The sequence below is a fragment of the Eulemur rufifrons genome, chromosome 28, assembly GCF_041146395.1.
Source record: "Eulemur rufifrons isolate Redbay chromosome 28, OSU_ERuf_1, whole genome shotgun sequence".
NCBI classification, from domain to species: Eukaryota; Metazoa; Chordata; class Mammalia; order Primates; family Lemuridae; genus Eulemur; species Eulemur rufifrons.
Window position 1 is genome coordinate 61045136 of NC_091010.1, and position 144179 is coordinate 61189314.

The 144179-nt window shown below is 42.7% G+C and overlaps 1 protein-coding gene across 1 annotated transcript; it reads right to left on the reverse strand.

Moving 5' to 3' along the window:
* Positions 1–10585: 10585 nt before the first annotated feature.
* Positions 10586–70885, reverse strand: CACUL1 (CDK2 associated cullin domain 1). The gene is made up of 9 exons (XM_069460587.1): positions 70260–70885; positions 48377–48503; positions 47325–47427; positions 31850–31945; positions 28203–28305; positions 24068–24157; positions 19245–19383; positions 12681–12724; positions 10586–12298 (listed from the first exon to the last, which is right to left on the reverse strand). The coding sequence occupies exons 1-9, from the start codon at positions 70624–70626 to the stop codon at positions 12258–12260; spliced, it is 1110 nt and encodes a 369-aa protein (XP_069316688.1). The 5' UTR covers positions 70627–70885; the 3' UTR covers positions 10586–12257.
* Between the last annotated feature and the right edge of the window lie 73294 nt (positions 70886–144179).

A 144179-nucleotide genomic window follows, 5' to 3' on the forward strand; every position in this document is an offset into this window, starting at 1 on the left:
GAGGACCTACTCAAGTTCTGTAGTCGTAGCCGTGCAACCATAAATAGTCACTCTTCACAAATGGGGGTTCCTCTCAGGTGTCCACCTGGCTGTGTCCCTCGTGGGAACTTAGGCACGTCTTGGCTAAGGTGTGCCCATATAAACCCCGGGCCTGGTCACTCCTTTTAGGAGAGTGAATCACCGTTATGCCGTACGACGCTGCCACAGAACTCCAGGTGAGGACCCACTCAGGTTTCGTAGCCGTGGAACCACAAATAGTGACTCTTCACTCACTCTTTATTTGTTTACTCAGACAGGCAGACACATTCCCACCATGGGAATTCCCTGCACTCAGGAGGTGATCAAGCTCCTCTTTCTTTGGTCTGCTTGACATGTCTTCAAATCTCCAGTTTCTTTCTCCAAATGTTGCAGGCCTGAATGTCCCTTCCATTGCCTTGTAGGAAGGGGAAGCAATGTTTAGGCCCAACTACTACCGCTTGCTGCTTTAATGCGTTTCATCTCATGGAGAAGACAGTTGGTTTCAACAATACATTGTGTTATTTTTCAGCCTTTGGTCCCAAAGTGAGAACCCATCTGTTCACCAAGTCGTCTATTCCCCGGGCCATAATGCTTCTCAAAGCCTGTGCGAGGTACCACTGTCCAAATCGGAGGGACTGCAACAGACTTTTGATAAAATAAAAAATCAAACTCGAATGATGTTGAGTAAAATTCAGTTCCAGCCTTGGCTTCTGTTAAACCTCTTGTGGTTTAGCTGTTGGGCAAACTTGAGACACATCCAACAGCCATGGCACACAGGGAGCCGAGCACCTTCCCTCTTAGGATGTGACTTTATCTTCACAAAATAGCAGCCCCAAAACTTGACTGGTCTTGGTGACAGGTTACAGGCAGAGAGAACTGGGGGAGCAACTTCCTTAAAAGGAGTCATTTTATCTGGCAAATGGTCTTCAGGATTAGAGAAAGGATTCTACTAACTCACCCAGGCCTCTTTTGTACCGTGGAGACCCCACTTGGGCTTGACTGGACTGTAACAGGTGTGTGGCTTGGGCTTGGGAGAGAGCTGGCTGTTACTGGGTGCAGCTCAGCACCCAGCTCTGTGCTGGGCAACTTCCATGCAGTTTCTCCTTTCACCTTCACAACCACTCCATAAGCTGGGTGGAATTATCCCTGCTTCACACAAGGGAAACTGAGGCTCACACAAGTAACCTGCCCAAAGCACATCACTAGGAGAGAACAGAGCTGAGGCTGAACCCTGCTCATTTATAATCCAAAGCCCAAGTTTTGCCACTACACCCAAACAGAGATCATGACTTCTGCCTTCCTGACTTCAAGGGCCAGAGGACAGATGAAGGCCTGGGGAAACAGGAAGTACAAATGTTCTGAGAAGCGTTCTCAGTTATATGGACAGCACAGCACAGTCACATTGAAAGCACCCTCTTGGCTAAAACACACTACCTATACAGTCTTTCCAAGAGCTCCATTTGACTTCACGCTAATTGGTAGTGCTGCCACAGTGGCTAGCCAGGGCTACTAGGGTTAGGATGTCCTGGTCTAGGAGGTTTGGAAACAAGGCAGCAACCACATGGAGAGAAACCTTCCCCAGAGAGACAGACTTGTCAAACCCAGGACTTCTGAGGTGAGGCAGCAGCAAGGCCTCGGGGAAGAAAGTGGATGTGCAGGTCCGTTTGCGGCGAGGCCCGGATTCTGCACCATGGCTTCCCTGGCCAGTAGCTGGGGAAGGCCAAGAGACAGGCTGGTGTGCTCCCATAAAGCTCCACTGCTCTTAAAAACACATGCTGAGGAACAAAAGCCCTCTTCTTCGACCGGCTGTTGTCACATTAAAGCAGCCAAATGACAACCCTGAGGGAAGCAATGTGAAGACAGCTAAAATAATGAGGCTGGCAGAGCAGACACTTGGGAACAACCCAGGACCTGGTGATGTCAACTAGCTGCTGTATTTAGTGACCCTGGAACTGCCCAACCTTGGGGCTTCCGTGGGGGAATAAATCCCCTTATGGTTTAAGCCAGTGGTCTTCAAAGTGAACAAGGCGATACACTGAGGTGCAGGAAGAAAACATGTTTTTAAGAGTAAAGAAGCCTTACAGATACCTAATACGCACAGTCCACATGGCAAGCGGTCAGGCAGCGCGAAAGAGTGAGGGACCCTCCAAGGAGTGGTGAGAGCTCCACGGTGCAGCGTGAGCGACAGGCACACTCCCTTCCAGACCTTGTACTTGTATGCTCTTCCAGCCAGCTGGACCACAGCACTTACCATCTTGTATAAGAACACCCTTATAATAGTTTATAATGACATGAACAAATTTAAACCCCCCAAGAGGTTTGCTGGTTATCTCACAGTAACATTTAAAGACTGTCAAACTTAAAGGTGTTATATATTGTTTATTGATGAAAAGAAAATGTTTGAATCTGCCAACCTTTTCTATGGCGACAGCTGTCTGTAAGTAGTATGTACTCTAGAAGGCTTTATCCAACCCTTCAAGGTAAAGATGACCTACTAACCATAAGCAAGAAAGTAGTTATTTTTCCAAAAGAGATTCATGTTAAGAGCATTTTGAAGTGGTTAGAAATGTTTCCAGCCTGATGAAAACATGTTGCCCAAAACTGTCACCTAAAAAACTCTTAAAAGTGCACACTTAAATTTGGGGAAACAAGATTCAAAAATAAGTTTCAGTAGAGTTTGAACGCATTTGTTAGCAATAATAAAAATGCAACACTTCTAGTTATTCAGCAGGAACAACACTGGGAAATGTCATTCCCAACTGACATGGAGGAAGATGGAAATGTATTATAAAAATCTCACAAATACCTTTTTGTGGATGGAATTGGAAAATTTTTTCAGTAAGCATAGCCTTATTCAGAGCCACAGGTCTTAATGAAGTGGCTTTTTCAGTTATAATAGCCATTAAAACCAAATATTAAAATAAACTTAAGACCAGAACATTTTTTTTTATAAAGTGTTAAAGCTAGGAGTTTCAAAAACAAAGCATTTTTAATCATATGGTTCTTACTAAAAGAAAGCAAAATTTTATAAAGAGCAAAGTTTTGCTTAACCACAAATACCACAAACAATATTTTAAAACATTTTTACCTCATCTTTTTATTTTCTATTTCTTCTGTCTTATGTGTATTAGTATAGTAGCATATGTTCAAATTTAAACATTTAAAAATATATATGTATATATACATATACACACATGCTGGGGGTGAGCACTCTATGGAGTTCAAAGGCAGGTGAGCGGCTTTTACACACGGTTTACTGTTTCATGCCATTGCTTGTATCCTTAGAACAAACTTCTCCAACCCCCTCAACATTACCTTCTAGTTTTACAATTTTTCTTTAATTTTTAGTCCACATGGAATTTCTGTTGGTGAATGGTATGAAAGGAATCATACCTGCCAGGTATGTAATAGTTATCCATTGCTGTGTAACAAATCACCTCAAACTTTAGTAGCTTAAAACAACACACATTCTTTCAGGGTTTCCCTGGCTCAGCAATCTGGGCACAGCTTAGATAAATTCTCTGTTTCAGGTCTCTCAGGGTCTCTCTCCATTTACACCAGTACCTTTCATTAAATACTCCATCATAGCCAGAATTTCAAAAAGCCACCTTTAACATACTCTAAATTCTTAAAAGTATTTGAGTTTGTTTTTATTTTTTAAACTACTTTCCATTAATTTATCTATGTGCACACCAGTATAACCATTTTAATTGCATATTTTTTAAAGTGGTGAATTTTTTGGTACAGCAAGTTCCTTTTATTTTTCCTCTTTCAATAAAGATTTTCCTGTTCTTATCTGTTTGTACTTGCATGTAACTTTTTAAACTATATTAAAAATAAATACTGTTTGGTATTTGGATTGGCTTTGCACTGAATTTTTGTATTAATTCAAAGAGACCTGACATGTCTCCCGTGGTCTGAATGTTCTTGTTATCAAGTGCTTACGAGCCCCTGTGCCCTTCCCTGTTCCATTCCCCGCTACCCCCCACCCCTCAAGGAGAGCAGGACCCTGAATGCTAGATTAATAATTCTTTTCTTTGTAGTTTTACTACTTGTAGGTGAATCCCTAAGCAATATGCTTAGTTTTTCCTGTTTGTGAACTTTATATAAAAGAACTGGCTCTATTCTTCTGACTTGCTTCTTTCACTCCATGTGATTTCTGAGATGCATCCATGTTGACTCCTGTGGTGGTATGATGATCCTACCACTCCACAGAATTCCACTGCACAAATACACCTCATTTAGTCATTGTACAGTGTAGATGGGCATTTGGCTCCCTCTTTCCCTTTCTTCCTTGCGGTTATTACAGATAATGCTGTTATGAACATTCCTGTGCATGTTTCTGGGTACACATGCATGAGTTCCAAATATAAATAGTGGGCTATAAGAGATGCTTATAGATAATACATAATGCTGTTTTCCAAAGCTGTGGTACCAATGTATAAGATGAAGGCTCCTGTCGTCACAGGACTTTTTATAACTTTTGCAAATTTGGTGGCTAGGAAATGGTATTTATGGTTTTAATGTGCATTTCCTGATTACTAATAAGGCTGAATGTCTTTTCATCTTTATAGGCCATTTGTTTCTTCTATGAAATGCCTGTGTTTCGTGTTCAACTCTCCTGAGTTGTTTGTATTACTAATTTGCATTCAGGTGCTCTTTAACAGTAATATAGTTATGTATATATTGTGAATATCTGTATACTATTCCAGATTGGCCTCATTTTTTCACTCTATGGCATATTTGGTAAACAAAAGTACTTACTATAAATGTAGCCAAATTATTTTTTAATTGACGGCTTGTATTTTTTTTTAAGATATGAGAGTCTTGCCTTGTCACCCACAAGAGTGCAATGGCACAACCATAGCCCACTTCAGCCTCGAACTCCTGGACTCAAGTGATCCTCCCACCTCGGCCTTCCAAGCAGTTGGGACTACAGGTAAGCCACCTCGCCCAGCTAATTTTTTTGATTTTTAAGAGACGGGGTCTTGCTCTGTTGGCCAGGCTGGTCTTGAACTCCTGGCCTCAAATGATCCTATAAGCCTCAGCCTCCCAGCAGCTGGGATTACAGGACACCACACCCAGCTCATGGTTTGAATTTTCTATCTTATTTATAAAATCTTTCCATACCCCACAGCCACCGTTTTAATCGCTACATTTGATAGTAAGTTTTATAATCCTGTATTGCTAATTTTCTTCATACTCTGTTTATGAATGTCTTGTATACCCTTGGCCCTCTGCTCTTCCACTTATATTTTGGGATCAGTTTGTCAACTTTCATAATGAAACCCATTGGGATTTTTATTGGAATTATATCGAATCTATTAACCAATTTGGAGAAAGAGTTGAGATCTAGATAACATTGGGTGTGTTCTTATCCATCACATCCCTCTATTTATTAAGGTCCACTAAGTTTTGATTTTTTTTAAATTGTTTTCTCGTTAAGGGCTACATACTTTTTTATTAAGATTTATTCTTAGGTATTTTATATTTCTTATTCCAAATATAAATTAAATTATTTAAGTAAATTAAGAAATACAAAACCCATTACTGCTTGTAGCTGTTACATAAAAAGATGAAATTGACATGTATGTGCATATTGATTTTGTCCCAGAAACCTTGATAAACTCTTAAGTCTTCTAAATTGCCTTGTAGATTCTTTGAATTTTCATAGACAATCTGATCACAAAACTGTAATCCAGTAATATGAGTCCCATTAATTGATTTTCTAATATTGAAACAATCTTGCATTCCTAAGATAAATCCAACTTGGTCATGATTTATTATACTTTAAATACATTGTTAGTTTTGGTTTGCAAAAAATGCTTATTTTCCTACTGAAAAGTGCAATTTTTTAAATATATGTATGTGTGTGTGTGTGTGTGTGTATGTACATACAGTTGACCCTTGAACAACATGGTTTGAACTTTGTCGGTCCACTTATACACAGATTTTTTTTCAATCAATGCAGTCAGCCCTCTACATCTGTGGTTCTGCGTCCACAACCAAAGGTGGATCAAAAATGCAGTATTCACAAGTATACGAAAACCACATATACAGAGGGCTGACTATGGGACTTGAATATGGGTGGATCTTGGTATCTGTGGGCAGAGGTCCTGGAACTAATCCCCCAAGGATACAGAAGGACTGTATATCCATCAGATCAAATTTACTAGCTATGCTATTTAAATCTATATTCTTCATAATCTTAATAATTTGGTCTTCTGTGCCCATTATATTGGTAGATTGATCTATTTCTCCTTGGAGTTGTATCCATTTTTTCTTTATATATTTTGAGGTATATTATTAGACACTTAAGAGCATTATTAGAAAGTTTAGAATTGCTACACCTTACTGGCTCTCTACCACTCATAATTTAAGGAGGGAGGAGGGCTTAATATTAATATGGGGAAGCAGTTCTAGTTAAGCTGAGACAAACCTTTGCTCTCAGATTCTCTGGGTTATATTCTTTCTACTATCATGTTTTTGAAATTCCAGATGTTTTAGAGTTTTGTATGATTGAGAAACAGGCAAATAGAGGAAATAAATTAAATACATATAAACATATAGAACTGGTTCTAATAAAAAAGTTTTTGTTTTTTGTTTCAGTTAAAAAATCTGTTAAACAAAGGGAGAGGGTTTAAATAGCACCTTATTTGGGGAGTTGGGGGAGAGTGAAAAGGGAAGCTGTCAGATGATTTAAATGCAAAGGAAAAGATAGTCACTGAATTCTATATGTGGTGGGCAAAAAGGAGATAACATTACAATAGAGCTAAGGTTAAAAAAAAGAGGGGGATGAGAATTGGAATTCTGAGAACACTGTAAGAAAGGACACTTCTAAAGAGACAGCAAGAAAAACTAAAATCATAAAGTAACGTTACAAAAAACCCTAGGGGATATTATTAATTTCATAGCAAGAAAACACAAAGGAGTATAGAAAAAGCATGGTACAACACATGCAAAAAACCCCCAAAGTCTGAAAGTTTTGATTAAAAGCCCACAAAGAAAGACACTGTACCAGTGTTAGGAAAAAAAACAAAACAAAACAAAACAAAAACTACATATACATATATATTATATATGTATATAGAATATGTAACATATATGTGTGTGTTTACACACACACCCCACCCACACAGTTTGTTTTTTTGTCACTGGTACAGAGGTCAAGATCGACACTCACCCTGCTGGCTAATTAACTATGGCAACAGATGTGCTGAGTGTGGTTATCATTTTGGAGGCACTATGAATATACTGTAAGCAAAATCAAATGTTCTCTATTAATAACAAAGTTCCAGTGAACCACATATCAAGGCCAAGAACATCTGTACAAGGCTCATAATATAACATAACAAGGCCAATGACATCTGTACAAGATTTATTTCATTAACCACAATGTTTTAGAGTGATAGCACACACCCTAATACAAAAGGAGTGATTCAAAATCCACCAAGAGTTAAAGGTCAAGAGCCAAAGTCAGTGGCTTTGTATTCCAGGTCAATAGGAGTGTCATCCACCATTTTGTTTTTCTTGGATTAATAGAAGAATTGATGTACAGAACACTCTGTTCTGAGCTCACCATGACTTCTGACAAACAAGCACCACCAGGGACTAGACTTCATTGCTTCATCCTTGCTCTGGCTGTGCTGGTGGGTGGCAAAAGCCTTTTGCTTGTACTTGACCTCCAAATTATTCATATGGATTCCTGTTTCTAGCCATAGCTCCCCACAACTTCACATTTGAATAATTTCTCCTGAAGTGCATGGCTGTAATATTGACAAATAGGACTAATGAGAGCAAGTAAATTGCCGTCTGTTTAACAAAACACACCCTTCTAAGAGATTATCCACAGTCTTATTGCATTTGGTACATAGTCACAACATTGAAATGACATGTGAGAATCAATACAAAATATTTATTTTTTTCCAAACCATAGAATTCTTAACCCCAGAGTCACACTATAAATTTCCCAGAATTGTAAGCCATTAACATTTTTCTGAACAATGCAGTCCAACCAGAAATGAAGGTAATTTTCAACCAGCAGGGGTGCAATATATACTAGGTTCCCATAAGAATAGGTCTCCAATTAGCATTTTCTTTAATTCTCCCACAGCCCCTCCATCAACATAAGCAGAAACAGTATATGTAACTCATTCCACTGGGCTCTAAAGAGAGGTGCAAAGTAGGGTCTTGGCCAGTGGAGGAGGGAAGGTGTCAGTGATGACTTCGGTTCATCAACCAGAGAGACAGAAGAGTAATCATTTCACTTAGAAAAGAACAGGGTTCCTTTCATATATTCAGATGGCCAGAACTAGGGTGAATTTCAACAAGGTAATGAAAATAACAGGAGAGCAATTTCTCATGAATTCCTATGACCTCCATTTTAACTTCTGATAAAAGTGAACTTCATCTTATACAGTCTTATTGAAAACAGTAATCACAACCAAAAAGGTCCTATAAACCTCTTATAGGTGTCAGTCAAGGGACTGACATTCTGACCTTTAATTTTTATGTTCCCTTAAGAGGCCTAGACTTGGATTAAAATAAACATAATATTCCAAGCTAAAAAACCCAATGAGACACCGTAAAAAATCAACTCAAAACATCCAAACAATGGCTGGATAGCTAATGTAGGTTTTTTGTTTTGCTTTTTAGTTGTAAAGCTTTTCAGTATCTCAGATTAGTGTACATTCATAAAACAATGCTCAGTTATTTTAATAAAAGCTGCTTATTAAACAATTAAATTTTAGCTCAAGGGCAATGCTTTTGCATAATGATCACGGAAATAATTAACTGCTATAAATCAGAAAAAAAATGGAAGAAAATACAGCTAACCTCAATAATAAGACAAAATCTGGAAGGGTTACTCTGTTTAAAGGGAGATTAAGCAGGATTATTTAAATACTATGATACAAGTGTGCCTGCTCACTTTATAACTGCAGAAACCAATTTTGTTTGCTAGATCACCATTACCTTTGTACGGACCACCACTTAGAAGTTACACTTTCATTCTGAAAAACATTCAAATCCCTTATTTGGTCAGTACAGAATATTGCGAGGTGATACACGTGCAAACTCTTCCTGAGGAATTATTCATGTGTGCAAATTTGCAACCCAACAGAAAGCATGGCATACAGCAAGGGAGTGGCAGCTGTACAGGGCTGAGCATCCATTCTTCTGCAGTCTCATCTACCCACAAATTAGCTTTCATCCTAGACCTCAAGGAAAGTGAAGGGTAACTGCTGCAAACTTACAAAAGGGGCAGGAAAAAAAGTAACATTTCTACAAAATTTAACAATGCATAACTCGTGTATCCAGGTTTGTGTTTCTTCTTATAAGAACTATATTAGGCTAATAGTCACAATACCAGGTTTTGCTTTCTGCCCCCCAGAAAAGAAATAGTAATTCCTGTCGGGTTAGGGTACAGCTGTGATAACAAAGGTCATGAAATTGACACTGTTACTGAAGCTTAAGGCTTACCTTTAAAATATGTACCATCTCTCAAAACAATTATGATCTATTTACTTTCACATGTTATTATTTCAAGATGACTGACCTTTCTTTTTAGTTTCAGGCGGCACAGACATACTCCTCAGTTTAGCCAAATCAATTGCATGTGTTGACTAACCTGACAATGAATCTACATGTATAATTTTCTGTCTTCAACGATTTGGTACAAAAGCCAGGATTTCACTGGGGCAGAAAAACTGTATACTGTACTGGCAAGATGAATACAAGAAAACATAAGAAGAAAATACTTTTTGGCAAATAGTGTTTAGTCAATACAAGATGGTGGGGGAAGGGATGGAAAATCTTATTTCCTCTCATGCTGCAAACTAAGAATTTTGTCAAGAATCCTAATAAATAAGCAAAGTTAATTTCAACTTAAAAGAAATAGGTTCTTCATACTGCAATGTACCTCAGGGGTCAAGATGAGTAACGAGCAGGACACACGCACAGGGAGAATGTGTACACCTTTCTAGAGTGCCTTCTAACCATGGCTCTGTAAGTACCAAGCCCTGACCCATATAGCCGGCTGCAGTCACTGTGCAAAAATTTAGAGAAATTAAATTTTGCAAACTTTACTTAGCCTTTTGTTAGTATACACAATAATTAAAAGAATTATAAAATATTTCTCCATTAACTTAACGCAAAAGCATCCAAAAATTTTAATGCTAATCCACATCATAATGCAATGCTTTTGTAGGGAAAGTTCTTCTGTTTTTGGCCAAAAAAGAATGCTCTCTCCCACAAAAAGCACCTGGGTGTATTATTAGGATCCTGAAGAATTCATCCACATTTAAAGAAATGTTCCAATTTTACTCCTTGCAGAATTATTAAAACCACTCAAGAGAGATTTCCATTCCAGGTGTTATTTATAAACCTGCAGCAAGCATTCCATTGAGAAAAGTAAAATTTGATCACCATGATAAAATGGAATTCTTCTGTGATACTAAAATGTTACTGGGGTAGCAATCAAACTGTACAGGTCATGGTGAGAGCCTATATAAATTCTTACAGTAATTTGGTGTTCATCAATGCAATCCAAGATATTTACGGAGTTAAATGAGTCCAGTTAAAGTCCTCCACAAAATCCACCAACTCTGGTCGATAAGTACTTAATTAAAAAAAAAAAAAACTGACAACCTTTACTTTTACTTCTCTGCATAATAATTTTACAAATCAAGGACTTCTAATAGATGACTGACTTGCTCCCAATATCACACTTCTAATCTCCCACCCGCCCCATACCCCCAAAATGACAAACTGGACTCATACAGAGGCAGCTGTATGAAAGATCCGCAAATCAGAAGTGTGACAGTGTCCCTGGTATATCATTTTTCCCCTCAAGTTCTCTGAAGAGGTAAATACTATTAGTCTGACATAGCCCAATAGAGTGAAGTCTATGCTCAATTTAGATTCAAGCAAAATGAGAAGAAAAAGTATTTTTCCCTTGCCATATCTTTCTATTTTTGTCTTTCAAAAACAGCTAGAATAAGCTTCAGAGACTTTTATGAAGAACTAAATAGCAGTGTGGGTGGGGAGAAACAAAATACTGCTTTGCCACAGCTGGAAGGGAGTCTTCAAACAGCAGGGCCACTTCTCTACACTCAAATACAATGTTTAAAAGATGCAGACTGCAGACTTTTTAAAAGTAATTATCTCACTCATTTAAAATGAAATGGATCAGAAACTCCATGCCATTGATTATATTTGGATTTAATAACTGTATCTGCTTCCTAAAGCATCACAGGAAGCAGCCTCTCAACAACGTTCAAAGGGGAGTTTTAATGCTAAAGTACCACCCACCCCTAAACTGGACTACGGCCAATCCTACAGCAGCTGGTGAAATCGTGGTAAGTGACAGAGAATGGAAATGCTCTACAAGAGTTGGTCCCCAACATTAATATGAACACGCTCTGGCGAAGCAGGGGCAAATCTGACCAATGTGCAACAGGTTTCTATTTTCCCAGTTAATCAGCATCCTGCTACAAAGTCACACCTGCCATCCTTGTGGGTTAGTTTGGGATACCATAAACTTCTCCAGGAGGCATTTGTGAGTTTGACAACATGGTTACGCAGTTGCAAAGTGCACAAAGCTCAAGGCACAGAGTAGGAAAAAGTTGTGAACTGACAGGGGATAACATTTTAGCAAAAGCAGAGTTAGCATTTTCCTTTAACAAGACTTTCTAATGCTAAACAAAGACCAACTCTTTTAAAGGGGGTTGTTTTGATTATGGGTGAAAAATACTGTATTGTAATGATCTGCTTGGTTTTAAAGCAAAAGATATCTTGACATGTGAAACCAATATGCCGAAGTGCCAAGTACACCAATGAACAAAACAAGTGCTTCCAAAAAAAAAAAAAAAAACAACTTCTTCTGCTTTTATATTTTTGGAGGAAACTGCTGATTTTGGCTGTTGAATTTCACTTAGCAATGGTCACTTTCCAAGATGCTTGTTCCGCACAGAATCTATATATAAACTCATTAAAAGATTGTCCCATTTCAAAATCACCCCCAAGTCTAGCAGCAACTGTTTTTATCGGGTTTTTTTTTTTTTGTTAGTTTTTTGTTTTTTAAAATTACAAACCAAAGTAAGAAGTCCAACATCCTCTTCTAAGAATAGCTTTGTGACAGAGCTCCTGAGTGTCTGCAGGCCCCCGCTGTGCTCTGAATACAGTCTCTGCAGCTCCAGTGTGTCCTCTTTTCAGGAAGGAAAGTACTTTCACTACATTCACTATCTGTACCCTCTGGAACTTGCACATGCTGATGAGCTGTCTGAGAACACATCAGAAGAGGAAATAGTGTGAATTGCAGACAGCATTTGATAATGGCAGAAATCTGTTTATTCAACACACTTTTCTCACCTCTTCCCCAACCCCCTAAAACCATGTGGCTTGGAGGGCAGCACAAGGGGGCCGATCATCGTTATCTTATCCTAATAGCCACTGAAGAATCTGGTGGCCTCTTGACAACTGCCTGAGAACCCCACCACCGACTGGCCTTCAGAGCTGCCACAGCTTGCAGAACAGCCTGACCTTGATCACACATCATGCCTTACGAGAACACCATGGTTATGTTCACAATCACTGCACAGTTATCACCACTGTGTGCCTTATATCACAAAACTATCAAAATGAGAAGGAACATCATTACTTACTATAAGCCAACTCATCCCCAGCTCTCTTCCGGGACTGGTCACCTCTAGGGATAAGAAAAGAAGACGCAGTCAACAACTGACTTCACACACCAAAACAGGAGAAACGAATTGACATATTTGATAATGGAAATATAGCAGATATTTCAGTTCTAACCCAACAACATATTTTATAATAGACATTAAACTTAAACATAAACTGAGTCATTTATAACCTGAATGTTCTTAGCTAAAGAGAGCTGTCTTTTCAATATAGGAAGCTATATAAATGAAGGAAAGATCATCTATAAAGATGGTTTACACTGAGTTCTGGAAATGGGTTCAGACTAAAATACATCTTTGAAGACAAACCTGGGTTCTGCTGTCAACGTCCTTACCTGAACATATTAAGGCAAATTTCCAATACAAAACAGAGAGGGTAACTAAAAATCTTCCCCTAAAATCCCTATTTGGAAACCAAAAACTGCTTAAAGCCTTGGAAAAAAATCCCACAATCTTAATGTATCTTAATACCCTTTTTGCAGGTGGAAGAACATGAACCTTTATGTACATTAACCAGTTCATCCTCAAATACACACAGAAGAAGTTCTAGTTCCACTTTAGAGTTCAGACAATAGAAGTTCTGAGTAGGCTCCCGTCCTACCTATCAATCCTATTTTTGTCTCTCCAGCTTCTCAGACAATAATCCAGACAAATGACTAAAATGCTTAAGTAGTGAGTAATAATGACCAAACTCACTAGCTTTTTCCTCAGTCTCTTAGCAGAATTTTTACAGTTGATCTCTTCCTTCTTGAAACATTGTTTCCTTTAGGCTTCACAGACTCCCGACCTTCCTTCCACCCTCCCTTTCTAGTCTGTCCTTGGCCATCTTTTCTTCTCCATGGACATTCTTCTTAGTCTAGGATAGTGATCATAAAAGCCCCATAGTTTAAATACTTTCCACATGCCAGAGTCTCCCGGATTTCTATACCCAACTCTGATTTCCTCCCTAAACTCCAGATTTGTAGGTCCCACTGCCTTGTCACCATGTCCCCAGGTGACTAGATATACTGCCAGTTTGCCACAGCCAGAATATGATGCTGGCTCCACCCCATCCCCACTCCTTTCTCAGTGCTCCACCTCGATGAACAGCACCCCCATCCATCCAACCACTAGGGCCAAAGTCCCCTGTCATCCTTGATTGCCCCCTTCCCCTCACTCTGGAGCGTTCTGACCTAAAACATTATCCAAAGTCAACCACTCCTCACCAACTGCACTGCTACAATCCCAATCCAAGCCACTATCATCGCTTCTCTACACAACTGCACAAGCCTTATTGTTAGTCCAAACAAGAGCCAGAGTGATCTTACGTAAAGGCATAAATAAGATTAGTTTACGCCTCTGATTAAAGTCCTTCAGGGGCTTCCCCCCTTACAGTTAAAAATCAATGCCAATTCATTTTCCCAGCCCTGTGACATGGCTCCTGCCTACCTCTCCAACCTCATCTTCCATCTCTGTTCATTTCGCTTCAGCTAGCCTGGCTCTCCATCCCTAGGACATGTCAGCACCTTTGTACTTACTAACATCTCTGCCCGCAACACTGTCCCCACCCCAGGCAGCTGCACACTGTCTCCCCACTGTCTATGCGCTGGCTGGACTGTCGCCTCCTCAGAAGGCATTACCTTACACACTGGCTGGAATAGCCTCCACATGTGCTCGTCACTCGCTCTCTATCCTATTCTGTTTTATTTTCTTCATAGTACTTATTATTACTTGAAATTATTTTTTACATGTAATTATTTGTCTTCCAACATAAGTTCCACGAAAACAGGAACTTTGCCTGTCTTGTTCAACCCAGCATGTAGAGTACTGTCTAGCACAGAAGGCACAATAAATATTTGTTGAATTAACAAATCAGTGAATAATTCATAAACATTCCCACAGATAGATTAAAATGCTATCCCAGATCATTATTTCCTACTTTTGAGTAATCTTCCAGATAACCAAAGTTCCCCACTTTCTTTCTCTGGTCACGTTTAGGACCAGGGCAGAAACCTCTTGCTAGGCTGGGTGAAGAGCCTTCTGACTGGCAGAAAGAGGACACTTGACCTCTGAAAGGTTTTCCTCCAGGCACAACATTTAGCATGAGCTAGCCTTTGGCAGGCTAAAGAGCTCTAAACAGATCGGCCCTCATGCCACTCTTTAAATACCTCTATCATTGACACTACACCTAGCCAAAGCCAACTGAGTGTCTTACATTGTTATATTTATGCTAGTATTATCACAGTAGCAGTCACCAAATATTCTGTAACAAATAAGTTAATGATCAAAAAAGAAGAGAATTTTGTATCTGCAACCTCAACTTTTAGACACAACCTTCATTACCACCCCTCTAAGGTTAAATAAAAAGTGAACATGCAAACATAACAGGAGAAAAATGCAGATGTGAAAACAACAGGAGGCAGGAAGAAAGAATATAAATATGATGTACCAAAGTGCTGCCAAAGATGTTATCTAATTCCAGAAGTCTGGAAAGCTATCTCAAAACTAGACCCATTACTAAATGAAAAAACCCAAATTTTGGGGTGACCCTCTCAGCTAAAACACATAGGTTCTTCTTACCTAGGTGACTTAGATCTAGTGATCATCTTCCACAGTGATCTCTGACAACAGACACCAGCCCCTCCCCAATCAATTCAATTATGTCTTGAGATAAAAAGAAAATATTGCTTTTATATGATAATTCTAGCTTTGAAATAAGTCTACTCTATATTTCCAGGCACCTAAACAATATGTTTCACAAAAATTCCAGCTCAAATGAGAATCAATCCATTAACTGCAAAAGAAGATAAATTTGACAACATCCACATATTATTCCAAAGACTTACTCTGCACCCTCCACATTAAAGCTGTGTGCTACCTATTTAGGACCCCCACATCATAAGTAGAACATCATCTTACATGGAAAAGTAGTTTACAACACCGGACAGGAATCATGGGCTGGTTAGGCATAAACCATAAAATGACTGCTCATATCAGAATAGCCAGCAACAGAATTCTTATTAGATAGCCTATACTATATTCTCAAATTTTTTTGCATCACTATACACCACTTCTTCCAAAATAATCCTAGCCAAACAGTGATCAAAGAAGACAATGTGGAAGATCCATACAAAAGAGTAGAGACAGCCTTTCCATCAGCTACTAAGTATGGCGTGTGCATGACCTTTCTGGCCAGTACGAATAAGCTCAGCAGCAGCTTTGGGAAGCTGGGAAGCTTGGGCAGGTCAGCTTTGGCAGGGCCTACTCTGTGCAAAGTACCTGTCAGAATAATTTATGAGGCAGAGTTTAATCCTTATAGTAAATGTATAATAAAGTTTTAATTATAAAATGGCACAATTCAGTTTGTAAACTAAAACATTTTAATTTTATCACCTCTTCAAATACTGCCTAACATTTAAATCTCAGCCAGAAGCTGTATACAAGAATTCCACCTTACACCAAAAATCCAAGGTATTTCCCTGAATGGAACCAACTGGGCCTTAGCTGAACAATGCCATGCGAGTCCTTCAAGGTGATGTTACCTGAGGCTATTTAACAACTCAGTTACCTATTTATCTCATCCCAAGCAAATCTGACACAAGACCCACTATATGCCAAGCAGTCCTACACCTTGTTCTCTTATTCCGGTTTCAAAATTAGGATTAGGGAAGTGTCTCTGGACATATTGAAACAGTCCACACATTGTACCAGAGAGCAAACTCAAGGTGCTCAGAAGGCCATGAGAGCTATATTCCTACACTGCTTCACACAAATAAAAGTTTTCAGAAGACTTTTTTTTTTTTAAGGTATTAATAAGCTCATCCCAAATTAAAAGCAAACATTCAAATACAACATGAATGAAAGTCAAAAGTAAAAGGCAGCTACAATAAAAAATAAAACCATGAATAAGACCATAAAAAGACTTCAAAATTACGGTGAGCTTAGAAAAAAAACAAAATTATGCTCAGATTTTGCATTTATTTAAAAACATTTAAGGAAAAAATTTTAACTATAATTCAAAATACGTAAGCCACAAAAAAACCTGAAAATCTGATATAGTTAGACAAAAATAAATACTTTTGTATGACTTCTGAATAACAAAACAAAAAGTCACCTAAAAGCAAAGACAAATCGAGAAAAATATTTGTCTTGGACAAAGAATTTCTTTACTATAGAAAGAGTTCTTAGAAATCAAGAAAAAAAAGACTAACAAATAGAAAAACGAGCAAAGGACTTTAACGGGCAGTTTACAGAAAAAGAAATACAAACAGGAAAGTATGCTCCACTTTACTTATGGTAAGAAAAATGCAAATTAAAACAATTCCAAGTAAGTAATTTTTACCTGCTGCCTTGGTAAAAATCCAAAAGCATAACAACATACTGTACAAGCAAGGCCACAAAGAACAGGCACTTTGAAACTTTGCTGGTGAATATGCAAAATGGCAGAATCCCCTACGAAGGGCAATTTGGTAATCTTAATCAAAATTACAACCACACGTACTCTTGACCCAGCTTTCCCACTTCTGGGAATTTACCCTCCAGATATACCTGCAACAGGCCCAAAATTATCCACATACAAGATTATTCACTGTGGCACTGCCTGTAATAGCAAAAGACTAGAAATAATTCAACTAGCCAGTTACTGGAGATGGGTTAAATAAGTTATACTATATCTGGCCGGGCGCGGTGGCTCACGCCTGTAATCCTAGCACTCTGGGAGGCCGAGGTGGGCGGATCGTTTGAGCTCAGGAGTTCGAGACCAGCCTGAGCAAGAGCGAGACCCCATCTCTACTAAAAATAGAAAGAAATTATATGGACAGCTAAAAATATATATAGAAAAAATTAGCCGGGCATGGTGGCGCATGCCTGTAGTCCCAGCTACTCGGGAGGCTGAGACAGGAGGATCGCTTGAGCTCAGGAGTTTGAGGTTGCTGTGAGCTAGGCTGACGCCACGGCACTCACTCTAGCCTGGGCAACAGAGTGAGACTCTGTCTCAAAAAAAAAAAAAAAAAGTTATACTATATCTGCACAATGGAACGCGTAAGAAATAAAAATAAGGACAGATATTGTGCTTGCTTGTATCTGTATGTAAAAAAAAATACCACAAGGAATCACAAGAAACTAATAAAATAGACATTTGATGGGATGAGCAGACAGACAGGTGGGTGCAAAACTTCTCAATGTATACTTCTTATATCATTTTGATGTCTGAACCACATAAATATACCAATTAGTCTTCAAAACAGATTAAGTAAAATTAATATGGCATTAAATGGCCTCATTCTGTGTATGGAAATAATACCACTCTATTAATAATTGAGAAATTATGCAATTAATGTCAGAAATATTGCAATTAATATACCCAACCCCTCCACATGCAGGTGAAACTAGCTCTGGACATCCAGGATTTCCTATTGGCCCTTCTTTCCCCCGTAGCCACAGTAAGCCGGGTGTTCCAGGCCTATCTATACAGCTTCACTGAGCTTTTCCTGCGTAAGCTGCCAGTGAGGGTATAAACAATCAGAAATGACTCAGTGCTTCCACTACCACACAAATACAGGACAAAAAAAGGGAGTAAATGCCAATCCATGGACCAACAAACAACAAATTATCTGCTTTCTTTCCTAATCTGTGCTGAAACTGGAGACTCAGAAACAGTGATTCTAGTCAAGGCTGGTTTTTCTGAAATTCAGTTTGGCCTCAGAACTTTTGAAAGATCCAACCCCTGCCCTAGCCAGTTGAGTGAGCCAACACTCAACCTTCTATGTGTAGACACAACTATGCATAAGAAACGCCAGGCATATTCCTTTCTACAACTTTCTTCCTGAATGTCAGGGATCCAAATAACAGAAGACATGCAAAAGTGCTAAGAGTATAGATTATGAAAATGTAAGGTATTACTTAAATGATTTGGCAATGTAACAGGGTGTTTTCCCATAGGGTATCACAAAAATTTTATATCAATGTATTTTAGTTGAAAAATATACTTTGCAAGATTTTCTGGGATATCGCCATGATAATGAGTTGCAAAAAATACAGAAAAATGAGCAAAGTATATATATCAAAACCAAGGGAGGCAAATTTTCTAGACATGTATAAAGAAATACCCCAATTTTGAAGAAATAACTAGAATTTAGAGCAAAAGTAAAAATATGAAATATAGAATTTAAAGCCTCTTTGCCAGTGTAGTCATAAAAATACATTGTAACTGATCATAAAATCTCTACAATGTTTTCCCACATGCTCAGGATTAATAGGAGAAAATCAAAGTTGGAAGAGCTCTTGGAGGTTGCCCAACTAACTGCTCAACCAAGGAGAACTCCCTTTTTCAAAATGCATGTAATGAAGAGCAACTTCCACAAAATCAAAACCCAGCTTAAAATTTCTACAGACAAGGAGCTAACTACCTCTTGCAGTGGCATCAGCACCTTTTACGCCTGGACAGTTAGTTCCCATTCCAGGAACCTTGACACCTCTCCCCTGCCAAGCCATACTGGCCTAGGGAAATGGATATACTTTGTCGCTAAAGGAAAAAAAGCAACTTGCCTTGTAAAACCATTCTGTATAAGTTCTCTTTGAAGTTTCTGATCTTGAGCAGCATATTCCGAAAGTTCAGATTCCACGGCCGGAGGGAGAATGTTTGGAATAAATTTAGAAAATAAAGTTGGAGCCATCTGAACCCACTCTGTGAGGGAACGAAAAGATTCATGAAGAAAATCATATAGACAAACTAAATGAAATGCAAAAGGGAAAGTTTTCTTTTGTTCAAAGAGTAAATTAAACTGGGAAATTTAAAATGGGAAAAAATTAATGCAATCTCATTCTGGTAAAGAACATAAAGAAGTTAAATTTCCTTTCTAAAAATAATTTATAGTATGAAGAAAGCAGATTTTTTACATTTTACTGATTTAACAGAATTTAATAAAAATCCCCAGGAAATTTTTTAATTGATCTTATAGAAAATTCTAAATATGGAGGAAAACACATATGAGATTACTAAAGAATTCTGGATGGAAGGGGATTTGGAGGGAAGGGGCTCAGTAGAAATACCAGCCCTATTAGCCATTAATTATTAGGTTATTAAGTATGGAATGTCTGATTTCCTCAAGTACTAACTTTGACACAGTCGATATCTCTGACATTTCACTTTGACACTTCTTGTTTTGTTTTGTTTTTTTTTATTGTGAAAGTATATCCTCATTCTTTCAAATGTATGTTTTGGCTTACGATTATCTTTCAAAAAAATTTTTTACAGCAATTTTTGTGAAACCATGGGTAAGTCAAAAGTTGAATATGAGTTACATTGTGGAACCAATGCAGCACAGAGACCTTGAAATATCAATGACATGTTTGGGAAGGACGTGGCTAATGAATGCACAGTACATCAGTGGTTTAAGAAGTTCCATTCTGGTGATTTTAATCTTGAAAATGACCCATGCAGGTGACCTGAGATCAAGGTGGATAAATGATGAGCTGAAAGCTATAGTGGAAGTGAAACCATCTCAACCTACACATGAATTAGCAGCAAGGTTTGACATTACTATTCCAACAATATTAGACCATTTGAAACAAATCAGCAAGGTAAAGAAACTGGAGAGATGGGTTCTGCATGTATTAAACAAGTGTCAAAAGAGCAATCGTCTGTAAGCTTGCCTCTCTTTGCTGTCACGACATAAAGGCGAACCATTTCTATACCACACTGTGTGACATGTGATGAAAAATGGATTCTTTTTGACAACTGCAAGTGTTCAGTACAATGGTTGGATAAAGATGAAGTGCCAAAACACAGTCCAAAGTGAAATATTCATCAGAAAAAGCTAACGGTGTCTATTTGGTGGTCCAGAGCTCGTATTATCTACTACAGCTTTCATGAAACCTGGTCAATCAATTACAGCATACGTCCACTGCAACCAGTTAGACCAAATGATGAGGATGCTTGTGATTAAGCAGCCGAGACTGGTCAATAGAGACAGGCCAATCCTCTTGCAAGACCACATGTTGCAAAAAACAATGCTGTTCAAACCACAGAAATTGGACTTGGAAACTCTGTCATCCACCATATTCACCATATCTTGCACCAACTGACTACCACTTCTTCCAGGCTTTGGACCACTTCTTACAAGGAAAAACATTCATTTCTCAACAAGCTGTGGAAAACGCCTTTCACGATTTCATCACCACTTGCTCTCCAGGCTTCTTCACTGCTGGCATAAGCAAGCTACCATTAAGATGGCAAAACTGTGTTGACAGTTTAGGCACATTGATTAATTGTGCTGCTTCTTGTTTGAGATACAATAAACTAAACTTATGATTAGAAATCAGACATTTCATATTTAATGGCCTCATAAAACAATATACTGGCCCCAGAATAGAATAGTACAGGTAATAATAAGTAAACATACTGGGGAAAAAAAGAGGCAACACAGAAAAGGGCTGGGCGCAGAGACTGAACATTTAATAAGTGAGCTGGAGATAACTGGTTAGTACTTTGAAAATAAAAATCTTTTTTCACCTATGTTAAATTAGAACAGATTAAATATATATAAAGTAAAGAGAATTAAGTGGTTATCAAATTATTAAGAAAAAGATCAAGAGACTAATCTATAGAAAATAAAAAGGCAAAGAGAAGTCACAGGAAAATATTTGCAATAGACATGACAAAGATGAATTAGTATCTTTATTATAAATAATCTGTACATATCAGTAAGACCAAATAAAGACAGGACCGGATAATTCACAAGAAAAAATAAACGGAATATTCAAAAATTGTTAATATTCAAAAAATTCAAGCTAAAATAAATATACTCTCTTCCCTCTACTCAATGAACATTAAATATAAATAATACCCACCTGCATCAAGGGCATGATGCAACCAGTATTCTCCTTCTTTGGTGGTCCTCAATTAACACTGTTATCCCTTTTGAATTGTTTTAATCTAGCAATCTAGCCCTTTCAAATGTTCCTTTTGGAAAACATTTTGGAGAGATATATATACATATATATATATATGCATGTATATACATATATATACACACCATAAAAGTGTCAGTGCTCTTTAATCCAGTAAGCCCACTTTTAAAACTATAAACTGAGTAAATAATTCTAAACCAGAAAAAGCCTCATTTGATGCTGTGACATGCTGTGTCAATGGTCAAGTAAAAAAAGTGCAAGTAAAAAAACGTCTAACAGGAGAATAGGTAAGTTAAAGATGGCAAATAACTACTGCAATAATACAAGGGCCAAACCATTCACCTTGCACAAACTCATGGCAAAACATTTTCAGTAGTGTCTCTCCGTCTAGCTCAGCTCATATATGGCTTTAGAAAGGTCTCAATAACATGCTCCCGGGAACCACTAACCAGTCAGAGCTGGAAGAAGGAAAACCTACCTGATATTTTATGGAACTCCAGGTGATTATTAAAGTAAAGATGAAGAAACAAAGAGTGTGTATTAAATGAAAAAAGGCAGAATAGGATTGCTGAAACTATTTCTAAACTGAGCTTCTAAAGACCAGACAGAAACAAAACAAAAATGGCAAGTCATGAGAATCTCTAAGAATTAGAGCCCAGGAATCTACAGCTTGAAAAACTCTCAGGTGATGCAGATGCAGTCACATGAAGACCAGCACTTGAAAACCACTGCTATGCAAGAAACTTCTACATTCAAAATTCAGCTTTTAAAATATTCTAAGCTTAATCTACCAGGTGAATAAAAGTGCTTTAATAAACCAGGAACATAATGGGCACTGGCAAGACAAGTAAATGTCAAAGTTTGTTTAAAGGTATCTCAGAAAATGCCTAGGGCAGCAAAAGGTTAGTTGGTGATAAAATTCACCTTTCAAAAGGACGATTCTCGAACAGAATTCTCCTCACAAGTAGTATAAATCCTATTACAAGAGCTTGAACCTGGATAAAATAGCTTTAGATAAACATGTATCTACAATTTCTGCTACCTTTAGTGATTAGCTTTATTCTGCAATTTTGTTACTTATGATAAAAGCCAGAGCTGACAAAGCTGTCTACCTGGGAGGTACAATTTGTCATACTACACTTGGATGCCTTCCAACATAAAAGAAAAAAAAAATCATTCATAACCTAGCACATACAAAAAAATCATGAGCCATTTTCATCACATTGTAGTAAAATAAATTTCAAAATTCTGAGAAACTAGAAAAAGAAACAGTTTATTGGACATATGTGATAAAATATTTTTGCTATGTTATACAAATAATTGCTTTATACAAGTAATTTCTGTTAAAAATTATAAAGAATAGAGCTCAAGACCTAGATCTAAATTTAGATAACTGTAAATCTGAATACTCCAGAAGTCACTAATCATTTAAAGTTGCCTAAGAAGGTGTTTCTAAAATCACAGTCCATGCTGCTGGTACCACAGTTTTTACTTGGTTTCCATTTTAGCTAAATTCTCACATATCTTTTAAATTACTTAGGCAAACAAGCATCAATTAATTAAAATACTATAAAATAACCATTAAACTCAAATTGATAGTAGTAACAGCAGTTAATGTTTGCATGCTTATTATGTTATTAGGTACTGTGTTAAGCTTTTTATATCATGTTTTATTTCATTTAATCCTCATACAACAAGAGAATTTCATGAAAAGGTAATTACTGTCTAAAAAGCATCCCTTGTGTTTATGGGTTGCAGAATAATGTTCTACCCTGACAATTTATATAATCTCTCTCCCATAGACATTTTGTAATTGGCTAGACAACTCTACGACAAGTTTGAGATTCTGGCTTACAAACAGGAATATATATAAAAGCACACTGGGATTCCTTTATATCCACAATGTTGTTATTCTAAAATACATATACTAAGATAATTCATAAACCATGCCTTTGAATATAGTGATCTTTGGTTTTTGACTCTGTTCTTCTGATTGTATCTCTCCCCAAAACATCCTTATGAAATGACTATAACTTTACCAACACTTCTCAATTCCTTGCAAGATACATAATAGGCCCAAGAAGACGGAGTTGTGAATGTGTATGTCTGTGCATATTTGCAGCACGGGGTAGGAAGTGAAGGAGAAACACTCTAATAACAAACACAGAGATTCAGACCAAACATGAGATTCAGTTTTATCCAATGTGTAGCCTACAAATTATTTCTTGTATTTACCTCACAGGTCCTGCAAAAACCAAACCGGTTGGTTTTCACAAGTAGAGAAAGAGTTCCAGGTGAGTTCTGAGTTTACATTTCACAATGATGAGTATCTACTCAATTTGTTCTAGCAAATCCAAATACCATTAGGCCTCACAAAAAATACATAGAACCGCTGCCCTCTTGGGTAAGGCTACAACATAAACAAACAGGTCCAACAAACAAAAGTAACGAACACTTACCTGGTCTGAGAGTATACAGGCCTTTCACAATATTTGCCATAGTTGAAGGTGTGACCTGAAATGGTGTTGACTGGGCTTCTAGAAGTAAAGCTGAAATAAGAAGAGAAATAAGAGAAAGTGGGTTAAAAAGAATGTAAACTTAATCTGAATGTCAAGATTTCTCTATTACTATTTCACCCAGAGACTGAAGGGTAAACAAGTGTAAGAAAGAACAGCCCAAGAGGACAAATCAAGAGTTTATATACTAAGGAAATTAAAATTATATACTAAGGAAATTTAAAAAAAAAATCCAGTATAGCAGAGCTCAATCTAACAGGTAAATACATGAAGGTCTGCTGGAACACTAACAGAAATGAATCAATTCATGGAGATTCTGAGAAGAAGTAAAGCACAGCTATCTAAAAGCAATAGTATTCATGGTACTTAGTAAGTGAACTGAAAGTGCTTCCATTACATTTGGGGAATAAAATATCATAAAATAACCCCCCTGAATCATTTCTCCTTCCCTAAGTCATCGTATTTGAGGCTCTTCCCATTTTTCTAAAAGACACGTATTAATAATTTTAGTAACTGTGATCAGAGACGGAAACTTACTTTTCCAAATGCTATAACTGCATCTACTTTTTTCTTACGAAAGCTAAGGGCTACAAATGATTATGGCCCATCTTTCTCATTTTCGTGACTTTGGTAATCACATGATCCTGACTCTAAACATGACAACAGAATTAGTTTTCTTTTAGGTTGTCATACTGCCACATAAACATTTTATTTAAAAAATTTTTAAATGATTAAGAGTAATTCCTCTAGATAACATTACTAAGAGATATAATCAAATTTCATTATTTAGTGGATACAACTGATACTACTAACCTAAAATAGTTCATTTTTAATTTATCTCTCAAAGACCTGCAGTTTACTAACAAGAAAAAACCCAGCATGATTTTTCACTAAGCCAGGCTTGCAAAATCATATAAAGTTATTTTCCTCTGTCCCTGCCTTCCTAAAAATGGAAGTGTCATTTTGCTAGGCCAATGAGAATTTTATAGTTTCAAACATACAATGTTTCATTTGAATTTACATGATGAAGATCGTCAAAGATGTGCTGTTCAAATTTGTCCTTCCAATTTTATCATCTGTTAATAGTTACAATCTTGAATGGCATGGATAAATTTTAAAGAAGAAAACTGTTAAGTATTTCAGAAAATCTTTTGCTCTAAAATGCAATGTTTAATTATTGAAATTCTAAATATTAGGTTCTGAGAGTCTCTTCTACTGAAGGTTCTAATTTCAATATGTACCCAAAATCCAAGGGCTCTCTGTATTATCCATCTTCCTACTTTTTCACCATTTTGGACTTTAGCCTTGTTCCCACTAACTATTCAACCACATACTCCTTATGTGGTCAAGTATATACATTTATAAACAACCCCTACCATAATTATAATCACCTATGTCAAATTTGATAGCTATGAAGAAATGATAAATTAAATATGCTACAAAGATATACATAAAAATATATATAAATTAATTTGAAATGAAATAATTGAAAATAATTATACTCAATAACAAAAGATTATTAGAGTTGAGGAAGTGTTATAACATTTCATTAAAATCCTCTCCACCTAAACGCCTTTCAGGAATTTAAAGATTTTCTGATTAATTTCCCCTTTTAAGGAAAAAGAAATAGGAATTTGAAGGAGAGATAACTTGACAGAGGAAAGAATATTTAGCAGGTGCCAGGTACTTTACATATGTTTAATTCTTACATGGTTTATTTAATTTAGAATTGAATTTCTCACACATTTTATCATCATCTACCTTATTTTTATAAAATAGATAAAGAAACTGAGGCTAAAAACAAAACAAAACAAAAACCACTGAGTAAGTCATCCAAAGTCACAGAGCTTTCCTATGATGGGGGGAGAAGTAATAAAAATAGAAGAAGAAAAATACAAAGTAACAGAGCTAGCTGGTGGCAGAAGAGGTTCCAGAACTTGTGTTTTACTCTAAATTCTGTGCTCTTTCTACTTTACCATACCACCACTGAAATGCTGCTTTTATATGCAACTAATATATAATGTGTTACTCTTAGTAACAGTTTTCTTCTAAAAATCATATATTAAAGAAACAAGCGTCCTCTAACAACCCCACTGATCATAAATGTCAATAAACCATACAGTTTAAAAACTAGTATTGTGGTTTTTTAGATAACTGGATAACTTCTAATCTTAATCTCTTTCTTCACAGATTATGATATTCCAGTCTAGACAGGTTAAGTAAGTGCCTTGCTAAAAGTACCTTTTTATACCTGAATTGAGAACAGAACCAAGCTTCTCTGTTCATTCAACTATTCTTGAGTGCTACAGGCTTGTTCAGGGGCTCCTGTCCTTCACTAGTTTGAGAATCAATTCTTAAAATCATAACTAAAACTAACTCTTGACTTCAAAAAATTTCAAACTACAAGTGTTTGAACTAAAAGGCAGAATTTCCTAAGGAAATTTATTAAAATGTAATCATTAAAAACTCTATGCAAACTGAACTATAAATCTTCTACTACAAAATCCAACACATTACATTTTTTCAGGAAATTTCTACCATTAGCTGACCCCATTGCTACATATTTATTCTGTCACCTTCGTTAGAATCACCAACACAACAATACTACGTAGATACCTTGATCAACGTAGATCCTAGTAGTTCAGCTGTTTTCAGAGTTTAATTCAAACTACAAATTAATTTCAAAGGAAAACAATTTTACTACCAGCCCCAAACAGAAGCCACTTTATTTTATAAGCAAATATATACATAAATGATTATACCATGGAGCTGATAGAAAACTAGCTTTACCTCCAGTAAGAAGTCATTGTCTTCATTCATGAAACATACTATTAATGAATAATATGGGGCATTTGAGTATCAATTCTTTATTAGCAGAGAGGGTGTTCACTTGGCCTTGTTATTTGGTTTCAAGACATGGCCCCCAAATTCTTTTGAATCCCCCACTGACAGGAGGGATCCATGTCTTCTCTCCTGGAATCTGGGCTCTGTGACCACCTCCCTGGTAAAATACAGCAAAAGTGACACTGTGCCAGTTTTTGAGTCCAGGAATTAAGAAACTGGCAGTTTCCATTTCCCATATCTTTCAATAATCATTCTTGGAGTAAAGAGGAGAGAAACCAAAGCTAGCACCACTTACCAGCCATGTGAATGAGCCACAAGGAAAGCCCCAGCCTCCCGGTGAGCCACGTCAGCCAGTGCTGAGCAGAGCAGAGCTAAACTGCCCCACCAAACCCTCCCTAAATCACAAAGCAAAATAAAAACTATTGTTGTTTTAAGCACTATGTTTTTGGATGATTTTGTTATCCAGCAATAATAAACGGAACACTAGCATTTCTAAGTGTATCTGAAGCCACAAGAAGGAAATTACTGATCAGATTTTAGAAAATCACAGGAACTGAGTGCAGTTGTTTGTTTTGTTGGAGTAAGGGGGTAAATGATAGGAAAATGTATAACTAGAGAGAAGACATCAATCCTTAATAGCTGTGTTATTCTAGTTTAAATTCATTCATTTAACGTCTCTCTGTTTCAGTTTCTCCATCTATAAAATGGAGGTGATGACTGTATCTACCCTCCAGGGTAGTGAGAATTAAGTTAATATTTGTAAAGCATATGGAACAGGTCCTACCACATATAAACTGTGTGTGTGTGTGTGTGTGTGTGTGTGTGTTTAAAAACCTTTTGATGATCATCCACACAGCATAAACATCTATAGAGCCCCTTGTTCTGAAGCCCAACCCAACGAGACTAGCAGTCACTTTTTGTATCCCTTACTCTTAAGTATAATGCCTGGTAATTGCTCAATAAGTATGTGATAAACTCAGCATCCGGCCAGACACAAAAGCATGTCCAATGACCTGGCTAAACTGCTCCTAGCTCACTGGGTGACCTTCAAGTCACATTTTCAATTCCTCAGTGTCTCTCCCTACAGAATAGGGTGGGATTCAACACTTCCTGCTATCTGGTTCAGAAGATGCCAACATTGGGGTTTACATGACAGTGTTTAGACTTTAAAAAAAAAAAAAGAAAAGATAACTGATAATATTACATCGCCCCTCTAAGTTGAACTATTACTTACGCATTAGGCTGTAAATGTGCTTTTCTGCAACATGTTCCGTAAACAGCTTTATAAGGTCATCTTTTAAGTCTCTGTTAAGCTTGGTTTCGATGTAAAACTTATTCTGAAAAAGCAAATAAATTCTTTTGCATGTATCAACTGGGGAAACGATTAGTCTAATGAACTGAAGCACTAAATATTACTAAATATTATTTTAGGAAACAATGAATAAAAGCATCAATTAAAACAAAAAAAACCAACATCGAACAACAAAAGCCCTGCTACTATTAGTTACATGTCTTTCTGGCATGAGTTGAAAGAATGAAAAGATAAACTGCTATGAACCACACATCTCCAAAAGAACAATGGAGATACCCAACATTAACAAGACGAATGTACAGACATTATGGAACCATACTGTGCGGCATGCCCTTTAAAAATACACCATCATCTAATGAAAGGTTCACCACTTATCAACGGTCTACGCTGAAAGCAGGCAGTGAACACGTACTGCCTGACTCACCAATGCATATTCAACTTCAATGACTAATCTAATGTTTATGGCATTCCCTAGGGACCACCTTTGTTTGGTTCAGAGGCAGACACTCAAGGCAGCCCACTCGGACTTAGACAAACCTCAGCTTGAGGGAAAAGTTTCTTAGAGTGATCTTATAACCGTGAACAGAACAAGATAAAACAGATGTATGGACAGCAAAGAGACAAAAAAGAACTTGAATCACCTCTTCTTTTTCAACTTTTATAGCACTTTTCCTATTGGGGGTTTTTTTCTCCCCACATGAATTTTATCACATGAGATTAAGTTAACCGTCTGCCATATTTCATTTCTAAGAATTTCTTTTCCTCTTTGGAAATATCTAGTGAAATTTTATTTTTTAATTAAAATAATAAAAAATTTCAACTATAAAGCTAATTTTGTAATTGAGATTTTTCAATCAAAATTTAAAGCAAAAGTTGATTTGGCAGTATACTTTAAAGTCTTTGAAGTAAGTTAGCCATCTCTTTGAAACTTTGTAGTTTATACACAAGAATAAAAGGTAATATAATTGTTTAACTCCCAAAGGAAATTTTTCTGTATTTATAGTGTGTTTCTCTCCTGGTATATTGTCCTACTAACGTTTAAGACTCTCGTGCACAGCACTGTAACATGCCCTTCCTACTCTTTACTAAGTAACCAGAACTCATTAAATAGAAATAGTCTGAAAACTTCAAAAGTACTTAGAAACGCTCATTTTACCTCTTTAAATAACAGAGGATATTCAACTTTTTCTCAGGTACAATAATGTTAAGTTTCAAAATTCTAAACAAAAATATATGTCTTTATTTGACCTCTGTGTCTTTTAATAAGAATCTTTTCTGGTAACTTAGGGTCTCAGATACAATTTATTTTCTAGTTTAATGACTGATTTCTTAAAATATTCATATAGACAGACTTATAACAAAGATACTAATTTTAAATAAGTAATGTTTAAAAAAATTTGTTTCTATGCTTTTGTTGGAAAGGACATTTTGCCAATTACAGCCCTAATAGGTTAACATTTCAAGCTATTTTCTTTAAGTAAAATACTTTTCCAACAAAGCAGTACCAAAGTTTGAAGAATTTCTATCTTCTGGACAATAAAAACAACTTACTAGCAAAATTTTACAAATAACTAGAAAGCAAATTCAAGCTGTTAATCTATAAGAAAAGTATCTCTGTCCTCACAAATGTGAGAGAAGAAAAACAAGCTTTACTTTACAACCTAAGATGCCTTACTTGAATTTTGTTAGCTGGAAGGGTAAGTTTGAAGTTCACTTATTCTTAAATGATACAGACTTCTTAAAAACTCCAAGATCCTACTAAAAAGTTTAAGAAAGTAAAAATGGCACTACAGAAAAGTGTAAATCACTTTCCTGTCTTAATTTTTTACAAATTAGCTATTCATGTTTTGACTCAAAATCCAAGTCATGATAAGTTAGACCTTTTTTGATTACTAATGCACCTAGCCAACATGCTTACTGGTAAATGCCACTAGAACAGTAGACATGGAAGTTGGAAACCTATTTACCCTCCCTTAATGCCCTTATCCACAAATTGGCCCTGTCTTTCAGCTCCACTTCCATTCACAGTCTCCACTGAAAACTTTAAAACAGCAAGAATAAGGAGTTTGCTAGAATGGAAATAAAATATTACGTCTATAAGTACAAGATACTTAGACCTAACATACATTCCTGGTGAATAAACCATGAAAGGATTTCACCAAAACGATACAATGGTGGCTACCTCCCAGGCTTCCTGACCCTTTCCAAGAAGTTAATTCTGACTCAGATGAACTTATTTCTAATATCATCAGTAATATTTTTCACTACTTTCATGATTCATAGAGGAGTTCTGGCATTTAAACCAAAAGAAAAGCCTTATTATCAATTTCTTCTAAGATAACTCTTGGTAAAAGAGAAGGCAAAAACCAGTTTCTTCTGGTTTTGGTTTTTTTTTTTTTTTGAGACAGAGTTTTGCTCTGTCGCCCTGGATAGAGTACAGTGGGTAGAGTGCGGTGGCATCATCATAGCTCACTGCAACCTCAAACTCCTGGGCTCCAGTGATCCTCCTGCCTCAGCTTCCCAAGAGTAGCTAGAACTACAGGTGCCCATCACCACGCCTAGCTAATTTTTTTCTATTTTTGGTAGAGATGGGGTCTCACTCTTGCTCAGGCTGTTCTCCAACTCCTGACCTCAAGTGATCCTCCCGCCTTGGCCTCCCAGAGTGCTAGGATTACAAGTGTGAGCCACCGTGCCTGGCCTCTCCTATATTATTTTAACTAGAAAACTCTTATTTACTTTTAAAATTGTTGTCAGTATCCAAGGAATAAATAAGTATAAATAAAAATCATGGAGTACTACATGATCTTTTGGAAAGTGCCTTCTAAATTAAAGGTGGAGGTAAATTTTTTCTGTAAGTAAAGTGCATTTTATGGTGATTAAGTCATTTTTAAGATGGGTGTGCACATATAATAATCTATATGCTATAGAATGTAGGATCCACCTAAACATTTTATTCCCTAATCTAATAAACAAAGATTGGGGGTAATGGTTTCTAATGGCCCATCTGTTCAACAAGAGCTAATAACATTAAGATTCTATGACTTTGTATATTTAAAATGGGGAGGAAGCAAATCAATAAAGTCACAGTCTACAAATTATACCCATAAGCATAACTCCAAATATAAGAGATCATCAGAAAAGAAGAAATACTTTATTGTTCTATTTTTTATGGAATGACTTACCTGGCATTTATAATACATCGTATTTTAGATACATGTCTTAACTCTCTACTTTCTGAGGATGAAAAATCTTATGTATCTTCATTTTCCCAGGACCAAGCACAGTGCCTTCACATGGCACAAATAAAATAAATGCTCACTGGGTAATTACTTATTAATTCTTACTTCTCTACTCAGCAATTGTTACTTATGTAATATTAAAAAGAAAAAGGAAAAATAACTAATTCTTCTATGTCAACAACTATCAAACATCACCAAAATAACTTAATTTCCATTTCTAACACAAAATATAGTGAAAAGAAAAATAGAACATGCTTAATTCTCTGCATCTACACATGCTTAGAGCAATACAATTAGGTATTTGGAAAGGAGGCAACAGCTCTAACTTACCATATATATGAAAAGAGGCACAATGCTCTGCAATGCTCCCATATATTGTCCAAGAGCTATATTAAATCTTTCAATATAGAGATCTGGAGGGCTGGCCTGTGAGAAAGAACATAAATGTGATGATTCTGGGAAACCAGGTAAAAGACCTTCCATCACAATCTGAAATGAAAATAGACTTGGAAGGAATTCAAAATTCATACCGAGATTCACAATAAAGAAAATGAAGGTGCCTGTAATACCCCAAAATTTAGTTAAGACTTCTATCTTTGTTCCAAAATCTGCTATGTAAAACTGAGGTTTTATTTAGCCATCCTTAAAAACTGTGTAACCCTAACACATTAATTAAAAGGCTTACTCTCTTCATGAGTAAAAAGGTATATTCAAAATTAAGATGAACAGTATGACTTTTTAAATTATCACTGAAATATGTAGACCTTTTCTACGGAAACCAAACTATATTTCAGCCTGCAATGGGGTCGGGGGAGGAGAAATTCAAGGAAGTGGTATTACCTTAATATAGTATTAAGTATATTAATAGTATATTTAATAGGCTAATGAATTTTTATAATTACCTTAGGCACACTAATATTCTGAGTTCTATGCTAACTTGGTTGTAAACCACTTCTGTAGCTAATCAATTATAAATATTATTAGGTAGAAAGCATGGACTCAAATGATCCATATACATCTGCAACTCTGGAGAGTAGTAAAAATACAATACATGCCTTGTATTAAGTCATTGTTACAAAATACCAAATCATAAAGTCATCAAAAGAGAGCACTTCCCACTTCATTTTGCGTTATGGACTGAATTCCTATGTTCCTCCAAATTTCATATGTTGAGGCCCTAACCCCCAGTGCTGCTCTTTTTGGAGTAAGAAAGGAATTAAGGCCACATGAAGTCACAAAGGTGGGGCTCTAATCCTATAGGATTAGTATCCTTACAAGAAGAGACACCAGAGTGTAGAGCTTTCTCCCCACTGCCCCACATGGCTCAAAGAAAAGGCCATGTGAGGACTGCAGTAAGAAGGCAGCCATCTACAAGCCAGAAAGAGAGCCCTCGCCAGGAACTGGATCAGCTAGCACCTTGATCTTGGACTTCTTAGCATCTAGAATTGTGAGAAAATTTCTTTGTTTAAGTCACCCAGTCAGTGGTACAGTTGACCCTTAAACACAAGGGTATGGGGAACCGACCCCACCCCCAACAGCTGAAAATTCGTGTATAACTTTTCATTTCCCAAAACTGAACTACTAATAGCCTACTGTTGACAGGAAGCCTTACCAATAACATAAACAGTCAATTAACATATTTTCTATATGCATTATGTACTATATTCATAAAGTTAAGCTATAGAAAAGAAAATATTAAGGAAAATTATAAAGAAGAGAAAATACAGTTACTATTCATTATTTGGAGTGTATCATCATAAAGGTTTTTATCCTCAAGTTGAGTAGGGTGAGGAAGAGGAAGAAGAGGAAGGGGAGGAGTTGGTCTTGCTGTGTCAGGTGCAGCAGAGGTAGAAGAAAATCCACGTGTAAGTGGATCCATGCAGTTCAAACCCGTGTTGTTCAAGGGTCAATTGCATTTTCTTACGGCAGCCCAAGCTAAGACACTGTATTTTACAAAAGGGCATCCATGTACTATTTCATTTTATTCTCTAAAGCTAAATTAATTAGGTATACCATTTTAATACTAAGGAACCACCTAAATGGGTCGGTAATTTGCCTAAGATTAGAGTGTTATTAGCAAATGATAGATCCAGATCCTCCAACTAAGAATTCATTTCTAGGCCAGAGTGTTGGGGGATGGACAAGGTACAAAACAAGGCAAACAAAATTGATTCTAAACAAGGTCTAATTTGTGGAAGTCTCTATAACCTGACAACCATATCTTATACATAATGTCTTGCTTTCAAATAAAGATATTAAGAAATGCTACACCAAAAGATTTCCAAATATTAAATTTAAACATGTGAAATTATAAAACCATTTTAGCTATTTTAGAAATGTCTAAATGTTCCAATACCATTTTAAAATGAGATTCAACTCATTTTTTTTTCAGTTCTACTACTTAGCATATGTGTGGAGAACTATATTTCTCCCAATTCATGTTCCATTACTGAGTACTTACAAGGTTGGTACATGCTGGGTGCTTTACTTACATTTCTTTTTCTAGTCCTCCTAACTACCTGCAAATTGAACATTATTTCCATTTTACATATGAGGCAACTGGGCTCAGAAAAAGCCACTTGACTATGCATAATTCCACAGCTAATTAACCCAAGAACTAAGACTCAAATTTTGGTCAATCTGAGTCCATCTACGCCTATTTAAATTCCCTTTTTGGCACCCTGGAACCTTTTTTTTTTTTTAAGCTCAAACTTCTCAATTTCAAGTACACTGTCTACCTTTCTTGCTTTCACAGCCTGCTCCTTCTCACGTGCAGCCAAGCACAGTACTGACAACAGAACTACTAGTACTTCTCAAAAGACACCAGTGCGTTAAGGCCTCCTTTGCTGCCCTTTCTACCTGAACATCTCTCTCTATGCCCCTAATCAGACTCACTCTGGTTAACTTCTAGACATTCCTCAAGATTTGTGTCACTTCCTCAAAAATGTCTGAGCTACATGGCCCTTCAATGGGGCACCACCGCACTTATGAGCTTCTCCCACTGGGTGTTCTCTGCCACTAACTTCAAGCCCCTGGAGAGCAAGAGGTGTCCTATCTGTATATCTCCACTGCTAACCACAGTGCCTAGAACATAGTAGATATAGATAAATGCATTTTTTTTTTTTGCAAGGACAGAGTTTTGTTTTAATCTAAAATCCTATTTTATTATTTAACAAGACTGTATGACATTAGGCAATTTATTTAGCCCTTTAAATTTCAATTTCCATACATCTAAAGTAGAAAAAATACTGTGCTACTTCCAGGATGTGCTGAGAATCAAAGAAAATAATGTGTAAGTGCTTTCAAAAATCTCAGGTATTATACATGTATATGCTACTAAGTAACAGTAAGTAAAACTCCTTTCTAACTGCCCATTTGTCTAGTACTTAAAAAAAAAATCCATTAACATTTTGAAAAGTATTCTTTGTTACTAAAGAACTAGGGGAAAATGGTTGAGCATTATTGGCAAACTTTTAACTATAACTAATGAACAGAACCACATGTAATATCTTCTTCCAAACTGTTTCAAAGAACTCTGGAAATGATATTTCAGCATTCAAAGAAATAAAATGTAGAAGTATATGAAAAAAGGAAATCTTAAAAGCCATTGCATTAAAATAATTTTCCCTTTTCGTAAAAGGACATTTTATCTATCCAAAAGTTAAAAGTATGAACATTGATCAAAAGGCACATTTAATAGTAGACAGAATAAATAAAATTGAATTCCTTAGCTATTCTTTTCAAGAATTCTCAAAGCCTCAAAGGTTAAGAGTATTAAAAAGTACTTTTTGTCCTGAATCAAACGGCAGAACACTTACTTAGGCTTTTTACTGCTACATTTCATGCAGCACTTATTCAAAACCTTTTAAATGACAGGATGGTAAATCATAACAGTCTTCTAAAATAAACCCAATCTCTTTACTAGGAACCTACAAATAAATGCCATTTTAAAAAATTTAGTAAAACTCTTCCTCCTTAAAAATTAATTTCGGTATACTTTGGGCCCCACTAGGAAAAATGCTACCTATTTGATTTACATTATTTCAACATGATAGGTATTTGCCTTGGATATTATATGAAATTTTTTGACCTTAAAATAAGCAAGCTTCACTTTCTTTCAAACAAAACAAGAAAAAATAAGCTGCCAGAACAATATCCATTATTCCAAACTTGCTCCAACTTTTCATAACAAACCTAGATTCCTTTAATTTTGTAATTTAGCTGAGTGGGAATGTTTTTTCTTTTTCTTTTTTTCCACTGATGAGTAATACATTCGCATCTGGTTTAAAATTCAAATGAGTTCAAATGGGTTTAGAGAAAAGAGTTTACCTTTCATTCCTTCCTCTCTGAACCAATACTTAATTCTTTTATATCCTTCCAGAAGGATTTTATCCCTACACTAGAAAATAAATTTCCTATTTACAGTTCTTTTTATACAAATGATAAAGTATAATCACACAGATCTGCACTTTCCCTAACAATGTACCTTGGAGTCAGTTTTATTCCGTGATTCTCAAACATTTGGGTCTCTGGAACCCCTTACATTCTTAAATATAACTGAAGATTCCAAAAAGCTTTTGTTTATATGTGGGTTATATCTATGACTATTTATCATAATAGAAATTAAAGCTGGGTTTTAAAGATATGTATTCATTCTAAAATGACAATAATAAATCCATTGCATCTTAATATATTTTTACGAAAAATAACTATTTTCCAAAACCAAAAAAAATTTAGTAGAAAAGTATCATTGTTTTTACATTTTTGCAAGTCTCTTTACAGCCTGGCTTACTAGAACAGCTGGATTCTCCTATCTGCTTCTGTATTGAATTGGCTGTGATGCTGTTTTGGTTGAAGTATTAATATATGAAGAAAAGTTAGCCTCACACAGATATGTAGATGGAAAATGACGGCATACGTGAATGGTCTTTTCAGATAATTGTAGGTATTCTCTGAAAACTAGTAAGTGGTAGTTTCTTAAAAGGCTAGTTGCAATATGAAATCTGAAACTATTAATGGATTTTTTGCACTCTATTACATTGAAACCCATTGGTCTATCTTCTACTTTAAATGGATCCGTTACACACACATTTTTAACATCATGAAATCCATGAAGAAAGCATATCAAGCAATTTTCTTATTATCTAAAATTTTCTTCACTCTAGCAAGGAGTAAATAGTGTATTTGGGGGAGGAAAGTTTTCTTGGAACACACTCTGCAGTTCAACAGATATAGAAATTAAAGCCTCTCAAAAATATATAAAATTTCAAATGACCACATACAACTAGTTGAGTTATGCTGCCACCCACTGGACAAAAAACAAATAGCAAAGCAATCTTTGCTCTGATTTTAAACACCAAAGGACTCTGGTTCACTTTATTGGCAGTTTGGCAGTAAAGCTTTTACATGCAATCTGGTGTCTGTGTAGAGTGAATCAAAGTTAAGTACTGTTGACTGATTATGGTTTAGTTTCTGTGAATCTCCATTATTAATTGGATAGAGTCAAATTATATATTTAGTTTAAAACCAAGATATATTTAGCTTAAAAGACATCAAAATTACTCTAATTTTATTAAAATGAATGGTTTAAATGTAATTAGTTAACTTCCATTTAATTAAAACAGTTGACAAATACTCATTTAAACTATTATAAATTCAGCCCTATTGAGAATAAAAATTGCAACATTTTCCTCCTTCCCCTTCTTTGTCTTTATGGCCTCTCCTCATCAAGGCCCTCAACTCAGGTTAGTATTATTGGTGCCATTCCTCCCACTTTAAGTTATTATTCTGACCTGGGAACCAAATCTGTTTAAACATTGTTTACTAGGGCTAATGTAGAGCGTACGTTCCAAACCAGTGACAAAACTGTTGGAAGGAACACTCGTGTTAATGGGTTACTGAGTATAAAGCTACTACATCAAAATGTCAGAGTATTTTTATTTGGTGAAATTGAAAATATACTCTCAATTTGATAAAGTACATTAATGTAAACAATAAATTTATCAACATTACTTGGGGAGAAAACGCTTCACAATTATTCCAATGGATTTTGGATTCTGATAGACACACACAAAAAAATCAAAATGTGGAAGTCTCATTTAAGCCAGTTTTAAGAGTAAAGGATTACATATCTGTTACAGTAGCAAACCCCCCCCCCCCATTCTGGTTTCCCTTTCTGAGGTTTCAGTTACCCACAGTTGACTGCAGTCCAAAAATATTAAATAGAAAATTCCAGAAATAAACAATTTGTAAGTTTTAAACTGTGTGCCATTCTGAGTGGCATGACGAAATCTCACACCATCCAGCTCCATCCTGCCTGGGCCATGAATCATCCCTTTGTCCAGCGTACCCACACTGTCCACGCTACCCACCCGTTAGTCACTTAGTAGCCATCTCAGCTATCAGATGGATTGTCCCAGTATTGCGTGCTTAGGTTAAAGAAACCCTTATTTTACTTAATAATGGCGCCAAAGTGCCAAGGGGTGATATTGACAATTCAGATATGCCAAAGAGAAGCCATAAAGCACTTCTTTTAAGTGAAAAGGTAAAAGTTCTCCACTTAATAAGGAAAGAAAAGAAATTGTATGCTGAGGTTGCTAGGACCTACAATAAGAACAAATCTTCTAACTGAAATTATGAGGAAGGAAAAAAAAAAACCAAGCTAGTTTTGCTGTGGCACCTCAAAGTGCAAAAGTTACAGCCATAGTGCATGATAAGGGCTTAGTTAAGATGAAAAAGGTATTAAAGACATGAATAGAAACGTGTTGATGGCAATCAGGTTCATTACTATTTGTGGTTTCCAGTGTCCTCTGGGGGTCATGGAACTATTCCTCCAGCAGATATAGAGGGGAAACTACTGTAAAGTCAATTATCCAAATTGCAGTGGTGCAAAACAGAATATTCTAAATGTTGTCAATTTAAATACTTATTGTATCAGTCAAAAAAAAAGTAATGGGTACTTCGGTTTCTTTTTAGAGTGACTAAAATGTTCTGAAATTAGTGGTGATGGTTGCAAAACTTTGTGATTATACTAAAAAATCACTGAATTGTACATTTTAAAAAGGTGAGTGTTAGGGTATGTGAATTATATTTCAATAAAATATGAATTTTTTAAATGGATTAAAAATCAGAAAAAAATATACAGCAAAGCTTTCTTTCTCATTCACTTATATGCCTATCTTGAGGGCCTGTTCCATGTTATCCTTACTTGGACCCCAGGGTTAAGTGAGCCTCTACCATCTAGAACACTGTGGCAGGGAAAGGGAAACAGGAAAATTGCAGAGCCAATCTTAAAGGATTCAGCTCTTTGGGTACACACTTCACCATACACAACTTCATTTTCACTCACAATTCACAGGCCAAACCAAGTCACCTGACCAAGTCTAACTTTAATGGGATAGAGAAGTACAATCCTACCATGTATCCAAAAGGAAGAGAACTGAAAACATCTAGTCAATAGTACTGTGACTAGCACATTTATTTAATGATTACTTAAGACTACAATAGGCCAAAAGAAACATAGTTTAGTAAATCAGGATCCTTGTCTTAGAAGCTCACAATGTTGCAAAGCAGAAATCCTGACTGGTAATTAAATATATATCAAAGTGCTAAACTAAAGATTATAGTAGCAACATAAATAAAGTACTACAGAAGCAAAGAAGAGAACTTGATCAAGCCTGCCAAGAATAGTGAAATTAAAAGCTGAGCAAAACCTAACAGACAAAAAGAAGCCCCCCTTGCAGAAAGAGAGGGAGCAAAGTAGTGGCAAAAGAAATCAAAAGAGAAAAGACCACAAAGATGAAAAGACACAGACTCTTTAAATTTAAAAAGCAAAATATTATTGCACTATCTTATTAAGTTCAGAGTGTGAAGAGCCTTTAAATTCCAGTTAAGGAGTATGATCTTTGCTCTTTAGGTAAATGGAGAGTCAAGAGTTTATGAAAAGAGGTGACGTAGTAGGTCTGAGAACGATAAACAAAATGGATTTGGGGAAGATACAGGGCCATTATACAAACTAGGTATCTTTTTCTATTGTCAAGTACCAATGAGGACTTAAACTAGAGAGGTGGAGAGGATAAATTTGAGACATTTCACAAGGGGGAAAATTAGAACTCATTTTATTCCCCTATCCTATCACTCATCAAATTCTAGTATATTAAAAGTATCATTATGTCTTTCACTTAAAAGGTGCTAAAGAATAAACACATATTTTAATTGCTCCATACCCTTAGCATCTAGCACACCTTGCACATGGACACAAAAAGTTTGTTGAATTGAACATTCTAAAACCACTATCATTCTCCTTCCCTACCTCAAGTTCCCTCTAATAAAATCCTAACATTTCTATTGAAACTAAAATGATCTTTGAATCTTCTCACTCTACCTCTCTTACAAATATGGAAGTTACTAATTTGGTAACTTACTACGTCTTATACTGTTTCTTTGACCTCCACAATGCATCCCCTGACACTTACTCCTCCCTTTTCCTTACCAAGTATGAAATTTCTTATTCATGACTCCTAGGCGCCAGATATGTACAATTCAGAACGTTTCAAATTTAGAAAGTATTATGATACATATACCATATACTATGCAAAATACCCAGTAGGAACTGAGACAATACAGCAATATTTCTGGCAGAAAACGAAAGAATGTCCCCATTCAAGTTCCTCACATGAGTCTAGATCAAATTTTACTACCACATGAGTTTTGGCAACAAATTTATTTTAAAACTTCCCATTTTCAAAGCATTTTTTGGATTTTGGAGTTACAGATACAGGACTGAAGACCTGCAATTCACCTAGTCTACCATAATCACCGTTTCCCTATATCTCATTCTTTCCTACTCTAATCCATTCTCTTACCACATTGATCTTCCAAGATGCACTTTCTGGCATTTAAGGGCTTCTACAATTCAACTCCAATCTGCCTTTTTCAGCCTGTTCTCTTCCCAATCTCCCAGAATACTTTGCGATCTATCTTCATAGGACCACTCCTTATTACCGAGTACATCCCAAACCTCTCCAAAGTGCAGCCTTTGCTCATGAAGTTCTCTCAGCCCAAACACCTGCTCTCCACACACCTACCCATTCTTCATGACATATTGCCACTGCTGCCTTCCTCTTTATTTTTCTACCTGACTATGATAATTTCCTCTTTTCTCTGACACAGCACGTTCCTTATTCTGCTTTGTACCATAGTGCCCTGAATATTTCTTATGCTTCCAGTGGTCCACTGGCAGAGACTGTCATTTCATCCTTTTTGGGCTTCATTTGTTACTCTTCTTCTAATTTATTGAGATAAAATATTAAAGCCATTGATTTTCGGACTATATTATTTTCTAACATATGCATTTTAGGGCTTTACATTTCCCCAAAAAGACTCTGGCTTAATCCCACAAGGCCTGATATGTAGTATTAACACTACGTATCAGTTCAAAACATGTGCTTATTTCCGCTATAATTTCTGTTCTCACATATGAGTTTTTGGATGTATGTTTTTATTATACATTTTCAATCACAGAGATTTTTTTTAGTTGCCTTTTTGCTAATGATTTCTAATTTTAATTCTGTTGTAAGTCAGAGAACATACTCTGTATGATTTAAATTTTCTAAAATATGTTAGGACTAACTTTATGAGCAACATAGTCATTTTCATAAATGATCTGGGTTGACTTGAACAGAATATGTATTCTGCAATTAATGCATGCAGAGCTCTAAGTCAAGTTTATTTATCATGTTGTTCAAATCTTCTATATTCCTGTTTTTTGTTTGTTTTGTCTACTTAGTTACCGAGAAAAATGTATTAACTTCTCATCATGACTATGAATTTATCTGTTTCTTCTTTTGGGTCTGTTAATTTCTGTGGCTATGTTATTAGGTGTATACAAATTTAGAATTGTTATCTTCCTAGTAATTGAACCCTGTCATTATAAAAAGTTCTCTTTACATTCAATAATAGCACTTGCTCTGAACCTACTTTTTAGGATATCAATGCAGCTGTATCACCTTTCTTTCGGCTAATGTTTATATGGTATAGTTGTTTCCATCATTTGCTTTCAGTTTTTCTGTATCCTTGTATTTTAGATGTCCCTTTTGTCAGCAACATTTAGTAAGGTTCTCAAACTTCATCCAGTCTGATAAGTATTTTAGTTTTTTTAATGCAGTACTAAGTCTTTAACATTTTACATAGTAATAGATATGCTAGAGTTTAAATTTATTATACTACTATTGGTTTTCTATTTGTCCCACCTGTTGTCTGTACCCTTTTCTATCCGTTCTTGACTTCTTTGATTATTTTAAATCATTCCATTTTTTCCCTCTATCTTGTTGATTATACTTTCTTTGACTATTCCTTTAGTGGTTATCCTAATACAATAGATTACATCTTGCCTTATCATAGTCTAAAATAAATTAGTACTTTATCACTTCCTAGATAATGCAGGGGATTTAGAACATTTTAAATCAATCTACTCCTTTCCACCTTGCACATTATTGTCATGAGTTTTTGTGAGATAGATATATATATATATACACACACACACACGCACACCCCCCCCCACAAGACATTATCATTTTTATTGACCTATACTCACAAATTTATCTTTTCTGTTCTTCATTCCTACCTGAATCTGAATCTCCAAGTTTCATCTAGGAACATTTTCTTTCTTTTCCTTTTTTTTTTTTTTTTTGAGACAGGATGTCTCTCTGTTGCCCAGGCTGGAGTGCAGTGGTGTCATCGTAACTCACTGCAACCTTAAATTCCTGGGCTCAAGTGATCCTCCTGCCTCAGTCTTCCAACTAGGTGGGGCTACACCCAGCTAATATTTTTTATTTTTTGTAGAGATGGGGTCTCACTATGTTGCTTATGCTGGTCTGGAACTCCTGGCCTCCCAAAGTGCTGGCATTACAGGTATAACACACTGCACCTAGCCAAAACATTTTTTATCTGAAAAACATTTCATTATTTCTTTAAAATGAGAAACTACCAGTGATGAATATTCTTAATTCTTGTCTAAAAATGTATTTCACCATTCGTCCTGGTTTTACGGTCACCTCATCTTCTACTATGACTAGTTATTTCTGATTGAGTGCCAGATACTGTTTATGAAAAATTCTAGAAACAATTTAATGCCTAGGATAATGTATCTTTCTCCAGAGAGCATTTATTTTTGCTTCTGGTAGGAAACTAGAGGCTCTGGCAAATTCAGACAATCTTAATCCTATCAGGAATCAGGCTTTAGCTACTGAAAAGGCTAGTCTATATTCTGTTACTCTTACTATTCCTGGGATGTGGTCCTTCAGGTTTCGTGGGCTTTAAACTCCAATTTTATCTCCCTACCCCCACAAGTGTACCAAAGCTTTATTAAGTTTCTCAGCCCATTAGCCTCTTCTCTTCCAGAATAAGTAGCTGGCCCTAGTACAAGTCTGGGTTTCCTTCTTGTCTCAGATCCTGGCCCTATAATTCGTCACTTTTTTGTTAGTTTCTTGGTCTAGTTTTCATAATTGTTCTCAGCAGGAAGGTGGTTCAAATTTTCTAGTCTTATCAATTATATACCCACTACTGTACCTAATAGAGTACCCTGCATATTTGGCGAGGAAAGTGCTAGCTATATCAGGTTTCCCATGAGGAAGCCCTGCAACCAATCAACCAGCTCAGTTTTTTATATTGATTAAGAAAGGAACTGTGACTGAGAAAGCCAACACGGAATCTTTAGGTTTTTGAACAAGAAAGTATGCCTAGGAAATCAGAGTTTTTAGAAGATTACTTAGCCAAAAGAAGACACTGTAAAAAGGCAAACCAATTGAGAGAATACTCCATTAGTGCAGGCACAAGCCAATAATGACACGGAAAAGGATGACAGCAATGGGAATGAAAGAGGACAGAAGCAAGAGACATTATAGTATTCCATCAACTATCACCTTGAAATAAGAGGAAAAAAGGAGTCAAAGATGAATATGAAATCTCAAGACTAAGAAAGAAACTGACTTGGGTGAAGAGGAATTTAGATTCAGACATAAATATGAGGTTATCTATAAGAAAAACAACAGACAATTAGAGGTCCCAGTCTGAGCCTTCACCAAAAGTATGGTAATTTCTAAAAGTTTCAACAGAACTTTCCAAAACTATTCAAGATATTATTTATTAAACTGGTAAACCAATTTTCCCTATATAGTCATCTATTTCCATACATTGGTATATCAAAAAAATCATAATTAGAAATTCACATCTTGAGGCCTTGGAGATATGGAAAAAGGAAAATAAATATAGAATTTCATTATCACATTTAAAGAAGAGAGGAGTTAATACGGACGGGGAGGAGAATGGTTAAAAAAATAGCTAAGGCAAAATACACTGTCACAATTTCAAACAATCCAACAGAAAGTAAAAAAGTATAGATATACATGCAGTGAAATATAATAGTAAGGAGAATACTAAGTGTATTTAACTATTTGTTAATTAATTATTAACATTATTAATTTAACAACAGAAAAAACTTTTTTTTTTTTTTTTGAGACAGAGTCTCACTCTGTTGCCCAGGCTAGAGTGCCATGGCATCAGCCTAGCTCACAGCAACCTCAAATTCCTGGCCTCAAGCCATCCTTCTGCCTCAGCCTCCCGAGTAGCTGGGACTGCAGGCATGCACCACCGTGCCCGGCTAATTTTTCTATATATATTTTTAGCTATCCATATAATTTCTTTCTATTTTTAGTAGAGACAGGGTCTCGCTCTTGCTCAGGCTGGTCTTGAACTCCTGAGCTCAAACAATCCACCCGCCTCGGCCTCCCAGAGTGCTAGGATTACAGGCGTGAGCCACCGCACCCGGCCAGGAAAAACTTTTTGAAGTTACTGAAGTGGTAGAAAAGTCGTTATTCTGAAAATGAAAGAAATTTGTGTTGTTGTTTTTTTTTAAAGAGACAGCAAGTTAGATTATACTGTCATATAAAAATATTTCCATTCAACAAATTAATCTTTTAAAATCTCCAAAAACAGTATTCTCTAGATTTTTTAGCAAACATCAAAAATAACTGGGGAGTATGGAACATTATTTCATATACTCTTCATTCTCCCCAGTAGGATATGCCTTTGGATAGAGATTAAGTAAGTCACTCTGACATATAAACTTACAAACCCACAGCTATTTTAAGATGCCCTTGACAGACAGAGGATGATGCCCCGTAGGTCCAGCTCATTGATTTATCAACTCCAACACTCAATTTCTGATTATACGCCAAATGCAACTCATCCCACACTTTTGCTTTGGCTCCTAACAACAATATTTCATTATTAAAACCAGAGCTACAAACAAAATGCTCCACCCAAATAAAACGTCTCTGGCTCCTGAGGCCTGGAACATACTCTTGTTTTGTCCCCCATGAAAACTGCCTTATGATCTCTATAAAATAAGAGATTAAACCAGGCCACATACTTATAATACTAAATTAATTAATAAAATGCCTATGAGTCTAATGAACATAAAGATTAATGGTCTGTTTATGCTAATAACAAGACTATGAAGCTAATCATGCTACTCTTTTCATTGGTTTAGGTCATAGTTACTGAGCATTCATTCAACAAACATTTGCTGAGTTGTAATTGTGCCAGACACTAAGGATAAAAAGACAAACAAGACAGAGTCCCTGCCCTCAAGGGAGGGCCTGTGAAGTATTAATAGTCAGACATGCAAGCAGAAACAGTAACACAATCATTTCCCTAATAGATTTGTTACTGCCAAGATGCAATGGGTCCACAGAAGAAGAAATGCCAATAGTCTATTCTGTTCTGTTTTGTTCTGAGGGGAGTGCAGATGTTCCAGGAAGGCTTTACACAGACAGGCACAAATGAGTTTAAGCCTGAGAAAAGAATGAAGAAGCATTTGCTAGGCAAGAAGCAGAAGAAAAAAATATCTTACAACTTAGTGTAAAGGATAAATCTACTTCATTTTAATGTGGAGAAAATTTACAAGATGACACTGGCATGTTTGATCAAGAGGCACACATACAACTATTGAGTGGCAGAGTAAGAACAGGACCCCAGTCCCCAGGGCTTTAACCACTCCACCCTGCTATTTAATAATGTGTTATAAACTTTATAATCCTATAAAAAGGATTATTTTGAACCAAGATTTTTTATAGGACTATATTGCTGAACTGAAACTGAGACATGTATCGATTCTACAAATAAACTAAATTCCCCGGTTTTACATACATATTATCCCTTTTAAAAATACTAACATCAGAAAAGATATCACCCTTTATCTATGTTTTAATCTTTAATAAGAATCGTTCCTATATTAATATAAAACTGAAAATTAGTTTCCTAATAGACTGTATTAGCAGTGAGGGAAACAGACACTCTGATATATTCATAACTGGTAGGAGTACAACTTGAAACTTCTGTGAACCACAATATGGACTTAGTAAATGACATTACTTACAAGACTGATTATTCACTATAGCATTGCTAGTAATAGCCAAAGATTGGAAGCAACCTAAATATTCATCAATCAAAAACTGGTTAAATAAATTAAGGCACACATCAATAAAGTAAGGCTGAGCAACCAGTTGAAATGAGCATTTTAGCAGAATACTTGCAGGATGATGGTGACCTTGACTACGATACCAGCAAGTGAAAAGAAGTGCATAAAGTCCAGAGAGAAACCAGAGTAAATAGGATTTGGCAATAAACTGGATTCAGATGAGAATTCAGGGAGAGAGTGGCGTCAAGAATTAGAAAGCAAATCATTCAAAGCTATAATGCACAGACCTTGGGTTTCATCTACAGTTTATATACAATGCCTAGACACTAAATATATTTGTTAATGAATAATGATTTTGTATTTAGTGGAAAAAGACAAAACAATTTACACTAACAGGAAAAATATATATTTGACTATGATAAAACACAGCCCTAGCTATAAGTTTAAAAAAAAAAAAAAAAAAGGAAAAAGGAAAAATAAAGAAGCTACTTAGGACAACTGTTTAGGGGGAAAAAAAAAAACAAAAAAAAACCAAACACTAAGATACCTCAGACCTCAAAGTATATGAGGAACAATATCCGAGCCAAAAGCACACCCCAGCACTTGCTAGAAACAGTAGTTATTTAATATTGCAAAATGCTGGACCATTTCTTAATAGTGGTATATAGATCTATTCCTGAGTGATCTTTCTAGGCATTATGTTAGTTCTACAACAAAACTAAACTGGGATCTGGCCCTGACATAAAGATCGGACCTGACCTTCAAGGACTGGAAGCTTTACTGAGGCAGGGAGGGAGAGCAAATTAGGGGATCAAGCCAAGTGCTCCCTCTTAGAATATTTTCTGCAACCTGACCCAGATTTTAGAGTTAGGGTGATGCCCATCTATAGGAGGTTTATCAATAAAGTATTGACTTCAGTTGTTCATATTGGCAAGTATTAGAAACTAGTAGGCAAACTACTCTTCAAAGATAATAATACGAGTTACCAAAAAAAGTTAAAATATACACGTTTTTATATTATAAAAGTCACCAAATATGAAAAGTTAACAGTGAAAAATAAGGTTTTAAATAAAAGAAATGTTGACATGATAATAAATGGAATCAGAAAAGGTCTGAAATATATTCAATCTAAAAATTTCCACAATTTATGTCAAAATTTTCAAACTAATAATCTATTCCAAAAATTAGATGATTTGGTCAACATTCATCTAGAAAATGTTTATAAATTTGTATCATAATCAAATTAACAGGCTTCCAAATGTATTTTAGGCTAATTCCAATCAGAAAAACTCAAGGAAGCAAAAATCAATACAATCAGTTCTTTACCTGCAGCTCCTTTGAGACTCTCTCTAAGTGATTAGTTATCTTTTTAATCAGATCACTGTACATCTGTTCCGAGTGCTGCTGACATACACATTTATACACACAACTGTTAGAAAAAAAAACAAAAAAAAAAAAACTAAGTTAATGATGAAGCACTTAACCCAACCTAAGGTTAAAGCACACTTTCAATATACAGCCACTGATCAAATAATTCAGATCTAAAAAAAGTGAAATTCAGATCTAAGAAAAGTGACCAATCACAGTTTTTAAATAAAAATTTACCCTCCCCCAATCAGTGTTGAGATGGAAAAGATAGTACCACCAGCTGCAAATAATCTCTTTTGAGTAGTCTATTACAAATTTAACCAGTACTAGATAATCTAACATTGGGTGATAAGCTAGGGTCTGAATATGATAACTACTTATAAAACAGGTTCTCTCTTGCTCTCTTTCCTTTAAATGAATGTCAAAATAAGGGAGAGTGATAATCAGTAAAGAGAAAGTTTCCAACTCAGAAAAATGTTTGCAATACAACCCTTTGTACATCAGCTATGTGGAACAGCACAGTTGTCACTTCCTCCTTCTGGCACTGTGCTGATCTCATATCCCACCCCAGTTCCTAATTTGCTGCTTCTATTTACCACGATCTGGGAAACAAAATAATCAAAGAGAGTTAGAACTGTGTGTCAATAAACATCAACAGATTAAACTAGGGACTCCCTGTGAGACTAAAAACACATATTTTTACACCAGATACTTCAGTCATTATTGCTTTTTTCACTGACCTCCGGTTTCTGCATTATGTATGGCAGAGGTGGCAGGCTGAGGTAGGAGGAAGTCTAACAGAGTGTGGTTTCAAATCCATCTTGACTTAAAAACCACTTCTGGATCAAAAAGTATAAATCAAATCTCCAATCAGTAAGTGTGGAACATATACTTACAGAGCCTCACCTTATGTATTATATATTAATTACATGCTTTCATGCTGCGTAGTTCAAGTTACCCTAAAACTCAATATACCCTTTCAAACCCAGGCAAATTAAATCTTGACTTACCTGTATATCTGTTCATAGGATATGGGGATATAGTCACCAGGACTCTGGGTTAAAAGTTGATCTATGGCACCGTCCAATTTTGGCCAGTATGTGCTCTTATAATCTTCAATAGTTATAACATTCATTACTAAAAGTAAAAAGTAAAATAAATTACTATGTGCTACATGCAAAGGAAACACAAATTATAGCAATCTTGCTCTTTTAAATTCCTTTCACTTACACTTCTGATTTAACATTGACACTCCATCACCTAACATCATTTCAATTAAAAAAAAAAAAAGGCAACCTGGTTAGGGATTTTAAGCAGCCATGAGTTTAAAAGGAATTGCTATGAATCCATCCATCTTTAAAAATAACAAAACAAGCAATCATCATTGGTTTCCTTCTTGGTTTTCTGTAAGTTTCTGTCATCAGTGGATCAATCTCAAACATGCTCTGACCCTCAAACATACACTGTCAATTATGTGACAAAGTGGCTTATTAGTGAGCCACAATAATGTTCTGGGAAACTGTGGACACTGACCATCACACTTCATAGACATCCCTGGGAAACTCACCTAAGGATAGGACTATGGGGATTAAGATCCAAATGTGTGTCACAAAAGAGGTTGATAGAAAATTTGCTGAGTTTATGGTACCACCAGTACTTCTCAGACACTACTACTACAGCTCTAACTCAGGCTCTTACTATCTCTTAAACTGGATAAGCCCAACAGAAAAAAGTCAACGAACTGGAGCCTTACACTGAAGGCTTTCTTCATTCCTACTGACAGGCCCTACTCCCTCACTCTAAGTTTTACAAACCATTTATAATGGCTGGTCCTAATAACTCTGAAAACCAGGGGAGCCAGCTGCTTCAGAGCAATGAAATGCTAATGTTAACAACTAGCTACTCAAATAACCTGTGTCTTATGAACCACAAGTAGCCCTGGACATAGGAGCTAACAACTTCTAGATCAGGTTTTTACTGTTTATTCTACACCAGAAACTCGGAAGCAGAGCAGTTAAGTGACTTCCCCAAGACCACATGGCTAATTACTGGCAGAGGTGCCAGGTAAAGCAAAGTCTTTCCAGGCATCTTTCTATCACATTCCTGATTTCCAAACCTTAGTCATTCAGGCTCAAGATTTTTTTCTATCTCAGTACCACCTATGCCATTTTTATTCAATATTTTCTTTAAATCAATTCACTTTTGTTTTTAAATTTATTTTAATGCACATTAAGGAATAAACTACTGAGAAATACGCATACAACATGGCATAACCGTAAATGAATTTTGCTTAGTGAAAGTAGCCAGACCCAAAGGGCTACATATTGCAAAAGTCCCACTTACATGACACTAACAAAGAAAAATCTGTAGGGAGGAAAACAGATCAGTGGTTACCAGGGGGCGGAAGGTAGGGACAAACCTTACCTATATAGGGGGAACACAGGAGAATTTTTAGGGCAATGAACTGTCATACACAAACTGTGGTAGTGGGTACAATCCATGCATTTGTCAAAACCAACAGAACTATACACCACAAAGTGAATTTACCGTATGTAAATTTTTTTTTAAAAATCAACTAGGCTGTAGTGGTAAAGATGGAATGCAAATTGTGACAAATGATCTAATTCACAAATGAATCACATAACCGACACTGAAGGGAAGGGTAAGGGGAGGAGTGTTTTGACTAGATGTAAGACTAAAGACAAAAAGCATAGTACATGCTCACACACGTGCTCAGACATGAAAACAACCCACAGACACACACCACACACAGCCAGATTACCTAGGGTCTTATGGGCCATTGTAAAGACTTTGACTTCTACTCTGAGTAAGATGAGGGCCTCTGGAGGGTTTTGAGCAGAGTGATGTGACCTCACTTAGGTTTTATATGGATCATTCCCGCAGCTGTGTTGAGAGTAAACTAAGTTAGGAGGCTGTGAGTTGATGGGGAGGGAGATGGGTTGGGCCAGGTGGTGGCACTAAGGATAATAAGGAGAGGTCAGATTCTGAATATATTTTAAAGGTAGAGCCAATGATATTTGCTGATGGACTGGATGTGACACATGAGAGAAAGGTCAAGGATGATTCCAAAGTTTTTGGCCTGAGCACCAAAGGATGAAGCTGTTGTTTAGTAAGATGAGGAGGACTGCAGGAAAAACTTAGCTTGTCTGGGGGTGTAGCAGATACTGTTGGTGCCCCACCCATTTACCCTGTCCACACCTAGGACTACTTGTCTCAGTGTTCTGTCTGGCTGCCAGAGCTTGCTCGACCTGCAGGAGAGGCAGGCTGGAAGTTCTGGAGAATTAACACCCCCAGAGCTGCCTTCAACCAATGACTGAGGATTCAGTGTCCCTCTGCCTTTGCTGAGATAGCTCTAAGGCACACGTGCTACACTGACTCCCAGAGTTCCCCACAGGGATTAAGCTCTAGTTGCCCACAGTGGTGGGCAAAAGCTGACTTTACCAGCTTCCTTACCTCCCTTGTCTCCCCCTTCCCCAGCTTCCCTATAGCTGCTTCCCAGGGTCACTCTCTTGCACTGAAAAACTACTTGCACTTTCAAAAAATAAAATGAATCTATCAAAAATAGAAAAGCTGCGTCACTTGCCATTAAACAGAAGACAACATAGAAATAAATGCAGTGTTCTTAAATTCTAGCTAGGTCCTAAAAGATTCGGAGCCTGAAGTTTGCTTCCCCTGTTAAAAAGGAAGATTGGTAGATGTCGAAAGGTGTTACACACTAGTTCCAAAATACTATCTTTCTGCTTATGTAATCAGGATTCAAAGAAAACAGAAAAAGAAATTACATTCTCACTGTGTGATTCTGAGTTACTGAATCCCTTATCAGTGTACCACCTAAACCACATCATATACCTGCTCTATACCAAAAGTTGAGACTTGAAAAAGGTAAGTGATATGCTCCCAAAGAAAACTGCAAGCAGGAAAGCCAATAAGTAACATACCAATCCCAAGGGCTTCTCCACTGCTTAGTTCAATAAACATCCCCTATGGCTCCAGCTGGGAGCACTCCTACTGCTCAAGCACAGGCTTCACACTTTAGCAAATCAAATCAATGACACGCAGGAGGAGGAAAAGAAACTAAAATGTAAGTCCTGCGGTTTAAAGTACAGATGGAGATTCACTACAGAACCAGTGACTGCTGATGCCTCTCGGGTATCTTTCATGTGGCATTTCTTTTTGAATACTCTGCTTTTAAATATCTTTGAAAAGAGACTTAAAAAGCAAACTGAAAAAGGCATGAGTCACGGTAGAAAATCTTAAAGCCTATTTCCACATACAAAAAAAGCTGTATCTATTTCCACACATATGTATTATATATAATATACATCAATTTCCACATAGATTTTACTTGAACAATAAACAGGAAGCCAGTTCAGCTGACCTTACATACTAGCTAACAAAACTTTCTTCTCAGGAGACCAGCCAATCTTCACCACAGTGGCAAGAGAATAACAGAACACAGACAAGCATCTGCAGAACTAGAGACAGGCTGAAGTTGGTACACACTAGTTGGTACACACTCTTAGCCAAGATTAGGACAGTTCTTCATAACAATCTGCAATCAATACTTAAAAGGACAGTCCAGTAAACTTAACTGGGTATTTGTTATTTACTTCCTTATCTCAATCCAATCCCTGGTTAAAAAAAACAAAAACCATTAGCTTTTTCTTCAGTTTATTTAACATTTGACACATACAGCCTCAGTGTGTGAGTGTGCGCATGTGTAGTCTTGGACTTTAAAACTAGATCCTCCTGTCAGAGAAATTTACTCACTTTCAACTTTGCCCATAGAAAAGTTTAGACCAAAAGAAACAGTAGCCAAAATTCGTACTATATGCAGAAAATAGCTATTTTCCTAATTTTAAAAGATTACATGGAGTGCTACAAGATGGAGCACCATGAAGTAATCTTGGGTGACCTGCAAGGCTGCATAATTTAGACAATATTTTTCAACTTTTTGTTTCTTGATTTTAGTAGTTCAGTATTAAGTATACATTAGAAAATAGATAAGCAAATGAAAGAAAGAAAAACCACTCATGATTCCACTACTAATATATTGGTGTACAGTGCCAGTCTTTTCTCAATGTACATTTTATGTGATTAAAGGGTATATACAGAGCAGAACTAAAGAATTCCTTGAATTCTACTTTTTAGGTAGTTAACTACATTCCTCTTCTGTATGTAATGTGCAATATCAGCAAATAAGAGCAAAAATTAAAGCATGAAATCTAAACAAAAATTAAATTACTATTAAATTATTACATTTCATTTAGGTTAGGTTTTTCAGCTTGAAAATAACAGTACTTTTTAAATTGTTTAAAGAAGGCACCACAAACTCAAATGCCTACAAAGGCCAAATCAGTAACATAAATGAGTTAAGCAGGCCTAGTATAAGAATAAAAGAGGAGTGGTGAGAGCTTCAATGAATTGCAGAATGCACAGACCCTCTAAAGACATTCAAGTTCAAATAATTTTAAAACATGTAGATAAGCTTCAAAACATCACGCCACAAGGCTTAAACCTAGAAACACACGTTTATAAGATAACAAGCTTATACAGCCTAAATCCTACTGAGAAAGTAGTTTAACTGCCAGGTGCAGTAGCTCATGCCTGCAATCCTGGCAATCTGGGAGGCCAGGGCGGGAGAATGACTTCCGGGCCAGGAGTTCAAGAAAAGCCTGAGCAAGAGCAAGACCCCATATCTACTAAAAATAGAAAAAAATCAGCCAGGCGTGGTGGCACACGCCTGTAGTCCCAGCTACTCAGGGAGCTGAGGCAGGAGGATCACTTGAGCCCAGGAGTTGGAGATTGCAGTGAGCTATGATGATGCTACTGCACTCTAGGAGGAGCGACAGAGTGAGACTCTGCCTAAAAAAAAAAAAAAAGAAAAAGAAAAGAAAAGGAAAGTAGTTTAACTGACCACTACTAAAATAATATGAAACAAAGTCTGAAACACATGGAATAGAAGGAATATTAGGTTCAAGAAATACAAGAAATATTATCAGGTTGCAAATAAATAGGAAATCATTAGAGATTATAATTCATAACAGGCAGGAATAAATATGTTCAATCTCATACTTTTTTTAATCCAAATAACTTATCAAAACTTGACATGTTATTTGTTTATTGTCTATCACCCTCAAACTACATATATAAGCCCCACAGAGAAGGAATTCACTGCTACAGTCCCAACTCTAAATAGTGCATTACACATGGTAGGTACTCAGTAAAATCTGTAAAGTGAATTAATAAGTCAAAATAAATACTTAATAGTAAACCAGTCCAAGGCATACTACCTACTAGTTGTTTTGGAATCAAAGCTTAAATTATATTTGATATAATTTAACACAGGCTAACGCAAATCAGGTTAGCCATACTAGATAATACTTTTGAGTTCTGTTGTTGTTGTTATTTCTTTGTTTTGTAAGGGAAGAAGAAATTCAGAAATCATAGTAGGCATTATTAATTCATTCTTGGTCTGCTACAAAGACTGATCATTAACTTTTATCAGTGGTTCTCAAAGTGCGAGATCCAGAGCAGCATCAGCATCACCTGGAAACTTGCTGCAAATACAAACAAACTGTAAGACTCCAACTCAGATCTGCTGAATCAGAAATTCTCGGGGTGAGTGGAACCCAGGAAGCTGTTTAACAGGCCCTCCATGTAATTCTTAGGCCAGCTAAAGTTTGACAACCACCACCTGAGGCTACTACTTCAGCAGCTCAGGACTGTCAGGGATCACTTAGGTGGTCGCTCCTCTTTTCTCAGTTGCTAACACATGCTTTGTCTGTTCTCAACAAGTTGAACTGGAGGGTCAAATAAAGGTGTGAATATAGAAAAGAACATGTTAAAAGGGCAGCTAAGATCTGTTTTTCTACCAGAGACTCACTAAAATTTTACTCTTCCATATCCCTTCTCCCTACCAAAAAAGCAACCTTCATTTAGAATTAACTTTAAGAATATAGCAATGGTAATTATAAAACAAATGAGACAAATTAAATAGGCTAAATTATGTCTAAAATATAATGACTTTTTAGATTAACCATAATTATAACTAGATAATCAAACAGAATGGATGAGGAGAAAAGAGCTCTGGGTTATCTATTTAAATCTAGCTAGTGTATGTTATCTAAAAGAAAAAATACGACTTCTTGTTACCACAGTGTGCCCATCTATGAATAATAATCTAGTAAATCTGATTAAATGTTCTGCTCCCTCCTGCGCAAGGGGTGACTGAACTCTTTCAAGTACTGGACAGGGAGAATCTGAGGGCCAAGAATAAAATCTGAGGAACAGGAAAGAAGAAGCCCTTGGGAATAAAGAAATGGTCACAGTAGAAGAGAATCAGAATCAGAACAAAATACTGTATTCTAACAAATAAATGGGGAGGTGTTAATCTTTATTTTAAAAAAGAAAATCCCAGCTAATATTTTCTCAAAAGGAAAATACAATAACTTGATACTATCAAAGGAGACAGTGATAATTACTTGCTCCTAAGAGAACTGGCCAGTTTGTTTGGGTCAATGATGGACTACATATACTGCATATATGATAGTGGTCCCATAAGATTATAATGGAGCTGAAAACTTCCTATTGCCCAGTGACATGGTAGGCACTGTAACATTGTAGCCATCCTAAGTGTATCACAACACTATGTGTGTGTGGTGATGCTGGTGTAAACATACCGTGTTACCAGTCGTACAATCATGTATAGTGCATAATACTTAATAATGATAAGAAATGACTTACATTACTGGTTTATGTGTTTATTAACTTTTTTTTTATTTTATTTATTTTAGAGTGTACTTCTTCTACTTATTTTTTTTAAAATTTAACTGTACCTGCCTCAAGCAGGTCCTTTAGGAGGTACTGCAGAAAAAGGAATTGTTATCATAAGAGATGACAGCTCCATGCATGTTATTACAACTCTAAAGACCTTCCAGTGGGACAAGATGTGGAGGTAGAAGACAGTGATATTGATGATCCTGACCCTGTGCAGGCCTAGGCTAATGTGTGTTTGTGTCTTCATTTTTAACAAAAAGTTTAAAAAGTAAAAAAAAAAAAATTAATAGAAAACATTTATAGACTAAGGATATAAATATCTTTGTACAGCTGTACAATGTTTGTGTTTTAAGCTAAGTGTTATTACAAAAAAGTCTAAAAGTTTTTAAAAATTCAAAAATTTAGAAAATAAAAAAGTTACAGTAACTAAGGTTAATTTATTATTGAAGAAAGAAAAAAATTATAAATTTAGTGTAGCCTAAGGGTATGGTGTTTACAAAGATTACAGTAATGTCCTAGGACTTAGGACATTCACTCACCACTCACTCACTGACTCACCCAAAGCAACTTCCAGTCCTGATGCTCCATTTATGGTAAGTACCCTAGATAAATGAACCTTTTTTAATCTTCTATCTCATATTTTTACTGTACCTTCTCTATGTTTAGATATATTTAGATACACAAATACTTACCATTGTATTACAAGTATTCAGTACAGTAAAATGAGGTACAGGTTTGTAGCCTAGGAGCTATAGGCTATACTACACAACCTAAATGTGTAGTAGGCTATACCATCTAAGTTGTATAAGTGCACTCTAAAATGTACACGACCACAAAATTGCCTAATGACACATTTCTCAGAACATATCCCCGTCCTTAAGCAAAGCATTAAATATCTTTTTTTTTTTTTTTCTTATTAGGAGAAGAAAAAAACCTGTACCACCTACTCAGGTATATTTTGATTTGCCAATAGAAGAGGGTAGCAAATATTAAGTCCTTAATGAAGCAACTATTTCTAAGATAGGTTAAAAGCCTTTTAAAAGTTACGTGCTTTAGGTTTTTGTTTGGGGCATTTCTAAGTTTTAGGGTTTATGGGTGGCATAATTCAATTTAAACACAAAGGCAATTTAAAAGTCATTCTTCATAATATCCTTACATTATGTAAACATTTACCTAAAGGTGAAGTTACATTCATGTAAACAAATAACCAGATAACACTGATCTCTTATTGTCATTTATAAAAGTCCTCATTAACACATTCTTTAAGGCTTCTGTGTCCCCTATCCCCCAACAAGAAAACATTTTGGTCCAGATAAGGCTTGTAACATACCATCTATATGAAACTATGTAACCTGCTTTGCCTTGCTTCAAAGGAAGTGCCTCTTCCCCCAAAGCACTGTGTGTGTAGGTAATACATTGTTACTGCTTTACAGCTTAAAAATTCACATATTTTTCAACTTCAGAATGTAATGAAATAACATTTTTTTTTCTTAAAATAGTAGTGATGAAGAAATTTCACTATTATCATCACTACTATCTTAAAAAAATCAAAACTTGGCTGCAGCGGCCTACCAGCAAGATTGAGATCTACTGCACAACACTGTTTTACAATTACAACATCACACTTGCACCTATGACACAGTCCCTAAAATGAGCACGTTATGAGATACATACATATATGAAAAGGTCAAGGGACCGGGCATGGTGGCTCATGCCTGTAATCCTAGCACTCTGGGAAGCCGAGACGGGAGGATCGTTTGAGCTCAGGAGTTCGAGACCAGCCTGAGCAACAGCGAGACCCCGTCTCTACTAAAAAAATATAGCTGGACAACTAAAAATATATACAGAAAAAATTAGCCGGGCATGGTGGTGCAGGCCTGTAGTCCCAGCTCCTCGGGCCTCGAGGCTGAGGCAGAAGGATTGCTTGAGCCCAAGAAATTTGAGGTTGCTGTGAGCTAGACTGACGCCACGGCACTCTAGCCTGGACAAGAGTAAGACTCTGTCTCAAAATAAAAAAAAAAAAAGAAAGAAAGAAGAAAAGGTCAAGGACTATCAAGACATCCATTATGGCTCCAACTCTACCTAATCCAAAATTTCACAAAATTCAAGTATTCAAAATTCAAAATATAAAGTATTTGGTCAACAGAGATTACATAAGTATAAACCATGCTAACTGCAGGTCTGACATACTTTTGAAATTCTGTGGTATCTTCCAAGATTTAAATAAGTCAATCTCTCCTTGGCATTAAGACCAGGAAAGTTTGAACCTTGAAGTAGTAGCATTAAGGCAGATGCTGAGATGAATATCAATATTAAGGGAAAACTAATCTTGCCCTGCAAGACCCTGAGAAATTTAGGAATTAGGATAGGATACAATGAATGTGGGTTTCAGGGAGAGTTGGAAATGGGTGGGAGGTAGCAGGTGGGGTGGAGATTAGTTGCAAAAATCTGCAGACTAAACAATAAAAAGAAAGAGAAGGGTTATTCTGCAGAGAAACTGAGACTTCGATACACAAGGGCAGGGGTGAGGGGTTTAAAGCACAAAAGTGATGGATTAAGTAAAAGTCAAAATAAGAAATAAGAAATGCTCAAACATTTAGCCCTGCTTCTTCTCTTTAATTCTAGAATGCCATCGTCAGGAAAAATGCACTTTACTTCCTTCTCCACCTATCCACTCTACCATTCTCTCAGAATGGAAAATCCTTCCCTAGAGAAACTGAACAGTCCCAGAGAAAAGGCATCCGCGTACTAATATTTGGCAGTTCCTCAACAAAATAGCAGTTCTGCATCCAATCAGCCTAAAGTGAAGCCCAACACTTAAATTTGGCAAGGTCCACTAGAAACACAGAACTACCAATTAGCCTTTTTCACCTTTAAATAGGAATAGACAGCTAAGGATCACCAAAGATTTATAGAAAGTTTCAGATAAGAGAGATTAAAAACAAACAAAATTTGAAAAGCTAAAAACAAAGATAATTCAGAGAACAGAAGAAAATTTTTTTCAAAACTATAATTATCATCCTCAGAGAGATGCAATAAAAATTAAAAATGCTGGCCAGCACAATGGCTCATGCTGGTAATCCCAGCACTTTGGGAGGCCGAGGTGGGAGGATTGCTTAAGGCCAGCACTTTGAGACCAGCCTGAGCAAGAATGAGACCCTAGCTCTACAAAAAATAGAAAAATTAGCCCGGCATGGTGACACATGCCTGTAGTCTCAGCTACTCGGGAGGCTGAGGCAGGAAGATCTCTTGAGCCCAAGAGTTTGAGGTTGCAGTGAGCTATGACGATGTCACCACACTCTAACCCAAGCAACAGAGCGAGACCCTGCATCAAAAAATAAATAAATAAATAAAAACTAAAAAAATGCTGTCATGAAAAAGAAGCAATCTAAATGCTCTTGAAGTTAAAAATATAGCAATGTTTAAAATCCAACATCAAGGAACTCTCCCAGAGCATTAAGAGAAAAGGAATATAGCAAAATATAGTTAACAGACTTAGAAAATCAAAACAGAAAATTCAACATTTGACTACCAATAATTCCAAAGAAAGAGAATAGAGAAAAGGTAAAGGAAGAGAAATACTGACACATTAATACAAGAAAACATCCCAGGAATTTCCTCAGGGGGAAAAAATGTCACACACAAAAGAACAAGAATTAAAATGGCACCTGACTTCTCCATTGTAACATGCAAGCTTAAAATTAATGAAGCAACATTTAAAAAGTTCCAGGGAAAAATTATCTTAGGAATTCTATACCCAAACTATCAACCAAGTGTGAAAGCAGCCATTTTTAGACTGGAAACTATCCACACATTCTTTCTCAGGAAGCTACTAGAAGATATGTTCTACACACGCACACACACACACACACACACACACACACACACACGAATTCCCCAATAAAAAGGAAGACATAAAGAAGCAATCATTCCAACTATCTGGGAAATCCCTGAGTGGCAACTATGCACTGGCCCTAAGGAATAAATAGGAACAAGAGGACTAACAGCTTCACAGGCAGACAAAAACAAAAAACAAAAAGATCTTCAGCATTTCAAAAACACCAGTGACAGTTATTTGGTCAATCTAATGAAGTTGTTAAAAAGTTTTAAGATTAAGTTCAACAAAAATTAAGCAAGCGCAAACAATGCAATAACAAAGTACTATTGGAAAGAAAATGTAATCTTGAGTACACTTTTGGCCCTTCAGTGAATATTTGCACAATTATAATGTAAATATGGTTTATTGGTTAAACCAAAAATTATGATATTAAAAGAACTGGAAAGGTGAGGTAAGTAGAGGTATAAGAGAGCTAAATACTCAGTAACAGGAAGTCAATAAATAAATGTGATAAATTAAGCAATAACTACATTAAAACACTGAAATGTGTGCATAAATACCGGAAGAAACAGCAGACTTTTAACTGTTAAACGAATCAAACAGCAGACTTTAGGTAACAGGTCAAGGAATGGGAAAGAGTAGGGGAGGGAACCACTCATTTTCATTACGTATCTTTTCAAACCATTTGAGTTTTTAAATTATAAACCCGTATTATTTTAATAAGAGCAAAGTTGTTGTTGTTGTTGTTGAAGTCCAGAGAGTTCGGTGAATCTCAAATCCTCAGAAACAGAAAAACAAATCTATTGAAGTTAAATTATTATTTCAGGATTTCCAATATTCTAAGGCACAGGAAATGAGAAAGCTCAAGATTTACCAACTGTCTCTGTACCTCTCATCTGAATGTTCCACAGACACCTGAAAAGAGACAGACAGACACACACACACACACACACACACCCCTCCACTTCTTCCATATATGGGTCAAAGGCAGTGCCAGCTACCCAGTCATCTAAACCAGCAATCCTGAATCTTCATTCACCCTCCCCGACCCTCAACTTTTGTAGACTCCACTCTAAGTATCTCTAAAATCTGAAACCTCCTCTCTTCCAAAGCTTTATTTGTTTAAGCCTTCATCTTGTCTAGACTACAATAAATACAACCCCCTAACTAGTCTCTAAGCCTCTATTCTCTCTCCATTCAAATATAAATCAACACAGTAAGATAAATTTTACAAAGCTGACTCCCTTAGTACCCTTCAGTGGCTCTCAATCCTACAGAAGAAAATCCTTCCTCTAACATGGTGAGTCCTTCACTATCTAACCCTTTCTATATACCCAGGTTTAATTTAATTTGTGCCACTCCCTCCTCACATTCTGTGTTCCAAAAAATAACATCAACTCTGGGTTTTTGGCACAGGCTGCCCCCCAGCAAGGAAGTCTCTTCAAGTCCAGCTCCCCTCCCATGCCACCCCACATACTCTTTATATAACTTTACTATAGCATTTAATCGTAATGTATCATAATCATCTGTCTTCCATCATCTTCCATATTAAACTGTGTCTCATTCATTGCCACAAGCTAAAATAACACTTTGGCATACAATAAATAAATGAATAGGTGTTGAATAAAATACCACTCAGATGTCTAATTAACACAACTACAGCTACATATTACAGATCTATGCAACTCTATCTATAGATGTTAACAGCCCAATATCCAAAAATGTAGGAGGAAAAATAGAAAGCCAGTTTGCCCTGCCAAGACATACTATTAAAGGACATCAAATTTTTATAAACTGTTTAACAGTTTACCATGTGATCACCTATAGTATACAGAATTATAGTTTACAGAAGATGTAAATAGTATCATTTTCTTTTGCAATTTGGGACTGGCCTTAAGTAAATATTAAAATGGCTTTCTCTTAGCATTTCACCAATGTCAATTTGCACAATACATGTCAAAAAATGACAAGACAAGATCTGCAACAAGATCCTGATGTTCAGCCAGTCAGTCAGTATCACAGTGATGCTTGTTGCAGCACAACCCCAGTGAGACGGAAGAAGTGCCGAACCACCCCACAGATGCTGCAAACAGTGCATGTTTTAAGACTTGAATACATTTAATGATCCACTTATAAAGCAATCAACCTATCTGCAAATAGGCAGATAGGACCTGATCAATTTAAAGGCAACTTTATTTAGGATTTAATAAAATCATTTAACACTTTTATTCAATTATGAAGTCAATTTTTAACACATCTTTGAACCAGTTAATTTTTAAAAATAGAATAACTTCACTGAGTCCAGTTTAAAATACTGTGAAGCTTTTATTCACCTAGGAGAGAGAACCTTTGGTGCACTGGGCTGAGTTAGTAAGTCTCCTCAGATCATAGCACATTATCATCAGTGAGTGCAAGATCCTCCACTCATTCTTTGCTTTTTGTCCTCATACCCTCAGTCCCACATGCCCTGTTCCCCAACACATTGAGGGAACCACTGTATTCATTTAATGTATTTGGAATAGGAGCAGACAGTACAATAACAAGTGATCTAACGTATGTGTAACTGTGTTGAGGGGGAGGGTTCTGAAAAGAAAATAATGAATGATAATTTTCCAAATTCGATAAATTTTAAAACCCTACAAATCCAAGAAGCTTACTAAACACCCAAAACGATAAACATAAAAACCCCTACCCCAAAGAACATCAAAATCAAATCAATGAAAACTTAAGACAAAGTGAAAATCTTAAATGTGGCCCCCCAAAAAGGGTACATTATATAAAGAAGAACAAAGATAAGACTATTCATTTATTATAAAAATAAATAAAAACAAAGTTCAGAAGACAATGGAAAGACATCTTTAAAGTTGACAGAGGAAAAAAAAGAATGTGTATCTAGAATTCTATATCCAGCAAAAATATCCTCAGAAAATGAAGGTAAAATAGACTTCTGAAGACAAATAAAAGCTGAATAAATTCAAGGCCAACAGAACTGCCCTGTAAAAAATACTAAAGGAAATTCTTAAGATGGAAGAAAAATAAGAGATGGAAACTTCAATCTACACAAAGAATGACAGAAATGGTAACAAAAACTTATTTTCCAGTTTTTGATTATGTAAAAGATAAATTTCACACACTATGATTCCATTCATATGAAGTATCTAGAAGAGACAGAAAATTAGATTGGTGGAGGCCAGGAGTGGGGGTGGGGGAAGGATTGGGGACTAATTGCTTAATGGGTATGAGATCTTATTCTGGGATAATGAAAATGTTTTAGCACTAGATAGAGGGGTAGTTGCACAACACTGTGAATTAAATGCCACTGAATTGTTCACTTTAAAATAGTTAATTTTATGTTACGTGAATTTCAATTTTTTAAAAAGATAAATGACTGTTTTAAGCAAAATTAATAACGTATTTTGGGGCTTATGACATATTTAGAAGTATGATGTATCCCAGCAATAGCATAAAGGACAGTAGGGAAGAAATAATAGTACATTGCTATTAGATTTTTACATTGCATGTGAAGTGGTTTAATATTATTTGAAGATAGACTGTTATACATTAAATTTTCATATTGTAAATCCTAAAGTAACCACTAAAAGAGCAAAAAAAAGCATGCTAGTAAGACAAACTGTAGACAAATCTGAATCATAAAAATAATCAAAAAGACAGGAAAAGAGGAAATTTTTTTCAAAAAGAAGAACAGATGGACAAAGAGAAAACAAATAGCAAGAAAACAGATTTAAACCCTACCATACTGGTAATTACATTAAATATAAAGAGTCTAAATACACCAATTAAAAAGCAGAGGTTCTCAGACTGATTTAAAAAAAAAAAACAAGATCCAACACTATATGCTGTCTACAAGAAATACATTTTAATTACACAAATAGGTTAAAAATAAAATGATGGGAAAAAAATATAACATGCAAACAACAATCCTGGAATGACTATCAGAAAAAAAACAGTCTTTAGGCATAAGAAATATTACCAAGGATAAAGATAAACATTCTATCATGAAAAAACAGCCAATTCATCAAGAAGACATAACAACCCTAAATGTAATGCACCAACTAACAGATTAATGGAACAAAATTGAGACCCATACATATATGGTCAATTCTTTTCTGACAAAGTTAAAGTAACTCAGTAAGGACAGTCTTTTCAACAAACAGTACTGACACAATTGGACATCCATATGGAAAAAAAGGAGCCACAATCCTTATCTCATACTGTACACAGATATCAACTCATAATTCAGGTCTAAATATAAAAGCTAAAACCATAAAACTTCTAGAAGAAAACACAGGAAAAAAATCTTGCTGGGTACACAAATATTAATATTGCTTAGGATACAAAAAGCAGAAGCCAGAGAAGAAAAAACTGACAAATTAGTCGTCATCAAAATTAAAAACATCTGTTTTTCAGAAGACACTGTTAAAAAAAAAGCCACAAAGAGAAAACATTCATAATACACATTATCTGACAAACCATGTATCCAAAATTTATTAATAAAATACTGACAATACCAACAATGTAGAACCTAGGCGGTACAAGTATCAGTATGTGGAGCAACTGGAGGTGTTATATATTGCTGGTAGGAACATGTAATGGTACAACTATCTTACAAACACCTTGGCAGTTTCCCATAAAGTTAAACACATAAATAATATATGACCAAGGAATTCCATCTATATGAAGACCTAGGTCCATACAAAATCTTGCACATGGCTGTTCACAGCAGCTTTATTCATCATAGTCAAAACCGGAGACAATTCAAATGATCACCAATAGATGAACACATAAACAACATGTGGTATATTAAAAAAAAGACTATTACTCTATTACTCAGCCATTAAAAGGAATAGTAACTGGTACATGCAAGAACATGGAAGACTATCAAAAACAGGGTAATAGGAAAGAAGCCAAGTACAGTACAATATAGACTGTATAATTCCATTTATATGAAATCCTACAGAGACAGAAAGCAGATCAGTGGCCGCCTGGGGCTGGGGGCAGAATTACTGACTGCAAAGAGACATAGGAAAGTATTTTAGAGTGACGGAAATGTTCCATTTCTTGATTGTTGTGGTGGTTAACTGTCAGAGAGACAGTCTTCCTTGGGCCTCATGCACTCCTACATGTCTTACTGAGTGTGCCAGGAATGCAAGGCTGTGAACAACTGCTCTTGAACCTGGACCATTTCCACACCTGATAATTCTGAAAGATGTGGCAGTACTCCCCCTGGACAAAGAGCAGGCTTGCTTACAGTTTTCTGTAAATGCAGGGTATTTCTCAAGTTTGATATTCTTCAGCTGCAAAACGAACCCACTGATAAAGCATCCATCTTGGCCTTAGTGTGTCACCCTCTTGGGACCTGGGAAGGGAAATCTATCCAAATAATGGTGATTCTCATGCTGTGTGCTGTGCTATGTTCCTTTGTCTCTGACCCAGGAGTCTCCTGGCTTCCGTTAGCAACCAGTAATACAAGTTGAGCAAAAATCTGAAATCCAAAATGCTCCAAAATCAGTAACAGTTTGAGCACCACCGCGATGATCAAAGAAAATGTTCAATGGGGCATTTCAGATTTTCAGATTTGGGATGCTCAACCAGTAAGTATAATACAAGTATTGCAAAATCAAAAAAAAAAATCCAAAATCTGAAACAAAAGTCCCAAGTATTTCAGATGAAGGATACTCAACCTATAACAGTATTAGGCTAGCTTTTTGCTCACAAGTAGGGTAAAATCAAATCCCAGATAAGACAGTTATATGGGTTGAAACTCAAACTACACACCTAAAATGGGTACACTTTATTGAATATAAGTGGAGGGAGGAGAAGAGGTAGAGGGAAGGAAATGAACAAGGAAGAAAAAGAGGAGGAAAGAGAGGAAAATGAAGAAAAGCTAGAGGAGGAGAGAGGGAATAGGAGAGGGAGGTCTAGGACAAGAGAAATTCCTTAGTATGTGGAGGAAAGAATCTAGACTAGAAGACAGAAATGTTAAGAGTGGATTTATCAGCCAGGCACGGTGGTTCATGCCTGTAATCCTAACACTTTGGGAGGCTGAGACAGGAGAATCACTTGAGGCCAGGAATTCAAGACCGACCTGAGCGACATAGCAAGGCCCTGTCTCTACAAAAATTAGGGAATTAGCCACAGGTGGTGATGCACACCTATAGTCCCTGCTACTTGGGAGGCTGAGGCAGGAGGATCACTTGAGTTGGAAGTGATCCCAGGAGCTGGAAGCTGCAGTGAATTGATCACACCACTGCACGCCAGACTGGGTGACACACAAGACCCTGTCTCTTTAAAAAGTAAAAAAATAAAGTGGATTTATTATATACTAACCCCCCCCCCCCCAGACACACACACCCTAAACTGTGCTCTGAGAAGGTGTCTCACCAAGTAATTGAGAAATATATTGACGAGGGATGCGCTAATATCCTTAGAAAATGCTGTGGAGATTGTCCTTTGCAGTTCTGAGTTAGAAGGACAACATTGCCATTAAAAGGGGCTCCCTGATTTCAACAGGATAGTTCAATTTCCAAAGTGACAAAGGATAAGTAGAAACAACTCTCAGATATAAAGTGGAAATGATAATAGGCACTTTAGGGGCTTATGGACATCATGTGATAAATAGTGCTTTGACCTCAATCCATCTCACAGTGGGGCCAGTGGGGCCATGGTCACACCCTGATATTTCTCCAGTTCCTGAACACAAGCTAATGGCTCCCTGACCTATGAAGTCAGGACTGTCAGTGAGGGAAGGCCAAGTGGAATCCTCTAGGTGTGCCCTTTCCTACCAAAATCATAAACACAAAGCAACAAACATCACATCCTTGTAGGAACCACAGAAAACACTACCAACTTCAAAGACTTGAAAGAGAGGAATGGTGATTGTTACAACATTTTGATTTCACTAGCCTATTTGGCCAGACCAGACAAGATGGGTCCATTCTCCAAGGAGAACGACTGTGGATTACAGTAAATTACATCCAGTGATGACTCCAATCTTAGTTGCTGCTCCAGACACGGTCTCTTCACTGGGACAAATTAACACCAGCCCTCGTAACTTAGTATATATCAACCAAGCTAAAAAATGCTTTTTTTCTCTACCCCAAAACAGAGACCACCAGAGCTGTTTTCACCTCATAGTCCTGAGCATACCTTCGCTGTCATAGCTCAGGGCTTTATCAATACTCCAGCTATCTTTCATTATCTGATCCACAGAGACTTTGGGCATCTCAATATCTCACAAGCCCACTCACTACATTGTTACTCCCACCAGCAAGTGTGAGTTTTCCTATAGCTCCATATCCCCACCTACACTTGGCACTATTATATTACAGCTTTCTAATTTTTGTCAACCTAATAGGTGAAAAAAGACATTCTATTGTTTTAATTTGCATGTCTCTGATTATTAACAATTTCCTCACTTATTCTTACTATTTCCTATTCTGTAAACTACTTATGAATCCCCTTTGTCTATTTTTCGACAGAGGTTGTTGCTCTCTTATTGTTGATGAACAGTAGGCTCTTGTCTAATCAGGTAATAATCCCTTGTCAATTTCAGGCATAGTAAATATCTTCCTCATTCTTTTACCTGTCCTTTGCTAAATAAAAATCCTTAATTTTTATATAATTAAAATCATTAATTTTTCACCTTTATAAAGCTTTTAAAGCTTTAATAGGTCCTTCCCTGCCTCTAGGGAAAGAGGTTCTTTAACATTTTCTATTAACTTTATAGTTCTTCTTTTCAAATTTAGGTCTTAATTCATTCAGAGTCCAGCCTGTATATGGCGTTAAATTTGTTTTTTCTCCATATAGTGAACCACTCTCCCTAACAACATGACTCTTTTCTCCAGTGATTTATGATGACACCTTTATCTTTCTTCTTATATAGAGACAGGGTCTTGCTATGTTGCCCAGGCTGGTCTTGAACTCCTATGCTCAAGTGATCCTCCCACCTTAGCCTCCCAAGTAGCTGGAATTACGGCCACTGTGCCCAGCTCAACCACCTTTACCTTAAGTTCCCAAATATACATATATAGGTAAGTTTCTGCCCACTACTTTGTCCCTTGGTCTATTTTTCTGTGCTTGTACTTATACCAGTTTTTATTACTCTAGCCTTGAAATGCTATCTTAACTTCTGATAAGGCAAGCCTCTCCCCTCTAAAAAAACAAATCTTTAAGATTGATTTAGTTATTCACAAACTTTATTCCACCCACCATATAAATTTTAGATATATTGAGTTTGGCAAACAAACCAAATGTAATTTTCATGGCATTTAAATTTAATTTATGGATTAAAATAGAGAAAACTGACATTCTTATGATAATAAATAATTTAATCCAAGAGCACAAAAAATTGTACCATTTATTTAGATCATCTTCTAATTTCTTTTTAAAGTTTTCTCCTTAAAAGTACTGTGTAATCTTGGGTTAATTTCTAGAAATTTTGTAGTTTTGTTACTATTGTATACATTTACTTGTGATTACCTTTACTAGTTGTTTATCACTAGTTTAGTAAATGCTATCAATTTTTGTAAATTGATCTTAAATCCAGCAATCCTGTTAAATTCTTAATAGTTTTAACAATTTCTCTTTTGATTCTAATGTTTCATTTAGGTAGGTGATCAAATTATCTGCAAATAATGAATTTTAACGCTTCCCTTACAATCCAGTATCCTGGACCTTTCTTACCATATTAAACAGCAGTAGTGATGGGAGCATCCTTATCTTGTTACCAATCTTAAAGTGAATGTATCTAAAATTTCTCCACTAAGTATTATTATTTACTGTAGGGTTTTGGTAATGACCTTTATCTAGTTATCTACTCCTAGCTTGCTAAGAGTTTTTATCATAAATGGGTACTGTATCTTATTGAATGATTTTATGGCACCAATTGAGATAATCATGATTTTTCTCCTTTAGTCTATTAATGAGATAAATTACATTAATAGATAAATAGATGTTGAACCATGCTTAAATTCCTAGGACTAACTATGGATCATTTTTCTTTTAACACACTGTTGGATTTGATGAGCTAGTATTTTGTGTAGGATTTTCATTTCTATGCTAACAAATGAAACAGACCTGTAATTTTCTCTTCTTACATTGTCTTTATCTAGTTTTAGAATCACGATTTCATTAACCTTATAAAATGAGCCCAATATCTCCCCACCCCCCATTTTCCACAACTTGTAAAAAGGAATTAAGTGTTAAAGTTTGATGGAAGTCAATTATAAGAGTATCTGGATCAAAAGTTTTTAAAAGGGGAGGTCTCTACTACTTCAGTTTAGTAGTCAATTCAAGCTATCTATTTCTTATGATACCAATTTTCAGTTAATAGTTTTCTAAGAATTATACATTTCACCTAGGCTTTCAAATGTATTAACCTATAGTTTTTCTTTTCTTTTTTTTTTTTTTTTTTGAGACAGAGTCTCACTCTGTTGCCCAGGCTAGAGTGAGTGCCGTGGCGTCAGCCTAGCTCACAGCAACCTCAAACTCCTGAGCTCAAGCCATCCTCCTGTCTCAGCCTCCCGAGTAGCTGGGACTACAGGCATGCACCACCATGCCCGGCTAATTTTTTTTCTATATATATTTTTAGCTGTCCAAATAATTTCTTTCTCTTTTTAGTAGAGATGGGGTCTCACTCTTGCTCAGGCCGGTCTCGAACTCCTGAGCTCAAACGATCCGCCCACCTCGGCCTCCCAGAGTGCTAGGATTACAGGCGTGAGCCACCGCGCCCGGCCTTAGTTTCTCATAATATTCTTTTTTGATCTATAGTTGGTTTCCATTTTTCAGTTATTTGCATCTTTTTGATCAATCTTATCGGAGGTCTGTCTTGCTTATAAATCTTTTCAAAGAAAAATCTTTTGGTTTGGCAAATTCTTCTTTTGTTCTCAATTTCACTGATTTCTGCTCTTAACTTTAGCCTGCTTTTTGAACTCTTCAAATGAACTTTGTTTAAGCACTAAAGCAAGCTTCCTTCAGCATTTAGGTAAGTCACCCAGCCACTTTGTACAACATCTGGTTTCACGGCACAGCATTCAACACACAAACTCTACAATATAAACGTTATTCCCACGTTTGCATAATGGGAGAAAAAAATCATATACAAATCTTACCAACCATACCTACATATCAGTCTTTGACTAAACCAGTATCTTGAAGGCAAATAAGATTTAAGTGCTACTCACACACAAAAATTCGTGTAAATTGTGACTTTATATCTTTATTTAGCAAGGCAAATATTTTCTCTGCACAGCTAATTGGACACTTACTGGTACAGCTTGATAAAATTAGTAACTAGAAATGAAATCTCCAGTTGCTTTACCAGATGCCATTCAAAACTTGCAGTTAGTAATAGGAGAGAAAAACCTGGCTGTGATAGTCACATTCATTTTCACCAACCCACCAGCAAAAAAAAAAAAAAAAAAAAACCCACTCAAAGCAAAAGCACATTCTTTTCCTAGCTATGGAAGCATACATCATGGTTGGAGGGAACTTCAGATTACAAACAGATTTTGGTCTTAAATCTTTCCACCTGCAATTGAGCGTTAACACAGGTGACTAACATAACAAAGTTCAACGTGCAACAGAAGCTTGGGTTGGACACGTGCTTAATGGCTTATTCTCATAAGTGTATGCTCCGAAAAGTGATTTTATGCATTAGCTTCAAAACGTCGCAGCTGCCACTGCACTGGAAAGCAACTAGCACATTTCCCTAGCAGGATGCAAAGGTGTACACAAAAGAGAAAGAACAAGGTAGATATGAGCCAACTTTCAAAGTTCTGACTTATTTAACACAGACTGGCTAAAAACACAAGCACACAAGTTGCCAGATTTCTTTTCTCTCGGGCTGCAAAAAAAGACTGAAGGACATTTCCTATCGAAACTCAGGCAGTCTTATTTTTCCCCTCAGTTTTAGGGGTGAAACTTTAAGGGGAGACAGATGAGAAAAGAGCTTCCTAATGTTGAGAGACAGCCAGTTGTGATAAGAATCGAGTTTGTAGGAGAACTTGGGACTGCGTGCGTATCAGGCTTCCTCTCTAGGCCAGGTAATACAAGAAGCCAGGGCCACTTAGGCGCTGGCCGCAGACACCAAAGGAGGGGGGAGGTGGGGCGGGAAGAGAAGAGAAGAGAGACCCAGGCCTGAAACAAAGGAAGCCGGGCTGCTCCAAGAGGGGGCGGATTCGGCGTCCGAGTTGGGAGGAGAAAAGCCAAGGCTGCTGGGGAAAGGCTGGACTCACAGAACTTGGAGGTGGAGGTGTTGATGTTGATGGTGGAGCTGGCGGTGGGGGCGGGGGCCGCCTTGGCCACAGCTGCGGCCGCGTCGCAGCTCTTCAACATCATGAGCACCCCATTGGCCTCCGGCGGTGGCGGCGGCCCCATCGGGAGCCCCTCCTTGGGGCCCTTCCTGTCCACGGAGACCGCGGGCACCGCCAGCAGCTGCCCCCCCTGAGGCTCTCGGGCCGTGGCGGCGATCGACGAGGGGGGCGGCGGAGGTGGTGGGGGCTGCCGGAAGCCGTCCACGGCGGCCTCCCAGTTGTTGTGGTTCTGGTCGTCCATCATCGCCTCGTAGCTGCCCCCCTCCTCTTCTTCCATGCTTTCCTCCATCCTGCTGGCCCCCGGCACCCGCCCGCTTCACAGGCACCTGCCGCCCGTCTCAACCCCGGGCCAGGGGGCACCGCTGCCTCCACGAGCTCACATCGCCAAGGACCGGAACAGGAGAAGCGGAGACCACAGCGGCGCGCCGGCTCCCCTGATCTCAGCGGAGCAGACTCGATTAGAGACACCGCTGACGGCGGTGGGCGCTCCGGGGCTCGCGTCTGGGAGAGGCAGCCGTAAAGCAGGGGCGTCCCTCACGACATTTTACAGCGGCTTCCAACAGGCAGTTGGAACGGGCTGCTGGCGGAGCGGCCAGGAGGACACGTGGTGCGAGAGACCAGCCGCTAGAAAGCAGATCGAAAAGGGGCGGGAGCTGCGAGTCAGCCCCGCGCTATAGGGCAGAGGTTCGTCCCGCCTCGGCCCGGCGTTGAGAGAGGCGTGGCGCGACGGGTCCGGACTGGCATTCTTCGGCCCCGCCCCCTGCCCGGCCTCACGTGATAAAGGAGTTTGGTTTGCGCACGCGCATTCGCATTCGCAGGCTGGTTACCAAGACGACGAGGAGCCGACCAGCTCCTGAACAGGCGCTCAAAGCCGGGCTTGGCGGTAGCTGTGGCACTGGCCAGTCTTTCGGAGGTGTTTTTCTCGCGCTCCCCTGGCCTACCGGGCCTTCTCACCTCTGAGTGCCTCGCAGGCCTGGCCTTTGTTTGGGACAGCGACGTAGGACCCAGAGTCGCAGATGTAAACGGGTGGGACCGCCTTGAGCAGCCTTTAGTCGGATTGCTCCTGGGCCGGGTCCTCAGCCGCACCCCCCCCACCCCGACCCAAACCCTCCGAGAATAAAAACTGATTCACATATAACAGGGTGGCAGAGAAAATAAATGCGTTTGAGATATTCGTGGGTGTTTTTAAAGTTCCATAACTCCTCTACACACTGAGGCCAGAAATGCAGCTTTAAAAAAAAAATGCCAAGCTTCTTGCCTGCACTATTTCAACAATCTGACTACAAATTGGAGGTTGTGTGCGAAGGCCAAAGAAGAAAACTGTGCATTCTGTTATAATTTCCTCCATTCTTCAGAGTTAATTTGCATTCTCAAATTATAGCAATAGTAGTAGTATATCATATGAGGATATAATTGTTTATTGTGTAGCTTTTTCTGGCTACTGGTGATAAGTTGTCTAGAAAAACCCTCTGTTACATTTAAGTCAGCAGATAGTGACTCTTTATTTCCACAAGGTATGTATGTAATTAGTGTGAAGTGAAAAATCACTTCAGCCACTTGAGAAATTGTTACATCCCATGTACTTCAGTACCCACATTCGTCTCAGCTTCTCTACATATACTTTCCCAATATATTCTGCACTATATTTGACGGAACGTTTTCACCAGTCACTTTCAGTGATTCGATTTTAGACAATGCTGCCTCATTTTAATCAATGGCATACATTTTTTGAATCAACACGTTTTTAATTCTCTGGCCCTTCAAAGTTTGGAGATGTGAAAAAGATTTTTTTTAAGTAAAACAGAATTAAGTGATATGGTAAGGGGAAACACATAAAACTTTAGCATTCCATATGCAGCAAAAGAAAGAAAAGAGAAGACAAATTACGTCTTTTTCAGACAAACAACTGATAGTTTGAGTGGGTGGGTGTAACTGGAGATAAAGAAGAGTCTCTACACAATAAAAGATCCAATACACTGGGAAAATACGGGAGTCATAAATGTGTCTCTAATGACATGGCTACAAACTGTATGAAGCAGAAATTGACGAAGAACAAGAAGGAGAAATCCACCATCAGAATAGGTGATTTTTCACATATGTAATTGCAATGAGTTGCATGAGGCCCCCCCAACAAAATATGTCCATGTCCTAATCCCTGGAACTTGTGAATGTGCCCTTATCTGGAAAAAAAAAAAAAGATGTTTGCAGATGTTATTAAAGATATTGAAATGAGGAGATCATCCTGGATTTTGAGATGGGTCATAAATACAATGACAAGTATCCTTAGAAAGGCAAAGGAGATTTGGGACAAGCAGAAGACACGGAGGAGGAGGTGATGTGACCACAAAAGCAGAGATTGGAGTGATGGTGCCATACCCAAGGAATGCTCACAGCCGCTCAAAGCTGGAAGAGGCAAAGAATGAATTCTCTTGAGCCTCCAGAGGGAGTGTGACCCTGCACACACTTATTTCAGACTTCTAGCTCCCAGAATTGTGAGAAAACACGTCTGTTGTTTTAAGCTACCCATTTGTGATGATTTGTTGTAGCAGCTAGTTATAAGAAGTCAATGTATAGATCAAGGGGACCAAAAAAATCTTTAAGGGACTAAAAGAGTTGAATTAACACGATTACCAAGCTTAATCTAATAGATGTGTGTAGAACATTGTCTCAGCAGCTGCAAAATGCACATTCCTTTCAAGAAACATTTACAAAAATTGAACATACTGGGCAAACCATTAAGGCAAAATCAAACGAGGGTTGGACCAAAGTGGTCACTGACAGGGTACAACTTGCCATAAGTAAGAAGCACCACCTACTGAAGAGAAACCAAATGAACATATTGATAACTGGATGATTTTGTAGGCATTAGGAGGCATTGTTATATTATACTTTAAGCATATTTATTTTAATAGTTGTTAACTTAAAATCTTTGATGATGTGTTCTGAGATACAGACATGAGATATAACATTATTAATAAAACTGACCCCAAAATGGACATAGGTTAATAATTATCACAACCTTCCTTAGTCATAGATATTTATCTTGTGAACTAAAATAAAATCCTAAGCCTCCTGCACCCACTGACTAAACACTGAACACTCTTGGCCAAGGTGACTCCAGAAAAGCCTTAAAACTGAGTTCCTGGACATGAAGGGAAGGGATGTCAGACATGTCTTGTTAGACCCCCTTCCTTTTGGAATTTAGATACAAAAATTGACCAGCGTTAATGTTAAAACAGAGATCATAAAACTGACAAAACAAACTCTTTGTGACAGTAAGATACTAAATCATTAACAGGACCTAAGGCCATGCAGGGCAGAGGTTAAATCACCTGCAGACCATCAGTTTGCTTAACAGGTCACTTGAGTATATTGAGTATATTGTGGCTTGTCTCTGATTAAGATTCCCTTATCTTAAAACATTCCAAGCCTTTAGACAAAGCTTTATTTATTTAACCAATTACAAGTCAGAGAATCTTTGAACCTATGTATAACCTGTAAGGCCCTGCAACCCCCACCTTCTCATCTCCTGACCCCTACTCCTGGCTTCAAGGTGTCCCACCTTTTCAGGCCAAAACAATGTACACTTTTCATGTATTGATTTATGTATGGTTTTACCTTCAATTCTTGTCTCCCTAAAATGTATAAAACCAAACTGTAACCCGACCACCTCAGGACCACTTGCTCAAGCCTCCTTGGGCGTGGCTCTGTGGGCCATGATCACACATATTTGGCTCAAAATAAACCTCTGTAAATTATTTTACAGAGTTTGTCTGTGTGTGTGTGTTTTTTTTTCCATTAACAATCCATTTGTTTGGTTTTTTTGGTTTGGTTTGTCTCTATTGCCCACTATACTATGAGTCTCATTAAAGCAGAATAAACATATGTAAAATATCTATATAAGTTTGTATGCATAAAGAAAAGACTAGGGAACACACCTTTGTTTTACCTGAGTCTCCCTGGGGGAAAAAAATTAACAAAAAGAAAAAGAAAAGAAAAGACTAACTCAAAACATTAATAGCAGTTATCTAGGGATAATGGGATTATGGATGGTTTTAATCTTCTTTGTATCTTTCAATGTTTTCTTTACAAAATAAAAAACAGCATTAAGGAACTATAAATTGGGATTCCATAGGTTAAAATGTTTTTCTTGGCTTCCAGAAGCAGAAATCTCAAGTAAAAATTGCTTAAAATCAAGGCTACTCATTAGCTGACAGACTGAGAAGGTCTAGGAAGGGCGGAGGTGAGCAGGGCTCAGCAAGGCTCAGCCTGCTTCTCTACAGTTGTTCTCCGTCCTGCTCTCCTCTTGTGTAGGTTTCACCCTCAGGCTGCCAGCAAAATGGCAGCCACAGCCCCAGTCCTCACATATATGGACAAGAATGTCAAGATGAAGAGGGCCCATGAGTTCTGGTAGCTCACTGTTATGAGCAAATTCTTCCCGGAAGCCCTCAGCAAACTTGCTCTCAATATCTCATTGGCCCATTCTCGAACTAACCACATGGCACTTGGACATCGATTCCGGAGCCCTTTGCAGGAAAGAGTATGGATTTATTCCTGGAAAATAAGATCCATCCCTAGAACTCAGAGTAGGATCAGTTTCTCCTTAAGTACATTGGCTAAGAACAAATATTGGGGTCAATTGGGAGGTTTCAATGAGTGCTGGTAGGCAACGATGTTCATTATAGGCCAAAGCACCTAATCTCCTGGTACCCATCCATTACCTAACCTCATCCCAACCTCTCCACTACCTGCCCTTCATAAATACCTCCCCAGTCAATATATCTTTGCAAACTTGTGTATGTACTGGTTAGAATCAAGAAAGACATAACTCATGTTTATTTAATTACAAAATGCATACTTGTCTAAAATAGTAAAACGCAAGAGACTACAGAGACTATGTCAGTAAGAATTAGTCTTTTTATGGTTTTAAATACCTTCATGTCACCTTTCCCACAGAATATTTATCTATAATTGCTCAATATTTTTAATGAATAAATGCATGACTGGCTTAAATCTAATTGAAATCTTATTTCACATCAACAGTCTTTTTTTCTTTAGTCAAATCTTACAATATAGCCTGTACTATTAGACACATTTTTCCCTAAGAGAAAGCAAAGTTTATTATTGCTATTTTTACATCTTTTCATCTATCCTATCCATCTAATTATGGCATTGTTAGTAAAAGATGAAATTGCTCAAAAGTGAGCAATAAAAGGAGAAAAAAATATGAAAAAGATCCAGAAACTGTACATGCCTCTTTTAAATAGTCAAGTAGGAAATAATTGAGTCAGAGAAGACTGTAGAAGACAACATACAGACATATAGATGATTTCTTTTCATTGGTATTCATTTTAAATTTCTCATTAATGATGTGAAAGAATCAGCATGGAAAACTTAAAAATGCATCTTTGATGGAGATAAACTATATTAGGATAAAGAAGAATAGATACCATTTTAATCCCTGGGAGATGATAATTGGGCAGTGTTGACAAAGAAATGATTTGTGAATGTATAATGCAGTTAGAAGTCTAAATGCAAAGCTACTGGAATGATCTTGATTAAAAGGTAAGAGGATTAGAGATGTGTAAATAACTCAAGCACACTGAGATGACTGCTTACAGTGGAAATGTGTAGCCACTCGGGGGAGTATTCTCTATTCAGTATGGCTTTCCATGTTCGATTTTATTCCTTCCTTTTATGTCTTAGCATCTGAATCCTAAATTCATCCTAGCAGGGAAACAGAGATAACGATGCACATTCTCTCTTAAACCAAATTAATTTAGGAGCTGAAGAAAATGACTTTAGGCTGAAAGAGGCTGTAGGAAAAGGGGGGGGGGGAAGGTGTTCCTACCAGCATCCCGTTGCAGAGCTATACCTTTCATTCAGGCATCACAAATATTTCTGTGTTCAGGTACTGTGCTGAGGCCACGAGAGTAAATAAGCCAAAAAAACACTTCTGCCCCTCATGGAGTTTTCTTTCCATTTAAGTGCCAAGCATTAAACAATTAACCACACAAGCCAAAGCATGGCCAGCACTGTGAAGGAAAATACTAGGTGCCATGAGAGGGCATTAGAGAGAAAATTGTTTGACTTTGGGGGATCATAGAGAACCTCCCTGAAAAAGAATATTTCTGCTAAGACGAAAGGATGGGTAGAAGCATGCCAGACAACAAGTTAGGGAGAGAACATTCCAAGCAGAAGAAACAACAGGATGAAGGTGTTTGACATTATCCATGAACTGAAAGAAAGACAATGAGAGCCCAGTGGAGTGAAGAGGAGGGAACGGCAGAAAGATAGGCTACGGCTGGACTATGCATGTCCTTGTGAGTCCCTCTGAGGATTCTGTGTTTGTTTGAATGGAAAAGAGGCAGAGAAGTGGCACATCCTGTGAGTTGCACTTTACAAGGGCATCTACCCGCCCTGAGGGGAGTCTCCTGTGGGAAAGGAAAGAGTGAAAACAGAGACCAATTAGGGAGTTGCGGCAGGGGAAAGATCGCAGTGGCTTGGGCTAGGGGAATGGCAGTAGACATAGAAAGAACTGGAAGGCTGCAGATTTTGGCATTAGAATGGACAGTGCTTGATGGTGGGTTAGACATTGAGGGTGAGGGAAAGAAAGCTTTCAAGGATAACTCACTCTGGTATAGACCCGGATAGGTGATCACATTCTCTCCAAAGGCCGGATTTATCAGATGCATGTAATGGAAGGAAAGGTTGGTGAGCGGTGGAAATGATGAATCAGCTACGGACTCCAACTGGATAAGGAACTAAAGACAGATGGAGCAGATGGCTAGAGAGAAGCACGGTTATTCATGGATGAGAGTTGAAGAACTATTGCAAGGATGTCTGTCCTTAAGCAAGAAACTAGCAGGGTAGGTCGTAACCCAAAGGTAGACTGTCTTGTACTAATGATTTCCAGGGTGTTGCAGTTGCTGCTGATGACAAGATCTACAATGGGACTAGAGGACATTTGGCTTTTTATTTGGCTACCATGCACCTGACTGCCTTCTCGTTTGGATACATTCACATTTTGTGTGCTTTGGTGAGACGCAAGTCCCTACCTACTGCTATGCAGGAATCCAAAGGGTGCCAGACATTCCCTCTCCCTATACGCCACCACCGAGAGCAAGGGCACACAACCTATGCGCAGCCAACCAGACCTTTCTGCCAAGGTACTCAAGTCTGAAGAGAGTGACACAAAACCACAGGAGTCACTGGAAATGATTCATGACATCTGCAGAGTCCAAGTCTCACAGTAAGGGCAGCACTAGAGGCAATACGTTAACCAGACGGCCCTTTAGCATGACCTGGGCTGCATCCTCAGCTGCCTGGCCTCACTTGGTTTCTGTAGTCCAGGCCAGATTCCCCAAACATCTTGTTGATTCCACGAGCTACTCAATGTCCTTCCAATAAATTCTTCTACTTTAGTTAAACAGAGTTGGTTTCTGTTGTTTGCAACCAAAAATACAGACAGGTACAGTGGGACTGTGGGAAAGGCTGGCCAAGATGGAAAGGAAGCAAAAGTCTCTAGAGGTAGGGAGACCTCACCTCAAAATGGCCACTGCCCTGGGCCCCACATTTTAGAGGGCTCTGCATACTGCACACATACACACACGTGCTAAGCTAATCAAAGGACATGTGTGCACCTCTGCAACTTGGGATTCAATGCTCAGAAACGGTATAGCAGAAGCACAACCCTGCATATTCATTTTCACCATGCAGCTCCCAGCAAGTGCCTCTCTATACTCTACGTCTTCAAAACAAAAAGCAACCACATCTGGATGCCATGAAAGTTTCTGGGCGGTATCTGCCACCGGCATTCAAGACAGAGACTGCTTCAGAGCACAGAAAATATCTGAGCAACGGAAGCACTTAACCTAGAGAGAAAACAAATTAATTAACTTCTCAAATCCTTTCCACTTGGCATTAATGCAATAGATTCTTGCATACAAAGTATCATTTCCCAGTTATGCCAAGTGTACATTTTTGTTTTCTAATTTAAGGTCTTGGAGCTACTCACTATGTTAAGGTAATTTAATTTAGACAAGATAGATGAGATGCACTGAAGAGTTAAGCGGAACAATAAAAGATCCTCAAATATGAGTGAATTGTGGTCTTTAGTGGAAAATGAAATTACTTTAGCATTTGCACTATCCACAGTTATTTGGTGTGAGCTATTGCTTACAAAAGAAAACCGGAGGCTGGGCACAGTGGCTCACACCTGTAATCCTAGCACTCTGGGAGGCCAAGGCGGGTGGATCCTTTGAGCTCAGGAGCTCAAAACCAGCCTGAGATGAAGGTGACCCAGGAACAAATGGGAGGGGATGGCAATGACCAGGAGATAGTGACTAGGAGGAGGCAGGGTGGAAAACCCCAATGGTGTGAGCCTCAGTGGAGCTCATGAGAGGGAAGGGAAGATGGAATGGGTGCAGTTATGGGAACAAACGTGCCAACCCCACCTCCCTGTCGAGGAATATAGGGCATGAGAAATAAGTGTCCCCTTGAGTGGTCACAAGGGAGGCAGCACTCAGAGGATAGCTAAATTCAGATTAAGGCAAGGACTTGGAGGGAGTGTTTGAAGAAAAAATACATAAAAGAATGTGCTGATTGTGGAGCAAGAGTTCCAGAAGGTACCATGAAGGGGGCGTGCAGGAAGAAAGGAGTGAAAGATTATGTCAGAGGATTACAGAGAAGCTTGGAGATGAGAATTCGGAAGTTTATTAAAAGTTATTGCTTGCACTTCAGAGGATGAAACAGCATTGGGTGGTCCCGTGCGTACAATCCCCGTGGAGTCTTAGAGGAAGAGGGTACTCAGGCCTAACACAGTTCAGCTGGGGCCTGCAAGGGAGGCCCTTCCTGGGGTTGAAATGTGGGACTGGCCCTCTGCCATCAGCCATCACTGGCAGGTGCCATGGGCAGATCCGTGGTTGGCAGCAGCGAGCACGAGACACCTGGTTCTTCATGGCCAGCCAGCCCAGGCGATTCTCACTGGCATTCCAGGTGGTTGGACCAAGATGCTTCCTGATTTGGCACCAACACTCTCAGTGGATGAGCCCTGGGTAGAGGCCAGAGTGCCTTTTAAAGGCCACACTGATCATCCAGGAGAAGTTGGTATCTATCTTGTCATATTTAAGATGAAGCAGATACGAATGAGTCTCAACTTCATTTCTTTCACACACAGTCAGCCCTTGCATACATCGTACCTCAGACTTACACCCCACGCCCAAACATTCCCAGCTTTGGCACAATGGTGCTTCCTGCCAGCCCACAGCTCAGTGTGGTCAGCAACATTCTATCTGGTTGACAGTATATGTTGATAAAAATTGCATGTTTTTGCCTCATTGCATTATAAAAAATGAGTAGAAAATGGAAAACTGGATGAACTAATACCAGCGATTTTTAAAAAGCTATAAAGTGAACCCAGTTTAGGCAGAGAGAGAAACCATTAGGAGCGAGGCAGCAGGGAGTCTAATCTCTATCAGGCATTCTCTAGACTTCAGCAGGTCACTCACGTATTCAACTGTAAAGAACAAAATTAAATCCAAAAGGCAACAAAGTACTGTCAGGGACTGTCGAAAAGGACAATTGTCATTGAAGATTTTATAATATTAACGTTTTCAGCTTTATGAGAACGGACCAGCCTCTCACAGCGATGTGGCTCCGTGGGTCAACTTCCACGCACTCAGCTGACCCAACAGTGTGAGGTAGCAGAGCCCCACCTGTGCAGCCATCAGAGAGTTGAATGCAAACCTCTTTCCGGGGGCACGGTGTCTCCAAGGTGGGAATTTAAGCATCATTCTTGAGGTTTGAGAATGGGAAAGAGAATGGGAATGTCACCAAGGTGGCTGCACAATTCTAAGTCAGGGAAGGCAACTCATAGCTACTGTGCAGAGCTGTGTGCCAGGCCCACACCAGCGCATGGGTTGAGTTTCCTCTGGACTAGAACTGCCCTTAAAACCAGTCCTGAGGAGTATGGGGGTCATGGTGGCCAGAGCATTAGCCAGCTTCTCCACGTGGCCCAGAGCACCATGGATAGTAACAGTCAAGCATGGCTTAACAACAGGGATCCATTCTGTGAAATGCATCGTTGGCGATTTTGTCATTGTGCAAACATCACAGCATGCACTTGCACAGACCTGGGCAAGATGGCCTACTGCACACCTGGCTACATGGCACGCACGGCCTGTTGCTCCCAGGCTACAAACCTGCACAGCGTGCGACTGTACTGAATACTGCAGGCAGTTGTGACACAATGGTGAGTATCTAAACATATCTAAGGTACACTAAAAATATGGTATAAAGGATAAAAAATGGTGCACCTGTATAGAGCACTTACCATGAATGGAGCTTGCAGGACTGGAAGTTGCTCTGGGTGAGTCAGTGGTGAGTGAACGTGAAGGCCTATGGGGCTGTAGGTTTTATAAACACTATACACTTGGGCTACACTAAATTTATAAAGAAAATATTTTTTTTCTTCAATAATAAGTTAACCTTAGTTTACTATAACATTTTTACTTTCTAAACTTTTAAATGTTTTTCAACTTTTTGAGCCTTTTGTAATAACACTTAGCTTAAAACAAACACATTGTACGGCTATACAAAAATATTTTCTTTCTTTATATCCTAATTCTATAAATTTTTTTCAATTTTTTTTTTACTTTTAAATTTTTTTGTTAAAAACTAAGACACAGCCAGGTGCAGTGGTGCATGCCTATAATCCCAGCTACTTAGGAGGCTGAGGCAGACGGATCTTTTGAGCCCAGGAATTTGAGGCCCACTTGGACAACATATCTCTAAAAAATAAAAATTAAAAAAAACTAAAGTAAAAACTAAGACACAAACACACGTTAGCCTAGACCCACACAAGGGTAGGATCACTAAGGCATCACTAGGTCATAGGAATTTTCAGCTCCAGGATAATCTTATGGCACCACTGTCATACATGAGGCTCGTCATTGACCAAGACATCATTATGTGGTGCCTGACTATATTAGTAACACTAGGGCTACTATTAACAGTGATGATAATAATAGCAAATGTTCATTGCATGTTAACTATGTGCAGACACTGTGCTAAGCATTTTCTTTTTTTTTTCCAAAGGGTCTCAACCAGCATGTTTTATTAATGAAACAGGATGGAAAGGAATAGAACAGAAAACACCAGAATGGATCACACTTAATTTCAGTGGTTATATGCTATACGTTTTCCAGTGTCATTATATAAATTGTGCATTTCTTACTAAGGGTCATGTTCGAAAAAGCTTGGAGGCCATTATTTTATTTAATCCTCACAAGAAGCCTGTGCGGTAGAGGTTTTACAGACAAGGAAGCTGAGGCGAAGAGAATGTAAGGAGATTCCCAAGGTCAGCGGGAAGAGGAGCTGGAACGTGAGCACAGGAGTCTGCCCCCTGGGCCCTGCCCGTGTCCCTCACACTCTGCCCAGAAGCAGCCACACACAGCAGCAGAGGGAAGCAGAGCTGGCCATGGGTGACACAGGCCCTGGAGAAGTCACAGGTGGCTGGCCAGCAAGAGCATGGTCACATCTAGAGGCAGCCTGGGGCAAGGGACCAATAGAGAGAAAGCTGGCAGATAATACTCTGAGGACTGCCGAGGTGCTGAGGGCCAGCTTCCTTCTCTCTGGTACCCTCTTTCCAAGGGGCAGATCTCTCAACATTCCCCAGAGACAACAGGGCTGGTGGGGGTGCCTTCATCACCTTCTAGAAGGTCCTCTCTCTTCCCCTCTCTTTTCTATCCTTTTCCCTACCTGACTGTGCCATATACTGCCGATACCTACAAGCCATGCAAAAGCCTATCCCACAGGAGACGGCAGACATCTCATAGAGTCAAGAAGCAATTATTTGCAGCTGGAGTCCTTCGGTCATCACACTGGACACTCAGGCTGGGCCCAGCCAGGCCTGCCTAGGGTGTGGCCACGCTGGTTGCAGGTATGGACTGCTGGTGACCCAGCCAACAGCCACACCCTATCCCAATTGCCTCTACTAACTTGCTGGCAGGCAACAGGCAACCGTGGTCTCCAGGAAAGACCCGACAAGATGGTGATTCCTTAGGAATAGTGACTGACTCACAAACAGGTCCGTGCTGCAATCCTGGCCAAGGAGTCATGAGAAGAAGTCTACTGGAGGCCCAAGGGAAACAAGGAAGGAAATGTTCTTCCCTGGGTGGATGGGAAAGCTCGGGGCCGCAGCAATCACAAAACCAGTTAGGGACTACCCTGAGCATGGAATCCAACATGCTGAAGTCGGCGCAGCAGGAAGACGGAATGAATCTGGGTCTTTGGGGATGTTTTGAAAGCAAAGTAACCAACCCTAGAACTGCCTTACCTCCATGTGAGACTTTAAGTCCTCTTGAGGTTTGAGTATTTTTGGTTGGATCCTCCGCTACACACAGCCAAAAGCATCCCAACACCACTGCCCAGCAGCAGCTGGGGGCCCTTGCCACCAACAGCATAGGGACCAGGTCCAGATCTGTCCCAGACTGGAGGAACCCTGGGAACTGTAGTCCAGTTACTACCACCCTAGACCTGTGGGCAAAATGAAAGTAAGTGGGAAATTATATAATGAACTTTCTTTGAGGCCAGGAAGAGTGTCAAAGCACTTTACAATCAAGCCTAATTGAAAACAACAGCTCTTTAATCTAAATTTACAACATAATCAGCCTTCTGGTTACCTAATTATAATTAAATTAGATTGGCAGTGTATTTCATATATGCTAATTAAAACCACCAAAAGAAAAAGCTGCATTTGGTAACTGCTGTGTCTGTTCGGTCCTTACTAGAGTGAAAGAGGTCCCGGGCTGTGGATTTAGAGACGTGGGCTCTAGTCCTGCCTCTGCTCAACCTGGCTGTGTGATTTTAGGCAAGTCACTCAGTCCCTCTGAGCCTCTTTCTGTCTCCTTTTCTGTACTATTCCAATCAAAGGGATTCTTTTTCGGAAAATATTTGCCATTACACAGTGTCACCATTTAATTTGACCTGTTCTTGAACATGATAACTAAAATCATATGGTATGTACTTTTTGTGTCTGGTAAAAAGCCTGCTACAGTTTTGAGGGCATTTCATTGCCAAAGAAATGATGAGCCCAAACTAGGAAAGATGTTGACTGTTCAAACATGAAACAACTCTTGGGGCCCCAAGATTGCACAGGCAGGAAGTTGGCAAGCTGCACATCCTCTAAGTGGGGTAAATCCCCAACACTCAGTTTAGATGTGGCCCAGGAGATGATGATCAAGGAGAAATCTCTCCAAGGGTAGAGTCAGGGCCATAAAGAAAAATGGATCAGGGTGCTCCTCCTGGTAATCAGAATGGGGTCTAACTGGAGGGGCTTGCCACTGTGGGTCCCACCTCTTCAATGCCTGCCCAGCGGGATCTCAGGATTGCCATAGCCCGGGCTGCTGTCTTCCTGCCATTCTCCCCTTTCTGGATATAAGTTTGTAGCATAGTCATGCTGTTTCTACTCCACCTGTGTATTGGGCGAGGAGGCAGAGGGGTGAATTCAGATAATTCGTGCCTTTAGTTTATACATCACCAAGGCATGAGAAGCCACATCCAAACTGGAGAGAGGACGGCACATCCTCAGCTTTGAGCTGGACACAATGACCTGAGAGGTCTTTGGGTTATCTACCTTGGGGACGAGGTGAATGTGAATTCCGGAGGTGTTGCACGGGCAGATATACACACGCAGATATTTACCTGGTCACCAAACATACGTGACCCCCTTCTAGAGTGTGTGGTTGTCACTCAGAAGGAGCAGCTACCCAGCCAGGGACTACAGTTCCCAGCCCCCTTGCTGCCTTTTTAGAAAATTGAGGTGAAATTCACATAACATAAAATTAACCATTTTAAAGTGTATCATTCAGTGGCATTTAGTACATTCACAACGTTGTGTGGCCACCTCCTACATCGAGTTCCAATTTCCAAGTGCCACTTTTATCACCCAAAAGACAACCCTGTACCTATTAAGCAATTACTCCCCACCCCTCCCTTCCCCTAAACCCTGGCAACCACTAAACTGCTTTCTGTCTCTATGGATTTACCGATTCTGGATATTTCTTATAAAAGGAATCATTCAATATGCGGCCTTTTGTGTCTGCCTTCTTTCACTTACCACGTTTTCCAGGTTCATCTGTGTCGTAGCAGGTATCGGCGCTTCATTCCTTTCTATGGCTGAATCATAGTCCATTGTATGAATTGACCACAATTTATTTATTCATTCATCCATTGATGGACATTTGTGCTGTTTCACCTTTGGGCTATTGTGAATAATGCTACAAACATTTGTGTACAAGAATTTGTTTGAACACCTGTTTTTAATTCTGTTGGGTCTATACCTCCGAGTGGAATTGCTGGGTCGGATGGTGATTCTGTGTTTACCATTTTGAGGGATGGCCACACGGCTTTCCACAGCGTCAGACCCCTTGCATCTTGGTGGGATCATGTGACTGATGACCCGTTCTGGCCAATGACAAGTGAGTGAGGGCATCTTTGTCACATCTGGGCAGGAGTGCTTCCTACAGGCTTGGCCCATGTGTGGTTGACTACAGAGGACTCCGAGGTTACATGGCCAGGAGGAGCCACAAGGTGGAAGGACCTGCTCCCTGGACGAGGTTGCCTGACCAGGCACAGCCACACCCTTGGTGCAAACAAGAAATAAACTTGTATTAGGCCACCGAGGTTTTCAGCATTTATGTGTCACAGCAGCTGACGTTATCTTAACTAATACATCACCCAGGTTCCAGCTCTCAGTTCCCAGTTTCCTGGTAGGCTTACAGGTATGGTCCACTCCCGCATCTCAACTTGCCTGTATCGGAAACCATTCCGTCATTTCTCTGCTAGACAGGGATATGTTGGCTGCAGGGATCTGAAACCACTCGAACTAACTGGAACACAGGAAGGGTTTATTAGAAGACTACCAAGATCTCATGAGCGCTGGAGACAGAAGACAAAGTCCATCCAAGCCTCCTGTAACTATCAGAGGCACAGCTAAGGGGGAGGACAGAGGGGACAAGTGTCCCTGAATGAGCCAAGGGGGGGAGCCACAAAGATAGAGGTAGAGAACGGTTACTATTTTGGTTTTGCACTGAGTTACTGTCTTAGATATGTTGAACATGGAACTTCCAGTTTGCTAGGGGTTTGGTATCTGTGTCCAGGCAAATTCTGGTTCCCAGGCTCCATGGGTCTCCCTCCGCCCTGGGACGGGGACCACAGTCCTGCCACAAAGAGCCGAGGCTGGTACCATCTCCACCCCACACCAGCCCGTGTGGGCTCTGCGTTCTGCTTCTCTCTGGGCAGCTGTCCCTCATGCTGCATCCAAGCTGTCACCTTCTGCTTGCTTGCCCCCTCCTGGGCTCACCTCCCAGGGAGATGCCAGCCCTTGTACTTGAACATCAAGGCCTCACTCGCTTCTTTCTCTCCTCTGAAATCTTAAGCTGCACGTGGTCCATTCCCATTCATCACCTGGAATTTAGTGCCCTGAGTGGCTGGATCCCCTTAGTGGGTGTCTATCTCGTCTCTGCAGGGCAGAGGGAAGGGCTGCAGTTTCACACCCAGGCCAGAACCTGGCCTCATCACCTGTCACCTTGTGATCGCAAGTAGGTTATTTAGTCTCTCTGAGCCTCGCTTTCCTCATCTATAAAATGGGTGGAATAATAGTAACCACCTCAGCGTTCTTACAAGGGGGGTTATATTTTTTAAGATAAGGCAGGTAAAGTGCTTCACGGAGTGCCTGATACACAGTGAGAGTTTTCAGTGCCCGCGCTTCTAACTCCCTCCTCAGTCCAGCCCGTGCTGGGTGAGTGGCAGCCATGGGCACTGACTCAGCCAGCGGCTCTCCGACTTTCAGATGAGGAGTTTTGGGAAAGGTTCCTGGCCCCCCTCCTCATGCAACTGGATAGAATCCCAGGGTTGGATTTGGGATCTGAGATTCTAATTACCAGCCAGCTTTGACACGCTCAGGGAGCCCCTACCAGGCTGGCCGGGCCACCTACAGTGAGAAGTAAGGAGAAAACGCTGATGTCCCCCTAAACCGGTCTTCCCCCAGCAGTCACTGGAATTCCTCCCTCACTCAAGCCCTCATTCAGCAGCCCCCTCAGAGAGCTGGCTGCCTCCCTCCCTGCCCCCCTAGTCCCTCTCAGCACTCTTCCCTTCCTGACCCTGGAGTGTGTTTATTTTCCGTCATGTCTCTCCCACTCCTTGATGAGGGCGGAGACCTGTGCACCTGGCAGTGCCTGACACATAGTAGGGGGGAAGTCCGCTTGGTGAATAAAAGAATGAACCGGGCTCTGTTAACTCTTCCTTTCCCATCGCTTCACAAGATCTTGGGCAGATTTCAGAGCTTTTGGATCCCTTTCCCTATTGAAACTCAGCCCGATCCGGGTTAGAACTCTAATTCCTCATCTGAGTCCAAGGTGGTCCCTTCCCCATTACGGTTGGGCTTGGGGGTCCAGGCAGTCTGCTTTCTTCCTCTTCTTCCTCCTCTCTGACCTGGGAGTGGAAGGGAGCATGGTCTGCCTCTGGGACTGCCCTCCCCTTCTGCGGCTTCTCAGGGGTGGCGGCCATGCCGGGAGTCAGAAATTCAGGGCAGAGCGCAGAGGTCTCCCGGGGACGCTGTCACGTTGCAGTCCTCTGTGCGCTGTGGGTGCTTCTTGCCTGGCTAACCCTTACTGGGGGCAGATGCCGGTGCCTTGGATCCAAGGGGGCCTCCCCTTGCCTAGTTTCCTCATGTGAGGGTCTGGTTCCACTGCACCACCCACCTGAGCAGTTACGCTGGCAGCCTCTAGCTGCTGGGCGGTCTTTTTCCTGGAGGCAGACACCTTCCACCATGAACTCTGGATGCCTGGGAAACTCACACACGTGGGTGTTCAGGGCCAGACATGGGTGGACAGGTGCCTACCCCAGCCTGCTCTCTGCTCTGGCATTTCTTTCACCCCTATTCTACCCTGATCAATGAGGCCCATCCAGAGATCAGAGTGCCCAGGGCCCGAGCACTATCTGATCGGGATGGACTATCAGGCTGTACCTCCTGTGAGCACCCGCAACCCCTGCAAGGGATTCTTTTGCAATCTTTCCCCTTCATTGGGCTTGGTGGCACAATGAGGGGAGCGGCCCTTTCCCACCCACACACACTCACTCACTGTGGGAAGCAAAGGACATTGCTTCTCCCCTACAAGGCCCAGTACCGAGTGACTCCCTGTCCTCATCATTCTTGGACCCAGAGCCACAGGGCAAATCCTGTTTTTACAGCCTGTCCAATAATCAAGCACTTCTTGAGCTTCTGGTCAAAGCTTCCAGGTTGGAGGCTCTGCTGAGTGCAATGGGCCCACAGGCCTTGTGAAAGCTAGGCTCTTAACACAGTGACAGGAATAAAATTATTATTTCCTCTCTTCCTCAATTTTCTTAGTGGATAAAGGACTATAAATCTAATTATTGCATATGACTTCCATGAAGTGGTCCTGAAAGAATGAGGCAGAAATTTCCCCTTCTTCCTGATGGCTGGGAGGTGGACATGATGGCTGGAGCTGCAGTAGCAATCTTGGGGCCATAAAGTCAACTCTACATGATAAGGATGCCAGAGCAACAGAGTAAAAGGAGTCTGGGTTCCTGACAATCATGGAACTGCCTATCCAACCCTGGGCTGCCTGCCTCTGGTTCTTTTACATGAGAGAGAAACATACCTTATCCTGTTATACCACACTTACCAGGCTTTCGGCCTCTCACACCCAAACCTCATCCTGATATTCAGGTGCTGAGCTTGAAGCCTGCTCTTTTTTGGAAAAAAATTGTTTTTTTAAAATAATCAGAACTGAAAGATAAATGGAAAGGAAATGACTTTTGCATCATAATATAATATTTTTTAAATGTACTTATGCATGACTTAAATTCTGTCTCCTACCACAGGTGATAGTTGCCTCATGCTTTAGAAAAATCTCATATGTTTTGAAGTCAGTTGAACCCAGGTTAGAATTTGGTTTTCTAATATTTACTAGCTGTATAAATTTGGGCAAGTCACCCAACATTTCTGAACTTTAGATTCCTATTTTATTAAATAAGAATAATAATATCTGTCTTTAAGAATTCACCTAACACATTTTTTATCATACATCTACTATTCACATGACATTATGCTGAGGATGCCATAGCAAAAAAAGGCATTCAGAGTCCAAGCAAGACTTTGACCTTCATAGAGCTGGAAGTCCAATGGGGGAGAGATGATAAATAAAGCAAATAAATAAGCAAACAATATAACCACAAAACAGTACACTGTCGTGGAGAATAACAGCATGGAAGAACTGGGAACTCATCCCCTTCAAGGACTGAGAGAATAACCTGATGTAACACTCTGAGCACACGCACCAGTTACTATTAGAGTCCTCTTCTGGAAGTTTCTGGAAGCTGCCAGACCTGCTCCCCTTAAATAGGAGCTTGCCATGAACAAAGCCCCAGTGGCACCAGCATGCGGTTTGTGCACAGACCCTACCAGGCTAATCCAATTTGTGCTTCTTCTGTCTATCTGAGGATGAATGGACGTCAGGATGGACAGACAGAAGGCCTCCCACAGACTGCTACCAGGGGAAGCTGTTGGCTGCAGAGGCCCTGCCTAGCACAGACTCTCCCCTGAGCTGGCTTTGTTCCTTTGCATAATGGGCACCACCTGGGTGCTAGGGAATGCAACTGGCATCAATTAGTTCTCATTGAGCCCAAGCTGGAGCAGCAGCCTGGCTCTCCTCCCAGGTACTGGCATCAAGGCAGCCAGCTCCTGGGCCGTGTGTCTTTTACTCCTAATGACCTCCACTGGTGACCTCTTCCCAATCAAGCAGGGCCCGCCAGGCCCACAGCTGCCACTGTCATGAGAAAGCTGGTTCTCAGAGCTAAGTGATCAGACACCAACCATCACTGTATGCGCGCAGGAATCTGCCGAGCTAAGGACAACTGAAGCAACAGAGGGACTCTCTAAAGACTGTTTCTAGCTTTTATTCTTAGAATTTCATTCCGTATAGAAGGATAGGCAGTCTAGAGTCGGTAGTATTGCACAGTACCTGAGCGGCTACTATGAAGGGAGAGTTCCAGTCCCTACTCAGCTATTCCCAATGATCTGATCTTGAACAGGTGACTTCTCCAAGCCTTGGTTGCCCCATTTAAAATGGGCATGATAATCATAGTACCTACCTCATATTTTAGGTGAAGGATTAAGCATTTTAAAAACGCTCAATGTATGTTTGCTATGATTCATCTTCTTTATTCACTCACTCAACAAATGTTTTTGAGCATCTAATATGTGCTAGGTCCTATTCTAGGCTCTGGCAATGCAAAGACAAAACTGGAAGGACTGTTCAAAGTCTTCTCATCTGATGATCATCTATTTTGTAGATTGCAATGCATTTAAACTGGGCAAAAGATCTTATAATGCACCCACCCTACTGCACTACGTAGCATTTGCTATATAACAAACCATCCCAAAACTTAGTGGCTTCAAGCAATAAATGTTTCTACTTTCTCATGACTCTGTGGGTGATCTGGTCAGTTCTTGTGGTCTGGACCAGACCAGCCAGAGCCGAATGGTCCAGGATGGCCTCACACGTGGGTCCTGGGTCTCAGCTGGGATGTCTGCAGCTGCCCCTGCCATGGTCTCTCAACCTTCAGGAGGCTATGGTGGGCTATTCAGTAGGTGCCAAAAGGTCCCACAGTAAGAAAGAAGGCAAGCTCCAACCCAAAAGCACTTTCTAAACCTCTTCTTACAACACATTAGCCATTTTTGCTTTGGCCAAAGCAAATCACAAGGCCAAGGCCAGAGTCCTGTGGGAAGAAACCACCAAGGGCTGGAAGAAGGGAATTGAGAACAAACAGGGTTATTACTGTCACGATCAACCACACTGACCCACTTCTCAGTGGTCCCCAAATGTTTTTGATCATATGTCCCTGTACTAGTCCCCCTAGACTGACGTAACAAAATAACAGACTGAGTGGCTGAAACGACAGAAATGTAGTTGCTCACAGTTTTGGAGGCTGGAAGTCCAAGATCAGGGTGCCAGCATGGTCAGGCTCTGGTGAGGCCCCTCTTTCTAGCTTGGAGAAGGACCACCTTCTCACTGTGCCCTCACACAGCCTCGCCTCCGTGCACTACGTGCAGAGAGCAAGCTCTCTCTTCCTCTTCCTGTAGGGCTGCCAATTCTATTGGATTAGGACCCCACCCTTATGAACGCATTTAACCTTAATTACCTCCCAAAAGCCCTATGCCCAAATACAGTCATGCCGGGGATTAGGGCTTCAACATATGAATTTGGGGGGAACACAATTCAGTCCATAGAAATCTCTAACTTTTAAAATTCTGCATCCACAATGTATGCATGTTTATGTATATATTACATACACATTCCATTAGATAGAAATTTTAAATAGATGAGTTAAAGATGAAAAGAAATATTTTAAATGTTACTTTTGATGGTTTTTTTTTTTTTTTTTTTTTTTTTGTTGAGACAGAGTCTCACTTTGTTGCCCAGGCTAGAGTGAGTGCCGTGGCGTCAGCTTAGCTCACAGCAACCTCAGATTCCTCGGCTTAAGTGATCCTACTGCCTCAGCCTCCCAAGTAGCTGGGACTACAGGCATGCGCCACTATGCCCGGCTAATTTTTTCTATATAGATTTTTAGTTGTCCATATAATGTCTTTTCTATTTTTAGTAGAGACGGGGTCTCGCTCAGGCTGGTCTCGAACTCCTGACCTTGAGCAATCCACCCGCCTCGGCCTCCCAGAGTGCTAGGATTACAGGCGTGAGCCACCGCGCCCGGCCCTTTTGATGGTTTTTTTACCAGTAATAACTAATACTCCAAGACACAATATACACTAAGGGTGAGCTTTATTGTTGAACGACATCCGTCTTTCAAGGGACCTTCTTGATAATTTTAATTTGGGGGAACAAGAAGGCTGAATTCTTGTCAGATCTCATTTTTCCCTCATAATGTGCTAATAGAAAGTTCATACTAGCCACATACGCTCTGCTAATTTCTTATTTTCTGGACTTGTACTATTCATATTTCCTTTAATCCTCGGTCTCTCTATAATAATCTATTAAAACCATTTTTTCATTTCATAAAGATTAGTTAAAACGAGATCATGCTATTTGTAAATCTGCTTACCCAAGTGCACGTAGACTGTGACATCTCAAATTCCCCCAGCACGGATTGCAGGTGGTGGGTAACCACCGCTGGCCCCCATACTGCAGAGCCTCTGAGCGTGGGTAACAGAGGACCCTCTGACTCACCCACTGACGGAAGCTACTAGTGCCGATCTGAATCTTAAAAGATTAGAAAAGTATAATTGCTTTCTTGTTTCCTTAGCCCCAAAGTTCCAGTATTCTTCACACAACCCAGTGGATTGTGTCGAACACACCATTTGGAGACCACTGGTTTGTGGTTGTGCACATGATATTAAAATGTGAAACAGTGCCTTCTGCTTTAGGACTCTAGCCCTATGTCCTATTAGTTTCCTGTAGCTTTCCCAACAAATGATCACAAACTCAGTGGCTAAAAACCACAGTGACCTATTCTCTCGCAGTTCTGGAGGTCAGAAGTCTGAAGTTGAGGTGTCAGCAGGGCCACACGCCCTCTGAAGTCTCAAGGGGAGGATCCTTCCAGCATCTTCCACCTTCTGATGCCTCCAGCGCTCCTTGGCTTGCGTTGCTCCGTCTTCATGTTGCCTTTTCCTCCGAGTGTCTGTCTCCTCCTCCATGTGTCCCTATTCAGGCCCACCCGAATACTGCAGGGTGATCTCTTCATCTCAAGATCTTTCATGACACCTGCAAAGACCCCCTTTCCAAATAAGGTCACATTCTCAGGTTTTGAGGGTCATCATCCAGCCCACTGCACACGTCCTCCCCACGATTTCAAGGGTGAAGTGGGATCCAGAAGGGAGTTGGCGCACAGTGTGGACCAGTCTTTGTCTTTTCCTCTCGCCTGACCGTGCAGGGCTTCTCTGCACACCACGCGTTATCAGGGAAGGCCTCCCTGATACAGAGGAACACATCCTTGTTGTATTTCACAGTTACCACATATCTTCCGATGAGGAGAAAATGCCTGGGAGTTAGGAAAGGGCCCTTTAAGGACTCCTTCTCCCGGTCTTCCCACGAACATTCCATGCATTTCTCCTCCCCTAGAGGCGTCCAAGGTCCTCTAGGCAACCGCCAGCCTGCTTTCAGACTTCCAGGGAAGGAGCCAGCCTTTGGGATTTTATCATGTCAGCCCAAGGGCAGCAAAGCTTGTGCAGCCCCAGGGGCAGAGTTCTTGCAAACGGGGAAGGGAAGAGCGGACCAGGGAGATTTTTCTCTGCGCCTCACAGTCAGACTAACTTCAAGTTTGGTTAGGTTTTTGCCCTATAACCAGAGTTGCTGTATTTCGTAACAGGAATGCAGGAGGTCCAGTCGAATTTGTTTTGGAGAGAGGATGAGAAGTATTTTAGTGTAAGTACGTCCCACGCAGTATTTTTAAATCTACCTACAATATTTGAAACATACAAAAAAATTATTCATTCATCTGAAATTCAAATTTAACTGGTGTCCTGCATTTTATCTGCCAACCCTACCTAGGACCTTCCCTTCCTCCCTCCCTTCCTTCTGAGGACTGAACTCTGATCTTTTTCTTTGCCCAAAAAATTTCTCTCTAAGGGGGCCTGGTGAGTCATGCCTACAAATGATAAAATCTCAGTAAACAGGTTTTTATGATGTGGTTTGCTTCCCTACCTGATTCTGGCGTGGCAGCACATAAAAGATGGAAGACCCTTATCTTAACTTGAGCATTCCTTTCCGCTGATTCCTAGTCTTTTGGACAAAGCCTAACTCTTTCAGCCAATTGTCAACTAAAGAATCCCTAAATCCACCCATAATTTGTAAGTTCCCGATTTGAGATGTCCCACCTTTGGGGGCCAAACCAACGTATGCCTTCTGTGTATTGATTTGTGACTTTACTTGTAATTCCTGTCTCCCCAAAATGTATACAACCAAACTGTAACCCAGCCACAGGGAGCCCACTTGCTCAAGGCTTCTTGGGTGTGGCTCCGGGCCATGGTCCTCAAATTTGGCTCAGAATAAACCTCCTTAAATTATTTTACGGTTTGTCTTCTTTTCCATTGACAGTCACTTCCTTCTTTCCTTCCTTCTTCTTTTCTTCCTCCAGAAAAGCCTTTGCTGTGAGACTACCATCTGCAAAGTCCTATACTGGGCACAAAGAAAGCATCATGCATAACGGAGGGAAAACGGGTGGCAAGTACCTTTAGCACAATGTGGTCCCTCCCTCATCCCAATAAAGTCCACACAAATAGTTTCAGGACCACAGGTCTTTATGCCACGCTGAGGAGGGCTTTCTACAACGGCTCTGGAGAGACTGAGTATACAAACAGACAATGGCCAGACCCCAGGGGACGACACACCTCTGATCCACAACATCAGCAGCAGCCTGCGGGAAGCCAAGCCACAGACTCTGCAGCAGCCGGCCAGAACGGTCGGGCCCACCCACAACTGCCAGCGCCCCTATTTTTTGCCCCTGCTTCCAACTCAGGACCAGTCACATAAAACACCCTATTTCTAATCAGTCTGCCTCAGCTTCCTATGCCCGCGGCCCATGGTCAGAGCACGCGTGACGTCTTCCCTTACCTTTGCTATGAAGCCTCCCCATGGCCCTGCCTGCTTTTGAGTTTCTGCTCCAAATAAATAGCCTACTTGCTCTCATCTGAGTGGTTGTCATTTATGGCCTCAATACAGACTGTAGGTCTTGCCTTTTAAGAGGGGAAGAGTGGGCAATGGGAGTAGTTAGCGCTGTGGAAACTGACACCCTAATATATAGTGTAATGTAACTAGATAGTGGTGACATTCAGAGCTTTTCTCAAAAGCAGAAAAACCTGCTTTTGAGACCCTTTTCAGTCTACACACACAATTTTTTCATATTTATGTATACCTGAACAGCCCCAAATTCTTTTATATTTTAAAGAAAGGCTTTGAATCTTTAAAGTGCAGTTTTAAAAAAAAAAATTATTGTCACCTAGGCTGGAGTGCAGTGGCATGTTTGTAGCTCACTGCAATCGCGAACTTCTGGGCTGGAGGGATCCTTCTGCCTCAGCCTCCGGAGTAGCTGAGACTACAGGCACACTCCACTACACCCAGCTAATTTTTAAATTTTTTTGTAGAGACAGGGTCTCACTCTGTTGCCCAGGCTGGTCTCAAACTTCTGGGCTCAAGTGATCCTCCTGCCTCGGCCTCCCAGAGTGCTAGGATTACAGGCGTGAGCCACCACGCCCAGCGCTTAATTTTCTTTTTGATGTAATATTTTGTTTCCGCTTGTGGTGGATTGCACCACTGACTCCAGCTTGTCACCCTTGCCTGTATCCACACCTTCGGCCATTTGACTCTGTGGCACCGTCCACTAACTGGGCAGAGCGCGGGTTCCTGCCCCTTGCTGCTGAGGTTGGCAGTGAGACCTGCTTTGGCGAATGGGATGTTGGCAGACATGATGCAAGTGAGGCTCGAAACAGGCATATACGCTGGGCTTGGGCTCTCGTACCTCCACCGTCTTGGTGAAGAACATGCCCAGGCTGGTCTGCTGGTCACCGGAGGAGGGTGAGAGTCAGGAGGAGCCGCCTCCAGGCAAGCAGGGTCTATGCCAGACAACCTCCAACTGACCCACAGACTCATGGGCTGAGTAAATGGCTATTGTTCTATCCCTCTGAGACTTCTGTGGGTGTTTGTTACGCAGCACTTCTGTACCGACAGTTGACTATTACATCCCTTGATTTCAGAATTGCAAGAAATGTTTTATTATTAAGTGATTATGAATAGCAGATCTTATTGGTTGCCTACCCAAATCCATTCTTTCTTGTTGACAGAGGTTTGATTTTTTTCGGGAGTTCACCCTCTGCCCCACCAGGACAGGCACTCAGAGAAGGTACCCTCTTCGACCCCAGGGGGCAAATGTTAATTAATCTAAGCCAAGTGTAATTTGTTGCCAATTCATTTAAGAGAGAGCATATAGCACATGTATGGCCAATGGGACGTGAGGAGTCTGCTGAGGGGCTTTCTGGAAAAGCTTTTCTCCTTTTTAAAAGAAACCCATGAAGCTGGGCGTGTGGCTCAAACCTATAATCCCAGAACTTTGGGAGGCTGGGCTGAGACGCTTGCTTGAGGCCAGGAGTTCAAGACCAGCTGGGTAACATAGTGAGACCTCATCAGTACAAAAAATAATAATGGAGGAAAAAATAGCCAGGCATGGTGGCACCTATAGTCTATTCAGGAGGCTGAGACAGGAGGATTACCGGGGCCCAGGAATTCGAGGTTGCAGTGAGCTCTGATGGCGCCATTGGTCTTCAGCCTGGATGACAGAGTGAGACCCTGTCTTTAAGAAAAGAGAAAGAAAGAAACTCATGTGGTGAATCTTCCCTTTTTTATGTCAGTGACTTTTGGAACTGCTGTCACCATCTTGGGACCACGAGGGAAGCTGACAGTGGGATAGACCAGCGTGCTGAAGAAGACAGATTGGGAAGAGCCCAACGTCAAAATGCCATTGAGGAGCCACTCGATTAGCAAGCCTTCGAGCTGCCCTAACTCGGGGCTCCGGGGTACATATCCTCATTGTTCAGGCCAGCTTTCCTCGCAGCTTCCATTCCTTGCATTTCCATTCTTCCCAGCAGGTTCAGACACCTGCTCAGCAGAGGAAAAGCCAAGTTAGAGAGAAGGAGGTGTTGGTTTTTTTTTTTTCTCATGTTTTTATCCAAGTGATTCATCCTGAGGTCAGGCCCTCTAACAAAATCTTTGAAGATGGGCTTAAAGAATGTTCACTCCAATGGATGCCTCTGAGATTTTATTCGGAGGGTTTTACCATGGTTATATGTCATGAAGTAACTTCTGGCCTCTCCACATTCACTTCTGGTGACTCTGGGATGCTTTGCCCAGTGATGTGGGGACCCCTTGAGGACAACTTCAGAACCTTGGACAGACTGGCAAATACAGGAAGAAGGTCAACGATAAGGTTCCTTGGTAAACAGTCCGTCCTGCCAAAGAGAGACTCCCGGGCTCTCTTACCCTTGCGGTGCTTTAAGTGTGAAGGGTGAAGTTGGTCCTTTTTACATAGAGGTAGCTAAATTATGAAAAGCAAATTAAATGCACAGGCATGATCTTTCTCCAGTACGATGAGCATACTCCCCTGGTATGATATATTTGACTTCGACAGGCAGCACCTTCGGAAAACACATTAAAATGTCATTAGACCTCATGCAAACTTGCTGATAATTTAGGTAACTCGACCGTTTCCCCTCCTCCCACCCTGCGCTAAACAGAAACAACTCGTGCGGAATTAGAATTCCTCTTGTAAAAACTAAACCTCAGGCCCCGGTCTGAACTTGCCAAACTTTCTCCCACCTCAGGGCCACTGGCCTTGTTCTTTTCTCCCCTGGAATGTGTTTCCCACTCACAGCCCGGCAAACCCCTCATCATCTGGCAAGGCAAGTTCAAACATCAATTCCTCTCCGAAACCTGGCCTTAGATCCTGAGGTGACACTGCGTGGCCGGTGGGGGAGGTCAGGCTGACCTGACTGTGGCTCCAGCTCTGTCTCCAATTAGCTGCGTGACCCCTGCCACGGAACTGGACTTTCCTGAGCCGAGTGTCAGCTTTCTCACCTCGGAAGTATGAATCGTGGTTGCGCCTGCCTCGGGCTGGTGCTCAGGATGAGATGAGCTCACGTAAGAGGCCCTGGCTCAGAGTCAAGGGCTCAGCATATTTTGGTTATTGCTACAGGATGCCTTCCCGCGGGATCACAGAGCTTCACAGCCATAAGGGACGTCCGAGTAGCTCTTCTCAATCATCCGCGTACCAATGAACCACCTGGGGATACCGTCAAAATACAGGTTGGATTCAGAAGTTCTCGGGTGGTGCCTGAAATTTCTTTGGCATTTCTTACAGGTTCCAGGGTGTTGCAGATGCGCCTCTCCCCAGGACCACACTTGGAATGGCAAGACTTCAGGAGACAATGACTTCATATCTGCTTTACAGAAAACAGTATGAATGGCTGACACGGTGGCTCATGCCTATAATCCTAGCACTTTGGGAGGCCAAGGTGGGAGGATTGCTTGAGCCCAGGAGGTCAAGAACAGCCTGAGCAACATATGAGACCCCATCTCTACAAAATATAAGAAAATTAGCCAGCTGTGGTGGTACAAACCTGCAGTCCCAGCTACTGGGGAGGCTGAAGCAGGTGGCTCATTTGAGCCCAAGAGTTGCAAGTTGCAGTGAGCTATGATGATGCCACTGCACTCCAGCTCCGGCAACAGAGCAAGACCCTACTCAGAAAAAGAAAAGAAAAAGAAAAAAGGATTGCATGAAGCCTGAGAGGAGCTGTTCCTAGCTCAAGGAGAGCCAGAAAGCTGCTGAGGAAGGCGACGCGGGACACAGTCTGCCCAGTGGAGTTCAACAAGAGATTCATTTTTGAAGCAATTGCTGCTCAAAAACAACCCTGCAAGGTTTATCTGTAGATTGTGACTACATTTCCCCCACCCAGAGCCAGTGCTCCATTTGCATAACAAGGTGAGCTTTATCCCGACTCTGCCGTGGGAGGAAGGTCCCATGAGATGGACAAGTCCGAGAACAAAAGCACTCAGCTAAAATGAGAGAAGTGGAAACACGTTACCCCGGGTCTGTGGCATAAAACGTTGCTTAGAAGGAACAGCAGTGGGTTTTTATTCTTCTTAGAATACCTAAAAAATCAAAGTTTTCAGGAAATCGAGGGACAGTGTGCGAATAGTTATTGCTTTTCCAGCGTGAGATAACTTCCAGCTTTCCAACACTGGGGTAGTGAACACAGCTCGCCACTCTCTGAGGAGGCAGCCGGGCTGATGAAGCTCCACTCCGTGGAGAACTGAGACGCCTCTTGCAGTTTTCCTACATGTTTCCCAGACGTATTCCTTGAGAGGATTAAGCCGTTCCATTCCACCGTCTGTGGCCTGTAGCACTGCCCGAAATTCCATCCTATTATGGTTACCACCACCATGGGCTCTACTTCCTTGCCCACATGTCACCCTTTGTCCCATTTGGCTGCTCCCAAAGGTCAGCCCAGGCTCCTAGGGGTAGCTAGATAAGAATCCACTAAAAAACTCACTATTGAAGGAAAGTGCTAGAATTCACTAGCCCCCGAATACAGTCCTTTTGCAAAGGCACAGCTCAATCCCAAGTAAGATCTGATACTTAACAAGCTTCCATGAGCTTCCACCAAGCCCTGTTGGTGTCAGCAAAGGTTTCCCCACCGACCTCTGGAATCGGAAGCAAATTCATCTGGGCATCGCTTATGCCTCAAAGGCTACAGGAGCCCAGAGCTGCAAGTACCTGGAGAAAATGTATTGACTCTTCTGCATTACAACAACAATTAGTCCGGTAATTCTTGCCATTTTTCATTAAAGTGGAGCCGGCAAACTCCCACAAGCCTCTGTGCTGTTTGCTGGGAGTCAGGAGACAAACGAGACAAACAGCCCTTGCCTCAGAGGGTTGACAATCTAGTGGAGGAAGCAGCAGTGATACAAATAGCTAGGAAACAAGGTGGAGAGTAGCTGCCACCCTAAAAAGGGCAGAAAGATTGCTAAACTCTGGTCTTGCCCTTCAGGCAATTTTTCATAGTTAGTTTAACAGTCCTGCATTCTCAAATTTTATGTGGATGTCTTAAATACTCTTCTAATTTAAAGAGTAAATGAACAGAAAATACTGTATATCAGCAGTCCTCCGCTTTCGTAAACATGAAAATGTGTATAAAATTCACTGTCTAGAAGCACAACAAGAGATTTACATATTATAAGTGGCTGTTCCATCATGTCAACACTGTAGAGTTGGGCAGGTTGTGCACTGCACAAGAGTATCTGGCCAAGAGTTAAGTGGAGATTGAAATCCAGCTATGTACCCTGATGCAGGGTTGTATTTATCCAGAAAAAGGAGTCCCTATTTCTAATTTGCACAAGACACCATTTAGCTAATAGCGGCCCTGATTCTGAGAGGTCAAAAATAGTTTTAAATTCTAATCAAATATTTATGGCATTTTCTTTCATGTTGTTTTCTTCCTTTACCATTAAGTCTATAGGAGACTCATGTAAGTCCAATGAGCATCCAACTGAGGCCAAAGATTGGCCACTGATTTCTATCTTTGAAGCAAATACATTAGCATAGAAAAATTATGTTGTTTACCTTTAATATTAGCACTTTTTTCCTACTTTCCACTTGTTTTTGTAAAACAACATGGCCATATGCAATAAAATTTTGAAACAGCTGCATGTATACTACTGAACAAAGAAAGCAACCGCCCACAGCGAACTGTTGGCTGGCAGGCAGCACCACCTTGGGGCAGCTCAAATTATTTTTCTCAGTAGCTGGTATGTGACAGTCCAGATTTGTTATGGGGAAGACAGAGTAGGCGTGTCCGTGCATACGTGCTTCTCTGACCATACAACCGTTATCAGCTGTCCCAAACGTTAGGTGGGTAGGCTCCTGCTCCGCGCTGACAGTTCCCGGCAACCTCTCCCCAGGTACAACCCCTAATGCTTTTTTCTCGGGGCGGTCAGAGAGTCCTTGGCTCCCATAAACTCTTGGCCTTCCTCCTGTACTTGGCATGTCTCTCTGCCTCTCTGGCATGGTTTGAAGCTGCCAGGAGTCACCTCTCAGCTCCATTTCCATAGGAACGGCCCTCGTGCCGGCCCTGCGTCCGCAGAGGGACTAGGAACTCCTAGGTCGCGAAGGGCAGTTGCCGACACAAGCCTGTTCTCCACCCGAAGTAGACGCTCCCTTCTGTTGCTGCCGGGCGAAGGGACTCGCTCACGCTCACCGAAGGCCCCCACTGATTTTTCCATCCCCCACTCCCTTTTCTTGCTTTGTTCATTCACTGCTAGACGCAGTCATCTACCCCACAAACACTGAGCGATTCCTTGCATGAGGTTCTGAGCTGGGCACTGCATGGTGCACCAACAAACAAAACTTGGAGCTGACACCCTCGTGCTGGGGAAAGTACACAACAAGCAAATATGTAAAAATAATAACTGGTGCTACAAAGGGACTGTGCAGAGTGTCCTGCAGAAGTGTATACGCTTGAACAGAGCGAGGGAGGCTGACCTGTAGGCCAAGACCTGGAGGGTAAGAAGGCGCTGGCCATGTGGACAGCAGGAAAGAGGGCGCAGGGAGAGGCAGAGCGTAGGGGACAGTCACAGGCCTAAGCAAGGCCTAGAAGAATGTCCCTGGGTCTGGAGCACGGTGGGAGGCAGGTGGGGCCTCTCGCACAGTCACAGCCTCTGTCCACGGGGCCCCTTATCCTTGTGGGGCCTGCAGGGGCCTCTGTGCCCACGCGGTCCCCGGACCCCGGCCCCACCTGCCTCACCTCCCATGGTCCAGTCTTGCCACTCTCAGAGACACAAAGCCCCTTCCACCAAAATCATGTAAATTACTCCAAATGAATACCTCTGCCTCTTTTCTGCAGAGAGATTAGGAAGGCATGGAAATCTGAATAAATTCCACCACATCAACTTGACTACAGCACCTTAAAAGGAGCACTTGAACTCAAGCAAATTCCAGATTGATTTAATTCTGAGCATCTTTTGGCTCATTTGATGCCAAACAACAAACTCGCCTGATGCATCACCTTTAGCTTGGCAGATTGGCAGCCCTAAGACCTGGCCAGAGAGGGGGCCTGGGGCAGGACAGCAGGAGGGATAGGGAGCAGTGGAGGACAGCTCCCCATCAGCCCAGGACAACGGGCCAAGGAGTCTCGGATACTGTCCCCGGCTGGGAAACCAGCTGTGCCCTTCTACCCTGCTGGTGGGAGAGTAACAGGTGCAACCTTTCTGGTGACTCTGGTGGCATGCCCTTTGACCCTGCATTTCTACTCCTAGGTCCCCCCTGTGGATGCACTCACAAAAGAACATCAAGATGTGCCCAAGTGTTTGTAACCCCAAAGAGTTGGAAACATCCCAAATGACTCAGCTGATCAGATCTGCCCAGTTGATTTTGGTCCATGCATCTAACAGACTACTGTGCAGTGATGACAAACAAGGAGGCTGATCTCTGTGGATCAAGAGTAAATGACCTTGAAGGTGTAAATGAAAACCCAAAGCCAGATGTGGAACGGTGTTTGCATACTGTGCTCCCCTATGTAATCGTTAAAACGGTGTGTATTTATATGCAGATGTATACATACTTTTTTCTGATGAGATACACAGGAAACTTTGGGGACAGGGATTAGGGATCAGGAAAGGGGAAGGACACTTAGTTTTTCTTCTAGATCTTTCTGTACTGCTCAATTTTTTAAAATCATTCACAGGCATTGCTTTTATTTAAAGAGTAACAGTAAAGGAGGAAAGACGAGACGCCAACCTCTACATTGGTACAACCGGTTAAGTCCCCCTAGGCCCTGGCTGCCAGCAGCTGATGCCACTGAGGGAGGGTCACTCAGGAGCCCTCCTCACTCTCAGCTCACTGCTCACGTGGAGAGGCCACGGGGGCTGGAAGTTTCTCCGTGGGAGAAAGCGTCTTTGCACCAGAATTAGCACAAAAGGCATTAGGATACCTGGCTGTCTGTGGCCATGTGACTCAGGACACATGAAGCCAAATTCTTTCCACTAGAGATTTCCAGCTCAATCCAGCAACCCATCTATCGAACACCTACTATGTGCCAGCACTGTGCCAGGCCCAGGGAAAGAGCAGACACAAACGCAATTGAGTCCCCGCCCCCAGGAACAGGACAAACATAAATAACACAACTGCAGATGAGGGGAAGTGCTGCAAGCCGTGGGGGGAAGGGGACCCAGGGGGAAGGGAGAGAGTCCCTCTGGCCAGAGGGACCGGGAAGTCTTCCTGAAGGACGCGGGAGTTGATCTGGGGGTCCCAGGCTGGGAGAACAGCTTGAGCAGAGATTGGGAAGCAAAAGAGAAATGGGCTTGTGCAGGGGAGGAGGAGGAGAGGCTGGGCGGGGGAGGGAGAGGCGGGCAGGAGAGCCAAAGGTTAGATCTGCCAGTGGAGGCAGGAGCTGGCCAGAGAGAAGTTTTTGGGGTTGAGGCTCATGTGGATGACTGTCTGCTTTGTAAAAGTCAGTGTCGCCTCCCGAAATCATGGAAGTGCCTCCGGAGCAGGTGCTGGCAGGAAGGGCAGGGATGAGCACTGTGAGCAAAGTCTGTCCCCACGCTGACCAGCAGGGCAGCAGGCCGGGCTCTGGGAGTGGGTCTGGGGTCTGCGGGGGGCTTTGTCCCTGAGCAGTGGCCGGGATGAGGGTTTCCACCTCCCGAGCCTGCACCCTCCACCCGTGCCAGTCTAGTTGTTGTTCTAGACTCGGCTCAGCTGTACCCAGAACCCCAGCCCAGAGTCAGCCACCCTGGTCTTTGTGTAACAGGTAATATGGACAAGGCAGTCCTCGACCTCAGGCAGAGAGGTTACAGGACACACAAATGAGCTGTGTCACTCACTTTAAATTAAAAAAAAAAAAAAAAAAACTTTAAGTAGATTTCCCATTTGCCTCTCTGAAGAGGAAGTTTTCTGTAACTTCTCGAATTTTTCAGGCCCCAATGTGAGCTCCTCTCTCCCTCAGGAACCTGCAGCCACCTCCCCAGCTGAAAGCGTCCCTTCCCACAGCCGACACGAAACACATGGAACTTCTGAACAGCTGCCCACAGCCAGCCTTCTCCTCTCCCCGTTTCCAGCCCCGAGAGCACCGTGGAGATTAATTAGAGAGAAGCTGGCTGCAAGCGGGCAGCCGCATGAGTCTCTCGGGGGCAGGGCCCCCGTCTAGCTCAGCCTCTCGCCCTGTAAGTTCTGAGAGTGCCAGGCAGTCTTCCGGGCAACGCAGCGTAGTGCTTATAAAGCACCCAGTTTATGGTGCTGGTTACAGCTGCCCACGTGGACAGACAGCTGGTTCTGTGCTCAGGAAGTTGCGTTCGGAGACTTCTCTGCATCCCATGCTCTGCCTGGCATGGAGCTGGCACCTGGCTGCCCCCGCATTGTCTGCTAGACCATCTGTGTTCTCTAAAGTGCAGCCCTGTCACTCCGTGTGGAGATGTGACTTGTCACATCTGGTCAAGGCTCTGTCTGGCCCTTCTTGTCCCTCAACAAGGCTCAAGCTCTCGCAGTCCCCATGGCTGACTTGCCATCTAACCGAGCTTCCTCGCAGGCCACTGAATGCTCGTTGGCACCAGGTTTGCTTCTGGATTTTCTCAGCTCCTGGACACCCGACTCTGTCTCATGTTCTGAAACGTCTTGACCCCCTCCCCTCCCACCACCCTTGGACTTGACAATGCATCTGCATCTCCAGGTTGGACCTTCAGCTCTTCTGGGCAGGCTCTGTCCCCCCACCTCACCTGGGGTTGGGACGGTGCCAGTGAAATGGGACCACCTCACTCGCCAGGGCTCCAAGTGCACTGGTTCTTGGAATATGGGATTCGTAGGAGGACTCCAAGTGGGGAAACAAATGAAGAGCAGACCTTGTGCCCCAGGGCCAGACCCAGGCTCACTCCAAGCTGTATGGTGACCACACAGCTGCCTTCCTGGAGAGGCTCTGGGGCAGGAGGGGAGGAAGGACAGCAAGGCTCCACCTCTGGGCCACCTCTCAGGGACCCTGTTGGTCCAGGCAAACTGAGCAGTTGGCCCCTCTAGTTGCACAGCTCAATGGGAGGGGAGTCCTCCCACCACAGCGTCCCATGGGAGTCAGCGACTCCCCACCCCGCCTCCTGTTCCTCCTCCTCCTCCAACAAGGTGACAGACAGTTGGGGAAATGGTACTGACAGTGACAGGCAAAGACAGAGGCGGGGGCCAGGCAGTGAGCACTTGGGGTCACTGCAGGACTGGGAGCCTCCCCCTGCACCCACGGGTGCAGCGAGTGAGGGATCCGGGAGCTGCCCATGGTGCCCTCCACCGTCCACCAGCAGGTCCTGAAGGGGGAGAGCTGGCTGCACCCCGAGAACAAGGTGATGAGGAAAGGCAGGGAGGCCGGAATGGCACCTGTGCTCCACGAGGGGACCTGGACATCTGTCCTCCCCCAGAGACCCAACCAGCTCCCAGCCCATCCACAACCGGCCATGCTTGTCCTTGTCACCCCCAGTTTGGGCCTCCGTGTCACACACCTGCCCGGGTGACAGCAATCATCCATCTTCCCGTGCAGGTGGCCAACGGTCATTACGTGGGATGAGGCTGGTGGAGTGGAGCGAGGTGGCCACAGCTGCAGCAGAGCCGTGGGACTGGGAATAATGAACACCTCGCTCGGGAGCCAGACGACACAGAGCCGCCGGCGAGTGGCAACGCGTGGCCTCTGCCACTCTCCCAGTGGCCAGCCTCTCCACCTGGAAGTGATGGGTCACAGCGCGTGAACTCACAGTAGGCCAGAGCTGACGGGGACAAGCACCCACCGCAGAGCATCGAGGCCACCTCTGTGGCTCGTCTTGTACTACGGGGTGGCATCCTCACCTCTCCCTCAGAAGGAGGCTCAGGCAGGAGGAAGAGGAAGCTTCCTGGCTCCCAAAGGGCGTGCAGACTTTGTCACTTCCTCCTCCGTCCCTCCTGCCCTGCAGTGGCCCAGGAGGGGAGGCTGGACACATTGGGTGCAGCTGGTTGGCGCCGTGGGCCCCAGATGGGGCCTCTCTTACCGGTGCTCCTGACATGAGGTTGTGGTGGAGAGAAAATGCCAGACGTCATGCCCCGGGCAGGGTGCCAGTGACAAGATGGGCAGTCGCTTCCCACTGTGGTCAAGTGAGACGGAGGCAGGAATGAGAAGACGGGGTCAAAACAGGAGTGAGGCAGGGAGAGCCGAGGGCCAGGGGGGCCGAGAAGGAGCAGAGAAGGGGCAGCCGGAGGCGAGGGTGTTCAGAGCAGGTCTCCAGAACTGGTCAGACGTGAGGTCAGTCCTGACACGGTCCTGCAGCAGGATGCTCCTGACATGTGAGCACAGCCAGCCCCACGGCGAGCTCCTTGGGACAACACGGAAAGAGCCCAGCCCTGGGAGTCTTGTCTCATGTCGGGGTTGGAGCCAGGTTCTGCCACTTTCTTGCCGTATGACTCTGGGCAAGTGAGTTCATCCCCCTGAACCTAGGACTTTTCACCTATAAAAATGAGACGTGAAACTCACCAGATATTATATCAGCTGACAACACATAGGCAAAGCACTCTCTCCAGAGCCTGGCTCATAGCAGGTACACAGTTTGAGGATGACGCCACCACTGAAAACTCCCCTGGTGGGAACTGAAGCCTTAGCCTCTGGTTTTCAGGCGTGGAGGAAGGCAAGTAGCTTCTGATTAGGCTACCAGTGTGGGTGGCATCCCCAGCTTAATCAATACCTCCATCCACTGAAATCATACCAACAGAGGCTGCTTTGAGGTCCTCAGACCCTTTAAAAAAAAGTAGTCATTGACACTTTCGTATAAAGTCCTACAAGCAGGTTATCAGGTCCTTCCCTCCTAAACCCCAGGCAACACCAACTCTTAGATGTCCTTGGAGAGCAGGCCTTGGGGGAGCTCTGAGCAGCCAGGATCCTGCGGTGGGACAGATGGGTGCCAAAGGGTACCTTCATCACCTCTTCTCCCTGGACTTCCTTCCCTGCTCCCCAAGCTAGAACGCCCACGCCCACCTGCAGACCCAGCACTACCTAGGTGTGAGACCATCCTAACAGGCCACAAGTATCTCAGTAGGCTCAGTAATGCCAGCCCCAGGGATGATACCCTACTGTCCACAGGCCTAAGGCTTTATGTCCAGGTCACCCTTAGGGTCATGAGCCTGCATGTTGACCCCCAGCTTGGCCCAGAAAGGAGGACAAGGTTCCTGCCTCAGTTTCCCTCCCAGCACTCCATCCCCCCACAGACCCTGAGCTCAGCTCTGACTCCCCTGCCTACTTAGCTGGGGACCTAACACCCTGCTTGAGTTTTTCCAGCCCCTTCCCTGGAAGCTGGAGCGTGCCACACTGTTGGACCCTGGGCCATTCAATCGGCCTTGCCAGGACCACACCTGCCCCATTCCCTCTGGTCCTGGGGCCTTATCCCCTCCCGTGAGCCTGTCACACTCGAGCTTGTCTCCTTTCTCATCCCATGTTCACTAGCTGACGGGACAGTGTGGTTCAGTGGCTGGCTAACGTGGCCACTGCCTTATCGAAAGCGGAGAAGAGCTAGGAGGGAGCAGAGGCAGGAAGAGCCCAGCGTCTCCCAAGGAGACGGGTGCTGCTCTCAGAGGAGCCAGAGCAGCAAAGGGAGCGGGGTGGGAGGGGAGCTGGGAGGAGGCCCACCGCAAATACAAACACAGACATCATACAAGAAAGTACTACATGCTGCTTAAATGCTCCGGAGTCAGACTGCCCAGGTTCAAACGACCTTGGGTGATCTTGGGCAAATTACTTAATTACTGAGCTTCATCTGAGTTTCCTCATCTGAAAAACAGGAATAATGAAACGCTAAAGGATTGCAATAAGAATTACACGATATGGTATATAAACCATGCCTGGCATTAGCAGACACTCTAGAAATAGGGGCCATTATTTTGTTAGAAAATAGATACATCCTGCTTTGGGTATAGAAGCACCACCTCCAGGAAGCCCTCTAGACCTTCAGGCTTCTTGAGCACTTTTAGGGGAAAGAGAGAACAGAGAGGGTATGTAGCAGGGGGGTGGGGGGGGTGGAGATAAAGATAAGGAACAGGAACAAGCATGCATTTTGCACCTACCTGGGGCCAAGCCCTGTGTTAGCCCTTGATATACTAGACTTCACTCTCCCCTCCCAGCAGCCCAAAACGGACACATTCTGATTGACCCAACAAAACAATAACTCAGCCTCAGTCACTGGCCCATGAGTTGCTCCTGAGTGTTTGAGGTTGCAACCTGCAAGGCCCAGCAGGGAAACCCCGAGGCACACACAGCCAGGATTGGCTTTCAGTGAGGCCCAGACGCAGGGCCCAGGCCGAGCAGCCGGGAGAGGAATCGCTCTTCCCTGAGGCTGACCTGTTGTAGCGTCAGGACAGCGCACTCTCAGGCAAGCAGGAGCACAGGCCGGCGCCAGCCAAAAGGGGAGGCCAGATTTTGGGTACAGACTCAGCTTCTTTGCTGTGCTGGGTCACAGGGTAACCGGCGGGGCTGGGGTTCTGGAATCTGCTTGGCTCTCTGCGAATGGCTATTTGCCATGGCAACGGGCCTGGCAGAAACTCAGCCTGCTCAGATGGGAATCTGCTCTCCGGGGACATTTCAAAGCTCTTCCCTGAGAGAAGCCTGGCGCTCCCACCTCTCCCTGTTGTCCTTTCTCCAACAGTCTTGGATCAACGGACAATGGATGTGGACAGGAGAGAAACGCGGCACAGAATCTGGCCGGGACCAGCCCCTCCGTGAGCATTCACCTGCCACCTGTCTTAGTCCCTTTGGGCTGCCGTAACAGAATACCATAAACTGGGGAGCTTATAAGCCACAGAAATTTGTTGGTCACAGTTCTGGATGCTGGGAAATCCAAGATCAAGGCACCAGCAGATTCTGTGTCTGATGAGAGCCTGTTCCTCATGAATGGCACCTTCTGTGTGTCCTCACATGGCAGAGAGATGTCTCTAGAGCCTCTTTTATAAGGATGCTAACCTCATTCCTAAGGGCTCCACCCCCATGACCTAATAATCACCACCCAAAAGCCCCACCGTCTAGTACCATCACCTAAGGGGTGAGGATTTCAACATATAAATTGGGGGGCACATAAACATTCAGGCCATAGCAGGCCCTCAAGGATCACCCCAGCTCAGAACTCCCTGCAGGGCCGGCTGAGGCTTCCCTCAGGATTGCAACAAAGCTCAGCTCCTCCCTCGCCCAGCCCTGCTTCCTTCCCTTCCCTGCCCCCCGCAGGTGTTATAGGACCAAGAGCAGCCTCAGGCTTCATGGAGCTGACTGCTCAAGAGCCTCCACCTGGGATTCTTCTAGGTTCAAATCCCAGTTCCATCCCTCACTGGCCATGAAACTCTGGGCAATTTCATTAACGCTGCTCTGTGCCTCAGTTTCCCCATCTGCACTATAGGGGTAATAAAAATAGTCTCTATCTCATAGGGCTGTTGTGACAATTAAATGAGTTAATACTTAGAGCAGTGCCTGATACATGGGAAATGCTAAAAATAATAAGATAATATTATTTCCTAGCCCCCCCCACCCCAGAAAAGCTCTGTGCTCCAGAGCAGTTTTCACCCATTGCCGCTGTCCCTGGGGGAGCTGCCTCCTGTGCACGTGTATGTATCCTGGCTGCCCCGGCCTCAAAAGGCCTAGTTTGCAGGCCCATAGGGGCCAGCCTCATGTGCCCGAGGAGAAAGGGTTCAGTCGAGGCCACAGGTACAAGGGCAGGACTGGGGACAGATCAGGGAGCAGGACCTGTCCCAGGCCTGGTCAGCTCGCGACAGCTGGGCGAGAATTCCAGGCAGGGACGCAGCCCCATGGGAAAAAGCTGAGGTTCTGGGTCAGCTGTGGATTTCAGTTCTGAGCCTGCCACCCATAGGTGTGTGACGATCCAGTTACTTAGTTCTGTGATGCCTGGTGTCTGCGTCTCCATGCATGGCTAGTGGAGGTGCCTACCTTTCTGCTGTAAGAATTGAATGAGCTCATGCCTGTCAAATATCTGGCCAGATGGCTGGAGAATAGGTAGTCATGTCTTCCACCCACCCTGTATCAGCGAGTTACGGCTGCGTAGCCAACGCTCCCAGACTTCATGGCTTAAAACAGCAGCCCATCTTTTGCATGTGAAGCTGCTATGTTTTCTTCTGCATGTGAGCCGCAGGGCTCAGTGAGGGCAGCCCCACTTGGCTCCACTCGTCAGCTGGGCAGCTTGAACGCTGGGAGCCGGAATCATCTGAAGTCTCGCTCCCTCCCTTGCCATTGTCTGGGCTGGGACCTCTGCAGTAGCTCAGGCTGCTCGATCTCTGTAAGGTCTCCCCAGCATGGCGGCTTCGGGGGAGCTAAACTCCTTACCTGGAGGCTCAGGGCACCACTGGTACATGTCCCAAGGGGGAGAGAAGCAGGCAGAAACTGGATTGCCTTTTATGACCTAGCCCGGAAGTCATTTTGCCATACCTGATTGGTCGAGGCAGTTACAAATGCCCGCCCAGTTTCAAGGGGAGGGAACGTAGGCTCCTCTTCCCGTGGGGGAGTAGCAGTGCGGTGCTGTGAGAAGAACGTGGGGTGGGGTACATATTGGTACATCTGCCCCACACCCCGCCGAGCACAGGCCTGTGCTAAGCCTGCCACCCTCCCCGGAGGCCCAGGCAGGAGCCAGGGCAGACAAGTGCTGCCCCAATGTGGGCCCCCCACAGGGCCTGGCTCCTTCTCTAGCTGGAATGAAAAGGACACATCTGTGTCTTGGGTGCCACCTTCTTTAGCTCTTTGGCTCTGCCAAGCGTCATCTTCCCTGAGAATCCCTGGGGCCCACCTCTTGCCCTTGGGCCTACAGGCCACACCTCACCCTCCACCTGAGCAGGGCTAGGCTGGCTTCCAGAACCCTCCAGGAAGGCTTTTGCCAGAACCACGTGCACCTGGGCTGGGTCTCAGGCCCCAGGAGGGGCTGGAGCCCCGAGAGGCAGATGTATATCCCAGTCCTGAACAATTGCACAGCAGTCCTTTGGGTTTTTAATGCCTGTCATTTACTCCCTGTCAGTTGAGATAAAACAAGAGAATAAAAGACAGACTCAAGTGCCCCAGCTCCTTCCCGATGCCCAGGAGGGATGGCTGTGGCCACGTAAAGCCCTCTGCCTCACCAGAGACTGCTCTGCACACTCATCTCCGTGCTGTAAAGGCCAGGGAGGTGTGGACAGAGGGGTTGGCCAGCAGCCAGCAGAGCAAAGCCGAGGTGCACCCACCGTGGGCTCAAGTGGCGCAGGTCACTTTTCTAGCGTGCATATAACCTAAGTGTCACCTGAGGTCTCCCTGCCCCTTAAGATCTAGACACCACTGCCTCAATCCCCCTCCCGCATCCCAGCCCTGGGCGTCCCCAAAGCTGCCCATTCGCCTGAATCCTGCTTCCTGCCCAGCAGTTCTGGGGTTGCTTGTTTGTGTTCACGTGGTCTCCACCCAACCACAGGGCACACGCCCCACCACCCACCCCACGCCAGAGCAGGAAATTGCGCTGGTGATTTGGAAACACAAAGGGCAGAAGGAGCTGCAAAACACTTTGAAATTAAATCTTGGACGCACCTGCTCTCAAAGAGCCCATCAGCCATTTCACAGCCTGGGTGCCAGCTCCTACCAGGCCTTGTCTTTCGTTCCAGGCCCCCCTGCAACTTCAGAAACTCCCCCACTGTATTGTGCACGGTGCCTACCTCAGCTTTCTCCAGCTCCAAACACCGAATGGCCGGAGCCCCCTTGCGTGTCCGCAGTGGCGTGTTCTCATGACAGCGCTGCATGTGCTGCGGCCCAGGGACGTGCACAGTGACTTCCTCGCGCTGATAGGAAGGAGCCACCCCCTCTCCCTAGGGTCACCTTGGATCTCATTTATTTATTTATTTATTGAGATAGAGTCTCACTCTGTCTCACTCGGGCTAGAGTGCAGTGGCGCAGCCGTCCCCAACAGTTTTGGCACCAGGGACCGTTTTCATAGAAGACAATTTTTCCATGGATGGGGTGGGGTGGGGGGAGATGGTTTCAGGATGAGTCAAGTGCATTACAGTTTTTGTGCACTTTATTTCTATTATTATTACGTTGTAATATATAATAAAATAATTATATAACTCACCATAGTTTGGGGACCTCTGCAGTGGTGTCATTATCACAGCTCACTGCAACCTCCAATACCTGGGCTCAGCGATCCTCCTGCCTCAGCATCCCGAGTAGCTGGGACTATAGGCACGTGCCACCACACCTGGTTAATTTTTTCTATTTTTAATAGAGATGGGGTCTCACTCTTGCTCAGGCTGGTCCCAAACTCATGACCTCAATCAATCCTCCCACCTCGGCCCCCCAGAGTGCTAGGATTACAGTCGTGAGCCACCGTGCCCGGCTGGGTCTTTTATGATGATATTTTTGCAGTATATGGAGCTGGATCTGCCCTGGCCCGGCCTGGCTCTCTTATCTGGCCTCACCCACTTGTTCCTCCAGCCAGACAGGCTGGGGTGGGTCTGGAAGAGGAGGAGACAGCTGGCCCAGGTGGGGACTGGACTTGTTTGTGAACCTGGCCTCTCTAGCACTATGCTGGGGACCATCAGGGATAAGAGGACATTAATCACAGTCCCGACAGGGCAACTGTTTGATCTGAACAGCCCAGCCTGTGGCTCAGGGGGTACAGGATGGGCTACAGGGTTCCTGGACCTGTGACATCATCCCTGTTCCTTCACTCCAGGAAATGGGAAAAGGTTGACCCAGCCTAAAGTCTACCTCTGCTGGGACATCTGCAGGCAAGATGGCCGCAGAGCAGCCGCCCTCCCAGAACACCCTGGCACGGGCCTGGGCACTGCACACACCTACCCGAGCCTCCACCTTGCCAGTCCTTTGCAACATATAAGTGTCCAGTTGGCAGGTCCCTGCAGACAAGTGACAAGGAGTGGAAAGGAAGGACGGCTGGCAAGGGGTCAAGAATGAAAGCTGGTTGGCCCAAGCAAAGGCAGGCCACACCTGGAGCCCTCCCCACGGCCATGGTCAGGTGCCTTTTGTCTGGCCGGCCTCTCCCTGCTGCTCCAGGCCCAGGCCTTCCCGGGAGCTTTTTCACCCTCCGTTAGCCACCATCTGCCAGTGTCATCGGAAGCCTGGAGGGTGGCCAGGAGCTGGCTCAGGCTTAGCGTAGAGATTGCTGGCCCGTGTGCTGGGCCTGGCTTGGGGGACCAGAGCTCTCTCCTGATTCGGTGATCGGGGAGGGTTCTAGCTGCACGGAGCGTGGTCTCCCAGGGCCGACAGATGGGCAGCCCCTGGAGGAAGCCACATGGCAGGGCCGTGTTGTTGTTAAACGCAGCTCATTAGGTTTTATCAGCAAGATGCTGCTCAGTTGGCAGGAACACACCTGCCTCCAGCAGGAGCGCCGACAGAAGCGCCAGCAGCCCTGGGACAACTCTGGGGGGGAGGCTGGAGTGGTGGGTTTGCTCTGGGGGCTGGGCACCCCCTCCCAGATCTCAGAGGCCCCCTCTGTGCAGGGGGACCTAAAGGACGTAGTGGCACACTGTGCTGTGGCCAGGGAACCCTGCATCCCAGCCCCCTCAGGGAAGGTGGCAGAGGGGCCGCCAGGCACCTCTGCTGGCAGTCAGCTGCCCTCAAGGCCAGACTCCCATGACAGGCCACACCAGGAACCTGCAAACTTTGTGAAAGCCCAGATGGTAATTATTTTAGGCCTTGCAGGCAAAGAGCCAAAACTGAGGATATTATGTAGGTCCTTTCACAAATATTTAAAATTTAACCATTTGGAAACGTAAAAACCATTCTCAGTTCACAGGTGGTGGGCCAGATTTGGCCCTTGGGCCACAGTTTGCTGAGCCCTGGACTCCAGTCCCCGGGTAGGGCAGTCACAGACGAGGAGCCTGCAAGCGCTCCTCCACGGCACAGCCCTCCAGGGCAGGTGCCGCAGAAGGGTTAGTGCCTGGTGGGGCTTGCATACACCTACCTCTGTCACGACGTCATACCTGGGAGACTGGACTTGCCCATGCATGTCACTGGCCCAGCTCCAGAAGCAGGAGAGGCTCTGTCCTCCCCAGAGTCCCACTGCCACCCCGTGCCATGCTGAGGCCTCCTCCCCACCCAGGACCCTCAGCTGGTCCCACAGGCTCCAGGCTGCACTGCAGCCATCCTGACATCTCAGGGTATCATCAGCCCTGCAGTTTGCAAAGATGAGTCCAGAGGGAGCTGTGCCTGGAGACCCCAAGCTGGGCTCCGGCTGGCTGTGCCCTCACTACCCTCTCCTGTGCCATGGCCAGTGCTGGGCTGAGCTTGTCTTCCCGACTCCCTCTACTGTAGGGCCACTTCTCTCCCAGCAAACTCCTTAGTCCAGCAGGCACATACACTGCGGGGTGGGCCCCAGTGCCCAAGCCCAGGCACATCTGAGTCCGCCTAGCTGGGACCCTCATCTACAACACTGTTACCTGCCCACCCACATCTCATAGGGAGCAAATAGCAGAAAGGGGCCTGAGTGTGAGGCCGGGCACCTGGGACCTCAGAGCCGGCCGCTCGGCCCCGTGCAGCTCCCCCTTCCCCATCTGCAAAATGTGGTGACCGCCGTCCCCAGCTCGGTGCCATTCAGCATCTGCTGTCCCGGGAAGCGTCCAGCATAGGGCGTATACGGTTGGCACTCGTTTAGTCCTCGGTGGCTGCTTATGGGGTCTGCTTCTGAAATGGAAGTCCAGAAACAGGGTGAGACGTGGAGATTCGGGTGGAAAAACAGCCGGGGGACGGGTGAGGCAGAGGGAGGTGACAGTCAGAGCTGAAGAGGAGGGCGTGCAAGACGAGGCTGGCACCTGAGCACCTGCATCTCGTTGCTCAGGGCAGTGCCATTGGGCTGTGGCACAAAGGTAGAGAAGACGGGGAGGGTGGCGACAGGCGGGGGTGGGGTGGGAGAACCATCTGACCACCTGTCACCAGGTGAGCCATCAAGACTGGGAACTGAATCCAAGCGTCCTTGCGACCTCCTCCATCTCTGACTGGGAACAGACGTCTGCCCTTCGCTGCTCCTGGCCAAGGGCCTCACCACCAAGCTAGCGGGAGGAGTTGGTGGCTAATTCCAGACCATTCTGGAGACATACCTGTTGTCGACTGGAACGACTGTGGCACGCCTGAGTTACCCTATTTGTAAACTAGACTACATGTATTTGATTCTGAAATGCAGATTCAGTTATTCTTAACCGGTTCTGGTGTCTGTGTAAACCCTCATGTTAAAAGCAGCATTACGAAAAGCACCCAAGACTTGTACAAGAATGTTCAAAGCAGCGTTATGTATAATAGCTTAAACTGGGAAGCAACCCAAAAGTCCATCAACAGTTGGAGTAAATAAATAAATCTGTGGAATATTCCCACAATGGAATACTACTCAGTGCTAAGAAAAGAATCTCTGCTACGTACAACAGCATGGGTGAATCTCACCGACGCAGACAGAGGGAAAGCTCGTCTATGGTGACAGAGGGCCGACCAGTGTTCAACCTCTGTGGGGCACTGGCTCGTAAGAGGCACAAGGGAGCCTACTGAAGTGCTGGGAATGTTCTAGATCTTGATAAGAGCAGTGGTTACACGGGTGTATACACGTGCAAAGATTTATCTAGCTCTATGCTAAGATACAGCTTAAGATTTGAGCACTTCACTCTCCAAGTTCACTTCACTTTCAAGTTAAACCTCAATTAAGAATATATTATTCTCCAAAATAAATCCTTTGAGAGTCGTTAAAGAAAGAGCTTGGATGAGGACAACCCAAGGAACATCCCTATCATGGCGCCGGTCTCCAGTAGGACTGGCCAGGTGAGTGCAGGACCGTGAGATCAGCTTCCCCCTGGTCCCCTTGGTTACTGCTTACTGGTTCGTGATTAATATAATTCCTGGGGTGTGGGGGGTACCTTTTGTTCCTTGTTCCTTGTCTTTGTTAGGATGGCCTCAATTGGGATGGCTTTGGCTGCAAGTCACACCTGAATAAACCTGGCCCAAACACTAGAGGTTTTCACCTCTCATAACAAGATGTCTGGAGGTAGGAGGTTCAAGGGCATGTTCACGACTCTGCAGCATCAAGCTTCCAGGTCACATTCTTTGAGTCAACTGTGTTGGCCTTACCTTTCTTGTTGCAAGACAGCTGCTGCAGCACTGCTTCCCAAAAAAGTGCATTCCAAGACCCAAAGTTGGGGGGAAGGAGCTTTTCATCTAAATCAAGTCCCCAGGAGACATCCCTCTAGTCCAATTGGCCAGAACTGGTCACACACACACACACACACACACAGCCCCAAAGCAATCATTGGCAAGGGGAAGAGGGCTGAGTCAGAGGCTCACCCCACCCCCAGCACATGGCGCCCCACACCTGAGCCCAGCTGGGGTTCTTCTGGAAGGAAGACGGAGGGAGTGGAGGTTGGGTTGGAAACCAGCTGAGCTGCCAGGCCCTGTTGGGGTTTTTGTTTTTTAGCTTCTGCATTATTTTTAACTAGAGACATTATACTGTCAAAACAAGTGAGTCATCATGCCCTTCTGACTGAAGCCTGGTGGATTTCTAATACTTCCGTCCAAATTCCCAGGGAGACACAGATGCATGGATGGGATAAGGCAAGGAAATGGCTGCCCTTGGAAGGTTTGATGTCATCACAGCGGGAGCTGGAACGCTGTGTTTATGGAGAGGGGCTGGGGGGGCAGGGGGGAGGGGACCCACGTGTAGCGATTTGGAAACTAATGACTTCGGTTCATTCGCTGTGTGACAGGCGCTCCGCTAAGACAGGAGGGAAACAGTCTATAGAACATTAAGGGGAAAAAACTAATCGAATTGTCCAAATACTCTATGCGTGCCCCAAACAGGGAGGGGAGCCTCTGCTGCCACCTAGTGGTCACTGAAATGGTTCAAGAGGCCATGGGAACGCCCGGCCAGGGAGCAGGATGCTACCGTTCTGACTCTAGCTGAGCCACTAGCTCTGGACCTCACTTACAGAGTCAGCATTTGCGGTCAAGGTCAAGGTCCTTGCAGCCCTGATCTGTGACTGCAACCCTGCACCACAAGTGACAAGCAGGAGCCAGAGATGTGAAACCAGCAACCCTCTGGGTCTTGGTCATTCCCTTCAGACTGTTAGAAATAATGTAGTAGTGATGATGATGATGGTGATACCCAGTAGACTGAGCCCTTTTCTATGTATTATCTCATTTAATCCCCTCCAAGACTATGGAATAGCTACTTTTGTTATCCCCATGTAACAGATGAGGCAACTGAGGCTGATGGAGGCTCTTGGCTAAAGTTACCTGTTATGGACTAAAATCGTGTTCCCCCAACCCCTAATTCATACGTTGAAGCCATAGCCCCCAAGGTGACTGTATTTGGAGACAGGGCCTTCAGAGGTCATTAGGGTAAATGAGGTCATGAGGGTGGGACCCTGATCCAACGTGACTGGTGTCCTCAGAAGAAAAGGAAGAAACAACAGGGCGCACTCATAAAGGAAAGGCCACGTGAGTACCAGCAAGAAGGCGCCATCTGTAAGCCAAGGGGAGGCCTCGGGAGAAACCAGCCCTGCCCACACTTGACCTTGACTCCAGAACTGTGAGAAGATAAATGTCTGCTGTTTAAGCCCCCCAGCCTGTGATATTTGTCATGGAGGCCCAGGTTGACTAATAATACATCACCCAAAGGCAGAGCCAGTCTTCGAACCAGACAATCTGACTCCAGAGCCATGTTCTGAAGGACCTCACCGTCTACAACTGGACCCTTTGCTTAGAGAGATGGGTAGAAGGTATCCTGACAGCTGGGTCTGTGTGTGCAGATGGTCAGATCTCACCCCTTCTCTCCTTACTCCCCGTAAGAAAAGACGATCCATTCGGAACTAGCCAAGACCCATGTTTTGGATGGAAATGTTCCCAGAGAAATATGGGCCAGTATCAGTGGGTGGCTAGAACCATCTGGGCAATTTGCAGAGCTAGGTCCTGCCTAAAATGGTTGTAGGCATCAGAGAGATTTGGGTAAGAGATTTAAAACGATATCACCATCTGCTTCCCAGGGAATAGTCTTGGATGCTGCCCAAACCAAACAGACCTGGATTTACACCCTGCCTTTCCCCAGGTGTGGGACCATGGACAAGTCACTTCACCCTCTAAACCTCAGTTTCCCCATCTGTCACACGGGAACAATCACCCTGACTGCAGCAGGGCTGTTTAACCCGTGGGCAACGTCTTCACAGATGGTTTTAATCCAGGAACCCCTAACCCAAGGGACCACCTGAAATCCCCCTTAGTTTCATCAAAGCAAAACCTGCAGTTACAAATCCCCTGGCAGGCAGCCGCCGGCCCTTTCTGGAAGGAGCTGGGCATAAATTATAGATCACAGTCTCTTGGATCAGCTGCTACTCTGGTTCCTGCCCCCCTGCGTGTGGGATCTGAGCCGCTGGCCTCAGAGCGCTGCTCATGGCCCCGGGAGCTCTCCCACCCCTGCGGTGCCTGCCTCTTGCCCCCAGCCTTCCTTCCCCCAGAGAGCAAATGCTCCTTGGGCTGGCATTAGGGGGATGCTCTGGAAGGACTCCTAGAAAGCATCCCTCCCACAGGTCTCCAAGGCTTAAAGCTGGCCACACCTGGGCCCCAAATCCCAGCCCCACTGAGCATGCGCACCCCATCTCCATCCCTGGGGAACAGGAAGGGAGTAGAATCCCCAAGGGAATTTTGGGGAGATTAAGATCGGGAAGCTGCAAGAGGCTAGCCTGACGTGGCCCTATCTTCATCAGCCAGGTCCTGCCTGCCTGAGGGGCCTGGGCCAGATGCCCTGGCTCCCTCCCTGGGGCCCGCCCTCCCTGCCACCACTCACACACCATTCCCCAAGGCCATGAGGCACTGGCTTTCTCCCCCTTCCCCAACACCTCTCCAAGGAACCGCATTCATGGCAGGCCTGAGGAAGCAGCCCCGGGCAGGTGATGTCCAGGTGCAAGCATTTCTTTACCTGGGAAACCTGGGCTCAGCTGCAGAGCAGAGGCACCAGCCCTGGAGCAGACGGCCAGCGTGCCAACCAAGCCGCCACTTCCTCGTCCGTGACTTTGGACAAGTCACTCCTTCTCCCTAAGCTTAGTTTTCCTCAACAGTAGACATGGAGGTACCACTAATACCCACGTCACCAGGGCTGTTGTGAGGATTAAATGAGTTAATGCATTAAAATTCGTAGCACAGGGCCTGGTGGGGGGTCCTCAGGAAACAGATGTCAGCCAGCTGTGCCGCACGGCCTGGGCTCGGGGGAGGCCGATGGCCTTCCCAGGGCACAAGAGAGAAGAGACTGAGAGTGAGGGCTTCCTTCAATTCTGCGCCCTAGACACCTTGCTTACCTCAACCTGATGCTGGCCTTGCTCTGATAATGTGTGCAGGTGACACTGAGAGATGCAAAAGGCGCTGATGCATCTGACATTGGTGTCCTGTGAGCCTCCAGGGGGAACAGGAAGAAACAGGCTCAGCCTGCAGGAGGCGCAGGTCCTGGCTCCAGCACAGCCTTCCACGAAGGCTGTCACTTTTCCGGGGCTGTGTTCTCATCCGAAAGGCTCCCTGGGTTGGTCCCTCCTGCCATCTCCATCACAGAGCTGCGTGGGGACCAAGCAGGGGCGTGGAGGGCTTTGCAGGCTGCAAGGGGCTGGACCGCTCGGAAGATGACACTCATGATAGTGGTCACTAGCGTTAGCTTGTTCTCCCCACCCCAGCCCGCCCTGTTCCTAACAAGTGGAAAGTCTCTCTTGGTATTTAAAGTCTCCATGAAACACATTCAGTTACCACTGGATTCTCTTGCTTCCTATCTCTGTATCTGAGGAAAAGAAAGCAAAATTATCCAGAACACAAGTTGGTAATAAAGTGCTCTGTAGCAAGATTCATTTGTCTCGCCTCCAATTTAATTTTTTAAACAACCACAAATCACCAATCGCCACTTTCACTGAATTAAATTGCAAGGAAAATTAGGAAACAGCTCGTATTTTAATCAATGTTTGCCTTGACCATGAAAACAGAGGTTCCTCTTTTTCCTGTCTCTAATCAGGAGTGTTAATTATCTTGGTTACATGCTAGCAAATTAATTATGAACTAATGAAGTTAAAGGAGGTCATTTGTTAAGGAAAACTGATTACATATTGTTAGCTCTGGGGGATTAAATGGAAAACCACTGTCATGAAAACGGCTTTAAAAATGAGACCCGTTATTTGATTTGTGAGGTTGCCTAGCTGAGAGGATAAATAATAAAGCGTTCACAGCTCACAGGCTACCATCACCCGAACCCTCCATACCATGGGAGACCGTCTACCTGTTCAACCTGCTCCGGGTTAAGAGACAGTAACGCTGGAAGAGGTTGTCTTTCCTTGTGTGTGTGTGTGTGTGTGTGTGTGTCAGAGACAGAGTCAAGGGGGGACGTGGGCGGTGTGTATGCGCATACACGTGCAAGCACGTGGCAGGTGCCAGCCCGTGGCCCGAAGGCAGCGTCGCTTCCCAGTGGGCAACTGCAAGGAGGCCGAATGGAACCTGCTCAAACTGCCTGAGGAGCAGAGTGAGACCGTTAGCAGCTCTGCCCTTCATGTGGGTTTCCAGACGCTGCCTTGGAGGAGCAGGAAGGCCGAGCCGGAAGGCGGAATGCTTGGTCAGGAGCCGGTGATCAGAGTCAGGGCTGAACGACCGTCCTTCCCCGTCTGCACGTCCCGGGAGCCGGGCCTGCGAGGCAGGAAGAAGGAAGAGCAGGAGCTCACTGGCGTGAAAGTTCGTTTAAGGCCTTCACTGCCAGGCGAAAGGTGGCAGAAACTGCTACTCACCCACCAATATCCGTTCTCCCATTCTCAGAAACAGTTCTCATTTAATCCACCAGCTAGAAAATTCCATTTCCCAGCCTTCCCTGCACCTGAATAGCTAAATTCTGGTCAGTGAAATGCAAGCAAACGTTGCTGGGTATGATTTCTGAGGAGACTAGAAAGCTGATTTTTGTTTTTCCTTTGGCCTGGAATGCAGATGTGATGGCTGGAGCAGGGGCAACCTTAATGATGAAGGCCACATACTAACAATGGTAGAGCAGAAAGGCAGAAGGAGCCTGTGTTCCTGATCACTGTGGAGCCCTGTCCACCCCTGGACCTCCTTCCCCTGGGCTTCTACATGAGAGGAAAAACAAAACACCTGATGTGATGTCTGTGCAGTGGTTTTAATTGGGCCATGTGGAGAGGCTGTCTCTTTGTTCAGAGTTGAATACTATTTCTAAGTCATGCAATAAGGCAGGAACATGACCATCTCATCAGCAGCAATAAGTAGCTCCAAAGACCTGGTTCTCTCAAAGTTTGCCAGACTGGGAAGCAGAAACAACTATTTTAGAGAGGGAACCCCCCTATGAAAGGGGGGAACAGAAATCTGGCCATGGTGATTTCTAGACACACTGGCCTGCTCTTCTTCCTACTGGCTCAGAACATTCTAGCCCCTCTGAGGTTCAAGCCCACCTTTGTGCTCAGGTAGACAGGACCCACATAGCCTGGGGGGTTTGGCTGGGAGCTGGGCTGCAGGGCCTTTGGCGTCCTGGGCCCCATCCTTGTCCAGCTCTGATTGGCAGCTCCTCCTTTAAGGCCACTGACCATTGAGGCGACCTCCTTGTAAGTCCCATAAGTCTGTCCGTCTGTCTCTGAGAGTCAGGCCAGGAATGGGTGCTGTCCGGAGACCCTTCATCCACCGCTGGAATGGAAGGCCAGGAAAGCACCCGGTCTCCCTCCCTTGGGGCAGCAGAGGCTTTGGAGGTGACCTCACTACTCCTTGTCATGTACAAGGAGGAAACCAAGGCTGAGACAGGTAGGGATGTGCCCAATCTCCAGCTAAACAGGGACAGCGGCCATCCTCGGCTCCTCCAGCCCCTCCAACAAAGCCCTTATTCCAGGATGTGAACCTGAAAACCTTTAGTCATCGGCCCCATTCATGAAAGGTTGGGGAGAATCAGGCCCAGGCTGAGCGGAACCACAGCTCTGCATGGCCTGCAAGGAGTGTGAACTCAGCCATGTTCTAGAACACGCCGTCCACCAGAAATAAATGCATGTCACACGCCACGTATATCGGTCTTTTCCTGTATGGCAGCTGGGTTCCGTGACTTGTTGCAGAAGGCTTACACTCCCCCGAGATGACAAAAATACTCTTCTATATTTTCTGCAAATATTATTCTATTCTAGTTTTTGTTTGTTTGTTTAGCTCTTTGCTCCATCTGGAATTTATTTTTGCCCAGCATTGTTCTTAGCTTACAAAAAGCTAGTTCCTGTGCTTGCCTGGGAGCGAGGAGCTCCCTGGAAGGGCCCGTTGGGCGTGAAATGCAGAAGCACAGCTGGGAGAGAGCCGGGCTTGGCCGAGGGCAGGAGCTGCAGAGAGCTCAAGCCAGAGCCTGTGGGGCCTCCTGCCAACCCCACAGCCGCGAGGGAGGAACGCCAGGTAGATTTGCTAATCCCTCAGAACCTCAGTTTACCAACTCTGTAAAATGGGGCTATGAATGCCTCACAGCACAGTTGTGGGGCCTAAATGCCTCTCTGTGCCCTTGTTTCCACCCTCTAAAGGGGATAAGAGTCACTTCCTCACTGGGTTGCTGTGAGGATCTAGTCAGCTAACACTCAGCGGCTTGCAACAACAGCTCACAGCGTCTCTCTTGGGTCTGAGAGTTGACTGGGCTCAGCTGGGCCGTTCTCACTTGGAGTTGTTCATGTCCTTGGAACCAGGTATCAGCTGGAGCTGCGGCCATCTGAAGGCTTCACTGAGCCCAACGTCTGAAATGGCTCACTCATGTGGCCGACAGTGGATGGGACGGCTGGGAGGGACAGAGAAGTCAGGGACGTCTTCTCTGAGGAGGTGACATTCGAGCTGAATGGTGAGGACACACAAGGTGGCTCTGCTGGGAGATCTAAGTCCCTCGGACAGGTGACCCAAACTGGCCAGCGAGCGAAGCAGCTGGTGCTCTCTGCCTGGGGAGTGAGCTCCGCAGAAGCAAATGGAAATGCAATACCCAAGGGGCTGTGCAGGAAGCCTGCCTAGCGCACACACGGCTCGGGAAGGAGATTGAGGCTGGGATCCTCCTCCAGTGCCCTCGCTTGTGTAGTCAGGGCCTTCTAACTGAATTAGGCTATTTTCCCATTCTTCAAGTTTTATTATTGCCACCAGCGACAAGTCGGTGACAGCTAAACCCAGCAGAAATAGCATGACCGGAGACAGAATACAAGACAACAAGCCTTCCCTTATGAAGCAAGCCCAGCAGGCATCCAAAATACCCCTCGCTCTGTTCCCTTCTCTTTGACATGAACAGCTGCACTAATGTGAGTTTACCCATCAGATTAAAAATAATTTGCTAAATATCACGGTGGAGTTATTTCTAAGTGGCTTCAGTTACCATAATAAGATGCAGGGCTCAAGCTCCCTGGTTAGCAGTGAGGTGCAGTTAGACAACAAAAGCAGGGATTTGAAGCAAAACTCCAGATAGATTAGACATGTATTCACATTTCAATTAGGTAGCCTGGATTATTTAGCTATTTGTTTATAATTCTCCATTTTATTTTGGTATAGCTATATAACCAAAGATTGAAAAGGACCATCATTCAATTGAATTTATTTCTTTGAAACAAAAACTGAACATGAGTCGGTGCCAAGGTAGGCTCTTTGGGGAAACCATAAAGTTGAAGTAAGACCCAGTCCTGGCCGGGTGCCATGGCTCATGCCTATGATCCTAACACTCTGGGAGGCTGAGGCAGGAGGATCACTTGAGGTCAGGAGTTTGAGACCAGCCTGAGCAAGAGTAAGACCTGTCTCTACTAAAAATAGAAAAATTAGCCTGGGGTCATGTCGCAAGCCTGTAGTCCCAGCTACTCAGGAGGCTGAGGCAGGAGGATCGCTTGGGCCCAGGAGTTTGAAGTTGCAGTGGCTATGATGCCACTGCACTCTACCCAGGACCATCCATAGAGCGAGACTCTGTCTCCAAAAAAAAAAAGACCCAGGACCCAGTCCCTGACCTTAGGTAGCTCACAGCCTGGTGGGAAGGGGGACACAGATATATAAACAACTAACTCTTAAGAAAAATCAAAATAAGGGCTGATAGAGGGGACTCAACGCAGGACGTGTACACAGAGGAAGAATTCGTTCTGCTGGGGGAGAGGCAACGTGGCTAGGCTTATAAAGATGTAGCCATTGAATTGGGCTGTCACCTGAAGGTTTTTGTTTTGCTTTTAATAAAAAGTCAGAGGAAGCCGTGTACAAAGGCTCGGTGTCCTAGAGCCTTAAACATCAGAGCCAGGGTCATGCACCTACCCGAAGAGGAATTTTAACTCAAGCGTTCAAATCAGTTACCCACCTTGGATACACACACGTTGGAATCACCCGGGGAGCTTCTGAAACTCTACCCGAGCCGCACTGCAAAGGTCCGGCCCAGTTGGCTTGGGCTGGAGCCTCGGTGACCATGGAGTTTGAAGAATTCCCCAGGGGATTCGAAGGTACAGCCAGATCGTGTTCTCTTCGATCCTGAGGAGAAACAACCAAGTTAGACCACGCCAGTGGTGCTCAGAGTGAAGTCACTGAACAACATCACCTGGGAACTTGCTGGAATGCAGATTCTTGGGCCCACCTCAGACCTACTGAATCAGAAACTTGCCAGGGGCAGGGAGTGGCCCCAGCCCCTGGGTGATACTAATAGATCCATTTCGCAGATTGGGAAACTGCTCCTAACTGAGATAGACTAGTTGGTGGCTCATTTCAATCAAGCTTAATTCCATCCAGAGCCAAATTGTCTCAAACCCAGGCTTCTAAAGGACCCTGATTCACAGACCAGCAAATTTTTTCTGTAAAGGGCCAGAGAGCAAATATTTTAGCATCCACGGTCTGCACAGACCTCTGTGGCAGCTGCTTCACTCTGCCATTGCAGCCCGAAAGCAGCCTTAGACATTATGTACACGAGTGTGGCTGGGTTCAGATAAAACGTTATAGACACCGAAATTTGAAGTTCATATGTTTTGCACATCACAAAATATTATCCTTCCTTTGATTTTTTTCCAATCATTTAAAAATGTAAAAAAAAAAAAAAAAATCTTAGCTCACAGGCAACACAAAAACAGGCATCAGACCAGACTTGGGCCACAGGCCCTGATGTGCTGACTGGTGCTTTAAGCCGCCCACACATCAGGCAAGCAACTCTCAATCCCCAGGAGCTCGGGGAGCCGCCCCCGCTGGCACTGACAGTCTTGGACCCATCATTCACCCCTCTTTGCTTGTCCTTGGGCCTGCCCAGCCACGACCTCTTTGATTCCCAGATTACACTCGCTCCCCAGACCTGAAGACAGAGGCAGCGCTATCCAGTGCACTACCCTGCCCTAAGGAGCCCCAGGCCCTTCCCAGAGATCAGACACTTTGGAAGTTGAGGTAGGGGCAAGTGTTTTCAAAGAGAACCGTAGCCTCACGGCCAGTTTGCAACCCACAGCCTAAGCTGGAGGAGGCACACCCAGCCCTGGGTAAGCTTGTCAAAACTGAACGGTTTAGAAGTCACACCGGTTTGGTGCTTTTCACAAACAGCCCCTCCTGCATTTTATCCTGAAGTTCTCGTGACACAGAACTCTTTTTTTCAGTGGATTATTTTAGTTACCAGCGAGTTCTGTAATCTCCATCCCTGGGGTCAAGTTCAAAGAGAATTCCAATGTGATTAAGTAAACATACGCAAGTAGTAGATTTATGTGCTACTGTGCTATTCTTTGTGATGTTGGCATTGGAGGCAGGGAATTTTAATGGCTCCTGTGCGCTCAGTTTATTTTCTAAGAAATTAACTCATCAGTCCCCAATGCAGATGAAAGCTCTTCTTGAGACATTTAAAATTCAGAGTCCTGGCTCTCTCAGTTGAAGAGGAGGAGTGGGGACTGATCGGGAGGAAGAGATGATTAACAAGAAAGGGCGGGTGATGAGTCTTGCCTGCCGGTGAATGCACGTGGCTCTAAGGGAGTTCCAGGTATTTCAGTCCATCTCCACTGTGAAATTGAACTGTAAACGGTACCTCAAGCAGCCGGCTGGAACTGCCCCACGCAGGGAGTTAATGGAAACGTGGAGAGCTTTTTTCTTTTAACAAAGTACTTGAGCAATTATCTCAGCCCACCCACCACGCAGGGGACCAAGCAGGCTGCTGGGTTACCCAGGCTGTTACAGGAAAAATAAATTTTCTGACAGCCTTCGCGAGCCAGATGCTCCAGTCCTGATTTTGCCACCAGCAACAAATGATGGTTGAGACTCAAACCCCTCTCAGCCACCCCTGCTGTCCCAGGGTGCAAAAACCCTGAGGGAAATGGCCTGTCAACAGATCCAAGGCCTGGCCCTCTCCATGTCCCTGAGCCCATTTACTCCTCACGGTCACCCAATGAGGTGCTGTTATCGTCATCCCACCTTTTACACATGAGAATCCCATTTTACAGTTGGGAAAATTGAGGCTTGGGGAAGTTACCAAGGCAGAGCTAGGGCTAGAAATTGAGTCGGCTACCTCTGAATCCTGTGCTCTCTTCATTAGGCCACAGTGATAGGACCCTCCATATCCCGAGATGCGAGATGCTCTCGTGCCTCAGTCCTCAAATCAAACCCAGTGAGCTTTGAGGTCAAGCAAAGACCCGCTGGGGATGGGGATGTGGATGACCCTGGTCTTGAAAAAGGAGAAAAGGAACATGGGAAGGAAGGGATGCAGAAGCAATGGGAGTCCCTCTGGGACCTGTGAGAACAGACCTGCGCCGGCACATCCGGGAGACCCACAGGTGCTTCCCCTAGATCTGCGTTTGCGTGAAGGCCAAGCCGCATCCCAAGACAACACGTCCCATGGAGAAAGGAAGTCTAGGTGGAAGCTACTGGCTCAGGAGACAGATTCATTGGAGGGCAGAGAGTTCGATGTGCTATTTGTTGTTTGTGTCTGTTGGCTCCCTAGCCGGCCCCCGTGGACTCATGATGGCATCGTACAGAGTGCAGAGCTGGTAAGACAAAGGTAGCTGAGTGCCCACCCAGTAACAGTCAGGGTCTGAGGCCAGGCAGCCTAAGCCTGGCCCTGCTGCCCTTCTTAATGCCCATGTGACCTGGCATAGTTACTTAACTTACCCGTGTGTACAGGTCAGTATCCCTTATCTGAAATGCTTGGGATTAGAAGTGTTTCAGATTTTGGAATATTTCCATTACACTTATCAGTTGAGCATCTCAAATCCAAAAATCCAAAATGCTCCAATGGGTATTTCCTTTAAGTGTCGTGTTGGCGCTCAAAAAGTTTCAGATTTTGGCTTTCAGATTTTCTGATTTGGGATGCTCAACTTGTAGTGTGGTATTTAAAAAAAAAAAAAGGATGATTTCATGATTTTCTAATTCTATCATTCTCAGATCCTTGGCATGGGAGAAAAGAGACGGGAGATAGAAGAAATCTAGTAAAGACCCTGTCATTGAATTTGAATAAGAAATATCAGTAAGCATTTATGATGTATTTTATCTTTTTAAAAAAGAAAAGAACTATTTCCGAGAAAGGCCTAGAAACAATCACCAATCCAGGAGAAAGAAGCATTCTTCACACTCAGATGGTGCATTTGAAATACCATTTCCTACCAAAAGGAACCAGGAAATGATTTGTTCAAGGGCTGGTGCAGGAAATATACAAGATGAGACTAGCAAGGACACTATCAAAGACTCTTTGAGTCATGACAAAAAGACTCAGAGGCCAACCTGAAGAAGATGCCACTGGCCAAAGTTGGGAAAATGCAAACATATTTAAATCCATAGGTCCATACTAAAACAAACTAATTGGTTACCATTGGGGAACACGAGAGAACCCATTCATTATTTTGAAAACTGATAAAATTATAGCAAAAGAATCAAACATTTAACCTGTCTTTCCAATAAGGACTGTGCCTCGGGGAAATAAGAGTTGATGGAGGTGGGGGGAGGTGGGGATTTCTCTTTATAGGAGTATCCTAGCTAATAAATAAAGAAGGAGTAACAGAATCAGAATGTCACCATTTTGCAATCCCTAATGAATTAACGACTGATTCATTAACTGAGAAGCATTGCTCCTCAATGGCTGCTAATGTCACCGAGAGGGAGACAAACAGAGAGAGAACGAGACATTACGTGCCTCGTGGCAGAAGAATACGCTACCACCTATGAAATAGTATTGATCAAAACAAATGAACCTGAATCTGATGAAGCGTCTAGATTCAAGTACCAACTTACAGGAAATACAACAGACTGAAGAGCAAGTTAGAGGACATGAGGGGATGCAACAGCAAAGCAGGAAGCCCCACAAGACAAACAACCTGGTTTCCTCCACAATTAAATTGCAAGAGGGAAAAGGGGGACAGAGGAGGGAACCTAGAGGAAAAAAAAGATTTAAGAGACAAATTAACCAATCGCATTGTTTGGATTTTTCATGGATCCTGATTCAAATAAACAAACTGTTGAAAAAGTATGACATCTGTGAAACAGCTAGAAATCTGGTGATATTAAGAAATTATTAATCACTTTTAGGGGTGATAATGCTATTATGGATATGTTTTTTATAAATAGAGTCCTTATCTGATGCATCATTGTATCAGATGCATGCTAAAATATTTAGAAATAAAATAGGATGTTAAGGATTTGCTTCAAAATAAAATATGGGAGAATCCAGTCAAAAAATGGGCAAAGGACCTAAATAGACACTCCTCCAAGGAGGACATACAAATGGCCAACAGGTGCATGAACAAATGCTCATCATCACTGAGCACCAAGGAAATGCAAATGAAAACCACAATGAGATACCACTTCACACCTATTAGAATGGTTACTATCAAAAAGATGAAAAGTAAATTTCAGTGAAAGTGTGGGAAAAAGGGAATCCTTCTACACTGTTGGAATGTATATTAATACAGCCATTATGGAAAACAGTGTGAAGGTTCCTTAGAAAACTAAAAATAGAATTACCGTATGATCCAGCAATCCTGCCTCTGGGTATGTGTCCAAAGGAATTGAAAGCAGCGTGCTGAAGAGATACCTGCAGTCCCGTGTTCACTGCAGCACTGCTCACCATAGCCAGGCTATGGAAGCGACCAAGGTGTCCATCGTCAGATTAGTAGATAAAGAAAACGTGGTATCTATACACAATGGAATACCATTCAGCCTTTAAAATGAGAGAAATGCTGTCATTTGCAACAATATGGGTGAAACTGGAGGACATTAGGCTAAGGGAAATAAGCCAGGCTTAGAAAGACAAATTTACCACATGATCTCCTTGTATGTGGAATCTACAAAAGTTGAATTCATGGAAGTAGAGAGGAGAATGGTAGTTACTGGAGGCTGGAGGGGGGGGAGGGGATGAGGAAGTGGGTGGATGGGGAAAGGGGAGATGTCGATCAAAGGGTACAAAGTTTCAGTTAGGAGGAATAAGATTTAGTGATCTCTTGTACAGAATGGTGACTATGATAAATAATAACGCATTGTATATTTCAAAATTGCTAAAAGAATAGATTTTTAAATATTTTGACCACAAAAAAATAAGTCTGTGAGGTGATGGATTTGTTAATTAGACTGATTTAATCATTCCACATTGTAACCATATATCAAAACATCACATTGTACCCCATAAATATATGGAATTGTTATTTTTCAATTAAAAATTTAAAATTTTGAAAGTATGAGATATAAATATTACTCAAAAAATAAACAGTATGGGAGAAAACAGGATTGGTATGAATTGATCATTGTTAAAGTTGGATGATAGAAACATGGAATTCATTATATTATTCTACTTACTTGTTTATATGTTCAATTTTCCATTACAAAAGGGGAGGAGAGAGAGACAATAAGGTATCATACATGATCAGACATGCAGAGCAATTAGAACAATGACTGGCAGACAGTCCCCAAAACCATTAGCTATTGGAAGAAATAGCCCATGAACTCTTGAGAAAACTCCATCAAGCCCTCAGCACGAGGTTTTGGGACTCCTCTGCCCCTGATTCTGCAGTTGAATCCTGAATGTATTGACCCCTGGAAGACCTCAGGGCCTGGCCTCCAGGGAGGGGTGATGTGGTACCCAGGGGATGCCTGGCCAAGATGGCAGATGTGTAGCAGAACATGGGGCAGCCCGTGGCGCCACCTGGTGGCAGAGGACTTGATCTTTAGCATGTTTATTTTCGGGGAACCTCCTAAATTGCTTGGATGGTTTTGTAAGGGAGCTAGAGATTCTGCGTACAGCTGGGGCAGAGCCAGGCGAATGGGGATTATTACCTGTAACATGACTCTGCTAGATGCACAGGCTGGCAAGGTCTACAGAAAGTCAGGTGGCTTATTCCTTATAAAAAGGTAAAAGTTTCTGGCACAAACTTGGAAGGACATTTTCTAGGTATTCAACTTGGCAGTCTCCTGTAGGGAGAGAGAACTCAGTGGCTTCCTCTATTCAAGGTCATTTAGACACTGGTGTATATGGATGGTTGGCCCCTGAGTAAAGCTCAGGGATCCACAGAACAGGGCCCCTTCCTTTTTCTGAACAAACATTTCTCAAGCTAGTAGTGCTCAAACTTTGGAGGACATCAGAACTGCTTGTTAAAATTACAGGTTCTGGGCCCTCCGCAAGCCCAGACCTTTGTGAGTGGGCCTAAGACAACCAGGGCCCTTAACAAACCCTCAGGCCTCCAGGACAGGCTGTTCTCTGGCTCAAAGCAAAAAAGAAAAATGAGACCTTCCCATTGGTTCCAACTCAGGACATGTGAGGCCACCGCGCCTCTGTCCGGTTAGGCAAATGCTCACTCTGTCCTGATGGCGCTGGAGCCTCCCAGCAGTGCACGCCCAGGCCGGGTGATGGTCATCGCAGGGAAACCACAGCTTGGACCCTTTCCCTGCTCTCCTGACCATCTGATTCAGAGATTTCCAGACTACCCAGCTGCTCTCCCTTCCCGTGGATCCAAGAGGAAGGAGGGATCTCCCTGCAGAAAGGTGACTTAGGGAGGGGGTGGCTGATCAGCCGGCCCCCTCTGTGTGCCTGAGACCTTCTGCGGGAAACACCAACTCCAGAGAAGACCCGGCCCCTGTCCCTGAGGGACTGAGTCTCCCCAGCCCTCTCCTCTACCCTCCCCTCCCCTCCCCCGCTCTCCTGGCCCTGCCCTGGGCCATCCCAATAACCTCCACTCTGTTCTTCCCAGCCTCTCCTCTCTCCGAGCTCTCTCCTGTCTCACTTTCTTCCTAAAACGAGGGGTCCGTGCCACAGCCCTCCTTGGGCTCTTCTTTGCCTCCAGAGTAAAGCTCAGACCTCCTGACCTGACACCCAGCACCCAGCCCACCGTCCACACACCCTGCCCTGAGCACCCCACACACCATCTGCTCCTCTCACCTTTGCTCCCACTGGACCCTCAGCCAGGAGCACCCTCCCTCTGCCCCAAACTGTCCCAGGGGCCCCAGTCAAAATAAGCTGCTCTCTATATCCACAGCGGGCTCCTTCTAGCTGAATATGGGGTTTATTTCATTCCATCATAAAACCTGGGTGTTGTTTGCATGTTGGTCTCATTCTATCCCTCCCACTGGACGGAAGCTTCTTTCGGAAAGTGGCGAGTCTCTTTCAGTTCATCTCTGTCCCTTCCACGACGCCTGGCTCAGTGTGTGTTATGTGGTGGGTGCTTGTCATGACCAAACAGATTGTCTTCCCCGGTGTCTGGAAAAGGAGAGTTTGATCTCTAAGTCTTCTCCAGGTGGTGCCTGCACGCATGCCAGCCACCACGGGTGCCCAGAACGGATGATCGAGAGTTGAGATGGAATCCCCAAATTGGGGGCATGAAACAGTTAGGCCCCAGCAAGGCAGTGCTTTCTTGGTAAGGGGACGGCGTCTCGGTCAGTTTGGGCCGCTATAACAAATTGCCGTAGGGTGCGTGACTTACAAACAGCAGAATTTATTTCTCGCAGTTCTGGAGGCTGGAGGTCCAAAATCAGGACACCAGCATGGCTGGTTCTGCCAAAGGCCCTCTCTTCTGGGTTGCAGACTGCAGACTTCTCTCTGTATCCTCACATAACAGAGAGAGGGTGAGAGCTCTCTGGGGTTGCTTTTCTAAAGGCACTAATCCCATTCATGAGGGCTCCCCCCAACACCCCTGTGACCTAAGTCCCCGAATACCATCACCTCAAGGGTTAGGATTTCAGCATATGAATTGGGGGGGGAGGCATGCAAACGTTCAGTCCATACAGATGGGGAGCATCTGTGGTGGCCCACAGGAATCTTCCAACTAGTGCCCAGCCAAAAAGAGCCTCCTCCCCACTAAGAATCCCCCCTGTGGCCCCAGAGGATGGTGTTTTCAGAGCACTTTCCAAGGAGCTGCGCTGGCTGCAGACCAGCCTCAGCTGTACCCTTGGGGCAGAAGTACAACCTCCACGCTTATTAGTCTAGGTGGGGCCAGATGCTGAGCCTGCAGACAGCGGGATGAGGAGGTCTCTGCCCTGGTTATACCCACTCTGAATCCTGAGGGAGACCAAGCCCACCTTTCCCACCCCAAACAACACCGAGAGCAGCCAGGAAAAAGGTCCTGGCCTCTGCCCACCACAGTCTGCACCTTCCACTAATCCTAGCATAACTCCATGTGGTTGACCCATTCCGCACTGCTTCCAGCCAGAACCACTTCACACATTTGCTCAAAAAAGACCCAGTTCCACGATGCTTGGTGAGACAGATTTCACTAACACCTCGGTGGGAAGACAGGGAAGACATTTCATATCACACACCACAAGGGGAAGCGTCATAAAAATCACCTTTAAAAATCCCCTCTTCCCTACAAATGTCCTCCCAGGCATGAGCCCCCTTGTCTTCTTTTGTCCTTTCCCAAATTCTTCCCAGCTCTGGCCTTTCCCTAAAACTCTATTGAGCAAAAAGGGCACCAACCATCTACTGTAACTGACATTTGTCCTCTGGTGGGATGTGGGTCCTCGTCCTCCATCCCTACCCTAGGCTGCTTATCATAATACCCTGAGTCCCCCACAAAAGGTTTCTTGGCAGAGGAGAGACGATGCTATCAAGAAAATGAGCTAGTCTTGACAGTGGTACAATAAGTTATTTGAGTTTCTTCCATGAATCAGGTGCTGTGTTGGGCACTGACATGCACTACCTCATGTATTGCCTCCCACCAACCTTGTTAGGTAGGTGTCCCCGCTGTGACAATGAGAAAATTTAGTCCCAGAGAGACTGAGCAACTAATCCAAGGTCAAACAGCCAGTAAATCGACAATAACACACAGCCCAATTTTTTTTAAATGGACAAGGATTTGAATAGACGTCTCTCCAAAGAAGACATCAAACAGCCAATGTACACATGAAAAGATACTCAAATCGTCAGTCATTTTTCAGAAGTGCAAATGAAAACCACAATGAGATACCACTTCACACCCGCCAGGATGGCTACAATCTGAAAGACAGTTAATGTGTTGCTGAGGATGTGGAAAAATTGAAACCCTTGTGCTGGTGGGACTATAAAATGACGCAGCCACTTTGGAAAACAGTTTGGCAATTCCTCAAAAAGTTGTACTTAAAATTGTCACATGACTAACTCCGTATCTAAGGATATATGCAAGAGAATTGAAGCGTGTCCACACAAAAACTGGTACACAAATGTTCGCAGCAGCATTCCTCATCACAGCCCAAAACCAGAAACAACACAACGTCCATCACCCTGATGAATGGGTGAAATAAATGTGGCATATCCAAAAATGGAATATTAGGCAATTAAAAATAAAGTATTGATTCAGGTTCATGAGGACAAACCTTGAAAACATTATGCTAAGTGAAAGAAGACAAACACAAAAGGCCACACGTTGTAGGATTCTGTTGATATAAAACGTCCAGGAATAGGCAAATCCACAGAGACAGAAAATAGACCAGTGGTTGCCAGGGGCCGGGGGAGGGAGAATGGGAGGTGACTGGTAATGGAGTTTCTTTTTAGGGGTGATGAAAATGTTCTGGAATTAGATAGAAGTAGTGGGTACACAACCTGGTGAGTATACTAAGAACTACTGAATCATGCACTGTAAAAGGGTGGATGTTATAGTATTTGAATTGCATCTCAAAAAACAAAACCCAGCGGATAAAAAACCAGCCAAGTGTCCACCCCAAGCAGTCCGCCTCTAGCGCCCCGCACCACTCCCAATGCTGATCCCAGCCTGCGGGGAACTTCACTGCCCCCATCTGCTGCTGAGCGGCTGAGGGAGGAGGCCCCATCCCCACAGCTGACTGGATCAAGGGTGGGTCCCTGGAACACCCACAGGCTAGCCGGAAACCTGTGACTTCAGGATGGTGGACTAGGTCAGTCAGCGCTTTCTTTCTTCTCTCTCTCTCATGGCTCCAAGGGCTCTGTGAGACCAGTTGTGCTAGAATTCCTGCTCTGGGATTCCCACGATGTCTTTACAGTGACACCTGCCCTTCATTTGGGCGAGCTGAGTTGGGTCTGTGGTTTGCAGGTTCTTTTCAGGCACTCAGGGGCTGCCTGAAAGGTCAAACCAGACTCCTTGTCACCAGCAGGAGACTGGTCCCCAGACTCCTCAGACCACCTCCTGGTCTTTTCCTTGGGATGGTGTCCACCTGCCCGGGCTGTGAGGGGAGGCTCAGGAAAGGACCAGTGTCAGAACCTGGAGTTGGAGCCTGGCGTGTGGTGTGCGGGCAGGCACTTGGCCCAGGCAGGCCACGCGGGGCCCTGCACTCTGCCCTGCCCTTCCCTGGGGAGGGAGCGGGGAGGGCGGACCCCCTGGGAGATGCCGGCTCAGCGACCTCTCCGGTCAGGACCCCACCGCTGGTTCTTCTTCAGGCGCATCTCATCAGGATACCTTCTCCGTCTGGTGCTGGCTCAGCTTTGATCTGGGAAATGAAAGGCCAGGCGGCTCCCTCTCCTGCTGCCAACTTTTGCAGCAAGAGTGAGACTTCACGGTCCCGCTGGCTCGAGCACAGTTCATTTCCCGGTAATTAAACAAGCGGAGATCAAAGCCAACAAATCGCCCCCATCTCTCGGCGTAGGAGATGAAGGTAAATAGTTCCAGCAGTAGCTTTTTTTCTTTTTCATTAAAAGTGACACGTGAAATGTCTTCTCCTTACTTTGAAGACTATGGACGAGTTCAAGGTCACTGCAGATAAGATGTCTGATCTGACCACCTTGGTTATTCCACGCCGATTTTTATCCTATATATATATATGTATATGGCTAAGTTGAGGGGATTGCAGAGGCCAAATCCGAAGACAAAAACAGTAAAGAAAGACACCAATGGGTCAGAGCTGTGGACACACACACCTTAACCACTGGCACATTGATCAAGAACTTCCCTCTGCTGGGCAGGTGCAAGGGCTTCTGAAGCCAGTGTCTAAATGGCTCTTGGGGTCCTGCAAGCAGAATCCCAGGCAGAGAGCCCCACGCTGTCTTGGTTGTGCTCCTGAAAATGCCCTTTGAGATCTGCTGTTTTCTTTGTAAGGGATGGCTCAGTAAAGACCCCGTCCCTATGGCCACGAATCCAAGGGAGCTGGCCTATCCCCCTGGGCTTAAGGCTGGAGGCTACAAATGCCCGCTGCGTGGATGTTTGTCCCCTCCAAGCCTCATGTTGAAATTTCATCCCCAGAGTGGGAGGTGGGGCCTAATGGGAAGTATTTGGGTCATGGGGGTGGACGCCCCCTCAGTAGATTAATGCCCTCCCTGTGTGGGAGGGGTGAGTGAGTTCTTGCTAGAGCTGGTTGTTATTAGTAAAAGGAGCCTGGTGCTCCCTCCTCCCTCTCTCTTGCTTCCTCTCTCACCGTGTGATCTCTGTACCCGCCAGCTCCCCTTCACCCTCCACGAGTGGAAGCAGCTCGAGGCCCTCACCAGAGGCAGATGCTGGTGCCTTGCCTCTTGTCCAGCCCGCAGAACTGTGCAGTATTGGACCTGAGCCAAATAAGCCTATTCTCTATATACATTGCCCAGGCTCAGGTATTCCTTTAGAGTAACACAAATAGACTAAATCACCATGGAAACGACAGGGGGCGGCATCTGAGGGAGGTCTCTGTCAGTGTGATCTATAGCACCCAATGCTCCTGAACATAGGGGTGGCTCCCGTACACTCATCTCTAATTAGAGTGTTGAATTAAACACTCTTCAGGGTCCCTTCCCACTTTAACACCATCTGTCTCTATGATTCAACTTACTGAGAACTGAGCTACCTACTGAAGAAGACACAAGGGAGGAGGAGGAGGAGGACAGCAGCTAACATTTATTGAGCACTCTGTGCCACTCACTGTGCAAAGAGGAACTCATTTAATCTTCACAGATGCCTAGAGGGTCAGTACCATTATTATCCCATTTGACAGATGAGGAAATGAAGGCCAGAGAGGTTAAGTAACTCACCCAAGTTTACACAGCTGTGAAGTGACAGAGCATAACATCCAGAAATTAAACTTCCCGTATATTCCAACTGTGGAGACAAGACTAATCCACATGTAACAATGGGAAAAAATATGGCATAGGGTTCAATTGTGCAGTACGAATGCTAAGCTCTAGAGAACGAGTCAGGAAACTACAGCATGTGGACCAAAACCAGCCCATTGCCTGCTTTTGTAAATAAAGTTGTACTGGAACACAGCCACATTGATTTGTTATGTATTGTCGATGGCTGCTTTCATACTGTATGGGCAGAATTCACTTGTTGCGACAGAGGCTATATGGCCCACAAAGCCTAAAATATTTACTATATGACCCATAAAGTTTACCAACCCCTTCTCTTATCATGACCAGCTGGCTGAGTTTGCCCAGGACTGGAGATGCAGGACTTCACATTTTAAAACCAGTAAAGTCCTGGGCAAACTGTGACAAGTTGGTCACCATACCTGCTTTAGAGAGGCTTGGAGGAAGGCCAAATCCACTGGAGTCAAAGAGGTGACAGAGGTGGGCCTTAGAAAAGAGCAGGATTTGCATATATGGTGGGTGGGACATTCAAAACAGAAGGGGCCAGCAGGAGCCGAGGAGACCAGCATAGGACGTTCAGGGAAAGTGAGGAGATGGGTGCCCTCGAGCAGAGAGTGTCTACTGGGAAGCAGAAGAGGATTCATGAACCGAAAACTCCACTGAAGACACGTTAATGCGTTGCATTGTCACTGGCAGTGTAAACTGGTCCCATCTGCTGGACAGTTTGCAAATATGTACGAGAAAGTTAAATGTGCGTGTGCTTTGACTGCCTGTGGGAGGGTGACTGCATTAAGATCCCAAATCCACACTCGGGCCCTTTGAAATGTGACTCGGCAACTGTTCCCATCTTTACCTCTTGATTTCCAGTTCAGCCACATGCCTCGCTTCGGCCATTGGGATGTCAGCAGACTCGACTCAAGCAGAGATTGGAAAAGGCCGTGCATGTTTCTTCTTCTTGTTCTGCTTCTGAACTGAGAACATATCTGGGCCATGGAGCAAATCCAAACCACACCAGTTGTCCCAGCTGAGGCTACCTGAGGTCGCCAACCTGCAGTCGACCCACAGACATGTGAGTGAGCCCAGCCAGGCCCAGAAGAACAGCCCAGTTGAGGCCAGCCTAAATTGCCAACTAGCAGGCTTGTTAGCTACATAAACATATCTCATTTTATTGCACTTGGCTTTAGTGCACTTCACAGATATTGTGCTTATTACACATTGAAGGTTTGTGGCAAGCAAGTGCGTGGGCTCCATTTATCCAACGGCATGTGCTCAATTCATGCCTCTGTGTCACATTTTGGTAATTCTCACAATATTTAAAACTTTTTCATTAGTATTCTATCTGTGATGGTGATCTGTGATCAGTGATCTTTGATGTTACTATTGTATTTGTTTTGGGGTACCATGAACCATACCCACATAGGACGAACTTAATTGATAAATGTCGTGTATGTTCTGACTATTCCACCTACCGGCTGGTCTCTGTCGCTTTCCCTCTCCTTGGGCCTCCCTATTCCCTGAGACACAACAATACTGAAATTAGGCCAATTAATAACCCTGTAATGGCCTCTAAACGTTCAAGTGAGAGAAAGAGTCACATGTCTTTCACTTTAAATCAAAAGCTGGAAACGACTGAGCTTAGTGAGGAAGGCATGTTGAAAGCCAAGATAGGCCTCCTGCACCCAGTCAGCCAAATTGTGAATTCAAAGGAAAGTTCTTGAAGGAAACTAACAGTGTTTCCAGTGAACACATGAATGATAAGAGAGCAAAACAGCCTTCCTGCTGATAGGGAGAAAGTCTGAGTGGCCTGGATAGAAAATCAAACCATCACAACATTTCCTTAAGCCAGAGCCTAATTCTAATTCTGCTTAATTCTATGAAGCTTAGAGAGGTGAGGAAGCTGCGGAAGAAAAGTCTGAAGCTAGCAGAGGTTAGTTCATGAGGTTTAAGGAAAGAAGCCATCTCCATTACACAAAAGTGCAAGGTGAAGCAGCAAGTGCTGATGTAAAAGCTACAGCAAGTTATCCAGAAAATCTGGCTAAGATCATTGATGGAGGCCACACTAAACCACAGATTTTTAGTGTAGATGAAACAGCCTTCTATTGGAAGAAGATGCCAACTAGGACTCTCATAGCTAGAGAGGAGAAGTCAATGCCTGACTTCAAAGCTTCAAAGCACAGCCTGACTCTCTTGTTAGGGGCCATGGCAGATAGTGACTTGAAGTTGAAGCCAATGCTCATTCACCATTCTGAAAATCTTAGGGCCTTTAAGAATTATGCTAAATTTACTCTGTCTATGCTGAATAAATGGAATAGCAAAGCCTGGATGTCAGTTCATCTGTTTATAGCAAGGTTTACTGAATATTTTAAGCCAACTGTTGTGACCTACTGCTCAGAAAAAAAAAAAAGTTTCCTTTCAAAATATTACTGCTTATTGACAATGCTCTTAGTCACCTGAGAACTCTGATGGAGATGTACAAAGAGGTTAATGTTGTCTTCATGCCTATTAATACAGCATACATTCTGCAACCCGTGGATCAAGGAGTAATTTCAAATTTCAGGTCTTGTTATTTAAAAAATACATTTTACAATAACTGCCACAGATAGCGAGTTCTCTGATGGATCTGGGCAAAGTACATTGAAAACCTTTTGGAAAGGATTCCCCATTCTAGATGCCATTAAGAACATTTGTGATTCATGGGAGGAGGTCAAAACATCAACATTCACAGGAGTTTGGAAGAAGTTGACTCCAACCCTCAGGGATGACTTGAAAGGGTTCAAGACTTCAGTGGAGGAAGTCACTGCAGATGTGGTGGAAACAGCAAGAGAACTAGAGTCAGAAGTGGAGCCTGAAGATGTGACTGAATTGCTGCGATCTCATGATCAGATTTTAACAGATGAGGGATTGCTTCCTATGGATAAACAAAGAAAGAGGTTTCTTGAAATGGAATCTACTCCTGGTGAAGATGCCATGAACATTGTTGAAATGACAACAAAAGATTTAAAATAGTTCATAAATTTAGTTGATAAAGTAGCAGCAGGGCTTGAGAGGATTGACTTCAATTTGGAAAGTTCTACTGTAGGTCAAATGCTATTAAACAGCATCACATGCTACAGAAAAATCTTTTCGTGAAAGGAAGAGTCAATTGACGTGGCAAATTTCATGTTTGTCATATCTTAAGAAATTGCCACAGACACCCACCCTTCAGCAACCACCACCCTGCCCTGTTAGTCAACGGCCGGCAACCTTGAGGCAAGACCTTCTACCAACAGAAAGATCACAACTGGCTGAAGGCTCAGATGATCATTAGCATTTTTTTACTTAAGGTGTATATAATACATTGTTTTTTTAGACCTAATGCTATTGCACATCACTTAATAGACTACAGCATAGAGTAAATACAACTTTTTCTTTTTGTTGAGACAGACTCACTCTGTCACCTGGACTAGAGTACCGTGGTGTCAGCCTAGCTCACAGCAGCCTCAAACTCCTGGGCTCAGGCGATCCTCCTGCCTCAGCCTCCCGAGTAGCTGGGACTACAGGCGTGTGCCACCACACCTGGCTAATTTTTTCTATTTTTAGTAGAGATGGGGTCTCACTCTTGCTCAGGCTGGTCTCGAACTCCTGACCTCAAGCCATCCTCCTACCTCAGCCTCCCAGAGTGCTGGGATTACAGGCATGAGCCACCATGCCCAGCCTGGTAAACGTAACTTTTATATGCACTTGGAAACCAAAAAAATTTGTGACACTCACTTTATTGCAGTGGTCTGGAACTGAACCTGCAATATCAATATCTTCAAGGTATGCCTGTACTTACTGTTTTAAGTTACTGAGTTGGGGGGTTGTTTGTTACATGGCATTATTGTGCAAGTAGGTAACTGACATTGTCTAATCCTTTTATTTATTTATTTATTTATTTATTTAATTTTTTGGACACAGTCTTGCTTCTGTTGCCCAAGCTGGAGAGCAGTGGCATGATCACAGCTCATTGCAGCTTTCAACTCCTGGGCTCAAGCCATACTCCTGCTTCAGCCTCCCTAGTAGCTAGCACTACAGAGGTGTGCTGCCACACCTGGTTAATTTTTCTATTTTTTGTAGAGATAGGGTCTTACTGTGTTGCTCAGGCTGGTTTCAAACTCCTGGCCTCAAGCAATCCTCCTGCCTGCCTCAGCCTCCCAAAGTGCTGGGATTACAGGTATCAACCACCGAGTTCCTGGCCTTGCCTAATCCTTTTCTAGGAACTTATTATATGGAGTTCAAACAGACATGCAAAGATGTGTGAATAAAGACAGTGCTGTTTACAATAGTTTCTTGAAAAAAACACTTTTTTTTAAACAATCTAAACGCTCAATAATGGGGGGTAGATTTTAAAAAAATTAAGTCCATACAAAGGAATGTCAACCATTAAAAAGGCAATCCTTATCAATATTTATTGACATGGAAAGCTATTTACTCCATGTAAATTTAAAAAATAGATTGCAAAACAGCTTTTAAGGTATAATCTATTTTCGTCAAACTTGAGAGAGAGAGAGAGAGATACATGCACCAAAATATTAGCAGTAATTAGCTTGGAGTAGCTGGATTTTTTTACTTCTTTATCCTATTCCGTATCACGTGAATTTTTAAAATGACTATGTAATATCTTTATAGATGGGAAAAAGATGGAAATGTCACCAAGGAAAATTATCTCTCTCTATATATAAAAACACAGCCTTCCAGTCCTCGGAAACCCCTCCCCCCTACCCAGGTCCCCTGCTACCAGCTCTGGAAACAGAATCTCACTGACCTTGAGATTGCTCTTCTCCCCGGCCCAGGAGAATCAAACCCTGTTGTGTGTGTGTGGAGGGGCTGGGGGTGCCAGGCCCCTGGGAAGCCTCCTGTGCAGATGCCAAGGAGTAAGTTTCCCTTCCCAACCGTCTACGAACACAGCAAGGAAATTACCCGTGAAACCAACTCCGACCATGCTTTTAAAACATCCTTCCATCCAAGTCATAATATTTTGGGAGTGAGATTTACTTTATAATATTTTAATAACTGCAGCATTGTGACTGGAAGTCCTTTGTAGCTGGTCTCAGGGGCCTTCCTGGGACGTTGCACTTAATGAGGTTTATAATTCAATGTAACTACATCTGCATCTTTAATTATGCCTAACATTTAATCTTCATTGCTCCACTTGAATTGGAAGAGCTAAAATTAGGCCTGCTGTAGTTTAATCTGATAATAAACATCCATGACATTTAGAGCAAAAATGTACTCATTTCATTAGATGGCCGACACATTTACCATTTGCCTGAACTGAGCAAATACTCTCCAAAGTCCTGCCGACTGTAACAGAGAACAGTGTTTTAAACAATCCCCCTGCAGACCTCGGGAACTCTGGCGCCGGCAAGGACCTTAGAGGGCCAGTTCCTCATTTTACAAGGGAGGGCCCTGAAGCCCACCAAGGTTAAGTCATTTGTCCAAAGTCACAGAGCAAGTTAGCAGCTAGAGGGTATTACAGGAAGTGAGACCCAGGATTCTTGAACCCCCAGCCAATGGCCTTTCTCGTTCTACTGCCACCCTGGCATGTCTGGCTAAATTAGGACATTTTTTTTTTATTGGCCAAACCTCCTCCTTCTGGGAAGCCACCACTTCTCTCTTTTTTATAAAATCTAGTCATTCAAGTACCTATAGGGAGGGCTTCACACCACAGTGCCCTTCTCTGTAATTCAGTGTGGGTGGGCCTCACCCAATCAGTTGAAGACCTTAAGAGAAAAAGACTTTGAGGAAGAAGGAATTCTGCCTCCAGACGGCCTGCAAAACTGAGGCTGCAACATCGACTCTTCCCTGGGTCTCCTGCCTGCCCTGCAGATTTTGGACTTGCAAATTCCCACCATTGCATAAGCCAATTCCTTAAAATAGCTCTCTCTCCCTCTCTCTATGTATATATATATATACTATCCAAAGTGTGTGTGTATATATATATATATATATAGAGAGAGAGAGAGAGATGTAGACGTATATATAGATACACGGATATATATAGATATATAGATATAGATTTGGTTCTCCTTGTCTGGAGGACCCTGACTAATATAAGAACTCATGGAAATAAATAATACAAGAACTCATAGAAATAAAAAGAAAGTATATTCAGAAGTATCATTCAGGGAAGACTCCCGAAAATTGAAGGAATCACTAAATCTGGCTACTGAAAGGACATACATGTAATAAAAATGATATTGAATAGTCAGTATTAAGGCATGTCCTGCTTCAGTCATTGAATTTGAAAATAAAATACTTTCTTCAGTAGAATGCCAATGAATATGTGTAGAAGGAGTGGTACAATTAGACAATGACAATTTGCAACAATCATAATGATCATTGATTCAGGCAAGGATCATTAATGGATTCTAAAATTTGCATGTGAAAATTTCAGGATGAACAAGATATTTTTATAGTCTCAAAATACCTCCCCACAACATACTAATTACATACAAAGGGGAGAATATTGGCCGTGAAAGTGACGAAGCCCAGCGGGTGCCACCTTACCCAAGTCATCAAGGTTAACCCTGGAAATAACGGCACACGGCATCACTATGTGACTCTTCCCACTGCTCTAGGCTTCTTACTTTGCCATCAGCCCAGGCTCTGTAAACTCATCTGCTCTGTTTCTGCCCTGTCTGGACTGTTGCTTTTAGGAGACAGGGATTGGTTGGCCTAGTTTATCCAGAAGGAGCCGGTAAGAGACAGAAGTTCCTGATCCTTCTTTACATGTGCACCTTAGAAGGGCTTTTACATCCCATCCCTCATTTGACCTTCACAACCTGAAAGTTAAGTCAAACAGGTTTTTCTCCCAATTTTACAAATACAAAAACAAAGTCTCAGAGAGGTGGAGTCACTTGCCCAAAGTCACACAGCTAACAAGAGCTCAAGCCCAGACTTAAGCCCAGATCTCTTGGCTCCAACAACATGCTTCAGTAGACACCATAGCTGACTCTGCAACATCTGCCCCACCCCTCTCCCACTGAGTGGCCACAGTGGTTTCGGAGACTTGGTCAATATGAACTATGGAATCCCATTCCCCTTCATCAGTGGTTGGATCAAGGGCCCAGGCCTAAGCCAGTCAGCATGTCCCATTCCCCTGGTCCCAGGGCTTGGTCCTAGGCAAGAAGATATTAAGTCTGCCGAGGGATTTTAGAAAATGTTTCCCTACTTTTAAGAGTAACATTAGGAAGTTTCTCCCTCTTCCTAGAATAAATGCGGAAGAAGGTAGCCCCATATGCTGCTGGCAGCAAACCTACAAAGACGGGAATCAGTCCTAAATGAAGCTGATGCTCTGGTGAAAAGATAGAAAGAACTGGGTGTCTCTGATGACCTCATGAAGCTCAGCGTCACACAACCCTGAAGCCCGTCCTACCTGAGAATGTCTACCCAGGTAAGGCCATAAAATTCCTTAAGCGTTAACCTGAGTTAAGTCAGCTTGTTAATTACAGCTAAAAGCATCCTACTGGGTGCAGGCGCCCTCTCCCCAGAGGCAGCCTGGCAGCAGGGAACCCAACACCCTGAGTGTCCCGCTGAGCTCCAAGGAAATAATAAAACCTGCCTCACCGAAGCCCTGCATCCCCCCATCTTTCACAAATGGTTTGTTTGCTGGCTTTATTGCATCAAATCTATTGAGTTGTTTTAGCTTCACAGGGAAGGCTGCTCCGTGGTGCTGTGAGTCATCCTTGGAAACAGCAGCCATGGTGCTAAGGCAGGATGCACATTAGTCTGTTCCCTGTCCCCGCCGCCCCCGCCAAGGGCAGCTTTCCTCTGGAATCCGCGCACATGCAATTTATTTCTAACTGCTCCAGCAGGTTCCAATCCTGTTGCTTGCTGCTTCTAGTTATTCAGTTGGAATCAGATCTGCTGGGAAGTCAAAATTAGCCTCATTCTACCAGCATGAAATAGAAACACAGAGGCAGTCCCTTGGCTTCAGGGAGGTAAGAATCTAGGATTCTTCTGGTCTTTCTCTGAACAGCAGAGCTCGGGGTTACATGGGTCTGTGATTACACAGTCATTTGGAAATTCTGTGGGTTGGAAGCAGCACTGCCATCAACTTCCTGTAATGAAGAGGCAGCAGGAGAAGTCTTCCAGAGGAGGGACACAGGGGCAGCCATCTGGTACGAAGTCACTGCATTTCTACAAGGTGTCTCTTCACTTGAGGTAGCAAAGGGCAGGCAGGATGCAAGGGAGGGGGTGTTAATGGACCCTAAGCTATGCTAGACACCATGCATTAATCATGTTTTTTACCTTCTGTATTTTATGAGGCTTTGATATCCCAAGGCCTTGCTAATCCTGGAGAGACTCCCCTCCCAGGGCGAGCTAACTCCTAGGAATGGTAAATAACTTGCCTGCAAACACACTCTTCATATACAAACCAACCAGCCCAAAGCCCATATCCCTAACCACCTTCTTTATCTAACTCTCACACACCAAACCCGTGTTTCCCCTGCCCTAAATCACCCCAGGACCAGGTACCAGGCCACTAGAGACCATCTCTACAGCTCAGAGCCCACTGACATTATTCAAACTGTCCAATCCTAAGCTTTCTTAAACTTGCCTACCTTGCCTCACCCATTCCTTCCCATGAAACCCCAATAAGGGCTCTGGGCCATGCTCTCCCCTCACTCTTCTGCCTCCTGCCTGACTCTGGTGCGCCCCCATGTGGCCCTGCATGGCATGGCATGCCAGTCCTCCTGGGGGCTGTAAGTAATAAACTCTTCTTTTTGAGGCCTTTGTCTCTGTCACCTTACCGTACCCATTAAAACAAAATCACAGGCAATGCCTACTGCATTGCAAAGGAGGAATTATTAGCTCCACTTTACATGTGAGAAAAAGTAAATCTCAATGG

What these genes read in the sequence shown, in the direction of transcription:
- CACUL1 (XM_069460587.1), bottom strand. Translation starts at nt 70,626, where the DNA reads ATGGAGGAAAGCATGGAAGAAGAGGAGGGGGGCAGCTACGAGGCGATG. An exon ending in CACCTCCACCTCCAAGTTCT is followed by an intron (nt 48,504 to 70,259) that starts GTGAGTCCAGCC and finishes TTTTACTTTTAG; the next exon opens with TAATGAATGTTATAACTATT. An exon ending in GCACATTTACAGCCTAATGC is followed by an intron (nt 24,158 to 28,202) that starts GTAAGTAATAGT and finishes TTCTTATTTCAG; the next exon opens with CTTTACTTCTAGAAGCCCAG.